The sequence below is a fragment of the Podarcis cretensis genome, assembly GCF_951804945.1.
Source record: "Podarcis cretensis genome assembly, chromosome: 10".
Lineage (NCBI taxonomy): Eukaryota > Metazoa > Chordata > Lepidosauria > Squamata > Lacertidae > Podarcis > Podarcis cretensis.
This window is the reverse complement of record NC_137179.1, coordinates 45,790,645-45,923,642: the sequence shown is the minus strand read 5'-3', so window position 1 is coordinate 45,923,642 and position 132,998 is coordinate 45,790,645. Positions and strand designations below refer to the sequence as shown.

Sequence of the window (132,998 nt, the reverse complement as noted above, 5' to 3'; positions counted from 1 at the left end):
GATGCTGTTACAGGCCTCTCCCAATAGTATAGGCACCCCTCCCCTCACATGTGTGACTACGCACGGACATGTGGTGCCGGGAAATAAATAAATAATTTAAAATTCAAACTTGGAAATGGCAGGAGAGAGCTGGCGAGCCCTCATGGCTTGCAAGGAGACCCTCCCTGGAGCCTGAAGAGAATGTCATTGAGGGTAGAGCAACCCCTGAAGAGACTGGAGGCACAGCGGGGCTTTGTTTAGGCTGCTCAGCCTCCCCACCTGACAGCTGATGTGCGGGGCGGCATGGCAGCTGCAGTCATTTCCCCACGCCTCCTCCAGCCTCCAGCCAGCCCCAGAGCTTCAATTGTTGGATACAGTGTTTTTGGTCTAGATTGGAGAGACAACAGCAGAGAGGGTGTTTAGAGGAAGCTCCCCACTTAAGTGATTTTCACCTATGCGCACGGGGACCTAGAGCGTAACTTCCGCGTAAGTGTGCCTGTCCAATCACAATACTCGTGTCTAAATATGAATGTTTAGATAGGCCAGAGTAATTTTACATGGGCAACCAGGCCATGGCAGCGCAAATGATGCATGTACAGCCCATGTTTAAAAAAACACCCCATATTTTTTGTGGGTGCTGAAAAGCCTAATCTTATATCTACAAAACAAACATTTGGTATTAGGTGAAAGGGCCCTGTTTTGTGTTGTGTCCTCTGTGGAAACATTTTTTTACAGAATTCGAGCTCTGCACAGGTTTTGGCAATTTTAGCGGTTTGTGACTATGGGGGTTCTGCACACCTTGCTGTCGGGGCTCTTCGTGCAGGCCTGCAGCAGGGTTTCTTTCTAGGCCAGGAAAAAAAGGATTATGCTTGAGGGGACAGCATGGAGTTAATTCACTCTGTATGAATAAAACACAATCTTGACCCACTTTATTCCAGTTACTAGAGAATTGACAGAATTGCAGAAACGTGTATTTATATATATGTATATCTACACACAGAAATGTACACACAAAGTAAATCAATGTGGGGTAAAAATCACAGCCTTTTATTTCTCTCTGTCTTAAATCCAGAGAGCATGCGTGTCTCTTGACAGTTGGCTATCGTTTCCGTTTGTTGAGAAGGAGCAGCAATGAAATTGCATTCACTTTCGCAAGGTCATCTTTGTATTTTACATAGCGAATTCACACCATACATGTAAAGCACATTTAATGCACATTTAAACCACAAGGCCTCCTGCAAAGAATCCTGGGAACTGTAGTTTTTAGGGAAGCTGATAATTATAGCTCTGTGATGCGTGAATTACAGTTCCTAGGATTACTAAGGGGGGGTAGCTATGTGCTTTACAAAATCCATATACCACTTGATTGTGACAAAACCTTTGGTGCCCAAACAAGCAAACAGCATTTCTGATCCTGTTGGCAAGGACCCACTCCCAACCTGTCCCTAGTGTGCTCTAGACCACATGAAGTCTGTTTTCTGCTCTCTGTTTGCCCCCTGGAAGATGAAAAATTATAAGGGCTCAAGCTGAAAGCATCATTAAATGTTAATCTGCCAGGGCCAGCGAGGTCAGTTTGTGTTGCTGAATGTAGCGACAGATGGAGAGTCCTCTGTGAAATAATGCAGCTTTGCCAAAAGCTGTCAGTACATGAGCTGTCTGTCATCCTGCACATGTTCTCACCATGCGCCCTATAAACAGGGAATGTGAGCTGGATGGGGAAGCTCACAAAGAGATCACCAGCGGATCTAGATGGTCTCATTACGGAGCTTCTAACTATGGAAAAACTTGCTCTTGGTAGTCTGGAGGTGGCAGGGACAAAGAAGACAGATGCAGGAACACACGTTTCCCATTTCTTTCTTTTAAAATCCCCCCATAAGAATAAATATTAAACATGTATTAATCTATATTTAAACTTCAGGGTAGATTTAAGGTAAAGGTAAAGGGACCCCTGACCATTAGGTCCAGTCGTGGCCGACTCTGGGGTTGCAGCGCTAATCTCGCTTTATTGGCCGAGGGAGCCAGCATACAGCTTCTGGGTCATGTGGCCAGCATAACTAAGCCACTTCTAGTGAACCAGAGCAGCGCACGGAAACGCTGCTTACCTTCCCGCCGGAGCAGTACCTATTTATCTACTTGCACTTTGATGTGCTCTCGAACTGCTAGGTTGGCAGGAGCAGAGACCGAGCAACGGGAGCTCACCCCGTTGCGGGGATTCGAACCACTGACCTTCTGATCAGCAAGCGCTAGGCTCTGTGGTTTAACCCACAGCGCCACCCGTGTCCCTAGGGTAGCGTTTAATTTAGGATAAACTTTCCACATTCGTTCTCAACAACTCTGTGATGCATGTTTTAGTGATATCCTTTTTACAGACAGGCAACTAAGGTTGGGAGCTTTGTCCAGGGTTATTGGTGGAATGAAGTCTTCTCAGAGGACCGTTCTAAAATATATGGCACAGGATGGTGATGCAGGTAAGAACATAAGAGCCCTGCAAGCAGGACCAGAGGGAAGCAGCACACTCTCTGCTTGTGATTGCCAACAACTGGCATTCAGATCCATCCTGCTTTCAGCAGTGGATGTAGAACATAGATATATCCCTGCTGGTAGCCTTTGTGGGCTTTATCTTCCATGGACTGGGTCATCCAAGTTGGTGGCTCTACATCTTATATTAGACAATAGTTTGACTATGTGTTGAGTAAAGAAGTGCTTTCCTTTGTCTATCCTGAATCTTCTAACGTTCAGCTTCATTGGGTGGTCCTAAGTTCTCCCAAGTGCTTCTTGGGAGAAAAACAATGACAAACCTAGACAGCATCTTAAAAAGCAAAGACATCACCTTGTCAACAAAGGTCCGTATAGTTAAAGCTATGGTTTTCCCAGTAGTGATGTATGGAAGTGAGAGCTGGACCATAAAGAAGGTTGATTGCCAAAGAATTGATGCTTTTGAATTATGATGCTGTCTTGGACTGCAAGAAGATCAAACCTATCCATTCTGAAGGAAATCAGCCCTGAGTGCTCACTGGAAGGACAGATCCTGAAGCTGAGGCTCCAATACTTTGGCCACCTCATGAGAAGAGAAGACTCCCTGGAAAAGACCCTGATGCTGGGAAAGATGGAGGGCACAAGGAGAAGGGGACGACAGAGGACGGGGTGGTTGGACAGTGTTCTCGAAGCTACAAACATGAGTTTGACCAAACTGCGGGAGGTAGTGGAAGACAGGAGTGCCTGGCATGCTCTGGTCCATGGGGTCACGAAGAGTCAGAAACGACTAAACAATAACAACAAGTTCTAATATTATGAGAGCAGGAGAACATCTTCCTATGCACTTTCTCTATACCATGTATACTTTGAGTCACCTCTAACATATTCTCTCTTACTTGCCTTTTTTTCTAAAAAGAAGAAAGAAAGAAAAAGCCCCATATAACCCCCCCATATTTGTGTAGCTGCCTCACAATTTGGCTAAAAGAGACTGGGCTACAAATCAGGAGGAGCCTGGCTCAAATCTTGCCTCTGCACGAGTGCAAAAGAGATTGGGATAGCTCAGCTGGTAAAACACGAGACTCTTAATCTCAGGCTCATGGGTTCAAGCCCCGTGTTAAGCAAAAGATTCTTGTATGGCAGGGGGTTGGGCTAGATGACCCCTGTGGTTCCTTCCAACTCTGCAATTCTATGACTCCATTCTAATAGGCACATTGGATTTCTTCTGATTATTTTGCCATAAATCTGCCACTGTGCTTCATTACCGGCATTTATTTTTCACTAGGTTGGGTTGGGTGTGCCCGCAGTCCTGTTCTTGAACTAAAACCATTTTTCTCAAGAACCACTTAACCAGACTCCGGGAGCCTTTTTCTTTAAAAAGTGCTTGCATGAGGAGTAGGTCATGCACAGTTAAATGCATAAATATTTCAAGCTGATGGAACCTAAGCAGCAGTCGTGCAGGAGTGAAAGAGCACAGCAATTACAAACGTTAAGTGGCGGTTGTTGTAGTGCCACATTACGTATGACGCAACAGTACCACTGAAGCTTCACAAAGCCTCTGTCAGTTGAATGCTACACACGCAATAGCGAGAAGAGCTTGCAGTCTGTGCGTAATATGCATTTTTGAATTCTGTTATTTTCTCTGTTAATTCATGCTCTCCAAATGAGAGTTGTGCTTTCAACACTCCAGTGCCAAGGATCACATCAAGAGTTCTACCGCAGGGTTGCCAAATTTCAAGAGGTAAAAATCCAGAGACAGAAAGTGCCGCCCGAGCTGCCCACATCAGAGCCTGAACAAAAGCCATCCGGCACATTTTATTTTTTTTAAAAAAATACCCAAATCCAGTACATTTGATTTAAATGGTAAAATTCCCCCTGGAGGGGCATGTAGGACCACCAAAAGAGGACATGTCCGGGAATTCCTGGACATATGGCAACCCTATATCTATCATTTCCATTATTATATAGATAGGTTGTTGAAGATGTGCCACTGCCTGCTTTATTCATTGGTGGGTCAAATATGGCCCTGCTGGCCACTGATTTAAATGCTCAAACAATTCATTCCTCTTTTGGGTTAAAGTTCAACCACCGAAGATGTGCTCAGTGGGGGGGGGGGGTTATCATATAATTACATTATTGACAGTTCAAAATATAGGACAGCAGCGGCAGTTTTCGAAGTGGCTGGCTGTGCGCCATATGTCACCGTGGGCTGCAATCCTATTCAGAGGCGTGCCTAGGTTCCCTTGTGCCCTTGGCAAGGAGATGTGGGCCACTCTGAGCATTGGAAGAGTGGCCTGGGGGACTGCACAGGTGGGTTCCTAGCCATTCTGAGCCAGATTGGAGAGAGGTGATTTTTGTGGCTTCTTGGCCCAGCCACCTAGGGACACCCCTGATCCTATACCAACTTCCCTTGGAGCTATCTGAGACATCTATAGAATTGGACGTGGGTTTAAACCACTGAGCCTCTTGAGCTTGCTGATCGGAAGGTCAGCGGTTCAAATCCCTGTGACGGGGTGAGCTCCCGTTGCTCTGTCCCAGCTTCTGCCAACCTAGTAGTTCGAAAGCATACCAGTGCAAGTAGATAAATAAGTACAGGTATGGCGGGAAGGTAAACGGTGTTTCCATGCACTCTGGTTTCCGTTGCACCAGAAGCAGTTTAGTCATGCTGGCCACATGAACCGGAAAGCAGTCTGTGGACAAACGCCGGCTCCCTCGGCCTGAAAGCAAGATGAGCGCCACAACCCCATTGTCACCTTTGACTGGACATAACCGTCCAGGAGTCCTTTACCCTTTACCTTACCTTTTTTACACATGGATATGCATGCGCATTTAGAAGTAAGATCCGCCCTCTCCACCATCTGAGATCTAGCTTCTAGAGACCCTGGGGAGGAAGCTAAATCTTAAAGAAGAGGGACTCTAGCAATTTACACTAACTACCTTCTTGATCATGGGACCTACTATTGGTCTTGTCCTCTCAACCCGCCGGAGCCTGTCTTCACATGCAGGGGGAGTTCCTAACTCACTGAGGGTTCGAAATCCATCCCAACTGTACTCCATCAATAAATGATAAAATAATTTGCATTTCAAAGTTGTAAAATAGGAGAGAAATTTTTAATTAAATTCTCATAGGTGGGATGTAGGCTTTGTAGAGGATTGAATGGCGGCCAAGAGTCTGAAGCTCAGTCCAGACTAGTTAGAGGGGCACATTGTACGAAACAGGCAAAATGACACATTTTACTGGGATTTTATTTTAACAGCTTCAGATGGTGTTAGGAATGTGTAAGCATTTGATTATTATGAAATTCATACAAAAACACAAGTGACAAAACCAAAGAAACTTCACATACATGCACACACAATTATCAGAAAAATAGAAACATTTGACAAAGCCATTGTCCCAGGAGCCAATAAAACGATTATCTTAAAAATGTATATATCTTAATTCGTATTTCTTTGTAATACAAAGCACTAGGAATATGATTGAAGGATGATATAGAAATACCATTAATAAGGAAATGTACATACTGAATTACTGGCCACCAGAGAAGTTTTGATTTCATTTTCAACAAAGCAGTTAAAATTTAATTACATTTTACAGTTTCCCGTGTCTTTAATAACCTTTCTTTCTTATGGTTCTTGTGGCATTTCCCAATATTTCCCAAGGCTACAACTGACCTCAATGGGATTGATTACTTGACTATCAAGGTATCTAACTCCAAACTATTCCTGGAATCAGGTATTAGAAGAACGCATCTTTTTTAGTTCATAGATCTAATTTCAGAGACATGTACATGTATATTATTGAAGACTGCGTTCATTGCTATGCATAGGAATCTCCCCTGTGGACTATATCCAAAATGGCAACCTGCTCCTACATGTTGGATGCCATGGGTGACTTAGGGAGACATCAGCAGTAGGCAAGTTATTGGCCTAGGAAATGAAAAACACCACCGGCTTTGCATATTTGAAATATCACTTTCTTACTTTCATTGTTCCATGATGATTTGAAATCAACCAAGTTTATTATCCTGTTTATTTCTTTCATGCACCATTTAGATCTAGAGAAGCAGAAAGGTTTGGGCAGAAAGTGATTTCCCCAGTCCTCCTTCCCCCTCTCTGAAAAAGTCCATCCCAAGGAGGACCATCCTGAACAGGGTGAGCTGCAGTATGATGGGCCGCGGGGGAAAGAGGCTCCCTGAAAATTGGGTGGAGCTAACTCAGAGTGTTGCTGAAGGGAGAAGGGGGCAAGCAAATTACCTTCTGCCCACCCTCTTCTGGTGGGATTTCTCTAGTAACTCAAGCTTGTAACTGTAGAGTTCTGCCCCACAGAAATGGTAGCCTATCCATTTGAAAACCCCACAATTAAAGAGCCTTAATGCAATTTAAAAATGGCGAGATTAAACTGCTGTTTGATGGGGCGAAGAGTTGGGAGGATTAATCTTTTTTAGAACTGGGGGGGGGGGGGATTTAATATGAAGATTCTGCAGTAAGAAGAATTATGTGTGTTTGGTTTTTCAACCAGCATGATCCTCTCAACCTAGGTGATGACACGGAATTGAAATATAAAGAAATAGAGTTTCTCTGTGTATCCTTCTGCTTGAACTAACACAAAGGTATCTGCTTCCAGCGAAGTAATTGCAAGTCTGGTACTAAGCCTTAACGCTGATTTAGGAGAGTGACCAGCGAGCACAGATGGAAATCATTGATAGAAGGGAAGAACGCTGTTGCCAGGCAGATTTTGCCTCTTACACCCTCACTAGGTGTAATGACTTTCCATGTGTGGTGCATGTGATGAAAGGATTATGTTTGAATGTGAACTCTTCTTTAAAGTAATACTCTCTGCACTGAACCGAGTAATACTCTTTTCCTTGCAACTCTCCATTTATTTTTGTTTGAAGTCCTGAAGGCTATTTGTGAATAAGTACTTATTGCCAAAAAAAGAGGAGGATTTGCTATGCCAGGATTTTTTAGTCAAGGATTAGTTCTGTTTGGAACTGGATTAGGCATGTGCTGATAAAATAAATTCAGCATCTGGATGGCTTCCATAAACAATACAGCATCTTATTATTTCACCAACTTTTTCAAACACCCCCCACCCCCGAATAATTTCACACCATTTCTGCCCAGGTTATTTTTGTTCTCCAGAAGGAAAAGCTGCATTTCCACTTTTATGTAATCTTTCTTGCTAGACATTCAATTATACGACCCTGTCTTGAAAACGACTTGCACCAATTTACTAGGAATCCTGCTAGGAATAATCTCGCTTTGTTCGTTTTGAAATTAATCCTATATGATCTTTTCAGCTCAGATGACTGACATAGATTTTCCTGCTAGGCATTGCATATATAGAAGCGTTTCTGGCTACAATCCAGCCTACGCTATTGTTTCTGCTGCCAGGAGAAGGATATATGGATAAGAGATCACAGAACAAGGACTACAGAATTGGAGGATTTGGCGATAATAATCCACACACAAGGGATGCTCTAAAGGACACCTTGAATGAAATGCTGATTTTTCATTTGCTTGCTGGCCTTGGATACTTACGTATACAAACAATTGCCTCAGGCAGCAAAATGTCTTGGTCCGGCCAGTGGTGGCTGTTGCCCATTGGTGCTGGCGGAATGGAAGGCTGGGAGGTCAATAGTAGGGGGAGCCAGAACCAATGGTAGGCAGAGCAAGTTCATTTGAGCTTTGTTCCCAACCTCCTCCCTGCTCTGTAAGAGGCAACACTGAGACTAAGGAGGAGGGAGCTTTACAGGCTGTGCCACCTCTTGGAAGTAAGGAGGCAGGTGGGTGGGGGCTGGCTATGGGCAGATAGAGTTTGGTGGAGAAGTGCCCCATTTTCTCCCCTGGGTCCAGCCCTACTGGGAAGTGAGGTGGCCACAGTGCTGAGGAGGAAATAAAAATGGCAGCAGTGAAGAGATGGAACTGCTGAGGGTGATCTGCCCAAGAACCCCTCCCCAAAAAAGATCTGGAACCAACTCACAAGTTTGTTGTGAGGATTAAAAGAGGAGGGGGAGAACCACTGAGCTTTCTTGAAGGAAAAGGTGAGGTATAGATGCAATAAAACAAACAAACCTCTCAGGGGTTGCCAACATGGTGCATGCAGAGGCCTTCCTTGGAGCCCATAGATCATGGGTAGGCAAACTAAGGCCTGGGGGCCAGATCTGGCCCAATCGCCTTCTAAATCTGGCCCGCGGGCGGTCCAGGAATCAGCGTGTTTTTACATGAGTAGAATGTGTGCTTTTATTTAAAATGCATCTCTGGGTTATTTGTAGGGCCTGCCTGGTGTTTTTACATGAGTAGAATGTGTCCTTTTATTTAAAATACATTTCTGGGTTATTTGTGGAGCCTGCCTATTGTTTTTACAAGAGTAGAATGTGTTCTTTTATTTAAAATGCATCTTTGGGTTATTTGTGGGGTATAGGAATTCCTTCATGTGGCAGGATTTAAATTAAACAAGCAGAAGACTATGGTTTTAGAGAAAAATTTAACACAAATCGAAAAAGAAGGGTTTCAGAATGAGACAGGTTTAACTGTGGCTAAGAAAGTGAAATACCTAGGGATTAATATGACTGTAAAAAACTTGAATTTATTTAAAGATAATTATGAAAAATGTTGGTCAGAAGTTAAAAAAGATTTAGAAATTTGGTCAAAATTGAAGCTTTCCTTGTTGGGTCGAATTGCAGCTATAAAGATGAATGTACTGCCAAAAATGTTATTTTTGTTTCAAACTTTGCAGATTGTGGACAAGATGGATTGTTTCAAGAGGTGGCAGAGAGACATTTCTAAATTTGTCTGGCAGGGCAAAAAGCCCAGAATAAAATATTAACTGATGTGAAGGAAAGAGGGGGGTTTGCCCTGCCAGACTTCAAACTTTACTATGAATCAGCGGGTTTCTGCTGGTTGAAAGATTGGCTGCTTCTTGAGAACACTGACATTTTGGACTTGGAAGGTTTTAACAATGCGTTTGGATGGCATGCATATTTGTGGTACGACAAGGTTAAAGCACACAAAGTTTTTAAGCATCATATTGTCAGGAAAGCATTATTTAATGTCTGGACAAGGTATAAAGATTTACTGGAAAGCAAGACCCCAAGGTGGTTGTCACCCATGGAGGCAAAGGCTCTGAAAAGACTCAATATGGAGGCCAAATGGCCGAAATATTGGGAGATACTAGAACAAGAAGGAGATAAATTGAAATTGCAGAGTTTTGAGAAATTAAAAGATAAAGTGCGAGATTGGCTTCATTACTATCAAATAAGAGAGGCCTATAATGCGGACAAAAAATTGGGCTTCCAGGTGGAAAAATCGAAGTTGGAAACAGAATTGTTAGAACCTAAAACTAAGATTCTTTCAAGAATGTATAACTTGCTGTTGAAATGGAATACTCAGGATGAAACAGTTAAATCAGCTATGATTAAATGGGCACAGGACGTAGGTCATAACATTTTGTTTGCTGACTGGGAAAAGTTGTGGACCACCGGTATGAAGTTTACGGCATGTAATGCCTTAAGAGAGAATATTATGAAAATGATTTATAGGTGGTACATGACCCCAGTCAAGCTTGCTAAAATTTATCACCTGCCTGATAACAAATGTTGGAAATGTAAAGAAACTGAGGGTACATTCTTTCACCTTTGGTGGACGTGCCCGAAGATTAAGGCTTTCTGGGAGATGATATATAATGAACTGAAAAAGGTATTTAAGTATACCTTCTTGAAGAAACCAGAGGCCTTTCTCTTGGGCATAGTCGGCCAACTGGTGTTAAAGAAAGATAGAACGTTTTTTATGTATGCGACAACAGCAGCAAGAATACTCATCGCAAAGTACTGGAAGACACAAGATTTGCCCACCTTGGAAGAATGGCAGATGCAAGTAATAGACTACATGGAATTGGCAGAAATGACTGGCAGAATCCGAGACCTGGGAGAAGAAGCGGTGGAAGAGGACTGGAAGAAGTTTAAGAACTATCTGCAGAAACACTGTAAAGTGTATGAATGTTAAAATGATGTTGGATATGAAATAATATGGCATCAGGGGTACAGTGTTAAAAAATATGTAAAAAATGTAATAGAAAAAGGGTGGAAAAATAAGGTTATATTATGTCAAAGTAAATAATATGTTAAAGGTGTTTAATTATAAGGAGGAAAGATTGGAGACATAATAGAAGTGATCACAATAACCAGAAATGAGTTTTGAAGAAGGGTAAGGATTTGCTGTATCTGATTGGACAAAGAGGAATACAAAAAAGGGTGGCGTGAGGAGGTCAAGAAAGAAAATTTTGCAAACATGAGTCTGAAAAGTGGAGTTTTTGTTTTTAACTTTTTCTTTTCTTTTTACTTTTTTACTGTTTTTGCTGTTTTGTGTTGTTCTGATGTTTTCTTTGTTTTTGGAAAAATAAATAAATAAATAAATAAATATATTTTTTAAAAAGGAATTCGTTCATTCCCCCCCACCTAAATATAGTTCGTCTCCCCACAAAGTCTGAGGGACAGTGGACTGGCCCCATGCTGAAAAAGTTTGCTGACCCCTGCCATAGATTCTTCTCTGCCCCACTTCTTTACGAAATTAGGCTTGAAAGAAGCCTTCAGCTGTAGTCAATAGAACAGAGCATACCAAGTGCTTGGTTGAGGGGTGTGTGTGTGCCCACAACAGTTTGTCCAGTTTGCAGATTTACCCACAGACCTCAAAAGATTGGTGACCCCCTATATGTTACTGCACTGACTACTTACCATATCTCCAAAGAGCCCCACACTGAATAGGACTCTGTGCTTCACCCTACGGTGGTACCTCGGGTTACAGACGCTTCAGGTTACATACGCTTCAGGTTACAGACTCTGCTAACCCAGAAGTATTACCTCGGGTTAAGAACTTTGCTTCAGGATGAGAACAGAAATTGTGCTCCGGCGGCACAGCTGCAGCAGGAGGCCCCATTAGCTAAAGTGGTGCTTCATGTTAAGAACAGTTTCAGGTTAAGAACTGACCTCCAGAACGAATTAAATTCGTAATCCGAGGTACCACTGTATTTGGTTTTTAAAGTTTTCCTTTCCTTCCAGATTTTGCAAAGTTTAAACTAGTACACCTGAGCTTTGTCTCACTTTGAAGGTTGCTGTCCTTTATGTTCAAGCGGCAGCAATATTTCATTTTGCTATGCATCATGCACAATTTCTTGTTACAAAGTATAGTTCAGAAGCCCGGCAGTTTCTGGGATTTAATCCAATTGTTTATTTGCTCTTTGGGGATCGCTTAATACGTTGCAAGGGATTTCTCTCTGAAGTCTGTGTTTCTCTTTTGATGTTCACTTTGGAATTGTATCCGTGTCCTTGCAGAAATCCAGTGTCCCGACTGATACAGAACAGATATGTGGGAAGTGGTGAAAATGAAAAATAAGCTGTTAATAGTGAAAGATGTAATAATACTTCATTGGCATTGGTGGAACTGTCCTGTTCTCTGCGGCTTCTTCTGGGAAGACTATAAACTTATTGTCAAGAGAGCTGCATAATATGTTTCAGTGTCTTTTTCAGATTTTATCTGTGCTCACTTTTTTTAAAAAGCAAACTTTAAAGATATGGTGACAGTAATTATTGTGTGAGATTTTTCAAGGCATGCGGCTGACAACAATCGGAAGCAGCAGTCTGCACTATATAGATCTTTAGCCTGATCTGGCACAGTTCAGAGATCTTTGTATGCAACAATGAGCAGCTCGGAGTTGGGGCAGAGGAAGGGGGGGAGGTGGGGGCGGTCCGACCCAGGTGTCACCACTAAGGGAGGGGTGACAAAATGCCAGGTGGCACTCACTACAGGGCCTGCAGGATGCCCGAGCCATGCGTCTCTCCTGGGAGTGACGCGGTGGCTTGGGTGCCTGCCGGCTCAGTGCTACCCCAAATGGTCTACCCACCACCTCCTCCTCAGCTGTAGGGCAACTGAGTGGGAGGAGGGTATGGAGTTATCCGAACCCTAAGTCATCCGAAGGCAGCCCTGTATAGGTAAGTCTTTTAATCTTTAATGTTTTGTTATTATTTTTATATGTTGGAAGCTGCCTGGAGTGGCTGGGTCAACCCAAAAAGATGGACGTGGTATTATTATTATTATTATTATTATTATTATTATTATTATTATTATTACTATTAAAAAGAATGCCCCTATTTTCATCAGAGAAATTTTGGAAGGTATGGAGCTGGAAGATGAAATTGCAGTGCAGGGAGAGAGAGAGGTATGATTTTCTACCTCTTATACAACAGTTGACAAACTTATTTTGCAGCAAATCCTCTGCTCAGAACTAAGTCCCAGGACAGTGAATATTGGATCGCAGCCCAAATTTCTTTATTTATTTCCTGAGCTTTCTTTGAAGTTTCAGAGCTGCTAACAGAGTCACTAAAAACATATTTAGATCATTTTTGCGGGGGGACGGGGGACGGTAAAGTAATACAAAAACATCAGCAGCTGAATAAAACCTTGTCCGTAGGATGTAAAAAGCATAGAATGCTTACAGCATCCTCAATAAATCAACAGCAGGGCAATGTTATAAATGCAGAAGCGTTGGCAAAAGAGATTAAAACAAGTCCGGCAAATATTTCATTGCAAAGCCTTTCTAAGAAGAAAAGTTCCCCCCGTACAGTCCATGAGAGAAGGAGCAAGACCAGCCTTCCTTGGGATGATTTGCCCAAATTTACAGACTCCTCCCCCTTCCACAATTCAGCAAAAAAGCTACTTCTTTAACTCAGTCCTTGAATATATTGTTTTACCTACACCTTTAACTCATAAACCATTCTTGTGTCCTTAGCGAGCTAATTTATATGTTAATACACAGCCAAAAGCTTTTGCAGCAGTATAAAATTGATCTTCTGATTATTAGGTCTCCCCCTTTTATTGCTCTGTTCTGCCAAATGTTATTTGCAAATAAAATTGGTTAATGCATCCTGCTCCAGACAGATAGATACATTTACCCCACGGCCTGCTAATAAGAGCTGTTTTTAAGCCAGCAACTTAAGGAAACCCATTTATACTCACAGGAGAGGCATTGCTGCTTAGGCGAAGGATGTGCCTTCATTAAAATGAAAAATGGTTGGATGCCAGCTTAAAAGATGCTCTATAATGTTCACATTTTCCGTACTGTGACTTTAGATGGCTTCAGTAAGAGCTTCGGTATGACCTTTGATGCAAAAATATAAAGTAAACTTAGTGAATTGAATATTTTTTTAAGGTTGCTGGTGTGGTGCAGTGTAGTGGTTAGAGAGTTGGGCTAGAACATTGGTGAGGAACCTCCAGTCCGTGGACCTGCCTAGACCTATATATGACAGGTGTAGGGCAGGTAAAGACATGATTGGGACAAAAAGTGGTTTGCAGGAAACTGCAACACCCCGTGCCCTTAATAGCTCTCTGCAAGTCCCTACAATCTGCTAACCATTGGTGCTTGCAAAGAGAAGAAGAAGAGTTTGGATTTGATATTCCGCTTTATCACTACCCGAAGGAGTCTCAAAGCGGGTAACATTCTCCTTTCCCTTCCTCCCCCACAACTAACACTCTGTGAGGTGAGTTGGGCTGAGAGACTTCAGAGAAGTGTGACTGGCCCAAGGTCACCCAGCAGCTGCATGTGGAGGAGCGGAGATGCGAACCCGGTTCCCCAGATTACAAGACTACCTCTCTTAACCACTACACCACACATCCATGTGTGGCACTATGAAGCCCCAATGATCAGCTGGTTCTTGGGGCTTCATAGTGCCATGGATCAAAAATGGGTGTCACTGTGATATCAACAGTTTGGCCTACCCATCTGCCCTACTGGGCCCACGGGGTGGGGGATTAGGATTGAAATCTTCACTCAGCTGCAAAATTCACTTCGTACCTTCCAACATTTCGTCCTATTACATCATCATATTACTATTTCTAGGGCTGCCATACGTTCAGATTTTCCTGGACATTACTGGGATTTCAAAGGTGGAACTGACGTCCGGGGGGAATTGCCAAAAGGCAGCACTTTGTCCTTGATGTTAGGCAGGTCAATTGAAAAATCAATGATTTTGGGGTCTTCGGAAAAACCCTCAACAATTTGTATCCCATAATAAAAACTTCCCTATACAGGGCTGCCTTCAGATGACTCAGGGACTGGATAACTGGATGAGTTTCTTGGTCAATCACACTCTCACACAAGTGCATTGTGAGGATAAAGGGAGTGAGGGTACTACAGCAACAGCCCCCTGGAGCTCATCAGAGGAAGGGCAGACTGTACAGCAGGGATGGAAACATCTGTGAAATTCCAGATGTTGCTGGATTTCAGCTTCCATCACCCCTGACAATTGGCCATGTTGAGCAGACGTTTATAGGATTGCACTGTAAGATAGCAAAATATTGAATGGTGGAGAGATTTCTTCAGCTTTGAAACATATATATTCTGCATGTTGCTTCTCCCCATTCTCTGTTTATAGGTTGAGGCTTCAGTAATTTGCAATGACTCTGCTTGGCTGTTTTAATCTCCCATCACAATAGCATCATCAGGGGGCCTTTTATGGGCATGCAAGTTGGGCTATTGCAACCACTGCTATTGCTGTTTCCCCCGTTCTTATGGGTTTTGTCAAAGGGCTTAATTTCTAAATTTAAGCGAACATGCTTATGGCAGAACTAGGCAATCCTTCCAGATTCTGAAGTGCTTTGCCTTGCTAAAAATTCTCAGGACAATGATGATATGCATGTATGCATGTATGTCTTAACTGTAGATAATTCCTGGTTCTTCTCTCAGGTTGCAAAACATATTGGCGGGGTGGCTGTGTCGTTTATTATTAGGCTCCCGATGTACTTAGCATTATCAGGATATACTGGAAACGTGGCTTCTCTTTCCAAAAAAGAAATCTTAATCAAAACAAACCCCAGAGGTTGAATGATAATTTATAGGGCCCCAAAGCACCAACCCAGCCCTGGTAAGATTCTACATGGTGCTTTAGGGTTAACATTTAGGGATTTGGCTAAATCATACACTTCTCATTAATTTCTGATGATATGGACCCAAGCCGCTGCCCCCCTGTTGTTTAACACGACTATAAACATTACATTTTATAGATTTCATATATCTGGAGGTGCTTTTACAGCAGAGTAGATTGCAGTCCTGCGGCAATAAAGGCAAACTGCATTGTGGCAAAATAAGTCACACAAAGCTATTGGCATTGAGGCTAGAAACACCTTCACTCTCCTTTTGCTGCAGTCTCTTCACACTGCAGGCCAGATCCTGCAACTGCCATTATCCCTGACTAGGGATGGGTGAATGTGTCAATTCTGGTTTCTTTACACAAGCCCTCTCTCAGAAACAAAGCTAAACTGTTGTGCACGAGATAAGACACCTCACTTGACCTGTATCTATGCTTAAACCCACCAAGGCAGGAATCATTTTGGCATTATACCATTATTACAATAACTATTTAAAAGTGAAACCTGTTTTATTGTTTACTATTGTTGGCTGAAAAGGTGTCTTCTAAAACTGCAAGATGTAGGGATGTAACTATATTTGCAATCAAGGGAAAACTCCAAACATTCTAGATTATTTCTTCTGAGAGGGAGTTGCTTTGGCAAATGCCTGATTGTGATGGGACATAATCGTAATTGGTTGCTTTGTTCCTCAGTGCACAACACAAGGACATGAGAACATTTGATTAAATTAAAAGGCAGTAAATTTTCAAATGCTGCTTTGAGCTTCAGACAGCAACACCCCTGATACTTTCTATGATGAGAGGCTCCTGAGACCTGGCAGTGAAGCTGTGGCTTAAAGAAGTCGAGAATGTTATAATAGCAAGACAATGCTGTTTGGCTGAAATGGTGCCTTAAATGGCTCAGGACTGCAATACCCCAAGGACTGCCTTGCCCCTTATGAACCAACCCAACCTGGACACTGTGGTCATCATTGGAGGCCCTGCTTCGTGTGCCTCCTCCACAAGAGGTCTGGAGAGTGGCAACACGAGAACAGTTCTTTGCTGTGGTGGCTTCCCGTGTGTGGAAATGCTCTCCCCAGGGAATCTCGCCTGATGCCTTCATCACGCACCTTTAGGTGCCAGGCAAAAACATTTCTCTTTAACCAGGCATTTGACTATGACCTTTTAAATATGTATTGATTTGTTTCTGTTTTATTATTGAAATATACTCAGAGTCGAGAGTGGATTTCATGCTCTTTATTCAGCTCATAGTGGTGAGGAGGAAAAAAACGCCCCTCAAAGTATCTGCTTTATATACATTATTTACACAATGGGCTGCACGTGATTGGCTAATTCTGGAATTCTCCTGTAGGCCAATCAGGTTGTGGATTCACTTCCATCTGGAGCTGGATTGGGTGGCTCCTGCAGACCAATCATACTGCTGCATTGTTCTAGGACCAATCAGACTGCTGCATTTTGGATCCTATTGTTCTAGGACCAATCAGACTGCTGCATTTTGGATCCTATTCAACAATTATGTACAGTTGTACCTTGGATCCCGAATGCCGTGCGAGTCAAACATTTTGGTTCCCTAACACCGCAAACCTGGAGGTGAGTGTTCCGGTTTGTGAACGTTTTAGGAACCCGAACGTCTGATGAAGATTCCAATGCTTCCGATTGGCTGCAGGAGTTTCCTGCAGCCAACTGGAAGCTGTGCCTTGGTTTCCAAACGTTTTGGAAGTCGAACAAGAGTTCCAGAATGGATTCCATTCAACTTCCGGTGTACCGCTGTATTTTGTGTTCTTATTTTGTATTTTCCTGTTGTGAACAGCTTTGTGATCTTCAGATGAAGAGTGGTAAACCAGTTTAATAAATATTAATAATAATTGTGAGGGGGTGGCCCAGGAAGCCCAAGCCCTGTCCCACTCCAGGCCCTGGATCTCCTGCCTAGGTGGGTTGAGCTAGTGACGTAATTTAATTTTTACCCTTCTCTCAAAAACATGTTTTTGTTTTACTTTGGTGGCAGGGTGTCTAGGTGCACTGCCAAGTGCATTGCTGGCGAGATCCCACTCTGGATTTGCTCATCCTATGCATATCAAACAGCACATGCAAATTTGTGGCATAGGCCTATCCCCCAAGTCCTTTAAGAACTTGGCAACACTTTTGCAGATAGAGCTAGAACAGCTGGCCATGCTCCCTTTTTTCTCCCCAAATCCATAGCACTGCTCTTTATTTATGGTCTCGATATCCCACCTTCCTTCCAAGGGGCTCAATGGGGCATACCTGGCTCTCCACCCTCCCCATTTTATCCTCACAACAATCCTGTGAGGTCGTTTAGGCTGAGAGACAGAGACTGACCCAAGGTCATTCACTAAGTCTGAGCGAGGATTCAAACCCTGGTCTCCCAGGTCCTAGTCTGAAATTCTAACCTCTACACCACACTGGCTCCCAGGCGGTAGTGGTAGCCATTGCCCTCTTCGTGCCAATGCCATTGTGGCTATTTCTATCTGCTGCTTTTGCAGCCAGGACTTCAATTTGCCTTAGGATCTCTATGAATGTATTGGGGTAGGAAGCGCTTGAAGCTGACCTCCTTCATTTGGAACAAGTTCAATTGTCCAAACCCCCATCAACTCGATGCAAATGACTGCCGGAGGTATTGTGAGAAAGACACCCAGCTCCAGTAAAGGTAGGAGGACTCTCAAATGAAAAAGCATTAAATGCTGAACATATACTTTGATTAATATCTCCCCTTCCCCAGTAATGAATCAGCAACACTTCCTCACTCCAACAGCAGCTGAGTGATGATGACAGCAGCCACTGATTTCATGAACGGACAAAGACTAAACTATTCCACTGCCTTGTTTGAAACCTGATGGTAATTTGACGATGGAGATAAAACAGGCAATGGGCCAAAATATCCATTTGTGATGCCCCTGTGCACTCGCCTTGCCCAGCTACGGTACCATTTATATCCTTTTTTAAAAAATTCAAAATATTTAATGTGGCTGCTAAACTATCTTGCATGCACTTAATGAGGAAGCCCTGTGGTGGGCATGAAAGATGATAAAACGAGAAAGGTAACTTAAGGAGGTAATAGCAAGCTTTATTGGCTCTTTATAACTGGCAACGGACCTTAAAAGCTTCTAGGATAAAGGGGGGGGGGAGAAACACATTTTTCAGAAGGATTCCAGTGTCTTCTCCTAAGATTCCGTTCTATCGATTAATCTGACGGTATGAATGAAGCTGTGATTGCCCCAAGAGATGCTGCTATGACTATGAGACCTTAAGGCCTAAAATGTACAGTGTCTATTTTGTGCAGAAAGTTTGGTATGTTTAGAGCTAAAACTACCTCCAGCTGTGGATCTTTTATTTCTCTCAAAAAAAAAAAAAACAAAAAAAAAATACCCTGCATTTCACCACATTGGTGAGTCAATGCATCTTACAAAATAAAATTACAAGATTGAAAACAGGGCCTCAGATATTAATGAACCAAAGCAATAGAACAGCATTAGCGGCGCAAAGGTCTCCTGAAGTGAAACCGTTTTAACCGGGTGTCTGAAGCTCAGCAGGGGCAGTGCCTGCCTGGTTTTGTTTTTGTTATAATTATATTTTATTGAAAATTTTCAGTAGAGAGGTAGAGTGAAAAAGGTGGTTTTCACTGCCTGATTGTTAATGGGAGGGAGTGCCATAGTTAGTTGGTTTTTGCAGGGGTCCCCAACCTTTCTAGGCTTGTGGGTACATTTGCAAATGGGAGAAACTGTTGTGGGCACCAAGAACACACTGCAACCACAACACTCACTCTCCCCTTGCCAGCATTTAGGCTGGGAATAAAGCTTTCTGTTGGCTGCAATGGAAGGCTTTGTTTAAGTTTAAGCAAGGAAACAGAGGCAAGGTAACCATCCAGAGAGCCAGTGTGGTATAGTGGTTAAGGGCAATAGACTTGTAATCTGGTGAACCAGGTTCGCATCCCCACTCTTCCACATGCAGCTGCTGGGTGACCTTGGGCTAGTCACACTTCTCTGAAGTCTCTCAGCCTCACTCACCTCACAGAGTGTTTGTTGTGGGGGAGGAAGGGAAAGGAGATTGTTAGCCGCTTTGAGACTCCTTAAGGGGAGTGAAAGGGGCACGGGTGGCGCTGTGGGTTAAACCACAGAGCCTAGGACTTGCCGATCAGAAGGTTGGTGGTTCAAATCCCTGCGACGGGGTGAGCTCCCATTGCTCAGTCCCTGCTCCTGCCAACCTAGCAGTTCGAAAGCACGTCAAAGTTCAAGTAGATAAATAGGTACCGCTCTGGCGGGAAGGTAAATGGTGTTTCCGTGCGCTGTTCTGGTTCGCCAGAAGTGGCTTAGTCATGCTGGCCACATGACCTGGAAGCTGTACGGCAGCTCTCTCGGCCAATAAAACAAGATGAGCGCCATAACCCCAGAGTCGGCCATGACTGGACCTAATGGTCAGGGGTCCCTTTACCTTTAAGGGGAGTGAAAGGCGGGATATCAAGTCCAAACTCCTCCTCCTCCTCCTCCCCTCCTCCCTAGGGGAATTGGGAAAGGCTTTTGTGGCCGCATCTCTTCCCATGGGTGCCATGTTGCAACCAGTTTGGGGCTGTGCAGTTTCACAAGTGGGACTGTTGAGCTGATCATCAGGCAGTCCTACAGGTGTTCCTGTGCTCCCCAAACATTGCTGCTGCCTCGTCCAGGGAAGCAGTAGTGATGTTGGTGTCGGGAAGGTGTCCTGGGGCTCTACTCTAAATGCACCAAACATGCCATTACTGGTATCTATGGTGTGGTAAATTGAAAAGTCTTTGTCAATAAAACAGTTTTGTAGACCAGTGATGCCACTGTGACACCCTTGGGTTTCAGGAGGAGCTAGGAAGATAGGACAATGGTGGTTTGGTGTGTTGACAACTATGCATAAACCAATGTATCTGCAAAGGTATTTGCCTCTCAAGAAGAGATGGCATCATGACCCATCTTGTCACATAATACGATGGATAAATATAGTTGTTTTCAACAGGACATGTTGGAACTATTCATATAAGCTATTGGGTATCTGCAGAAGCTGGCTCCCCAAAGTGCTAATTACTGTCAAACAATTTCTGCAGTAAGCCAGAGAGAGTCAGGAAGTTGTTGCTTGCTTCACTGATTATGAGTTATAACATCAACTGGGTTGAGGCAGAACTCCAGATTTTTACAAAAAGTTTTGTTCTGTAAAATGTAGCATGATCATTCCAAAGTAAGAATGAAATGAGCTCACCTGTTCTACACAGACATCCAATGATTATTTCAATAAGCCAGAAACAGCCCAAGTTTGCATCCTCAGCCTGCATAGCTCAGCTGGTTAGAGCATGGTGCTGATAATGCCAAGGTTGCAAGTTCAATTCCCGTATTGCAGGTGGTTGGACTAGATGATCCTCATGGTCCCTTCCTACTCTACAATTCCATGATTCTAAATATCCCTCACATATTATGAGCTGAATTAAATTTAATCCCTTGGCCTCACTGATGAGAACTGAAGGTGGACTTTCACCATCCCATAGCATGAAACTGAAGGAGCAATCAGGAGCAGCACAATTCCTTACAAGCCTGAATTGCAATGCTTGTGATCTATGGTGGGTCATGCATAGAGTAGGTCAGGGGTGGGGAACTCATGTCCCAGGGGCAATCTTCTCTCTGGCTGCATTCTCACATTTTCCTTGAGTAGTTTTGCCTGCCTGGAATATGCCTGATAATGGACTCGGATAATGCCCCTTGCTTGCCTGGATGGAGGACAGAGATGGGGAGGTGAGAGTGTGTAGAAACTAGTCTACCACACAAAGGGAAAATACACATTTGTAGCTCTGCCTACTGCTGGCATCCCAGAAGGATAGGTAGAAGGCAATGCAGCCTTTGAACTGAAAAAGATTCCCTACTCCTTGTGTATATAGTCTAAAAGTTTGTAGCCATGCCTGTCCTATGTCTGAGTTCAGAAGGATCATCACAGAAGGGTTGGAAGAGGAATAGAGAAGAGTCTGGATGGAGATGAGTTTTACACTAGAGTTGGAGAGCCTCGGGCCCAAGGATTGACCGCAACCCTCTAGTCCTCTCTTTCTGGTCCATGGGACCCTCTGTAGCCACACCCCTTTGTCCAGGCCACACCAGGCCTTTTTCACAACCTCCTATGATTTCATCAATGATGTCTCCAAAAAATTTGACACATCATTTGGGAAGACAGGCAAATTAATGTTAGCGTACTGGAAGAAGCAAAGATTACCAGTGTCGAAGCAATGCTACTTCAACATCAACTCTGTTGGGCTGGTCATGTTGTACGGATGCCTGATTATCGTCTTCCAAAGCAACTACTTATTCCAAACTTAAAAATGGAAAGCGTAGTGCTGGTGGTCGACAAGAGGTTTAAAGACTCTCTCAAGGCAATTCTTAAAAAATGGGGTATAAACACTGACAACTGGAAAACACTGGCCTGCGAACGCTCCAATTGAAGAACAGCCTTTACCAAAGGTGTCATGGGTTTTGAAGATGCTCAAACTCAGGACGAAAGGGAGAAATGTGCTAAGAGGAAGGCACGCTTGGCAAACCCTCACCATGATCCATTCCCGCCCGGAAACCTATGTCCCCACTGTGGAAAGACATGTGGATCCAGAATTGGCCTCCACAGTTACTTATGGACTCACTGTTAAAACCGTGTTCATGGAAGACAATCTTACTCGGCTACAAGGGATCTCCAAAGAAAAAGGAGACATAGCCTCCTTGATTTCTTTTGGCCTGGCTGGAATGTATCCTTGAATTCTAATAATGCCTCTTGCTTGCCTGAATGGGGGACAGAGAGGGTGTAAAAAGGGGGAGGAACTACAACCATTGCTGTGCTCAGTTTGCCTCAGGCCCCATCCACTACTGGCATATGGTCCCTAAGGGAATGTGGCCTCTGTTTTAAGCAACCCATGGTTCCTTGTGCACTTGGCAAAATCCAGCCCCCTTGACATGACTGTGGTTGAGAAAGGATTGTGCCTGCTGCCATCCTCCGGGACCTCCACACAATAATTGACATGTCTGAGAAAGGCATACGTTGTGTCCAAACTGTGCAGTGTGGAAGAGACTCAAGGTTGTGCCCTTCTGATCGTTCCCTGAGTGCAAGCATTTCTGCTAGCCAGATGGAGTGGTTCCCCTTCTCCTCCTCTTGCTCACTGTTCTGGGGGTTCTTCTGACACTCCAGAGTGGATTTAAGGAAAGGGGGACACATGAGGGGAGGAGAGAAAGCCCAATGGCACTAGCGGGGGCCTTTGCACTGGCTTCCACTAGCACGGTGGGTTAGTTGAAACTGGACCATAATCTGTATCCTGGGGATGCACAGCCTCTGTGTGGACATCAGAGACAGGACCAGGAAGTACCATTTCAAGCCTTCTCCCCCACCCCCATCCATTGTACACACCATGTTCTGTGCACATGCTGTCTTTTAAGACACTGAGCAGCTGTTTGGTTTGATAATGACTGTGTAAAATCATGTAGTAATTGCTTTTTTTTGTTCTTTTGACATTGCTGTGGTACAAGATCGCTCATAAGAAACAAAACCTCCTCGCTCAGCTGAGGCTACTGCTGTTTCCCTCCCCCCTCCCTTTAGCGTCCCCATTTAGAGCGGAAGAAAAACAGAGACATCTGCAACTCTTGAAGGATCAAAGGCGAGGAAGAGGATTGAAGGTATACGAGAAGTATAAATTTCACCTTTTCATTTTATCCTATGCTAATTAAGGGCTAGGGATCCAAGCCTCGTCTGGTGCCATGAAAGGCTCTTACGTGTGTAACTAGGATACATGCTACTGCGTGATTATACATATATCAAATTGGGGTGGGGAATTTATTCTTTGGTGATTAATGCTGTTATCTGTAGAATGCACAGTCGACACATCTGGTGCAGATGGCCTATTATTCAAAAAATGAATTCGTCCAACTAAGAAGGTGCTGCGAAACATGAAACAGTTTCCTGCAGTGGTGCCATCAGGGGTAGGATTCTGGTGCACAAGATGACTAGAATGAACAGGAAGGCCCCCCCCCATGCAATGGGGTGTCCTACCACATTTTGAAGTAAGTGGGGGCTGTAAGAACATGAGGTATAGTCTAAAATTATGTAAAAACGCCCCTGGTTTCAAAGAGCACCATCAAGCAGCTGCCCAAACTATGCTTTGGAAGAAATGAAACTCACACTTCTTCTTACAATAGAGATTATCTCAGAAAGAAAAGGGGGGGGGTGCATGAAATGGCCCGTATTGGCTGTACAGTCGTACCTTGGTTGTTGAACGGAATCCATTCCGGAATCTGTTCAACTTCTGAAAACGTTCAGAAACCAAGGCAAGGCTTCCGATTGGCTCCAGGAGCTTCCTGCACTCAATCAGAAGCCATGGAAGCTGTGTCAGACGTTTGGCTTCCAAAGAACATTCACAAACCGGAACACTCAATTCCAGGTTTGTGGTGTTCAGGAGCCAAAGTAAAGATCAGGCATGAATGTGATCTGTGTAGAAAAGTATGGCTAAATTATCTTTAATTCAGTGGCTTTTTGGTTACACAGTTAGAGTTTTGAGGAGGGAGCATTAAGTAGTATGCCAGACTCCTCTAATCCCTGGATCCAGCAAGTGTTAACAGCTAATCAAGACTTCTAATTCCTGGAATAGCCAAGCTATCTTACCAGTGAGGTGATGGGGATTTAAGGGGCTCTGTGTGAGATGAAGAATGGGTGGGGGCCCCTCCCTTAACAGACAAAGTCAGAGTTAGGAGAAAAGAGTTGCAGTGATGTAGGACAGATGTAAAACAGCAAGCTGGGAGAAGGCAGAGACACAGAGCAATGTTTGATTGTTTGAATCCAAGGCTGCAGCTATGGGAGAAATAAGATGCATTTGGGGTTTTGATGTTTGTGAACCCCTCCATCGTAGGCTCAGGTTTTATATGTGTGTAAATAAGCCAAATATCATAAAGACACCACAGTCTCTGCTGTGCCTCATTCCAAAAGGGAGCATGAACCCTGGAATCTCATACCACTTGGAAACTGGGGTGGTGTCAGATACTAAAATCCACATGTCCCACACCCACCTGGTTGGCTACATCAATAAAGCTGCAATTCTATGCACGTTTACCTGGGAGCAAGCCTCATAGAACTCAATAGGAATTACTTCCAAATAGCTTTTCTGCTGCAAATGTGTTTTCTGCATATGAGCACAATGAACACTGTAACTTTCGAAAGGCCCATGTGCATCTATAAATATACTTGTATTAAGATACGAATAGCATACTCTTGAATAGGAAATATACACCTGTAAAACACACAGTCCAGTTTCTGATGCAAATTAACGTCTCTCCCCTTTGAATGTTGCCACCATAACTGTGGTTTGGCAAGCACACTGTAAACATATTTGCCATCTAAACTGAGTGTCCATGAAGTCTCTCTAGTATAAAAGGGAAGAGATGGTATAGAAATCTGAGAGAAGATCCCTTGTTCCTCCAGGCTGAGTTGGATTACTGTGATGTCATATGTGGGCCTGCTTTTAGAGACAGTTAACTAACCTGCACTTACTTCAAAAGATGACCATCAGGCTTTGTCAGGATCATACTTCACCTGTGCTGAATCAGCTTTATTAGCTCCCAGTCTGTTTTCAATTCAAACTACTGTGCTTATCTTACAATGTCTTGGATCCCTGAATGTCTCTGGGATGATTTTCACCTGCATCAGTCTGTTTGTCCAAAGATCATCACGTGAGGCTTTCATCCAGGTGCCTCCACCTTCTAAATTAAGTCTGCTAGTAATCCTAGAGAGAGAGTTTGGGGCTGTGGCACTTCCCTTTGAAATGCTTTTCAAAACACTGGTGCCACCTGGCACCAATGTTGTCATTTGGTACCAGGTAGGCAGAGCCAGAGACGAAAGTGTTCTCAATTAACCAAAAAGGCATAAAGACCACTGTACTGCCATTTTCACCATGGCTTCTGAGATTAGAATTCTCAGAATCCCCACTGGGATTGACAGGGCTGCTCTCAAATAAATACACAGTGGTGTTGTTGTTTTTAAAAAAGTGCAACATACCAATACAAATACCATTTTGGAAAGCAAGTGAAAACAATTCCTTTCTGACTGTAGCATGCCGGAGAGAAAGAGAAGTGTAACAATTTGTGCTCCTACAGCTGTAGGAAACGCTTGCACCTCAAGCCTAGGAAAATGTTTTTTTTAGAACATCAATTTATTTTAAATCAAATAAAATATTGTCCCTTTCGGTTATTTTGAAACTGAAATAGGGAAAAAAACTAAAACAATAATAATGAGGTGGAGAAACAAGCAGGAAGGGACTCTGATAGGCTGGGGAAATGGGGCTTCATAAGGAGGGATAAGGAGTGGCATAATAATAATAATAATAATAATAATAATAATAATAATAATAATTTATACCCGCCCTCCCCAGCCAAGGTCGGGCTCAGGGCAGCTAACAAGCAATAATAAAAACAAGTTGAATGACTACAACTTAAAAACAAGATTAAAATACATTAAAATATTGAAACATTAAAATATTAAAATGCAGCCTCATCACAGGAGGAGAAAGGAAAAAGAAAAAAGAAAGAGGGGCAGGGAATCAAATTGGCTCCAAGCCAAAGGCCAGGCGGAACAATTCTGTCTTACAGGCCCTGCAGAAAGAAATCAGATCCTGCAGGGCCCTGGTCTCATGAGGCAGAGCGTTCCACCAGGCCGGAGCCAGTGTTGAAAAGGCCCTGGCTCTGGTTGAAGCTAATCTAACTTCCTTAGGGCCCGGGACCACTAGGGTGTTGCTATTTATGTACCTTGAGGCTCTCCGTGGGGCATATCGGGAGAGGCGGTCCCATAGGTATGAGGGTCCTAGGCCGTGAAGGGCTTTAAAGGTCAAAACCAGCACCTTAAATCTGACCCTGTACTCTACTGGGCGCCAGTGCAGCTGGAAAAGCACTGGATGAATATGCTCCCATGGCAGAGACCCCGTGAGGAGCCTCGCTGCTGCATTCTGCACCCACTGAAGTTTCTGGGACAGCTTGTGGGCCCTATGTGGCCTTCAGAACTCAAGTTGCCCACCTATGAAGCAGGTATCACTCTGGAAGGTGCACCAATTGGCTGGCTCAGAAGCACCTTTATATTTTCATGCTTGGTCATATGTCTGCACTACCCCACCCAATTCTCAGTATACAGCCTGCAGCAGGTGTTACAAGTTAGTGCAAATCTCCTGCACAGTGCATGGTGGCAGCAGAAAGGGAAACCCCCTTTCCCTCCCCCTTAGATCTTCCTCCTTACATTGTCTCAACTTGTTTACAGCTCATCTTGAGGAAATCTTTTGTACACATGCCCTCCAGTCTGGCCTTTACATTTGCTGGGGTGAAGGACAAGGCCAACACGTGACATGGCACCAAGATGAAGGTCTCCATCTCATGATGTTCCACTCAGCCTTTGTGATAATGTAGGACGTGGGTAGGCAAACTAAGGCCCAGGGGCCGGATCCGGCCCAATCACCTTCTAAATCTGGCCCACGGACAGTCTGGGAATCAGCGTGTTTTTACATGAGTAGAATGTGTGCTTTTACTTAAAATGCATCTCTGGGTTATTTGTGGGGCATAGGAATTCGTTCATTTTTTTAATCCAAAATATAGTCCTGCCCCCCCCCCAAGGTCTGAGGGACAGTGGTCCGGCCCCCTGCTGAAAAAGTTTGCTGACCCCTGATGAAGGATTATTGAAGTCACATTGGAGTTTTGAAGCCAGCAGGGAAAAATATCCTTGCACAATTGATCTTTATTTGCAAAAGAAGTTAGTGCTATACAGTATTTCACCTTGAATTTAGCCAGTGGTATAAAGTTATTTTTATTTGAAGCAAGCCCAGTGCAGATCAGTGGAGGAGAGATTAAACAGCTGAAATAATCTGATACTCTTTTCAGCATGCAATTGGCAAAGCTCTTTTGCTTTGATTTTAATCTAAGCCTATACAGACCTATATTAAAACACAGGCATTAAATCAGCAAGCAGTTCAGAATTTGTGACTACAGTAAATATATTTACAAAAAAAAGAGTACAGCATTAGACATCACCATTAATAGCGGTGGTGAACATTTTATAGTAGTCATATAGAACCACCATTCTCCTTTCTCAACCTTCACTCTATATTAACTGGACAGCTTACTCAGGCTTAGCTTCTCTGAATGTTTAAGGCATGTGAGCTTTAGCACTCTGTGGACTTGGAACAGCTGTGGTGTGGTTTAATAGCTGCCCCACAGATACAAATCCCATTGACCTCAATAAAGTGAAATTTAAAGTCAAAGTTAACCATTAAATGCTATGGATCGAGCTGGTGCTCCAAAAGGGTGTTTTTCACTGCATTTCTAGATTCTTAGCCGCAGCCCTTCCTTAAATTGTCTCGAGCTGCAATCCCTAAGCACATTACTCAGAAGTAACTGAACACAGTGGGGGACTGAACACGCAGAGCACTGCACTGCTAGGCTGTGATTTTATGCACCTTTATCTGCGGTAAGATCTGCTGAATGAAGTGAGACTTTACTTCCGAGTAAGCATGCATCATATTGCATTGTTTCATTTTCTCTGGTTGGCTAAGCCTTATATCTAGGCTCCCTGGTTTCCAACACCCTCAGGTGTGTTGTTGTGTACAGTGTCTTTTCTCTCAGATAATTCTCCACATCTTTTCTAATCGCTCATCAGTTTATCTCTCATCTGAAAAATAAACAAATGCAAGCACCTAAATAAATGCCCTAACAATTTAAACATCTTCCTAGGGTGCCTCTAAACACAACAACTTTTAATTTTTTTTTATGGCAATCCTTATGAACCTGTTGATGGTGCCTGATTTTGAATATACAAAAGCCAGACAGTTTCAGACTTTGTTACCTTAGATTAGAATGACATCGGTGGGTTTAAGATTTTTTTATGGTCTGTGTGTGCATGTGAATACACTGGGGAAGAACATTTAATCTTTACTGAAAAATATACTGATGAAAACATTCACTCCTGGTCAATGGAAAGAAAGAAAAGATTTCAAAGCAAGATTGTTGCCCTCCTGTAATATTGCATGCTTTTATTCTGGGCAAAAATTATAAGCGATAATTCACCATAGAAGGCAATGGCCGAGGTCTTGTCTATACACTGTAGCTTTGATGTTGCTTGTGTCGGTTTGTAAGGCTTGTACTGTTGTTAATATCTGCTCAACCCCACTTAAAATTGCAGCCAGTGTATAAGCAAAGCCTCTGCTTACACCGTGGTGGTCCTTGACAGAACAAAAGCAGATCATACCAGACATGCTTAATCTCTGACAAACTAATTGGCTTAGTAAAGATGTTGTCTTCTTGCATTGTATCTTGGGTTTTCCACAATGCTCATCCACATTATTATAATGCTTTCGAATCGTTGATTTCAAGAAACTGCTATAAGATTTGTGGCCCATTGGTGGGGAAGGTAAATGGCTTGAAATCAAATTAGAAAGTGTTATCCAATTACATTCCACTAGGCTCGTCTGAGTCAATGCTAGGATTGCTTTTGTTCAGTGGTTTGGTTTTTTTTTTATCAGTGATTTAGATTGCACTTGCCATAAAACTTTGGTATTGCAAAATAAAGAGATGCTTAAAACAGACTGAGATCAGAGCTAAACACTGTTAAATGCTTTCAGTAAACGGGTGAGCTGGGCAGCTAGCAGCAAAATGAAATTTCCACGTGAACTCCCGACTTGTTGTATACAAAAATAAAAGCATGTATGTTTTAGGTGATGATAACTGCTGGAGAAGAAGCATTTTCAAATTATCAAAAGGAGCAGTGCTCCCACTATTTTTCTTGTCACTAGTAAAATTGGAAAACCTTGTTAAAAAGCTATTGACAAGCTGAAAATAGTTTCTTCTACCCAAATAATCACGTGGCTAAAGGAAAAATCCAATAGGATTTCCAGGCTAAAGGAACTGAATGTGTTTTGCCTAGAGAAAAGAGAATGTGTGATTTAGTGCTGATGGTGGAATGAGGGGCATGGGCAGAATATGCGGGCCAATGTTTCAGGATTTGAAATAATGAATTTTTTAAAAGGATCCCAGGAAGAAGAGGGAGGAAATACTGGTTAATTTAACCTGATCACAGGAAATGAGACAAGGAATGGTTTAAGGCAGGTAGGCGAGTTTAAACTACTGGTAAGAAGACTTTGGGGACTGTAAGAGCAGTTTAAATTATCATTTAAATGTTAAAAAGAGCAGTGCAGCAATAGGACACACTGTTTAGGAGCGTGGTGTTCCTGATTCAGTTCCTGGTAGGTTTTGAGGAAAATATTGAAGGTAGATTCCACAGGTAGTCCTGTGACCTATATAAACAAAAAATTCTGGTACATGAACTCCCATATATCTCCAGATTGGGGTGAAAGGGACTTCCAAGTGGTTGCACCCAGATTGTAGAACACATTGCCCTCTGAAGTGCTGCCAGCCATCTCTTGAAAGAATACAGTGGTACCTCAGGTTAAGAACTTAATTCATTCTGGAGATCTGTTCTTAACCTGAAACACCACTTCAGCTAATGGGGTCTCCTGCTGCTGCCGCGCCACTGGAGCCCGATTTCTGTTCTCATCCTGAAGCAAAGTTCTTAACCCAAGGTACTATTTCTGGGTTAGCAGAGTCTGTAACCCGAGGTACCACTGTAGTCCAGAGGACTGCATTTGACCCTAGGCCTAAGGTTCACCACTCCTTGTGTGTGGTGAAATCTGGAGGAATTTGGAGCATGGCAAGGGATGAGTGGGGTTCAGTTAAAACGATAGTCTCTTGTGAATTAATCTCAAATGCTACACCCAGTTTAGTAAACAATTTGACCTTACACTGGATCCTTGTGCTCTTTTCAACATTTGTAAATTACTTCTGGTTCACCTATCCTTTTCCTAGGAGACATCATCACACGAGACGCCATTTCCCCGTTTTTCTTCGAGTTTCTATGCATCTCAGTACTTTGTTCTTGTACATGGAATTATGTGAATCTTTCTGTATATTCTTCACTTGACACCTACCTCACGTTACACTTCAGAGCAGAAAGCACTTTTGCTTTCAGCAGGAGACTGGCAGCACTAATCCTATACATGTTGACTCAAAATAAAGTCTCACTAAGCTGAATGGAGTTTACTTGTGACTTCAGTACAGAGCTCCAGGAACACAAGGGATGAAGGACATTCGATCCAATGTCGTAGAGACAAGAAAGAAGTAGACAGAAGTGACTAGCTAGTAATCTCTAGATCAGTGTTTGCCAATCTTGGATCTCCAGCTGTTTTCAGACTACAGTTCTCATCATCCTTGACCACTGGTATTGCTAGCTAGAGATGATGGGAGTTGTAGTCCAAAAACAGCTGGAGACCCAAGTTTGAAAAACACTGATGTTGCTGGTCTAAGACTCCCATCATCTGTGACTTCTGGACATGCTGGTGGGAGTTGGAGTCCAACACCATCCAGAGGGCCAGTGGTTAGCTACTCCTGAAGTAGACCAAGACCACCCCAGAGGGTGATATATAGCGGTGAGCAGCAGCCCACTGCAGCCGGTACCATCTGCCAGTTGTTGTGAAGTTATAATACGTTTTGTAGCTTCTTCCTCTGAACTGTAGTGGGTCAGGACTTGGGAAGCATAACTGTCAATCACATATAGTTGTTTCTGGGCTGAACAGCTGGTGAACTATTCCATGTTTGTCAAGGTTGTTCATACTGTCTGAATATGTGCTTCACTGAATTGAGGTAACAGTGTTTCAAATTTAGTCAGTTTCTCTCAATATTTTATATCAAATTTCTACTCATGTCAACAAGCGGAGTACTGATGGCTTGATTTTGAACAGGAACTATTTTATACATTCTGCTACATAGTTACGGCATTGAATAGCAGTTGTTTTGTAAAACTGTATTTATTTTTTGTACTTGTCAAACATATGAGAGATGTTAATGATTTTCTCATTATTCAGTTAATCTCACATTATATTCTGGTCAAATTACTTATTTTGATGGCTGGTGCCATGCTATTTTTATTGAGTTTATGTGTATATTTTAAACTGCTTTTATATATGTATATAGTTTTAATTTCATCAATATTTAATTGTTTTTAATGATTGTTTTTTTCTGTGTTTTTAGCAATTCTAGGTTTTATCTGTAAGATGCCTTGAGTCCCAACAGGGAAAAAGGTGGGGTACAGATAAGTATATAACAATAATAAATATTATTATGATTATTTAATTTAATAATAAGGTGATATAAAATAAGCAGAGTTCCAGATGCTTTCTACAAGTGCATAGATGGTTTAAAAACAACTGGAAAACTCTAATAACTATTTCCAGAGGGCTAGCTGTGTAAGTTTCTTGCACCAACAACAATCAGAGACTCTTGTGGCACCTTAAAAGACTAGTCTTGATTACTCCTAAATAAATAAATAAATAAAATAAATAAATAAATAAATAAATGCAGTAGGTTTCACAATCCCGATTACAGTATTACTGATTTCACTTATGAATTGCTTCCTATGAAATATCCTGAAGTGATTAACAATAAAAAACATATATAAATTCAATCTCTAGTCCATTGCAGTTAAAAACTGGGATAAAAACCTGTACTTATTAAAAGGCTTGTGGGAAGGCCTTCATCAGGCACTGAAAAGATAATACAGTCTGATATGTAACAAGAAGGAGTTCCAAAGAGTACACTGAAAGTCCAATTCCAACACAGTGTGGAACAGACCTGTTGATGCCCCTTTCCTGGAAACTTTTGAGCCGCAAACATTTGCTCCGCAAAGCACAGAGGTACTCCTCTTAGGTCTGCTTCACAAGCCAAATTCTTACACAAAAGGCACATGTGCCACACACTGGGAAGCCAGGTCTGTGTGCCATATGACAAGTGTGAAAGGGCATCAAACATGACGATGTGCATTCAAATTCCTGCAGTGACAGTAGAAATTCGTCTAGGAATTTCATCACATCTGAGGAGCCCTGTAACTTCTGGGGCAGGAACCTACCGGGAACTATTAAGGCCTGCCTCAGTCCTTGGGAAAAGAAAGGAGATTCTCCCCAGATTCTACTGTACGGACTGACCCGGAAAAGAGGACAAAAGTTGTATAATTCAGGTCAAATCCTTGCACAAGGTTCAGCTAGTCTTCACATCTCTGACCAGCTTCTATTCAAGCTAGTCACTGTAAGACTCCAAGACTTGATACCTCAGTTTGCTTTTACCCTCTTCTCTCCCCATCCCCCTTTTGTATTGTGTCTTATAGAGTGCAAGCCTACCAACTGTCTTCTTTGTTATTAATAAGATTGTAAGAATAGCACTGCTGGATCTGGCCAGCAGTTCGCCTAGTCCAGCATCCTGTTCTTACAGCAGCCAACCAGATGCCCATGCAAGCAGGATCTTAGTGCAACAGCCTTCTCCTCTCTTGTGGTTTCTAGCACCTGATGTTCAGAAGTATGCTGCCTCCAACAGTGGTGGTAGAACATGACCACCATGTATAGTAGTCATCAATAGCCTTATCCTTCATAAATTTGTCTATCCCTCTTTTAAAGGCTTCCAGGTTTGTGGTCATCACTGCCACCATTTTGTTATCCTGTGTAAGTCTCTTTTGGGAGCCCATTCATCTGAAGAGCAATGAAAAATGCTTTAAATAAATCCTGCTCTACTCAGTGGGAATAAACTAGTATTTTAAAACTTTAATAAATCACCTTACCTATTCTACAAAAGTTGGAGAAGTTGGAGATGTTGGAGATTGAACCTAGGACCTTCTCCATGCAAAACATACCAATGAACTACAACCTCTCAGTTCTACATGTTTGGAAGGAAGTGAACACAAAAATATTTCCAATGGCATAGGTAAATCCTACTTAAATGCAGAAAATGTGCTGAGCTAGTTACATTAAGACACTCTGCTATTTCTGGGTTCTTTAAATAGTGAAACTGTTATTGCCAAATTTCCAAATCCTACACAAACCATCCCATTACATCCTACTGAAAAATAAAATCAATTAAGTGGTGCCATGGCACCCTTCAACCTGACAGCTCATACTGGGCTACTATGAATTATATGCATAGTGGAAATATTAAATACCATCTGATTATACCAAGGTGTTAAGTCATGAACAGAGAGAAAGTTAATCTTTAATGGCAGCAATTGTGGTTATGGTTGGTAGTGCCTACATTCAGTCTACCTGCTTGATAAATCTCTAGATCAGCATAAAATGTGGCTTTGCTATATTATAAAATTAACTCTGCCTATGGACCTAGGAACTCTTGCAAGTCATTAGCTGGAATAACCACACACTGCTATTGTCATGACAAGCTTTACAAAAGTTATATGATGCTGAAGTAGGGATACCACATACACATACATGGTTAAACAGTTTTGGATGGATGGACAATCCAGATGGCCTGCAAAATTCTACCTAAATCACACGCCTTTAGTGCAGTAATATTCTACAAAAGTCATGTTAGATTTGTTTCACAATTGTCATTGTAATAAATGAATATCATTCTCATTTCTGGATGGAAAGGCAACAGTTGGAGAACTTCCCCAAATGTCTAGGGCTATAGTGGAGTTTCCCTGTATCACTATGCACCAGAGCTACTTCAAAAATCACATATTTCCTACATTGATAGCATTTATTGGCAGATCATGTGTTCTACAGCAAGAGAAGATGAAACTGCAATTCAGCACCTGGCTGAGGCCTGCAGGGAATTTCCTACATGCAGGTGCTATCTGTATGTATGACATGGCTTTTAATCAGATACAAAGGTTCTGATGTAAACATAATTATACCACTCAAACTCAAATAAATCACAAATCTAGACACAAACCTAAACACACTTTTTAGAGGGTACATGATCTCACTGAACTCAACAGGACTTCTTTCAAAGTATGTTTAGATCTTCTGCATGAACAGATTTAAGTTTTGTATTTTGCACCTTGTCACCTGTATTAGATCCTTCAATAGTTAATTTATGCCCTGAAATGTGAAATTTAAATATGCTCCTGCTCTTTCTTTATAAATATTGATTTCACATAATTGTTTTGTTTTTTTTAAAAAAACAAATCCTTGAGACCATTTTTGATATATTACTCTTTAAAAGTTTATACAGAACAAGAGATGGAAAATACTATAAACGGTAGTTCAGGGCAACAAACTAAGCATATGCTGTTGGGAGTATAGGGACTACCTCATAGGCACACTGCTTTTGGTTTTTATAGTATCATGTGGAAACGGGCCATAAACTATTTCGGGGGGTGGGGCGGCGGCTATGGTAGTTAAAAAATGTTGATTCTAACCCCACTTTGTCCTTACACCTTCTCCCATGTAGCCGCTGCTCACCGCTCACTTTTACTGTGTCGCAAGTTATCCTATAGACTTATCTCTTAGACCAGGGTTTCCCAAACTTGGGTCTTCAGCTGTTTCCGGACTGCAATTCCCATCATCCCTGACCACTGGTTCTGCTTTTGTACCATGTTTGTGCTAATACTTTAAATTGAACTGCCCTGAGATCTATAGATGAAGGGCAATCTACAAATTTTAATAATAATAATAATAATAATAATAATGGGAGTTGTAGTCCAAAAACAGCTGGAGAGCTAGTTTGAGAAACCCTGTCTTTAAACCATTCCCCCTTCATTATAAACGAGTACTACTCTTAGGCCTGCTTCGCAAGTGGCCAAATCCTTACCCAAAAGACACCACACACGGGGAAGCCCTGTCTACGTGCCACACAGAACACGCGTGGAAGGCCATCCCACGTGACAAGGTGCGTTCAAACCCCTAGTTTCGTATAGGAATTTCATCACCTCGGGTGGGGGGGTGAGTGTAGCTTTTGGAGTAGGAATAAATCGGGGACTATCCTGGCCTCAGTGGTCGGGAAGAGAAAGGAGCCTCTTCCTCCCCTCCAGGCTCAGATGAGGGGGCTCTTGCGACCCCCCGCGCCACAACTCGCTCTCCCAAGGACGTGTGGAAAAGGTTCCCTCCCTCCCAGCGTGTAAATAACGGCTCCCCCCACCCGCCCGCCCCCCCGCCCCGCTTCCCCCGGATGTCTCGGGAGCTCTTCTTCTCCCACAAGGCCGCTCTCTCCACAGCGGGGCCTGGCGTCGCCGCCATCCTCCTCCTCCTCGGGCCCGCAATCGTCTCCCGCCGACCGGGCTCCGCGCCGCGAGACTCCTCCGCGCCCGCCCGAAGAAGCCAGGCCGCGTTTCTCCCCCCTCAGAGGCTCTGGCGGGCGGCAGCAGGCGCCTGCAGTTCGGCACCGAGCGCTGGTCCCGCGGTTACTGCCGGGCGGCGGCGGCGACGACGGCGAGGTCACGACGGCAGCGGCGGGGTCAGAGGGTAAAGGTCGCTCCCCCAGCATCCTCCGTGCAGGGTGCTCAGCCATCTTGGATCCTCGGGACAAGAAAATTCATGCGGTGAGTTCGGCCCGATTCTCCTTCCCCCCGCCGCCTCTCCCCCCCGCCGCGGCCCAGCTCGGCAGCTCCCGGGGGAGCTGGCGGGCGCCGGGGGAGGCCTTCCCGACGGCTCCGGCCCGCTTCGGGCTGGCCGAGGCCCGCTTCATCCCGCTCGGTTTCCGTTTGCTTTTGTCTCTCTCTCTCTCTCTCTCTCTCTCTCTCTGAGGGAGAGGAGCAGGGAGGGGGGTGAGAAGAGATGCGTGAGGGGAAGAGGAGGAGGAGGGCGAGCGAGGCGACGCGCAGGCTCTGAGCAGGCAGCCCCGAGGCCCGGCCCGGAGCAAGGAGGGGGTGGGTGGGAAGCCCCGCCGCGGGAGGCGGCACCGCGGAGGCCCGTCAGGGCCGCGTCCTGCTTCTGCCCGGCCGCTCCTCCCCTGGGCCCGCTGCTTCCGTTCCCGCCGCCGCCGCCGCCGGCCGACTCGGGTCGGGTCCTGCCTGCGCCTCCCGCCCAGCCGCCGCTCGGCCTAGTCGCGCCCGCCTCCGCTCTTCTCCCTCTTTCCCGCGCTGCTGCTGCTGCTGCCCTTTAGGCCACCCGGGTGCGAGCGCCGCGTCCCCCCCCCCCCCGATGCCTGAGGCTCCGGGTAAGGAAGCGACAAAGCAGAGCTCTCTGCCCCTTCCCGCCGCCTCGCGTCTTTCTCTCCTCCCAAGCGGGAGGCGGCCTGTTTATTAGGATGGAAGGCCCGGGATGGAGAAGGGGGGGGGGATCCCTTTGCATTTGCTGGGGTGTGTGTGTATGTGGGGGGGGGGTGTTTCGCTGCAGCCGTACGACCCAGCGGCTGCGAAGAGCCTCCTTCCGGCCCCCGACGAGCTTTGCAGAACAAACTTGCGAGCGAGCGGTTGCGCTCTCTCTTCCAGGACTAGGTCTTTCTTGCGTGGATGGGCTTGTTTTTGTTTTGCTCGCTCGGGAGCGTGCACTGCAGTCCCCCCGCGGTAAACTGATAACGTGTTTGTTTGTGTGTGTAAATAGTAACATTGCATTTGGGGGTGGGGTGGGGTGGAGAAGCAGCTCCCTGGAGGAAGTGGCAAGGCTGCCCTTTGTTCGCGTTGAAGCTGTGTGTAATAATGTGGCCGATCCTGTCAACGTTTAGTGAGCAGGAGTGAGGTTTTTTGATGAGACTGAGATGGTTTGGGCCATTAAGGAGTTTTGATACCTGGCTGCTTTTTTTAAAAAAAAAAGTTCGAAGTTGAGGCCTTGTATGTAGCACATCTTTCAGCCCTGGCCAACTACAACTTGCAAAACTGATCATGTTAGAACACAGTGGGTGCATTGAAACTTCCCCTGCCTAGCCCCTGCTTTTTAAGCAAATATCATGGTGATTCGTACAATTGCATGGTGGTTCTTGAATTAATATATGTGATGTGGCATTCCAGAGTACCATATTGTAGACCTTAACATGCTCTTGTAAAGTTTATAGGAGAGTTGTAAGCATCCCAGGCAGCTGGTTGTTTTGGTCCTGTGTGGCCTGCTGGCATCTAGATTTTAGGTATAGGCTGTAAGATTCAGAAACAGTTTTGTGAGTCTGCTGAGCTTTCTACTTGGAATTTGTGTATTGTTTCAATCCCTAATTTACAGTTTGTTTTTCAAAAAAACTTATGGTGGGAGTAATACTGAGCATTAATTACTTGTGAAATATTTGGGGAGGGGAGTGGAAAGTCAGTCTCTGCTGGTAATTAATTTAATCTGTACACACACACACACACACACACACACACAGTAATCAACATTAAAAGACTACATAGAAGCTGTTTCGATATGATACACAAAATAATACATCTGATCATAAAGCACAAATCATTTCTAAAAACACTGTTCACTTCATTTACTATTTGGTGAAAGACAACAACAAACATTGGTGTTCCTGAAATAGAAATTTTCAGCTTTGATCTTAAAGATGCCATGAATGTGTGCAGGGAAATCTTTTAAATACCATTGTTTAAGAAAAATCATTTTTAAGGGAAAGTTAATAAAGAGCAAATGTTACTGATAAGGCTGGATAATGAAAATTGTATAACTAATGCTCACCAATAGATTTCTAATACAGTATGCCGTAAAATGTCAAGCAGGTAATACCTTTTTTTAAAAAAAAAATCAGAAATGGGTATTCAGCTCTTAATGAGATATGCATAGATTCTACCAAAGTCCATGTAGTGTAAGTTCTAAAAGCTACTCTGATAGTTGTTTGTGAGGGTGAACTTCTACTTCAGTGACATCAGAAAATTGTTACAGATCATGACTTTCTTCTTCCTGTTGATAAAATATTAGTGATGTGGCTTTCTCAGAAAGAAATTGAATAGAATATTTTTCTAGAATTTTTATGTGTGCAAATGGGGATAATTTCATCAGTAATTTTTCTGATGTCATAAAGTTTGATCTAATTACAGACTGTTTATTTTACTTGTATTTAGTGAGAAAAGCTAAAAACTTGCCTAATATTTTTTGCAACCGGGATCCATATATTGTTGCTGATGGGCTTCTTAAATGGGAGATTTTCCACAGAAAAAGCACTGGAAATTTTTTCATCCATCACCATTAGTTATGCCTTAGAGTAAAGGTTTTCAACCTTTTTGAGTCCACAGCTCCTTTGACCCAGCTACATTCTTTCTGTGGGTCTTAGGAGCCCAGTTATGTCACCCTTTGCCTGCAGAGTCAGCAGCCCCTCACCCCTTTTCAAACATGCTCCCTTGTGGAGTGTTCCCTCAGCCTCCTATCCCCTCTCCTTGGGAGTCCTGGGCAGCTGCAGCTGCCGCCCCCATTCTCTGAGCTGCCCCTCCGCCCCAAAGAGAGGTGCCTTCTCACAGTGCCCTGCAGGACTTGGGAAGCACCCCCTGGCCAGCCCCAGAGGCACCATTCACCTGAGGAGCTTGTAGCCAGGGGTGCTGTAACAAACAGTTGTGTAAGTCTTTTGGAGGCAGAGGCGCAAGAGGGCATCAGAGGAGGGAAGAAAGGAAAGAGGGACAGAGGCCAGTGTTGCCTACAGCACCCCTGACTATCATTCAAGGCACCCCAGGGAGCCATGGCACACTGGTTGAAAACCACTGCCTTCGAGGTTTCTTCTCATTTTAAGCAAGACATGACGTCTAGATTTATGTACTAAAGTAGCTGCAGAAAATGGTTAGTAATTATCAGGAGTAGTTCTTAAGCTCAAAAAGTTGTACTTTAATGATGCTCCCTGAAAAGTTGTCAGATACTCATGTAACTGAAGCAGAAGTCTTCTGATGTCTCTGGTGGATATTTTTATACCGTAAAGTTAGGTTTTCCATGGTGATGAAGGAATGGGTGTATGGCTTGTGTATGGATTCACTGCACAAAATTTTGAACCGTTTAAAGACTGTAACCTTGAGTACAAACAACTTACCTGTTAAACTCGAGTAACTAAAAGTTGCATGGAGTGGATTGCATTTTCTGGAATTACTAATATATAACATAATGATTGATATTGTCCATCGTTATGCATAGAGTTGGATTCAGAGCTGGCCTTTTTATAAATGGAAGGGACTGCAATCCATTGGAGGCTCCTGCTGATGGAACTGGGGAGCAGGCGGGTGGGAGGAGGCTGATTCTCAGTGCAGACTCCCACACCACTTCACCCACTGTTCAGAAGGGTCTCTCAGCCCTCTGGAACAGACTTTCCAGGAGAAGGATAGAATTCACAGAAAGCAAGAGGGCATCCTGTGAGCTCTGTCCCACTCAAGGGAACTCTGGATCCAGTTATTCATTACTTGGAAATCATAAGTTGTGGCAGTTACTTCATTTGCAGAGCAGTCCTGTGCATGTTTACTCAAAACTAGTTCCACTGTTTCAGTGGTGCTTACTTCCATGTAAGTGTGCCACTTAAAGTGGCACATTACCATGTTCTACAATTTGCCATGGAGATACTTTCCTCTTTGCTTATTAAAACTGCAATTCTATGTACATGTACCTGGAAGTAAACCCACTTTAATTCAGTTACACTTATTTCTGAGTAAACATGCAGAGACATGCATTCCATGTTCACTACAGTATCTGAAATACAAAAATTAATGATATAAAATCAAGTTTCTTTCAAGGATTCAAAATAGATATTCACAAAATTACCACACTGTGACCATCACTGTTTCTTTATTTCTTAAGTCCCTCATAAAATTGTTTGCAGTAGTTTCAGAGTAATGCAAGTGTGAGTTTCTTTCTCTTTTTTAAAAGGCTGTTTAAGTCAACTTAAGATGAACATGTAATGGTTATTTATGATGAAATAAATAACCAATATATTAGATAGACCAATATATTAGATAATAATTTGGTCTAATTATGTACTATTTACAGGCAATAAAATTCCATGTACTGATTGACTGCAGTTTCCCATAACATGTATATACAGTAGATGCTTGCACAATAATCAAATATTATTTATGTACTACTTAAGTAACGTGTTGTTTACATGTTACTTTCACATGGAGTTGCTTTCTGTGTAGACAGTATATAGTACTTGAGGCAGTCTTTGTCCTCTGAAACTCTCCTGCACTTCCTGGTTTGTTAAGGTATCTCAGCACACATTGTGACACACTAGACATGAAATTTCATGAGGGTGAAGGCGATAACAGTTGTTTGTATAATGAGATGTCTTCATAAAATGAAGAAATAGTATTAGAATGTCAAAGAGGGTAGTGAATAGTCAAGTCAATATATTATGGAGATTCTACCCGTTTCTATATGTATGTTCACCTGAGCATTTTTAATTTATCACTTTAGCTTGTTGCTTGCTTCTGTTTTTAGCAATTATGTGTGAAATACACTATATATGCCTGCTCAGAAATGAGCCCCATTGAGTTCAGTGGTGTTACTCCCAGGTGAGTGGATATAGACTTGCAGCCTCAGGTATTGATCATAGTTGATACTGTTATTGAACTGTTTTAGTGATGAAATTGAAATGCTTAACAAGTAGCCTGTGACATCATTAAACTTCTTGGCACATTTGAACTAGCTTTAAAAGTCAAAATTGTACTTTTACAGGTAACAGAAAGATTTGCAACCTAATTCAAAATTTTGCACAGGATTTGGCCTCCTTGCGGGTTCCTAGTGATAAAAAGCTTCTCCTGTTTATTTCCGGGTAGTGAACAATGCAAAGCTCTGACGTCCACAAGTAATAGTCTTGTGTGTTGGGACTCAGTTATACCTGCCATTTAAACTTGCCCTTTTAGCATACACATACCGTTAAAAACTTGCTTACATTTGACTGGTAATACTTTTGTATATTAAGTACTCTCAAATTAGGTTATTGAAAAGCTAAACTAGTAAATTTATTCATTTAGATTTAAAAACATTACAGAACATCCAGTTTAACTTTATGTATTCAGGGTTGTATCTAACATAAGCCATACTCTGACTAGATCCACTGAAATAAATGAGCTTAAGGTAGCCATAGTTTTGAATGGGTGTGGTTAAGCCACACTTGTTTGGATACCACCCTTGGTTCTAAAATCAACTTTGGGGCTTCCTTTGATTTTATTTATTACAATAATTTATATCCCATCTTTCTATGGAAATTGTGTGCTGTTTGGTTGTTACAAATAACAGGACAGACTTTCTCATCAGAAAATATCTGACTGTGTTCTCCTAAGCTACATGCTTCCTTCAAACAGTTCTGGGTTGTGAGGAGTTGATTTAAGGGTTGGACCTCTTCTCTGGAAAAAATTGTATATTAGAATTCTGTTTTCATTTTAAAAAATATTCATCCTCAAACTAAATAAATCTGTAGGCCTTGAATGCAACTGAGTTGGAGAGCCTCTGTCCATAGCTCATACAATTTCCTTGTCTTGGCAGAGGGACTGTAATTGATGTAATTTTAAAACAGTTATTTGGGTTATGAAGTATACAAATGCTAGGAGGCTCTTTTGAACCAAAGTATGTAAAAGCAGAACCTGTTTATAATGCTGCCAAGTAGCCAAATGAACCTCTGCCTGGCCTACTGGTGCGCTTTCGGTATGCAATATGCAGATACACCTTTTCATAGTATAGAGATAGATGTTGTCACCTTCTAATGCCTGCACATCCAGTTTCTGTTAGAGGTACAGAAAATGGACAGCCCTGTGTTATCACTGTACATTAAAAGATAATTTTGAAGATGGCAGGGTTTTATATTTCATGTGACCTTGAAATTGGTTGGCATTGTTAAGTTGCACAAGAATAAAAGGAATGGATTCTCTAGGTACCAGGGAGAGAGTAGTGCAGAGTGTGTATAGTAAAATTTAACAAGAGACATTAGTTTTTAGTATCTAGGAAAGCTTTAAGCTTTAAGTCCAGGATTCAAAATTAGCAGGGTGCCAGGTGCATTTTGCACCTAAAGATTCTCCATTTGCGAGAACCTAAAAAAGTCTGGGTGCTATTTTTTGCACCTGGCTGACATTCAAGGATTACTGAAATGCATGTGCTTTAAACCTCAAAGTATATGTTAAGGCTAGACAATATGTCAAAGAGTTTAACAATAAAGAGTAGAGTGTTTGGAAAAAATGAAGTATGGTACCAATATTTTTATTGTAAACACCAAATTAAACATGTATTAACAATTTCTGCTAAAAACTGATATTAACAATGTATCACTTATGTGAATTGCGTATTCATGCTTATCAAAATAAATAGGGTTGCCGACACCCCCCCCCAATGGTGACTAGACATTCTGTTTTGACTCCCACAACCTAGGTCCCAAAAGCCATTTGACTCCTAGCTTTTCTATCCCACTTTCTAACACTGTTCAAGCCCATTAGGATTTGAAATATATTTGTTCTTATTTGAAATAAATTAATTAGGAATGTGTATTTGGATTTCATTAATGAAATCAATCTGATATGAAAACACTTTCATCTTCCTAGAATAATAGTATAAAGAAGATATTGGAACTTAAAATATGAACATTGCCTTCCTAGAGCACATTACCAAACATTCAAAAAGGAGAGATAAAGTAATCATGGGATACTTCAGCTACCCTGAAATCTGTTGGAACTCAATCTCAGCCCAGAATGTAAAGTCCAACAAATTCCTCACTTTCTTCGCTGACAATTTCATTTCCCAGAAGCTTGAAGAAGCAACAAGGGGATCATGTGTCTTGAACCTAATGGAGGAACTGGTTGACAAAGTGGAAGTACTGGGAACATTGAGAGGAAGTGATCATGTCCTCTTGGGTTTCATGATAGAGGCAAGGGAAAGCTGAGTGTAGTTGGACATGCACCCTGGACTTTAAGAAGGCAGATTTCAAAATGCTTAAGTAACTTCTGGGTGAGATCCCATGGTCAGAAATATTCGAAGAGAAGGTAGACCAAGAGGAATGGGAGTTACTTAAAGGAGAAATATTGAAGGCCCAAATTCAGACAATTCCAACAAGAAAGGAAAGTGGGAGGCATCTAAAGAATCTAGTGTGGCTACAGATGAGCTGAGATGTAACAACGGCATGTATAAGAAATGGAAGAAAGGGGAAATCACAAAGTAAGAATATACATGAGCAACCAACAAATGCCGGGAGAAGGTCAAGCAGACCAAAGCTCAGGAATGAGCTAAGGCCTTCAAGAGAGGTTAAAAATAATTTTAAAAGCTTTCTTCAACCATGTTTGAAAAAGCAAAAGAAAGAAAGAGTATGTATTAGGTCCTCTGCATGGAGAAATGCTCTTGGGTAGCAGAGAGAAGGTGGAACTACTCAACATGTACTTTACCTTTGTCTTCACTTAAAAGAAAAGCAGTGCCCAACCTGGTGATAACATAGTAAATGATGCAAGGAGATACTTCAACCCAATATAGGAAAAGAGGTGGTAAGGGAACACCTAACTACTTTAAATGAATTCAAATCTCCAGGACGTGATTAGCTTCATCCAAGGGTACTAAAGGAGCTTGTGGATGTAATCTCAGAGCCTTTCTATAATCGTTGAGAATTCTTGGAGACAGATGAGGTCCCTGCAGATTGGAGGCAGGAAATGTAGTCTGCATCTCCATAAAGGGGGAAAAAGTAGACCTATGTAACTACTGACTGGTCAGTTTGACATCTGTACTGGGAAAGGTCCTAGAACAGATAATTAAATGGTCTATGAGCACTTAGAAAAGTTGTGATTACTAAGACGCAAGCATGGGTTTCTCAAAAACAAGTCATGACAGGCAAATCTCACTTCTCTTTTTGGAAAGAGTTACAAGCTTGGAGGACCAGGGTAATGCTGTAGATGTAGTGTATCTTTCTTTCAGTAAGACTTTTGACAAAGTCCTCAATGATATTCTTGCAGAGAAGCTGGTAAAATGAGGGCTGGACAAAGTTACTGTTAGGTGGATTGGTAGCTGGTTGACTGACCAAACCCAAAGAGTGCCCACTAATGGTTTCTTGTCATCCTGGATAAAAGTGAAAAGTGGGGTACTGCAGGGTTCTGTCCTGGGCCCATTGTTCAACATCTTTCTAAATCACTTGGATGAAGGAATTGAGGGGATGCTCAGCAAATTTGCAGAAGACACCATTCTGGGAGGGTGTAGAATACATAATCAAGGAGAAGGAAGGAGTTTGGATTTGATATCCCGCTTTATCACTACCCTGAGGAGTCTCAAAGCGGCTAACATTCTCCTTTCCCTTCCTCCCCCACAACAAACACTCTGTGAGGTGCGTGGGGCTGAGAGACTTCAAAGAAGTGTGACTGGCCCAAGGTCACCCAGCAGCTGCATGTGGAGGAGCGGAGACGCGAACCCGGTTCACCAGATTACAAGTCTACCGCTCTTAAGCACTACACCATACTGGTTCTCAAGATGACCTTAATAGATTGGAGAACTGGACCAAAACGAATTTCAGTAGGGATAAATGCATGGTTCTACACTTAGGCAGGAAGAACCAGCTATACAAATATAAGATGGGGGAAACTTGGCTTGCCAGTAGTACATGTGAAAACGATTGAGGAATTTTAGTTAGGCCACAAGCTAAACAAGAGCTAAACGTGATGCAGCAGCAAAAAAAGCTAATGCTAGTCTAGGCTGTACCAACAGAAGTCTAGTGTCCTGCCTGTTCAAGGGAAGTAATGGTCTTGCTGTATTCTGCCTTGGCCAGCCCACATCTGTAGTACTGTGTCCAGTTTTGGCCACCAGAATTTAAGAAGGATGTTGACAAGAAGTTACAAGAGAGGAGATTCAGACTAAGCATCAAAAAGAATCTTCTGACAGTAAGAGCTGCTTGATAGTGGATTGGGAGCCCCTTGGAAGGTGGAGGTTTTAAAGCAGAGTTTGAATGGCCATCTGTGATGGATGCTTTAGATGAGATTCCCTTCATTGCAGAGCGTTGGACTAGACTAGATTCATAAATATGTGAAAAGAGTTGAGAAGCCGCTTTCATTTCATTCAAACCTTCCATTTTCTGAAGACCTTGAGGCTTGCCGTAAAAATTCAGAATAGGAAGCAATTGGTCTTTCAGACACAAATATTGTTTAGATAAATAGAAGAAGTTATACTGTTGTTTTAAGAAAAAATATATTTACTGGGATTGGAATAAATCGTCATTTACTCAGTTACATTGATGCTTGCTATGTGAAGTAACAGTGGATAGAATTATAAAGTGTATTTGATATTCAAATTTATTGCAACTTCTTAATTACTTTGTGGTGGTATTTATATCTTTGAACCTTTTCTCCAGAAATTATTTTTTTATGTTAATGTGTGAAAATGCTTCTAAGCTCAGATAACATAACTAACTTTTTGTTTGTTACAATGTTGATTTTTCTATTATCGTTTATTTTTTAGTTTCCTAATTGTCAAATATATATATATGTACCAGGGGTTGTAACAACTTACATCTTCATCTTTGGGTAGTTGTTGTTTCAATAAAATAAAGGCAAGTTATATTTTCACAAATTTACCATACTTAACCACTTTTATCAGCTGTTATACATAATAGGTGATACCAAACTGGCATGCTCAGGAGTTCCACTGAAATCAGTAGGATTGATTTTTGGTGAGTCAATTCTGAGTATGACTAACAGTGGATATCACCCAATATATTTCATGTTCTTGAAGTACCAGAAGAAGCTTAGCTACAACTCTAGTTGGAACAGGCACACTTTAACGGTGAAGCTGGCCACATTCCCACTGAATTTTTTGGGTGGATTGTGTCAAAGAAGGAAATACCATCCAGTACATATACCTTTGGGAGATGCTAAACTTTTTAGTTTAAATTTTATGAGTAGAGTGTTTACCTGGAAATACCGGTAAGTTATTGGAGCAGTTTGTACAACAGTTGTTCGTATGCTGTATTGGAAATAGTGCAAAATATAAGAACCACTGTTTTACTCATTACTCATTACCCCACCACATTTCTTAGCTTCTCTTCCCATGTGGTGTGAGAGGGTGCTTTTATAGAATAAAAACTAAAATTTACCTGCTTTTTTACAGTTGTACCATTTTTCAGCCAAGAAAATACATGTGCAGAATGAAGAGGAAAGGAAAAAGCATTGGAAAGTAGTGTATAGATATACTGGGTTATTTCATTCTTTGCGTCCCTGATCTTTACAATGGACTAAGGGCTGTACTGCTAGGTTATTTGTTCTGCCTGTATAAAATAGTAGTTTACAGGGGTTTTTCTTACCATGAAGACTAGTCTGGAAGAGTTTATCAGTGGGCCAGTGGACTGTACAAATGGTGAACTGTATACATTTACTTTTTGTTTTGTTTCAGACGGCACAAATCATATTCAGCAAAAATTACTCCTTTGATCAGACAGTTTAGACATGTAGTATTCAGCTGGTGGGTTGGGACTCATTGCTGGACATAGTCTGATCAAAGGTAGGTTACAACAGCAGCACTACTACAAATGATAAAGAAATTAAAAAATGGATCCTCAGATGGATGTCTGGGTAAAGGTGGAGCCTGGGTTTGAAAAAAGTTGAAGACTTCGGCCATAAGGATTCAGATGATCTGAGTTGTTTTGGTGGCAAGCTGATTGTAGAGCCTTACATGACTGTCTACAGTTATCTTCTTTCCAGAGTGGACCATGGGTTGGATGAAAGTTGTAGCATCCCTTTCTGTATCATAATTCAAGGTTTCGTTATTCCCAAGAGTTGAAAATAGGTCGAGCATATCAATCCTAAGAACTTTCCTGAACAGCACTTGTTTTGAGGCTCTGTAAAGTAGCGTGTGTTTGCAGTACTTGTTAGAACACGTTTGAGAAAGGCTGGAATTCAAATTTTGTGCATGATCTTCCTTATGCTGATGAACCTGTTGAATATCTGCTTGAACCAATCTGCCTTTTGACGGTTTAAGTGAGAGCATAGACCATCATTATGAGTATGTTTGTATCATTTGATTTGATATTGACTGCACCACCAGCAAGAAATGTATGCAACGCCACCTGAGCATCTCCCCTCTCATGTTTACAGCTCAAGATCACTTTTATATCTTCCCCTACAGTTACATTGAAAGCTTTTGGTATTTGATTGTATATAAGATAAATGAGGCTAAGCTACATGTACTGTTATGATCAGCCCAGATTGATCAAGTGAGTCTGCCTTGGAATCCATTCTTCTCCTGTTCCTAGTCTTGATAACATTTACAGCTGCTTCCTTTTAAGTCCAGTGCCTTTAAGGGACAGCTTATGGAGTTGCATAGAACAGTCATAGTGTCAGCCTTCTGCTGCAAGGTGTGCTAAACCTTCTGATTCTACTCTAGGTTGAACACACAATTCTAGTTCCATGAGTCCACATTGCTCACAAAGAAGCATTTAACCACATCATAATAATGTGGAAATCACCCACATCAGTAACTTGAATATGGTTTATTTTTCTAGCAATTTGGCTCCTGGCTTTTATATCTCACTTTCTAACACTGGTTCCAAACTGTGAGTGTTGCCACAGAGAAGCCCTACATAGAGTGCATTGCAGTAATCTAATGATGTAGTACCAATGCCTGAACTATTGTGGTCGAGGTCTCCCATTCCAGGAATTGCTGTAGCTGGTGCACCATTTGCGTCTGGTAAAAGGTGCTTACAGCCGTCGAGGCTAGCTGGATTTCTTGTCACAAAGCTGGATCCAGAAGAACAATCAAGCTATGTACTTTCTCCTGCAAGGGAAGAGTAAACCCTTCTAGGACTAATTTTCTGGACATAGGAGCCACTCACCCACAGTACCTCGGTCTTGCCAAGATTCAATTTCTGCTTACTTTCCTTTATCCATCCCACCACTTCACCAGGCGTTGGTCCAGGGCCTGCCTAGCTTTGTTGATTCAGGTGTTATGGAGAAATGGAGCTGAGTGTCATCAGTGTATGATGTCACCCTGCCTCCAAATTATTTTAAAGACTGCTCCCAGTGGCACCAGGTAAATATTAAGTAGCACTGGGAATAAAGTAGTGTCATAGTGTAACTGCTTGAGGCCCCCAAAAGTACTCTTTTAGTTCTGTTCTCTGGACTCTGTCCTGAAGGTTGGACAGGAACGATGACAATTCAGTGCTTCCAGTTCCCATTCCATAGAACCAGTCTGGGAAGATACTATGGTCTGTGGTACCAAAATCCTCAGAGAGCTCAAGAAGCAGGTCACATTCCCCTTGTTCCACTCTCTAGAAAGGTAATCTATCAGGGCGACCAAGACAGACTCAATCCCATGGCTTGGCCTGAACCCAGATTGGAACTGATCTAAAGAATTTGTGTCATCCAAGAATGCCTGCAGCTGTCCCACTACAATCCTGTCTGCCACCTCCCCCAAGAAGGGATATTTAGTACAGTGCTACCTCTAGTTACGAACTTAATTCATTCTGGAGGTCCGTTCTTAACCTGAAACTGTTCTTAACTAGAGGCATGCTTTCGCTAATGGAGCCTCTTGCTGCTGCTGTGCCGCCGGCACACGATTTCCGTTCTCATCCTGGGGCAAAGTTCTCAACTCGAGGTAACTCTTCCAGGTTAGTGGAGTTTGTAACCTGAAGCGTTTGTAACCTGAGGCGTTTGTAACTCGAGGTGCCACTGTAATTATTCCAGTCCAAGGGGTCCAGAGCTGGGGTTTTTTAAGGAGAGGCTGCACCATGGGAAGTGTTAACTGTGCTTTGGAGCTAAGCAGTCAAGCCTTAGATTTAATAAGCCAGTTGGGGACAGGGTTAGGAGGGCATATGGTTGGATGTATTACTGCCAACACTTTGTCCACATCAGTTGCCTGTACAAGCTGAAACCAATCCCACAGCACACCACCAACTCTGGTTTTGGATACTTCATCTGTAACTACAATAACTGAAGAGTCAAGTTCACTCTGAAGTCAAGCATCCCTATCCTCAAATTGTGTAGCCAGTTGGTCACAGCAGGTCTTTGAATGCACCAAAGTTCCCACCCCTCGAGTGGGAGTCAGTAACCTCCAGACTGTGAAATAATTTTGCCAGCTTGCTATTAGAAGAAGCAATCCAGGCTGTGATATGAGTCTTCTTTGCAGCCTGTACTGCACCATGGTAGACAAGATTATGCCCACTGACAAGCGTTCAGTCTGCTTCAGAGTCAGACTTGCGGCATTTGCGCTTTAGTCTTCATCTAGTTTGCTTCATGGTATGAAGCTCTTCAGAATACAAAAGAACCACTGGGGCTCCACAACGGCAGTGAGGACACTTAGTAGTGATCATGTCAATCACTCATTTCAGCTCACTATTTCATAGATCTTTCTCTTCTGAAAGATCCCCAGTGTAGATTCAGGAACCCCTCATATTCCATCAATCCCTGAGGATAGACCATTCAAAAAGGCCCATGACCTTGAGAGGGAATAGCAGTAATTAGTCTAATCTTCACCAGGTAATGATCCAACTAGGACAAGGAACTGCATTTCGCCCTGTCACAACTTTGTTTCACTGCTCATCACTTGGAGTAAAGACTACATTGAGGGTGTGCACTGCTCATTTTGTTGAACTGATGACTGAGACAGCCCCATGGTTGTCATGAAGACTATAAAGTGCTGAGCAGGCCTAACATCAGTTTCTGCATGGATACTGAAGTCCTCCAACACCATGCGAGATACAATTTTGGCCAGCTTAGTCAGGGGTGCATTTGGGCAACAGGGGGCTTGATAGACCACCAGCACTCCCAGTCCGTCCAACACCAGGCTGAGACCCTCTAAACTTAGAGAGTACCAACATGAAACTTACTCAGATTTGTAATTATTCTAATGTAGGAGCTCTCACCCGGTTGTTGAACCCTTGAGCACCAAAGCTACCATTGAAGCAGACAATGCCAAACTCACAAGTATGCTGCTTCTTTTTAGAATGTGTCAGTAAAGTAAATTTAATTTTCCTCCTTGCCCTTTCTTCATCCATTAAAAATTTATTCCTGAGCCACATTCTAGTCTCCAAAGTTGAGGATGCCTAGGGTGGAGTGGAATAGATCGTCTTGTGTCACAACTGTATGCTAAAATCACCCCTGTTGTTAATTGTTTTTCAAAACAACGTTGTAAGAAGTCTGCTCCCAACCACATTGCAGGAAGAGAGAGGATGGTCTTACAGAGTTCATGCAACCAACTCATGCCAGATCATTGCTTTTTGGCATGGAAACTGATTTTCTTCCCCTGCTTCTGTTCAACATCTTTCCACTCTTTGATATTTCTATTTCAGCTGTTTGCACTGCTAAAAAGAGGCAAACTGCTTTATGGTTCAATTTTAAAAGTTGAAATAGATAAGGAGTTTCCATCTTCAGAACGAAGTTTTAAGAAACCTTTGGCTCTTCAGGTATTCTCTCTATATTGCAATTGTCTCAAAAGCTAGCTAGAAGTACACCAGTGAGTACCAGTACTTGGTCTCTGGGCTATTGTGTAGATCACTGAAATGACACAAACTTTTTAAAATATATATATAAAAATAGAAAACGGTAATGTAGAACTGCTTCATGGAATATCACAAATATAGTTTCTATATTCTTTGGAATCTAAGATGATGTCTGTATGTATTCTATCTCGTCTTCTGAAGTCCTTCATATTTTCCCCCATTACAGTGATACTGTTCCGTTCTCATTCATCTAGGAGGAAGTAAGGAGTTTAGATACTAACAGAATATATCTAACACCTTCTGACAGCAAGAGAAATTCATAAGATACTAAACCTGCTGCACTTGTGTATCAGCACTAATGTTTTTGTTTTTTTTTTAAAAAAAAGTTTGGTTAGTTTGGAGGTTAAAAGTTGGCTCTCCAGAAAATTGGTTTGGATGAGAATGAGGCGGCACTCAATGTCCATGAGGTTATAGAAAATGAAACTGGGAGGTAACCATTTAAAAACACAGAAGTAGATTTTATACTGGAAGTGCTGATAAATTTAGGTACGTATATTGAAATTGGCTTCCTTTTTGAAAGGTCTAGCTTTATTGGAAAGTTATCTTTCTAAAATGTATGCTTATAGTTTTGTTTATTAAAAATACACACAAATTTGTAAAAGAGTCCATAACTTGATATACACATCAAATAAAATGTTGTTTTTAAAAAGTTGTCTTCTGTTTACTATTGGCAAGGGTTTCCCTTATTTCTAAATTTTAAGAGACAAAGATTAATTACTGGCAATTAGCTGCTGCAAAACTGTTGACAGGATGGCTTGGAGAAGAATTTCTCCTAGGTTGAATTTTTTGTATTGCTCTCTTCTATTTACTTTATTGGGAAAGTAAGTTACATTTTATTTCTTTGTTGTGTGGACAGTAAGGACATTTCTATTTTTTCCATTTTCTTGTTCCAGACATCTGTTCAAAATGGAATGAGTTAGCCCCATCAGTTTAAAACAGTTGCATGTATTCACTGTTTTTGAAACCCCATTTTACTTTCATTATCATAAGTGCACATATTGTTTCGCTGCAATGTTTCATGATTGTTAAGATTTCTAAGGAAAATATCCAAAACTCTTGAAAACACTTTGAAATATCTGAAGGTAAACTAGTGTTATAATTGTAGGCAGTGACTTAAACTTGAAAACTACAAAATAAATTAATTAATCTTTCAAAAATACGTATTTTAAAATGGCTTTCAAATAGCACTGTTACACTCATTAAGTTCCACTTAATGAGTTACCACTTAAGCTCCAAGACAAGTTTGAGTTAAGTGTGTGCCAGATTATGACAAATAAGCTCTACTTTTTTATTAACAATTTTTAATTAAATTTTAACAATGAAAAGCAAAGAACAAAATTATTGTTAATTACAACGATAAAGAACTCTTAAACCTCGTACCTTAGTGTGGGTTGTTATGAACCCTTGCTACCTTACTGGTGTTGTTGTGCACTCCAGCAGCTTTTGGAAATACTTTTGAGCAAACATGAACCATCATATATTCCACGTTCTCTTCACAATTGTGGGACCAATTGTCCTGTGGTGTTTCACCTCCCACCGCCATTTAGAATTTCTTATAATTTACATTTGACTTACTAAGCTGCTTTACTGCTTTTGAAACGAATGGGAAAGGGAAGCCCTGAAATGCCAAAGGTAACTGGGGGTCTGTTCTATTCCCATCAACTTCTCAAAATAGGGTAGAGAAAACAACAGCATTCCATCTGTATAATAAATTCCTTTTTTTGGGGGGGGGGGTAACACAACTTAACAGGTACTGAAGGGTTTTGGGGGGGCTGTGGTGGTGGAGGGAATTAGATCTGTACAGTCCTGTATCAGAAAACAGAGAAACCCCAATACAAAGCATTGCAGAAGTCTGTTGAACTCCAGGAGTAAATTTTGCCTAGGGCAGTGATGTTGAATCTCAGGCCTCCCTGTGCTTGGAACTCTTCCCTAGGAAACACACCCTCACTTCCCATACACATCTCTCAACAGCCATGCTTCACACACCCCTTGAATGTTTTTGCCTAGTTGGGATGCTTCCTTGAACTCTTGTTACTGACTGTTGCTTTCCTGGATGGAGGATAGAGAAGTGTATGTGAGCGTATATAGAAACTAACTTACTGTACGGAGGTAAATTTTACTTTTTTTGCTCTTTCCACTTTTGCCCCTGGCTCCGCCTACCACTTGCATGTGACTCTCAGAAGGTTGCTATGAAGGCACTTGGGCCAAAAAAGTTTCCCCTCTTCTGCCCTTTGGGACTAATCCTACTCCTAGTTGGCCTTTTCTGGACGTAAGCATTAACACTCTCATAATGAAATCAGTTATAACCTTTATTTCTAGCTAGAACTTTAATGGGATCTTTGGACCCCAATATCAGATTGTTACCATTAAAAAATAAAAGTGTTGAAGGGTTAAAATTGCATGGCAGCATTATGTAGCTTAAAGTGACACCTGCTTGTTTTTTGGTTGCAGTTAGCACAGATAGGAAGTACGTCCAGGTAACTCACTGCATTTCTGTAAAAAGTACATATAGGTGATAATTTAACCATAGCTTAACTTCCGAAATAGAATTGCAAGAGTTATATTGACATTAAAGAACAAAAAAAACTTCCAAGAAAGTATTTCATGATTCCTGCATTGCAGGGTGGTGGTGTAGATGACCCTCATGGCCCTTCCAACTCTACAATTTATAATTCTATTCTGTGGTTCTGTGTATAGCTGAGGGTATATGAATCCATTTTCTGAACATTGTTACCTATCACACTGTTTGAAAAAGTCATCCAAGCCTCTGGAGCAGATTTAGAGAACATGGGCGCTGCATAGGGAAGTGAAATCACCTCCTTTCCATCAATGACAACTTCTACTGGATCAACTATCCTGCTAAAATCTGAGATATTGTTCACAGTAGCATAACTCATGCTGGAATCTGGTGCCCAGTACCTGGAAGCACACCCCATTTAACACAGCTAGGCTTACTATTGATCACTCATTCTTGGGACAGAAGTTAAGGACTTACTACTGCCCATCTTTTCTAAATGAATAATATTGAAGTTAATATTAAACTCTACAGTTCATTCTTTAGGCTGAAGTAACTGTTTACATGAACATAGACAGTGTTATCAGAAAATAGATATATGATGAAAGCTAAAATGTGTTTCCCATTCAATTAATTTTGCAGTCTGGTAAATGTCTACTCAGAAGTAAAACTTGTGGAGTTCATTTGAGCTTGCTATTAAATAATTAGGTATAGGACTGCAGGCTTTGTGGTGCAACTCTCAACATCCTTAGCAGAACAGTGCAAAGTATTTTATCATTGATGAGGACAAATCTGCTTGCAGCAGAGGAAGTGATGGAAAGGAGAGACACTCCATTAGCTTCTCTCCCTGAATTTCAGCTGGTCATTAGAAGAACTATGAAAAATTATTTGTACCTGAGTTAGCTTGTTTTTCCTCTTTCCTCCTCCTCATTTTTTCCTTTTGTGTCACATATTTTAGAATGATTGTGAGTCTGCAGGCAGGGGCTACCTGGCTTTTTGGTTTGATCTTATGTGGGCCCCTCAAGGAGCCTTTTCAGCAGAAGAGTAAGGTAAATATGCTTTAAAGCAAGAAAAAAGTATCTTAAGATACATAAAAACTATGCCAAGTAAGTAGCTTTATTGAGTATCTTTGGAAAAGCAAACATGTTGAGGGCAATTGCTTATCAGTGAGGTTTACCAAATAGCTCATACAATAGTAAGCAATGATTTTGGATTATGAGAATAAACTATGGTAAGCCTCAGGTTCTCTTCCTTCCCAGTTCCCTTCCTTTGCATGTGAGCGTAGAGATAAAGAGCTTCCACTTTCTGTTTCAAATAACCTGCAGCTTCCCATTATGTCTGAACTTTGCAAGTGACAATTAATTCTAACTGGTTTGTTCAGGGAAACCAGGATTTAAATGTGTCTTCAGATGCTGATTTCTTTGAACTTTGGGCAGGGTTCAATGGTAGAGCATCAGCTTTGCAGAATGACACAGATTCAGTCCCCAGCATCTCCAATTAGGGCTAGTAAAGACTCCTGCCTAAAACCAGGCATAGACAATACTGGTTTGAATGGGCCAGTGATCTTATATGGTGTAAGGCAGCTTCCTATGTTTCTATCAGTCTTAGAAACTCAGATGTGTAAGCAAATTGTCAAATGCCAGCGTAAACCTCAGTTACTGTCACCATCATGGAATGTCTAGGCACCATCCCCCCCCAATAGAATTTATTTTTATTTCTATGCCGCTTCATATTTTAAATCTCACAGCAGTTGACAACATCCAGAATAAAATATATCTAAGCTTCAAGGAAAATATTTCAGATCCTTCTCTTAAGGTACATTTTGCTTTCCCCATATTGATTTACCGATTCAATTTATAGAACTGCCCCATAGCAGGACAGTAGGAAGCCAGGGTGGTTTAGTGGTTGGAGTGTTGGACTAGGACCTGGGAGATCAGAGTTCAAATCCCCAGTCAGTCATGAAGCTAACAAGGTGACCTTGGAGTTGATCGCAACCTCTTCACCTACCTTTCAGGGTCGTTGTAGGCATTAACTGATGAGGGGTGTTTGTGTGTGAACAATGTCCTTGGAGCAAAAGGTAGGAGATAAAAGGCAATAAATAAGCTCTTCTGCTGACCTGCTTAAGAAAGCTGAAGATGGAGATGTCTGTCATCAACCAACATCTGTACTAACCAGATGAACTATTTTCCTGACTGGTTAATACTGTAATGTGATTTGTGTCTCCCATAACATAGGGTTCCATTGTAGCTCAGAATGCATTGCTTGCTAGCATTCAATGCTCCCTTTTCATTTTATTTTAGAGAGAATCCCTCCTAGAGCTTGTTTTGCTTTATAACTTTGCAGTCCACTAGCTCAGACTTGTCTTTAATCACTAACTTGGAAAGCCATAGGTAACCAGGAAGCCATTCAGCTGAGTGATCAAACTGGTGGAGGAGGGAAGAAGTGCCTGGTCCCTGCTTCATGCTCAGCTCAGAAAGTAGTGAGCTGGAGGAGAGAAGTCCCCTCCTCTGTGTCCCGCATTAAAATGGATTAGGCTGCAGGACAGAGTTCTCAGCCTGCTGAGAGCTGGCAGACCTTTTTTGAAGGCCAGCAACTTTTGTGGCCTTATTAAAAGAAATCTCATACTTTTATTAATGTATCTCAGTGGAGAGAGAGGTGGAAGGAAAGGTGACACTGTTTCATTGAATCTATTGCCACATCTATTTCCTCAGATGTCTACTGTACCTTCTGTGACCCATTATGTTGTAGTCAAAAAGAACTGACACAATATAGCTTGTTTAATTGTAATTTGAGAAGCCACTGGTAGAAACGCCAGGTGTTCAGTGAACACATTACTGAGTTAACAGTATTTCTTTTGAATATTAGTACTCTATAGTGAATGTGCCTTTTCGTGGAAATGCCTGGATCCTTTCTGTATATGCATCCTTGGTTTGATCTTATATATAAATGATCTATGTGAGATTAATACAATATATAAAGTGGGGTGAAAATTATTTTAACAGGCCTCTTTATGAATTGACAAATGGCTAAAGAACAGCAAGCAGAGAGGAAGGAGAAATGGACATTTCTCACAATGGAGAGATGTAAAAAGTGATGTCCTCAAGGATTTGTATTAGGATCCCTGTTCTTTAACTTGTTCATAAATTACCTGGAGGTGAGCAGGGAGGTAGACAAGTTTGCTGGTGACACCAAGTCATTTGGGGTGATAAAATAAAAGGGATTTCAAGGCATTCCAAAAGGTTCACTCCAAACTGGATGAATTGGTATTTAAATGGTAATTGTGGTTCAGTCAAATAAGTGTAAAGTGTAAGTGATGGGGCCTTCACTTACAAGGAAAGGGATCCTGGTGTTGTCATAGATAGCTCAAGGAAACAGCTGGCCCTCTCTTTCAGCATTTGTGAAAAGACAAAGTCTGTGGCTGAGGATTATTAGGAAAGGGGTGGAAAATAAAACTGGCAATATTGCAATTCCTTTATAAAAATATATTGTGCAGCCACAGTTGGAATACTGTAAACAGGTCTAGTTGCTGCATCTTGAAAAGAATATTATAGAGCTAGAAAAGGTGCAGAAAAGGGCCACCAGAATTATTAGGGTGTGTGTGTGGAACAACTAGCCTCTAAGGAAAGAGCTACAGCATTTGGGTTTTTTTAGTTTAGGAAAAAAAGTGAAGGGGGCCATAAGTAACGTTGTGTACCTTGCCCCGGCCCACATCCTCTGGCATTCACAGATGACTTTGAGGAGATCTCAGGTCCACTTCTGAACTTGCACTGGGATTTGCAGGTGTTTCTGCCTGCAAAGGGACGGTAAGTGAAGAACTCACTTTGTGCTGTGTTTTGAAGACCATCAAAGGCAGTGAGAGGCTTGTTTAAAGTGTAGGAGGCTTCCACCTTAAGAGTCTTCTGTAGGTTTCTCTCTTTGGGGAATGTACATATGATAAGACAGTCATGCAAAAAATGAATTTAAAAAGCAGTGTTAGGATGACTCTTTGGGATGTTTAACAAGGAAAGAATATCTCTTGTTAATGAACCAGACAAAATTGTTGTTGATGCAGACTGTTCTATTAAGTGGCAGTCCTAAAATTCTGTTTTCATCAGAATTTGAATTGAATGTTAGTTGCACTTCACTTCATTTCTTTTATTGGTGTAGGGAGCCATGGTAGAAATTGTTTCATAACTTTGCTGCAGCATCAGTTAAAATGTTTATTCTGAAATCTGCTATATTATTTGTATTTAATTTAGTATCGGCACAAATTGATTCATTCAGATTTTGTAGTAATGGGAGAGAAGTCCGGAAAGCAGTTTCCCATCCACCCCTTTTTATAATTTAACACCTTTTGATGTCCTAATGTTCTATTGGGATTGCTATATTACATTACATTATTAATTGTGTTAGAATAACAATACAATTTTCTTTAGTTTGTCTTCCCATTGGCCCCCTAAGTGGCAAGCTGACAGCAAAGGCAATGGGAAGCCACAAATACTCCTTCTAGGCTGATTATTTTAAGCTTGCTTGCTGATTCTAGCCACATAGGCAGCTTTTCAAATGAGTTTAGCTATTCCAAAAGCTGTTCAGAAATCCGTGTTAAAATTCTTTCTCACGGATTACCTATTGTAACCAATGACTTTGCAACATACTTAAACCACCTTGGGTTATCTTAGGATGGAAAATAAAAAAATAAAAATATTGAATATTGTTTTTCATATGTGCTGCATGTGAGTTGAGTAAATATTACTCCTTTCTTTATTTCATTTACTTGATTTGGTTCGCATATTCTAACCTGCCCAGGTAGGAGTAAATGCCTTCCTCTGGAATGTAATTGATTTCCTCTTGTTGCCATCTTGGATGTGAAAAGCCAATTCAGAAAAGTTACCTGGGTGTGAAAAGTTCATTTTCAAATAAATGAAATAATTGTCTGATCCTTCCACTTCCACTTGATGCAGCCTAACATAATAAAAAGTTTGCAAAATAACACATTCAAATACCATCTCTAGCTTAGAATATTTTGCCATATTGTATTCTGGGTCTAAATACTTTTTTTTTTTAAGGGGTTTGTACGTGAACAAGTTGCATAGATTTCTGCAAACACCGTGTATTTCAGGCTTTTGTCATTGTGCAACGAAGAGGAGCGGCATGCTGCCAAACTCCATCCCACTCCAGTGCATCACTTTTTTATTGTTTTCAGCCCTCCATGAGTTGGGTGGTCACGTTCTGAAACAAGGAGTGTCCTCTACTCTTGGAAGGGGGAAAGTGATCCGCTGGAGGGGGTGGAGCGTGGCAGTGTGCCCCTGCTTTCCTTTGTGCAGTATAAGCCACATAGGGATGCCATACGTCCGGAATTTCCTGGACATATCCGGGATCTGTCCGTCGAAAACAGCCAGTCCATCGAAATTCGTCCAGGCAGAATTTCCTATGGCCGATTAAAAACCCTGGTGTATGGCAGTCTATATTGAAAGTGTTGATTTTTTTTGGTGATCTTGATTTTTTTTGGTGAGTGGGGGCTCAACAAAGCTCAACAACTTTTCTAAACAAAGCATGATGTTGTGTACAAAAATTGTATGTGTTTAGTTATATGTGAGAGACTTCAGGCATCTTCTTGTGTTAAGCAGTGCTTCATTTCTGTATGTGGCATGTCCATACTAGTTTTAACTCTTTCACCCCTGCCTGCATGGAAGTAGAGAGAGACGAGAGTTGGAGCTATGTAAGCTCATGGGCCAGGCTTTTCCAAGCTGGCTAAAAATGGTGCCTTATCATCCTATCCCCATCCATTAGTGCATTCTTCTGTGTTAATTGAGAGGACTGTGGTCTTTATGTCCTGCTTGGGAGTTTGCCAAAAGCATCTGCCTGGCAACTGTGGGAAATGGGAAGCAGGATGCTGGATCCAGTAGGGAGCAATTTAAAAGACAGTTGGTTCACAAAAACAAATGCTAATGTTAGATCACATAGGTAATTTTGCTGAGAGAAGGCTATGGTCTTGAATAGAGATTCTTTAGTTCCTGATGGATGGGGGACATGAGATATCTAGAGTTATCCTATCCAGAGAGATAGGAAAAGATGTTGTCATTGAACTCTGAATTGTATCTTCATATTGCTCAGTTTTGTATTTTCAGGGTTGGGAAAATATTTCACTTTCTTATTTGAGCCCTGCACGGAGATTAAAATCTTTCAAATTCCTGGGTTTCAGAATAAAAATTTCCTAGGTAGCCATGCTCGGCAGCGTTTTGCTCAGTGTTCGAAACTCCCATTGTTCTAGGCACACTTTGTGACAGGGAATTTCATTAGTGCGAGCAGCTTCTGAGCTCTGGGTACAGTACTGCACCTAAGATTTCAGATTAAAACTGCAGAGTGGAAGGAAAGGAGGACCTTTTTCTGCCTTCCCATTTCCAGCTGCTACTCTTTGAAGACTGGAGAAGAGATCCTGTTAGGAATATTAGGGGAGTGGACAGGGGCAGGACTAGACCATGTGGAAAATGAACATAATATTCTAGCTGCAGTTCATTCATTTTCAGCTGTGTATTCTTGTTATGAAAAAGCGAGACTAGACATTCCATTGTTGGCCCATAATCTCTGTTTAAGGTGCGATTTAGCTCCTAGTTTTCATATCTCAGTTTCTACTACTTGTTTTGCTATATTTTAATATCCCCATTTTTGCATATTCTGTGTTTATAAATGCAAATATACACCATCTATAATTCCTGGGTGTGGGAAAATGATCAGAAATAAGTGATGGAACCGCTGTGTCTGTTGTGTAGGTGGCTCAGTTTTAATAGTTACCAGAACTCATTGGAGAAAATAAGCAATGATAGAACAGAACTTACGTAACGTTATAGCTTTGCTGTATTTTGTTCTGTGGTTTGTGTACCTTTTGACTTTTTTGAGAGATGTACTATCAAGCTAAGGAGAGGGTTTTTAAAATAAACTTGAGTTACTGTAATATTTCTCTATAATTTATTCTTTATCTCAGTATGCAGTCTTAAAAGGCCATTTACAACATAAAAACAGTCTTCAATAATAAAAGTTTCTAATTAATTGAAAATGCAGTCATTAAACTGTAATGGAGTCAAGTCTTTTGTTTCCTTATTTCATTAGTTTTTATCTGGCTTGGGCACAATCTGTAGTTTGCAATCCATGTTTTGCTTGTCATTCTTTCTGTAGCTGGCTGCTCTGACTTTCATAGCCCATCATTCCCAGCAGTTACCTCCCGCATGGGTATGGTGGGAGAAAAAACGATGTGGGGGCAAATCCATGCGGTGCCAATGTCTCACTCTTTCTCCTTCCCCTTGGACATGCAGGTGCTGCTAAATTAGTGAACAGTCCCACTTCTCGTTTCCTGTCCTTAAACAGTGGGGTTAAGGAAGCCATATAATGAATGGCAGTTTTTGTCTCTGCAGTAGCCACAGAAAGAACAAAGAATTCTTAAATGTAAGAGACGGTTTGAATTCCCCCCCCCGCCACCTTTTGTATTTCTTATTTTTGTAGTATTGGACTGGGGCTATATATGGAGCTGCTGCTTTAAGCAAACTCCTGCTGTTACAGCTGAGGGAGCCCCACCATGCATCATATGTATGTATACAGTGGTACCTCTGGATGCGAACTGGAGCTGTTCCGGAGCTCTGTTTGCATCCAGAAGCGAACGCAACCTGCGTCTGCGCGTGCCCAGGTCGCAATTCACCGCTTCTACGCATGCTTCATTTTGACCATCTGCACATGCGTGAGCAGCGAAACCCAGAAGTAACGCGCTCCGTTACTTCCGGGTCGCCGCAGCACGCAACCCGAAAATACTTATCCTGAAGCTACCCAAGGTATGACTATATTGCAAGAAGAAGGGGATTGAGGATGGAGCTGCTCTTGGCCTTTAAGGATAGCTACATTGATGAAACTCTTTTAGCACCCTTGACCAGTTCTGCACAAGCGGCTTGAAATGAAAGACTGCAGTTTAACAACTTTTTTAGTTTAAAGCTCATACACTTTAGTGTATAAAGTAACTGCTATTGAGGCCTCAATCCCTATGAGCACTTAACAGAGAATAAGGCCCTTTGAATTTAACGGGGCATACGTCTAAGTGAAGATGCATGCATAGCATCAAAGCATGCCCTTTTTTCAGTTAGATTTTACACATTGTTTGTGGCTTCTCTCTGTATGCTGTTAAGATCCATATTCCTGGGCTGACTATGATGTGTTTTGCCCTCTGTATGCTGTTAGAGAAGGACAGATTAAAGGAAGTGAATCTGGGTCACTTGCTTATCATAAAGGAAGGCTCAGCCCTTTAGCAACTGTACTGAGTCAGAGTTCTTTTCATGTGCTAGAGAAAGTAGTAATACCCTTGAATTGTTGCATTAAGAGTACATTTCACCTTAACATTTTATTCTTATGGACTGGCCCTATCGAGGAGAAGCTCGCAAGGCAAACAAGCGGTCATGGAACACTCTTCTGCATCCACAGTCTTCAAAATTTAGGGAGGCAAAGGAAAAAACAACCAGTGGGAAACTTATACTGCATAACATTTTAATGTGTTTCAGTAACATTTACATCTATATCAACGTAATACTTTCCAGTTGACAGTATCTGTGTGCCTTTTAGTTGATTTATAAACAGAAGTGACTACTGTGGGAATGAGTTCCACTGTTTATTTATGTGCTGTGTGAAGGAGACAAAAGAAAGTACTACTCCACACAGTGCATAGTTAAACTATGCCATGGAATTTGCTCCCATGGGACGTAGTGATGGTGACCACTTGGATGGCTTTAAAAGGAGATTAGACATTTATTATTATTACTGCGTTTCTGATTCATTTCAGCAGAAGAAACCCCCCCCCCAAAAAAAGTAATAAAAAAAGTAAAAAAGAATTACATATTACACAATATGTTACATTAAAAAATACAATCATTGATGGACTTCCCTTCCTCTCCTTTCTTGGTTTCTTGTATATTCCACTTCATCTCACGTTTTCTTCGTTTCCCCAGTCTTTCTCTACTCCTCCCATTAATTCTGGTTCTAACTTACACTGCTGAACATACTAAGATGAGACAAATTCATTGTCCTAGGCGCATTTTGCAACAGGGAATTTCATTAATGTGAGCAGCTTCTGAGCTCTGGACACAGTACTGCACCTAAGATTTCAGATTAAAACTGCCACTGCTGGAAGGAACCTTTTTCTGCCTCCCTACTGCCAGCCATCCTGAAGACTGGAGAAGGGACCCTCATAAGAATATTAGGGGGGCGGACAGGGGAAGTAGGGCTTTTTTTCCCCAGCCTTCAGATGAGGACTAGACTGTGATTTTACCAGTTTATGAGGAGCAGGCTGCAGTTTATTCATTTTCGACTTTGTATTTTTGTTATATGGGACGCAGGTGGCGCTGTGGGTTAAAGCCTCAGCGCCTAGGACTTGCCGATCGAAAGGTCGGCGGTTCGAATCCCTGCGGCGGGGTGCGCTCCTGCTGCTCGGTCCCAGCGCCTGCCAACCTAGCAGTTCGAAAGCACCCCCGGGTGCAAGTAGATAAATAGGGACCGCTTACCAGCGGGAAGGTAAACGGTGTTTCCGTGTGCGGCTCTGGCTCGCCAGAGCAGCGATGTCACGCTGGCCACGTGACCCGGAAGTGTCTCCGGACAGCGCTGGCCCCTGGCCTCTTAAGTGAGATGGGTGCACAACCCCAGAGTCTGTCAAGACTGGCCCGTACGGGCAGGGGTACCTTTACCTTTACCTTTATTCTTGTTATAAAAAAGTGCGCCTAGACAATCCTTTGTGGCACCTATAACCTAGGTTTAAGGTGCCATTTAGTTCCTAGCTTTCATATCTCAGTTGCTAACACTGATGCCCATATTAACTGGCAGTATTTCAGTGACTGGGTGGTGGTTGTTTTGGTTACCATCTGGCACACTAAAAAACAAAAACAAACCCAGAATACCACCTCCATCCATGCCCATGCTTGAGATTTCTATTGGCACTTGGTTGGATACTGTTGGAGACGGTGTTCTGGACTCGGTGGACCCTTGACCTGGTCAATGTATTTGGTATGTTCCCAGTAAGTAAATTAGGAGCATATAAGTAGAAGACTTGTAGCTAATTTTTGATAGCCCTTTTTTAATCCTGTAAAACATTAATTTACATTGGCAATAATACCTTGCCGTTAAAGAATTCATATATTGTTTATGTTGTACCACATTTCATAATGGCAAGGTCAATGCTTTTGAAGATCCTTTCAGTTCTGTAAGTAACATATAAATTAGCCTTTAACTTTATAATATGATTTTTCATTTTATAGTGAAATAAAACCTATTGTGTTTGCTAAAGTTGTTGATTCCCTCAACTTTTCTAATAACTTAATCTACTTCATTTACAGGAAGTGTCCATCAAAGCTTGCTTGCTTCAACAGACACAAAAAAGTTAATGGGCAAAAGTACAGTTTTTAGGTAGGTAGATATTTTCTTAGTGTGTGTTAGGTTTTCTAGGAAAGATTTTCTAGTAATGTTTGTAAACAGATAATAAATAAAGTTTTTCACTGATAAATATTTGATCCAGTCCAGGATGGAAAAGTAACCTGAATGTTTGTAGGCAATTTTGCAATCTTTTATTTTAATTTATTTTTTGTTGAACTTTGCATATAATGGCAATTCAGTATTGTGGAGGGTTTGTAAGATGAGTGTTTTTCTTGTGAAAACATTTTGGAATACTTGGGACGGGGGAAATGCCCAAATGGGAAGTTTGCTTCCAATATTATAGCTCTAATAAGTCAAATTGCTGCTTTTAAACTGAGTTGGTAACACTTTGTTGTGGTTGAATTACCGTTTTAGTTAGTCATAACTGAAGTGTACCCTGTGTACATTTTTGTACATTATTTTAGTGGTTTTGCCATTGGCATTTTTGAAGCCACCTTGAGTGCCCATTGGGCCATTTGTTAAAAGGTATGTTTATTCAATGCATTTATTTGAACCTTAATATTAAAGTGTTTATTCAGTTCCTCTCACTGATCCAACATTTGAGACTGCATGCACATAACTCTTCAGGGAAAAGCACTGCTCAGCTGTTTGGAAGTAGGAGTAGGCATTTTTTTCAGTTCCTTGCTTTTCCATCCTGTTCCAGCCAAGCAGTTGAACAGCTGGATTTTAAGATTTTTGGAAGGGGCTTTCCACACGAAGCCCTGATTGATGCACATGTGTTCCTTTTTTTGAGATTAGGATAACTGTCTGGTATTTGTGCTAACATATTGTGATGGAAAACCTGTTCAGCCTTAAGAACCCTCTTGACCTTAACAGTCCTATGTATTGTTTACACAGGAGTAAATCCTACTGTGCTTGCTTACTTCCTGATAAGCATGCATAGGACTGAAGACTTAGAGCAGGATTCATTGAAGACATTTGCTAGTGCAGCAGCGGGATTTCTCCCTTCCCTGTCCCCTGTGTATTACCCAAATTGGGCTGGTGGGACTGGGAGAACCAGAAGGACAATATGGGGGGGGGGGAGAGATGTTCCATCTGGCAAGTTGAAAAGCTTGTTGTGCTGGAATGATTGCCACAGAGCTGCATTGAATCCCAGCAAGTTCAAAACCTCATGAGTTCTGCATACTAGAGGAAAATCGCTTCCATATGTACCTGCATGTCTCCTTTGATCTCTTTCGGAAGTGGTGCACCGTATGCCACCACTATTGGAATATTTTAAAGCTATGTCCTAATATCTTTGATTAAAGAGTTATTCAGGGAAATGTCTTCAGAGAGTTGTAGGTGGTAGACCTCCCTTTTATAAGTATAAGAGAGCAAAGTTTTGATGAGAAGACTCTCCCTCGGAGGAAAAATATTTCAAATTCCTAAGAGTCTGCATCATGTACTAAGGACAGTACCCTGAGCAAACTTGAGGGAATGAGCAAGAATGCCAAATTGTTTGGTGTCAGAAGCAAATGTTAAGCTGTTTGGAGGAAATGTACAGAATTCCTGCCCGCCCTCCCAGCTCCAATCTATAATTAATCAGACATGATTTGAATTAAATATCTTCAAAGAGGAGTCTTACAGTTTGTAACCTTAAACACTAGATATCTAAAATCTGAATATGATTTTTGCCTTCTCTTAAAGAGCTTGTTATTCTTACAAAATCTGTTCTGCCCTTTTATGACTTCTCAGACAAGATGTAAACTACTGTTGAACAGATCATATACTAACTACCCCATTATGACAACATCTTTCTCTTAGCTGCTGTTACCACAGCCATGTGGCTATTTGTATGCCTATACTTGGGAATGCAAATCCCTTGTCTTGGCTGGGGAAGGGTACTCAAGTTAATATTTTCCCTTGCCACTTAGAGATGCTTCAGGTTTCACTCTTTCTTCCCTTGTGGGAATGCACATGGAGGCAATTCTCATGATGAAAATAAAAATGATGAGAGTGCCTAAACCACACTGGCTTGTGGGACAGACCTAGTTTTTCCAAGAATTCCAGAAGTAGGTTCATATATCTCATTTATACTTGTGAATAAACTCCAGTATAAGTTATTGCTAATAATACCTATTTCAAAAGCTGTGCTTGTTAAGAAGTAGCCATCAGTAGATGGAGTACGGGTGAGGAATTACTACAATTTCTTAGTTTTGTTGGAATGAGTAAAGATTTATAGTTCTTTGAATTTAAGAAAATCTTACAATTTAAATCCTTTAAAAACAGCCATAGAAGAATACAGTATAGGAAAACTGGGAGGCTAGAACTAATTATCACTGGAGGAAGAAAGTACTTTGATCTTGAGACTGAGGCTAGGAAGGTAAAAATCGTGCCTAATGGAAGATTCTTCAAAGAGAGGAAGCATTAGCGTAACATGTGTGAAATGACAATGCTATTATTGCTCCACTCCCTGCTCCAAAAAGGAGGAAATTATATTTTCCTTTGGCTAAATATGGCAACTCCGCTCAGGAGATGGGTGGACTATCATTGTCTCTATAGTTGATGTTTCAAATGGGGAAACATTCCATGAAAGTTCCTTATGTTTACTAGGCAACCTTGGCATTATCGGATCATTATCGGATGGATGGCGGCTAACAGATTGAGGTTGAATCCTGACAAGACAGAAGTACTGTTTCTGGGGGACAGGAGGCGGGCAGGTGTGGAGGATTCCCTGGTCCTGAATGGGGTAACTGTGCCCCTGAAGGACCAGGTGCGCAGCCTGGGAATCATTTTGGACTCACAGCTGTCCATGGAGGCACAGGTCAAATCTGTGTCCAGGGCAGCTGTTTACCAGCTCCATCTGGTACGTAGGCTGAGACCCTATCTGCCTGCGGACTGTCTCGCCAGAGTGGTGCATGCTCTGGTTATCTCCCGCGTGGACTACTGCAATGCACTCTACGTGGGGCTACCTTTGAAGGTGACTCGGAAACTACAACTAATTCAGAATGCGGCAGCTAGACTGGTGACTGGGAGCGGCCGCCGAGACCATATAACACCGGTCTTGAAAGACCTACATTGGCTCCCAGTATGTTTCCGAGCACAATTCAAAGTGTTGGTGCTGACCTTTAAAGCCCTAAACGGCCTCGGTCCAGTATACCTGAAGGGGCGTCTCCACCCCCATCATTCTGCCCGGACGCTGAGGTCCAGCGCCGAGGGCCTTCTGGCGGTTCCCTCATTGCGAGAAGCAAAGCTACAGGGAACCAGGCAGAGGGCCTTCTCGGTAGTGGCGCCCACCCTGTGGAACGCCCTTCCAGCAGATGTCAAAGCGATAAACAACTACCTGACATTCAGAAGACATCTTAAGGCAGCCCTGTTCAGGGAAGTTTTTAACGTGTGATTTTACTGTATTTTTGGTTTTTATGGAAGCCGCCCAGAGTGGCTGGGAAGGCCCAGCCAGATGGGCGGGATATAAATAATAAATAATAATAATAATAATAATAATAATAATAATAATAATAATAATTATTATTATTATTATTGTTATTATTATTATTATTATTATTATTATCATAGAGTTGGAAGGGACCCTGAGGATCACCTTAGTCCAACCCCTTGCAATGCGGGACCATATGGGAATCAAACCTGAGGACCAGAGCATGATGGTGCCTTCACCTGGCAATATATTGCAGGTGAGGCTTGCTTGGGCCTCCTTCCTTTCTGTACCAAAGGTACAGCACAAATTTTCTGAGGAACAAGATCAAACTTAAATCTGCCGTGGTTACTGATTTATGTCTTTATGCTGGCAGTTTGTAACTTTAAGTGCAAGTATTGATAACTACAAAGCAATTCTGCCTTTTTTATTTTTAGTGAGGGTAATGCAATGGTAGTAATAGTAGGGTAGGGTAGTGTTATAATGAGAAGGGAGTAAGTTGGCAAAGAACATTCTTTCTGGCTTCACTGCATGCAAGATTACCTTGGTTGACTCTACTCTTCTTCACCCTTGCTAGGAGCAGCAGCTGCCACCAATAATTTCTCAGCTCATCATCACTTTGCTCAGCTAGAGTAAAAGAGGAGATAATCCCCTTAGCCTGTTAAATACTGCATTCCATTTTGTAGGTGATTTGTGAGCCAATTGTGAAGTGAGAGCGCTACCTAAGTGTATTGGGAAAACCTGGAATTTACTTTTGTGTGAAATAAAAATTAGAGGAGTGAAGGGGGGACTGTGGATTCCATCCTACTCACCCCAAAAAAGGCTTTCTTGTTTGTTTTCAGGGAAAAATGGATTATGGAATATTTTCTTTTAGAATGATGGGGGGGGGGAATGTTTAAGCCAAGGTGTTCATATATTTACACCCCTGAAATGATTTCTAAAAGCTATGTAACACAAAGGCTTTCTGTAAGACTATGTACAGTGTCAGATCATTGCAGCTCCTGTGACTGAGGACAAACAAGCCCTGAGTTGTAAACAGAGACTACTACTATCAACCTTAAGAGCAAGATGCATTTGTGCCTCTGGGGCACTGCCATTGTCACAGGAGGAGGAAGGTTTTAGTGCCTCCTTTGCTTGTGGGCTTCCTCTTGTTGGCATAGTTTGTGCATCTGTTTCTGTCCTTCACTAGGCCTCAAAGGACTGGAGCATAGTCCAGGGCAACAAAAAAGAGCTGAAAGTGTACTTAAATTACCTGTGCGGTATATTTATTGAATCTTTCTTGCTTAGTCCCCCCTTTTTCTCAACTGTTTTTATGGAAATAAGTGTTTTATGTCTGCTTGACACTGTGAAGTACTGTAGGATACATAATAATTTTCTTTGTTTTACTAATGTTGTTTTTTTTCTTCTGTTTTTATCGGTTTTTGCCTGCTCCTCATAAACTAGCAGAACCAAAGAGGTTCCTTATAGCTCAGGTTCCTTACAGTTCAGCAGTTTGTAGCTCAGTTTGTAACAAAAAAATAAAAAGTAACTTCAGTTTCGAATTATTGTCTGACTAAACTGTTCTTTTAATATACCAAACATATATACCAAGATATAAATAATACAGTCTGTGTTCCTAACGTACGGAAATTGCTTTTAATCTGTAATGGGGGAGAGAGAGAGAGAGAGAGACAGAGAGAGAGAGAGAGCGCAATAACTTTCACTGAACATTAGTGGCTTGATATAAAAGAAGCTGGCCTAAGGAGGACATCATCATATATGACTTTGTTTTATCACTGTCTGGGCCCTTCATTGCTACAGTACTCCAAAAACATACCTGTTGGTAAAGAATTAAGAATGTTACAACTAAGCAGAGATTTGTATTGTATGCATTTCTTAGCTTCCACTGCCCATTAACAAAGTACGTATAATAGTTGCCTACTTCATGGTGTTATTGTGAGGACATACAAGTAGTAAATTAATTTGTGCATTTTTAGGAACACAAGGCAATTGATTATTTAATAGTAGTGTGTACAAATGAGTGGTGTAGACTGCAGTCCTATATCCACTTGGGAGTAACTCCCATTGAACTTCTGAGTAGGCATGTATAGATCAAACTGTTAACCATCAATAGCTAGGGAACTGGTTTGCTGTTCTGCACTGTAGAATTTTGGTTTGAGAGAAGCTATACATTGTGCTGGGTTTAAGACATTTTGTTTTGTGGAGCTGGAGGTGTGCTACATAAGAATGAGTATGATTAGGTTCAGATGTGTAACACTAAACTATGGCTTCTATGCTTCTGCCCCCTTCTTTGTCACGGCCACAAGAAGATCGGAAACTTTCATTTCTGTTTTCAGCTAACGTGATCATTTTAGCCAAAACCAGAAATGTGGTTAACTTCAACTGTGGTTTAGGGAAACAAATCCTGGTTTAAGTTTGGTTGATTCCCCAAATGAGAGATTCAAATATAATGAGTAACTTTGGTTTTCAACAAACAAATAGAAGCAAATGCTTCCTCTTGCCTGTGGTAGAGGTGTATTACAGTAAACCATAGTTTAGCAAATTGTTAGAACTGCAGTATGTATGTGTGTTTTTAAGCATCATTAAATTCAGGAATTGCTTTACTTTTGTTCCAGAGATTAATGCCATATTCTTATAATGTAGGTGACAAACAGCATGTTTGGTGCTTCAAGAAAGAAGTTTGTAGAGGGAGTCGACAGTGACTACCACGATGAAAACATGTACTACGGCCAGCCTTCGATGTTCCCACATCGATCAGAAAAAGATGTAAGTTTTTATTAACACTAACTTATTTTTTCCATTTTTTAAACTGGTTAAAAATACATGATTTTGTAATCAGGGATACCAGAGTTAATTGGCTTGAATTACCATACATGCTGCACAGAATGTGCATAAGTGTTCACACTTGCGATAGATTGGAAAGCTCAAGGCCTCAAGTGTAGATCTAACCATTAACTGGAAAAATTGGCATTTGTGGCTAGCATTTAACATATTTAGTGCTATAATCAGATTTCCAGGCACCACCGTATTTATTTGTGTAAGCATTTTTGCTCCAACTTTCCAATATGTATGTATTACTCAAGGGAGCTTTTGCAGATTAAAATTCACAATAAAATAGTAACATGAAAGAAAACACAACAAAAGCAGGCACAGTAGGCAAAATCTCTTGAATAAACAACTGAAAAATATTTGATATCATGTTTAGGTGTACACATGGTACTTGAGTGTTTGCAAGCTCCACGTTTGTGCCACACAGATCTGTGGCAATGCATGCCCTTCAGCTAACTAGGAACTATAAAATGGGTAGGTTGTTCTTGTGCCAGACCTGAGTGCCTTGTGAAGCTATCACACAGGACATGAAGGAAATAATCTTCTACAATTATTCAGAATATGAAGTTTATTGCTCTGCTGCCTGTAAATGTGGAGGCCCCATTTTGCCTCCAGTCATTCCTGAAAGCTTTTATAATGCACCTACTCATAGTCCAGTGGCTCTTTTGCACTAAATGCAAACTAGGGATCACTCCAAACATTCCAGTATTCAGTTTTTCAGAGAGATAGAAATGCTATTTATGCTCATGGAGCTTTTCATTGGCATATGACTGTGTGGTTGATCATCCTTGATAATAAGTCCATCCAATCCCCCCTCTGGTTCTTTGTCCTAGTCCCCATGCCAGAAATACTTACATTCTTGAGGCATTTCTTATACATCAGTGGCCTGAGAAAGGAAAAATAAAATCACTTTTCCAATTTCCAAAAAGCTTTTCTGCTTAGTTACTTCGTGGTGACCTGCCTACTGGTGACAAAGTTCTCAGTGGGCTAGTTTTCAGTGAGGTGGCAAGCCTATTGTTGGGCAGTACCACTTCAGACTACAGGTGGAAGAAAGTTCATATGACTGAATACCCCTCTGTTTTGAAAAAATAAATAAATCTGGAAAGCTAAACTAGAACACCCTGTCATACAGTTATCTTTATAGAGAGATGCTTTATGTACAGGAGAAATTGATGATGTAAACTTCCACCTGCAGTCTGAGCGAAACAGCTCAGACTGAGAACTAGGTCAATGATACTTAGTGAGTCAGATAATCTCTGTTAGGTTTATTGTGCTGATAACAAGTCAGAATGCAGAAAATGTGCACATTACTGCACATATGTCATAGAACCATTTTTTCTGTGAGTTTTGAATAATAATTTTGGATGTTAGAAATTTATGGTGAATTGAGAGTATTAATAAATCATGGATAGCCTTGCATTCTGAGTGTCACATTGAGAAATTTCCTCCCTTTCATGTCAAATTGTTTTGTTAAATGTGATTATTTTGAATTAGAGCCTGAATAGTTTATTAGTATTTTCTTTTCTTTTGGTACTATTGCTCATCTATTTGCATCTGTGTTTTTGGAGCTTTCCAACCTCCCCCTTCCTCCTGCAACTCCCTGTGATGCCTTGGGAGCTTCTCAGTCTTTCTCAACCTCAATCTTTTAGAGCATATTTTGTAGGAGGGGGCACTTGGGAGCTTCTGTGCAGAAGCACGAGTGCTGCCTTCGTAACTTCAGATACTTCCTGTATGTTCCATTATCTGTTCTGTTAGTGGTGTTCACTAGCTTAGAGAACCTTCCTAATCTCAGTTTACTAAAACTGAGTCCTTGTACGCAGCTCCGTATAGCAAAATGTAACTAACAATAGCCCTATTCAGGCAAAAGCTTGTGGTATAAAGTGGGGAGGGCACATGCACACAGGGCTCCACTCCCAGTGACTGCTGGTTCTGCTTCCGAACTTCTGGTGTTAAATGCAAGATCCAAAGAAGGGCGATTCTAAGCTGAACATGCTTAGAAGCATCTTCTTAGCCAAGAACCCTGTTTTATTACTTCTACACATCTTCATATGAGCACGCTTAGAACCCCACTTCAGACCTACGCACCCAGCACACAAAGAAAGTTCGAAGGGTGCCAGAGTTCACTGGGAAGTTGGGAGCAGGGCCTTCTCTCCCCAAACACATGAATTGCAGTTAAAACTTGCCTGCAGTAGATTATTTGAAATTGATTTCACAACTGCCTTCATTAATTTTCTTAAAGAGTTTAATATTGTAGAAATACTTTTATTATTCTATCCTTGACCGATTCTTTATTTACCATTTTAGATGCTGGCATCACCTTCAACATCAGGTCAGCTGTCTCAGTTTGGGGCAAGTTTATACGGGCATCAAAGTAAGTATTCTATTCTAAGTTATATGTGAATGTACAGGCTTGTATAAGTTGTTTTGCAAACATGCTGGCTTAATGTTGCTTTTTCTTTGCCTTCCACCGTGATTTCAGTGTATCTTTCGATTCTTATTTTTTTAACCAACTCCTGAAAGGTCAATGGAGTGCAACATACATTTCTATTGGCCTACCTTCTATTCCCTCCCCCCCCCCCCAAATTTTTTTATGAAGTTTTTCACAGTTATAACAAATATAACAGGGGGGGGGGGGCGAAAGAAAACACACAAGAGAAAACACATTACTAAAAAAGAAAAACATTTTCTTTGACACATATCACTTGAAAAACCCAAATTATCTTACCTTGTTAATTGACTTCCTTGAATCCCTCCCTTCTGAATTTCATTGTATCTGTGTATAACAGCTCTCCAATATCATTCTACAACTAAAATTATTTCCAACTATGAACTATCTTCTTCTCTTTTCTTAATATTCTAAATTCAACTTACTTACAATTGAATCTAATTTTAATCCTCGGCCTGTTTGGTACTTTCAAGTGACTTCTAGTTATTTATATTACAATATTTAGTTAAATAGTCCTTAAATTTCAGTCTTCTTGATATTCCTCTTCTTTCTGGTCGCGGATTCTTCCAGTCAGGTCGGCTAGCTCCAAAAAATCCAACATCTTCATCTGCCATTCTTCCACCGTTGGAATCTCTTGGGATTTCCAATTTTTAGCTAACAGCAGTCTGTCTAATAGGGAGGTTTTCCTAGGTTACAAGAGGCTGAATATCCTCTATGAGGCAGTGGATTTTTTCTCTCATAGGCCTAGTTCACACACTACAGTAAACCATAGTTATAATAAACTATGGTTTAATGTGAACAAGCATGGTCCTGGTGCATGCTGCTGAAATTGCATCTTTTCTGCTCTTGTTGCTGCTGTCTTGCCTGGAAATAGGGCATGTAGCTTGTATTATCTGAATCTGGCCTCGTGGTTTATTTCTCTGTGAACAAACCATGATCAGAAACCAGCTTGGCTTACCACTTGTGGTTTGTTGGGAGGAAACAGAATCATGTGGTTTGTTTCAGCAACATACAGGACCATACTACATACAACTTGCTTCCCGGCAGTGTGGCAAGAGTGAGAGAAGAAGGAAGTGCTTGCAATTTCAGCATTGTACAACAAGCACATTGCTCAGTCACATTAAACAATAGTCTGTTTTAACTATGGTTTGATGTGAAGTGCAAATCAGGTTATATAGCTATTAAATACAGCTGATTTTTCATGAATTTTGGGGTGGGCAACCTCTCCTTGACTCTAAAATGAAAAACAGCTGGACTGAATTTATTAGTTTAGCGGATATCTGGAAATAATTCAGTAGGTCAGGATTATTTCCAAGTCTGGATAAACTGCCAACAGGAATTAAAAGTGAAAGTAGACAAAAGCAACTCCTTTGCCTTACAAGACTGTCTAGGAATTTATCTTCATTTCAGCAGGCAAATGTAGAAATCTCTTAACTGCCCACAAGAAATTCTCCCCGTGGTGCAACAATGTGCTAATACTTCCCCGCTTCATAGTAGCCAGTTATGATATAATAAAGACAGAATTGCTCTCATGATTACTAACATCTAATTCCTCACAACTAAGGTGTTTTAGGATTCCACATTTTTTTAAAAAAAATAAATAAATACCAATCATGTTGATAGCCTGATGTGTTATTTCTTTTCATACCCATATTCATGAGCAGGAAGGCATGGTGGTATTTGTGGCACAAATTTTCCCTGTGAAGAGCAAGCAGGAGTAGCAAACAGTAGGAAGCCTGGCTAGACAATTCAGGTGGTAATGTTGGTTTTGGCACATGAAGCCACAGCTCCCAGTGCAGAACAAAGGCTAATCACCGCCCTAGCCCAAACTGTTTGAGGTCTGAGGAGTCAGACTCACATGGATGAATGGGTCTCTGCTGTCAGGGATATTGGCAATGCTCATTCAGGGAAATGGCTAGGTGCAAACCTTTTAAGATCTTTGCTAGAGCTCCCCGTGGCAAAACAAAAGACACATATGCACTGCCTTTTAATTGACTTTAATATGGTACCAATTAATCGGCATTTTCAACATTAATATAAATAGTGCAGAATTTTGAAAGTAATGACTTAAACGTTATTTCTTGGGCATAATGAATGCTCCAGGGTGTGGTTTTCACTTTGATTTTCCACTTATTTTTTCACTAATAATATAGAAGGTATTGCAATGTAAATATAGTCTACTCTTTAAGAAGCCTATTTCTTTGTTGACTGAAAATGGAAAGTGAAAAGTTGTACCAAGGGCATGCCTTCTCCTTTTCCAAGTGCTTTTTAATATTATGCAGATCTATCTCTGAAACCGTGATTTACAGCAATAGTCCAAAATGAAATCAAACCCAGCAGCAGACCCTAAAAAGAGCCACAGCATGTTGAGATAAACAATACTTATCATATTCAAAATTCCAAGTTATGCAGACACGTAGGAATCAGTTAAATATATTTTATGACGATGAAGATTAAAACAACCTATAAGCCACTCCAAAATAAATACATACCAACTGATGCATGTAAAAGAACTGTTGATTGCTCTTAGGCAAACCAATATTAACAGCTTCTTTCACAACACATAGAGTGTTGTAAAACTGATGACAGTACATATTTTTTCCATTCTGATCTTCCATTCTTTTTAAATTTGAGTAGTCCCAGTTTGCATACTGCACATGAAGAAATGTTTCTATATTTTCAAACAAATGTGTCACATTCAATGGATCAATGGCAAATCAGTAGGTTTGCCACTTGAATATTTAATACATTACCTTTAACAAGGGCAAATGAGTTTAAAGTTGGGGGCTTGTATATCAACAAAGTCGGGTAAAACCACAGCCCATATTTACCCCTGCTTAACATATAGATATATAGTCTTTTTTGTTATACCTTTAGGGGGCTTGGTTTTTGGAATATAGAAACTTCTCTGCAGAAGTTTGTGGTACTTCAGATGGTCTAGACGCCAAATAAAACTTCATAACATACTCATTGTGCCCATATTCACAGATGTGTTGCAAAAGAGGAGAATGAACCTTGACTGCAGTTTGTAGTTAGCAAGGAGAGACCTTATACATAACCTTGGGTTCGAATGACACAATAAGCCAAACCTTGATTTAACTTGGCATAAGGGTTTTTTAAAAGGATGGAAGAGAGAATGAAAACAACAGGGAGGAGCAAAGACGCTTTGAGCTCCTCTCCAGAAGCCTGCACAGTTCTGTGGTTCTATAACTATAATGTGAAAACCAGGCCATTTTCTAGTGAACTGGTGAAGGATTTCAATCATAGGCACTCAGTGACTATGTTTTGATGCCTAGTTTCCTTTGGCATTCATTCTTCTTGCATAGCTGTGAAGTGGCCAGGTCTCTTTTTGATTAACTGCCACTTGTCACCTGAACCCAGCAAATTCTGGTTAATCTTGCTTTGTTTCAAACAGACTGGGGGTAACTTCAAACCGTAGTTTATGAAGCTGAGTCCCCGCTCCCAATAAACCATAGTTAAGATTAACTGCTTTTTAGGATTCAGATGAAATGCTAATCTGCTTAATCTAAATGGGAAGCAACAGCTTCTGATTTCATGGTGCTGCAGTGGGAGAGGAAACATACAAGTCTGGGGAGAGACTACGTTTGTTCCTGTCATAATTAACAACAAAGCCAATGGAGCTTACAATCAATGTAAGTGACATTGCAGTCCACCAATAAATACTGGAAATGAAGACTTCTGGTATACACTTTTTAAAAATCCGGATGTTTTAAAGCAAATGGAACAGTTTCTGTTAGTGAAATTTGTTTGGAGCCAATATTTGCTTAGGAGGCTTATGGTGCCCTTCAAATTAAAAATAAGTTCTAAAAACATAGCTGCTGCTTGAAAATCTCACTTAAAAAAATGTTTTGTCAATCAAACACATTAACATTTCAGGGAAAACTTTATATTAATATATATGTAAGTAATTTATCTCCAGAAGGAAGTTCCCTTTACCCAATTTAAAAAAACAACAAAGGTTTGGAAACTGCACCCACTGAATTTAGAACTGATTTCATAAAAAGATAGCCTATTGTGTGCATTTTTGTTTTTTTAAAAAACTACCTAGCACATTTGGCTGTCAAATCAGAATGAATACCCATTTTTGCGAAAACCATACTTGTCTTCCTTAATTCTCTACATTGCCACTCCTCTGACTTTTTTCCAATAGGTGCACTAGGCCTTCCAATGAGGGGAATGAGCAACAATACCCCTCAGTTAAATCGCAGCTTATCGCAAGGCACTCAGTTACCGAGCCACGTAACGCCAACAACAGGGGTACCAACAATGTCACTTCACACGCCTCCATCTCCAAGCAGGTATTTATTGACAGCACTTATTTCTGCAGGGGTTCCTAAAATATGTAGCATATGTTTTTACTTTAAATTATTTTGCAGTGCACATACATTAAAAAGAACAATGTTTTAATTTTCTAGATTACGGCTTGTGTTTTGAGGGTACTGGAGGAAAGCTTGTAATGCAATATTGATCCCAGCCTTTGGAAAATAATATTCACATTCTGCTGTGCAGCTTGTTAAAATAAGACACTATATATATGAAATGTCCTAAACTTGCTCACCCCTTTAAAAAAATCTGAAACTAACCGAGCTAGGGAAAAACTTTGGGAGCCACTGCCAGTCAAGGTAGACAATACAGGCAGCTCTTTATATGTGTATGTTTCTAATAGCCAGTTTGTTTAGAAGCAATTCTGAAAAGAATGGTTTGCTTTGACTGCTTCAGAATAATGATATTCTGCTGAACATCATTGTATCTGTTGGATCTTCTTTTCCAGGGGTATATTGCCTATGAATCCTAGGAATATGATGAACCACTCCCAGGTCGGTCAGGGCATCGGAATTCCCAGCAGGACAAACAGCATGAGTAGTTCGGGATTAGGCAGCCCTAATCGAAGCTCACCCAGCATAATCTGTATGCCAAAGCAACAACCCTCTCGACAACCTTTTACTGTGAACAGGTAAGGCAGATTCAGTATTAGGAACCAATTTGCTGCTATGAGCTAAGCAAATGATCTGAATTTTCAAAGCTGGGTTATGAGTTAAATTAGGTCAATTTTTGTGGGAAAGTGAATGGGTATTATTATTAATAATAATAATAATAATAATAATAATAATTTATACCCCGCCCATCTGGCTAGGTTTCTTTTGAAATGCTTTCACCAGTTTTTGCAGCCGTACAAACTAAAATCAAAACTTTTTTTATCAAATGTATCGAAACATAATTATTTAGGATTGTATTGAATGCTACACCAGTGGCGTTCCATTGGCACAGCAGGACTTTCCCCCACCCCACCCAAAATCTGCTCCAGTGTGTTGCCAACTCCCCACCCCCCAGCTGAGGTTGAGGGTGCATGAGGGACAAGAGAGGATGAGGAAGAGCCATTGTGAGCATGGGTGTCTTACTGTTCAAGTGGAACAGCAGCCAAAGCTGACTTGCGATGCATTAGGATTAGTTAGCTCGTATTGCCAAGCTTTGTGTTAAATGTGTCAACTCTCCCAGCTCAAGGAGCGATATGAATACATGAACTTCATGTATGTAATGGAGCTTCTCTTCTTCTGACATAAACCTATGTCCCACAAGCTGCCCTTCCTTCCATCCAGAACAGCGCCACTGAAACAGATCAAGCCCCTACACCAATATAACTGGCTTCTCTGGAGAAAATAGTGCAGGCATAGGCAAACTCGTCCCTCCAGATGTTTTGGGACTACAACTCCCATCATCCCTAGCTAACAGGACCAGTGGTCAAGGATGATGGGAGCTGTAGTCCCAAAACATCTGGAGGGCCGAGTTTGCCTGTGCATGAGATAGTGCTTATCATCTACTCTTCCTGATCCAAGCTTTTTTAAAAGGACTAGAAAAAGAAAGCAAACTTGAAACGGAACACCTTCTAGTCATCCATGTTAACCAGCTGAGATTCAGTCTTGGATGCTTGTAGACCACAAATAACATTTAGTACCATGTATTTATAATTCCAGACAGAATAACTCGAAAGTGGTAATAGGAAGTAAAATAATGTTATATATTTAGTATTTAAGTTGCAGTATAGGTAATGTAGATCTTCATATAAGGAAATAATTACAATTGCTAATAAGCAAGTTCCCATATCTAAGGGAGGTCATATCAGTTCTTTATCAAATTTAGCCAAGGTTTCTTTTAAAACCTCTTAAATTATTAACTGGCTTCAGTTCTCAACAATTTTTGTACAGTGAAGACTTCTGTCTTTGTGCAGTTGTTTCATAGAGAAATCTTTTCACTCGCTGGGCCTGTTGGTCAATGTAATATCCATTTTCTGAAGATTTTTAACCTGGAAGAGGTGCAATATTGGTATTACTGTGCTTTAATAATACGAGTGTTAGACATAAATTTTACCACGGCATAAACTAGTAGGGCAATAGCTAACAAAGAACTGTATATGCTCTTGCATATACAATTCATTTACAATTAAACAATTCCATTACAATTAAACAATGCATTTTTAAAAATGGAAGGCAGGTGTGTCATTTAGAATGCGACTGATAATTCATTAGCAGTTCCATTCTTTTCACTTGAAGAATCTTGAATCTGACCGTCAGATGCCTATTTCCAAATAACATACTAAAACAAGCTTATTGTTGCATTAATAAATTACGGAGAACACATTAATAGCCTTCATCTTACACTCATGGCTGTTCTTTCTCTGCACTCACCCCCAAAGTCAGGTGGACCGACTGCTTGAAGTATAAATGAAGAAGTGGCTAAATAGAAAAAAAAACCAAACAGCTGGTGAAAGGGAGAAACAGGAAGAGAGACTGAGTATTAAAATAGTTTTATACTTTTATGAGTATGTTTCAAATCTGAAACAACTAAGAGCCCTTTTTTTCTTTCTCTTTTTATCATATACTGATTGTTTTCAGTATTATACATGATCTCTACTTCCTGGGGAGGTTTTGAATTTCCTCTGTTGTTTTGAGAGCTTGCTCGGATGCTTACTTCTGCAGTTCCTCAGAGCTGCACTTTGCACCTTGTCCTAACATTTTCCATGAAAAGATTTGTTTGAGACAGAGCAACCTTGGAATGCACACCCTGCTTAAACAAATGTAGGATATGCATAAAGATGCTTCATTGAACCCGCTAAAATGCTCATTTTCTGACCTCTTTTGGTGCAAGTTTCCACTTTTTATTAAGTTAAATATTCATGGAGAAGTGGAAACAGTCTCATTCTAACATTTTGACCAGCATTGAATACAATGGTGTGCCATTATATTCTATCGGCGGGTTTAGGTTTTTTGTTCCTCTTCACATGGATTGCCTTTATCAGCATTCCATGGGATCCTAGCTGTACTGAGGATTGCTTCTTTTAAGAGCTCAAAGGGCTGTCAACTTAAAATCCCTGATCCTTTAAAAAAAACCCTGTAAGGATCTATTTAGGTTTCCAGCAGGAGCCAGTTAGCTCTTTACCTATTTTAGCCAATGTAGTCATCCAGATCTGAAAAACGACCAAAGCATTTTTGAGATTGAAGCAGTATAATAAAGATTTTTGTTTTAAATTTTGAGCTTTCTTTTTAAACTTAACATTAAATCTGTTCAAATTAATGTTTGTTTTGCAGAGCTGTGTGTGTTGGGGAGTCATATGAGAACAGTTAGTTAGGTGTTAGTTATGTATCATTTACTCTCATCCCCCACAGATGATTTTAAATCTGTTCCACTACTCTACTTTTATTTGTTTGTTTTTTATAGTATGTCTGGATTTGGAATGAACAGGAATCAGGCGTTTGGAATGAATAATTCTTTATCAAGTAACATTTTTAATGGAACAGGTAAGCCCACTTAAAATTGCACACTTGAGAGACTTTGCTGGAAGCACATTTTGTATACAATTTTAGGGTCCCCCCCCCAAATTACAACATTTGTGTAGACATTCATGATGTTTTTCAATAAATGTTCTTAAATTGTAAATGACTTACGTTCCGAGTCATATAAATTAGAAGGCAAACTAAATTATTTTATTTACAAAGACACTTAAATAATGTGTGTTAAATGTCTTGCATGTAATCATAGCCCAGCACCACCAAATTTCTATTCTGGGTTTGCAACCTTCTTCCAGCTGAGCCCTGGGGATCTCAGGGGAAGCAGATACCACAATGCTGGAATGACGGCCTTCTCCCCATTCCCAGCCACTGGACTTTCTCACTGCAGTGGGAATGTCATAAATTGTGGTGGTAGTATTTGACACACCACTATCCATTGGTTTTCCTGGGACTCAGCTGCTTATGCTGCTGGCTAGACATCAGGCATAATTCCCCTCTTTAAACCCTCTATCATGTAGGATGTTTTGAACTACTGTTGGATCATTAACTGGGTAATTTAACACTAGACAACTACTAGTTAAATTAAAATTATATAGTGATGCCAGAGCTGCATCATCTGTAGTCCCAGTGGTAAACCACTGTTATATTGAACCTGTTCCAGTATGTTGTTGGTAATGTTGTTTTTTTCATCTTATTTTGCCAGCTAGCTATAGCCACAACATGGTTTTAGGACTGTTAATTTTGCTTTTAATTGTTTTCTGTGTCCATTCAAGAATTAGCATTTTATTTTTACTAGCTTGCGTTAAGCTCCTGGTCATATTTACAGTGTGAGACCCTCCTCTAACTTGATCTCTCCATTTTGGGATATTTCTTTCCTTTTGTTGTAGGGGCAAGAAAGTGATATAAATATCACCCTTGAGAGTGCTTGAGAGTTAGTAATTATCGTATTTTTTGCCCTATAGGATGCACTTTTCCCCCTCCAAAAATGAAGGGGAAATGTGTGTGCGTCCTATGGGGTGAATGCAGGCTTTCGCTGAAGCCTGGAGAGCGAGGGGGGTTGGTGCACACCGACCCCTCTCGCTCTCCAGGCTTCAGGAAGCTATCCACTAGCCGTGGGAGATGCAGCTCTCCCATGGCTAGCGGAGAGCTTGCCGGCACCCAGAAGCTTGGGGCGCGCTGAGCTCAGCACGCCCCAAGCTTCGGGCTTCGCGCAGCTCTCCCACAGCTTGTGGATAGCAGCCTGTTCTGGGGGCTGGGGTCGGGGGAAGTTCGGGCTTCCCCCGTCTCAGCCCCGCACCTGGGGGGAAAATAATTCCCCCCCCTTTATTTCCCCCCCAAAAAACTAGGTGCGTCCTATGGGGCGAAAAATACGGTATTCACTCTGCAGTGTCTTTTTTATGGGAGACAATTTTTGAGAAGAATTTTAAGTTGCCTGCATTTACTTTTAGATGGCAGTGAAAATGTGACGGGACTGGACCTTTCAGATTTTCCGGCACTAGCAGACAGAAACAGAAGGGAAGGAAGTGGGAATCCAACTCCACTAATAAACCCTCTAGCTGGAAGAGCACCCTATGGTGAGTGTGTGTCACTTAAAACTGGTACTTTGGCAGCCTAGTTTGTTTTTATCACAAGGCACAATGGATATTTGAAAACAGGTTTGTTGAACTTGATACTTGACACTGTTCTATAGTTAATGTCATTTCTTGGGCAAAAGGAAATTGCAAGATTCCAATAGAAACATAATTAAAACATATTTAGGCTGCAATCCTATACCAACTCACCAAGAAGCCCAAAAGAGGCAGAGTTCCTAAAATCAAGAGAGAACTTTGATTTCGTAATCTGAGAATAATTAAGGGAAGCAAGAGAATTGCCAGATCATTTGTGCTATAAATTTTCCTCCCCATTCTACTTCCAATTGCTACTTCATATTTTTTTTATCTATATGTGAGTCAAACAGTTATTTCTGATGCACTTTCCATTGTTGTAGCAAAGAATTCATCTCTTTAGCCCAGTTTCACATTCCCATCTTGAATAGCTTGGCCTATTTTTGTGTGTGTGAAATAAGGGTTGAAGGATTGTGTCTAGAGGGTATCTGCAGATCTACCAGTCTAAGTGCTTGCAGTTTTTCTCCTGCATTTAGTCACCATAAACCATTGCAAGGACGTGTTGGGTTACCAATTATCTTAGTATGTTAGATGAGGAAGAGTGCCCAAGCAATTTAGAACTGCTTTCTTTAATAATACTGTGTTAAATGCTCTTTGTTTTATTTTTTAAAGCACCCTGTTGCCCCCCTCCCATACCTTGACATTGTTAATTGTAAGAATGTTAACTTAAAAATGACAAGCAAATCTTTTATGAAGAATTGGTTCAATAGACCTACATTTATAATAGTTTCTGCAAACTGCTGCATTGAAAGAACATATTTTTCCCTGTTTTTTAATTTCTTCTTTCATTATCTGTTGAGGTAGAAAATTTTGCTGATGGAAGTGAGAAAAATCAATAGCAGCACAGAAATATAATATCTAATTTGGTACACTTATCTTCAACACAGTTGGAATGGTAACAAAACCAGCAAGTGAGCAAACCCAGGACTTCTCAATACACAATGAAGATTTCCCAGCTTTACCAGGCTCTAACTACAAAGATCCAACATCGAGTAATGATGACAGTAAATCCGTAAGTGTCTCCTGGTTTTAAAGAAACAATTATTTTGAACCCATTGATCTAGGAAGAATTATCCTCATCCAGAACAGGTTGAACATCAACCTCTTTGGCAGAACTTTGTATTGTTAGTGTTGAGCATCAGTTTATGGACCCTCAGAGTCTACTAATGTACTGTGGTACTCATTTTGCATTCCACTACTTCCCTAAATTTTATGTAAAGGAGAAATAGAGTTGGGTGGTGTGAGCACATTGATGATGCCCTATTCAAATTTCCCAGTTCATGGCATTGAACAGCTTTATACAGATCAGCAGTGGGGAGCCTGCAAGCCAGATTAGGACCAGCACAGCTCTTAATTTGGCCTGCAAAGCCAGCCATTTCCCCCAACCATTTCCACCTGCCCTACACCTTAAATCTTTTATTATGCTGGGCAGGCAAAGATTCAGCCTTCAAGTACACTCCTGACTGTTCCATGGCAAGCAAAGCTTGCAGTCGGTTCTAATCAGCGGTAACTAGAAAACCTTTTCCATGATAGGTTGCACCGTGGCATTCCCAGTCATGCGACTTCGCAGCCTGCCATGAGTTCAAAGAATCGGGAGCGCACTTAGAACACCAGGTGATTGACATGTTGGCATCCTCACCCAGCCAGCAAAATGGCCAGCAGGGATTGAGGAGCTCCTGCTCGTGTTCTCCGCCCCGATATAGATGCTATAAAACATGGTGAACGAAAAAGAGACCTGCAAATACTTCATAGCAAAAAATGACATATGGTGAAATCAGCTGGACAAATACTTAAAAAAGGAAAAGAATTTGCAGCTTTAATTTAAGGCCCTATTCCAAAGGGTTGGAATGTGGACGCCTTGAATATGCACACAGCCAATCTTCTGAGCCCATGGTTTTAAGGCTGTTGTCCTCCCTTACAGTGCTGCATTCAAAGCTCGTGGGAGGTTCAGGATCAACCTCTAACACAAGGAAACAGTTGTCATTAGGAAGAAAAAATGGTACACAAGCACATATCTCTGTACACCTCTAATGGGATTCTGTGGCTTACAGTTTATGTATACTTGTCCTTCTATGTCTTTTCTCATGCTAAATTTCTTGCTACATTTTCTCTGAATAGAATCTGAATACATCAGGCAAGACATCTTCTAGTGCAGATGGACCTAAATTTCCTGGAGATAAAAGTTCAACAACGCAAAACAATAACCAGCAGAAAAAAGGGATCCAGGTGTTACCTGATGGTATGCTCAATCTCTTTCTCTTTCTCTCCTCCTGCCCCTGTTTTCCATTAAATTTTCTCACAAAAGCTTTTAAATGTTTTTTGGTTCTGGACATTTTGGGATTAATTTTGTGGTCTGTTTGTCTAGGTCGGGTTACCAACATTCCTCAAGGGATGGTAACAGACCAGTTTGGAATGATTGGTTTGTTAACATTCATCAGGGCAGCAGAGACAGACCCCGGCATGGTACATCTCGCATTAGGAAGTGACTTGACAACTCTAGGTCTCAATCTCAACTCTCCTGAGTAAGTTGTTCTCTGTTTCCGTACCATTTGTTGTTCAAACTAATGACTTCAGTTAGCCACCTTGAAAAATCAAAACTTAAAAAAAATATATTTTGCTAACTGTAAAGGTAATATTGGAAAGCAAAATAATAAATAAATAAATAATACAATTTGTTTCAAGATGTTGAGTTCAGCTCTGCAAGCTTCCAATAAATCAAGATCCTCTTTTCATTTCCTTCTGTTTTCAAGAGTGTGAATTGGAAAAATCCTTCATATCAAATCAATTAAAACAAAACAAGATATTGACTTGCATTCGTGAATAGTGTATGTTCTTGTGCACATTTTTTTGTTTAAAATACTTACATAACACTTTTTTGAGAATATCAAATCAGTATCCAAAAGGAAAAAGCATACAATTAATAATAATAATGATAATCATAATCATAATAATTTATTTATGCCATAAAATTTATCTACTATTTGATAAAAAAACTTGATAATAATAATAAAACAATAAGGCACAATAATATAATTTCTAATATCTGCAGTAACCAACCAACTGCATCAACCAATATTAATAAGAAAATATAATAGGTCATATTAGGTGTACAGCCAGAATCATTACCATTTATAATACACACACACCCTAGAAAGACTTTGTTTTCTTGAGTTATTTGTTGTCTGAGCGGCAGACAATGTGCCAGACTACTTGCATTACCATAGTTTGCTGCCCTTATTGCTAGGTGAGGAATAGCCATTGATTTTATTTATCAGGCTTTCCATAGAAAAGTGTGCAACTAAGGATGTACACGTGATATTAGTAGAGTAGGCTCATGAGAATGGCTGAAAGTGTTTATTAAACGTATGTTTTATTTTTTTGGAGGGTGGCTGCCCCAGGGAGCATGATAGACACCTCCCCTGCCCCTGGCACTACATTTTTAGGAACATTTTTCCCCTTTGCAGAGACTTGAGGAGCTCTCTTAACTGACAATCAGCTGGTGGTCAGTTACATGGAGTCTCTGCAAAGTCCCTGCACCAATCAGCTGAAGGCGCTGAAAGCACGTTTTCAAAGGAGATTGCTGTTAGCCAGCTAATCAGTGGCTACAGCACCCTCTTCTGAAAACGTTGTCACTGATGGGTGGGGAATACATCACGGCATCATGTGATTGACTGGGGTAGGGGTGGGAGAACAGAAAGATCTGGTCCCCCGACACAATCTCGTCCCGTGCCCCTCTTTATTGGGCCTATGCCGCTACTTTGATCAGGACTCTGGTTTTGTGTTGTGTGTTGGGCTTTTGCAAAAATAAAAATGTTTGGTAATAGCATGTGAGGGCTCTGCTGCTTCCAGTTCCTTTGCTGCGTGTGAGTGTATGCGAAGAACAAGTTCCCTAGTGTACTATTTCTCCACATACCCCATGTTCAGAGCAGAAAGGTAATTGAGTAAGCTTGAAGGTAGTTAAATTGTAATGGTTTTAAGGCTGTATGTGGTGAATTTTAGAACCTATTGACAGTTTCAGCTGGAAAATTTCCTTCATCTACATTCCCTCCATTCCACCAGAAAACAGGGTACGCTGTGACCTCAAAAGAAAGATCATAGCTCTGCTGGTATCTGAATGGTTGTTTCCCATGCTGTGGAGTATGAGAAACCTGAGGAATGGTGTAGTTCCTTCAGCAAGAGAAGAGAAGCAGTGGTATGCTCCTTCTCAGGCCTGAGATGAAGTATTGGTATGGGAAGTACCCAAGAAGATCAAGCAGCCCACATTGTTTTGCCATTTCATACATTACCGTTGCACAGTGGAGCCAAGCCATACCAAATCAGGGTTTCAATGGCTCCTGTGTTGTCTAGATAATGTATGAATTTTAGCCTGTGTGTGTGCATAAAGTCGTTTTGTGAAAAAGTAACACAAATGTTGGGAGAAAGATGGATCTTGATATCAATTCAGTCACTTTTTTTTCTGTGCAGAAATCTTTATCCCAAATTTGCATCACCTTGGGCTTCTTCACCTTGTCGACCTCAAGATATAGGTAGGGTGGATGTACGTGTGTGTGGTTAAAATTCCTAAGTGAGAGCCAGTGTCATGGGATCAGAATTAAATCGCTTTTCATTCCTTTATCTAGACTTCCATGTTCCATCTGAATATTTAACGAACATTCACATTAGGGATAAGGTGAGCAATACCGTCTTGTCCCTTTATATAAACAAAAGTTTGCCTGTTGAAATGTATAATGCAAGTTTCTTTGAGTTGCCTATAATTTCAGCAAAAAACTTGATTTCTAGACAGATTAAATTCTTTACTTCTCCCAGGATAATACAGTTCAGGAAAACTATTTTAACAGATACTTGTTACGTAAACAAACTAGTAGTAAGGACTATGAATATATGAAGGACAAGAAAATTATAAGACCAGATATTTTCTACAGCATTACCTCTGCAACTGCTAAATAGGTAAATTGAAATAGACGCTAGAGGGGGAAATGGATTGTTTTATTATACATGCTAGAAAAAGTGTTGGCAACATGCTTGGAGATAGGTTCACAATCTAGTTACACTCTTCCTGCTTCGTTGAAGCCAGCTGGAATTCTACCAGAGTAATTTGTCTCATAATAGCACCCTTAACTATAGGTCAATAAAAGTTTGATTGGATTTAGTGCCTTTATGCAAACTCCTTTCTTTAAAAAGTGTTCATCTTTTTTTTTTTCCTTTACAGTTGGCTGCAATAAAGCTTGGCCGCTATGGGGAAGATCTACTGTTTTATCTCTATTACATGAATGGAGGAGATGTATTACAGCTATTAGCAGCAGTAGAGCTGTATGTTCAGATTTCAGTGAATTTTGTATTAGGATACAAAGGAGACAATTATTCTGGTTATTTAAAAAAATTTAAATTGCTGTTTCAAATGCAAGTTATTTTATATGCCACATGTTAGAGAATTCCATGCTAGCAAGAATGACACTTGAAAGGAAACAGTTTTCTGCTTATATATTTCCCGCACTTGTGCTTGCTTGGTGGAGAACCTAATCTTTAATCTCTGCCAGATGATAGACACCCATCACTCATTAGAAGGAGAATACTGGGAGTTCTTAGTGTGTGTGTGGGGGGGGATGTGTGTGTGCACCACTTTATTCTCTAGATTGAAGCCATTAATTAAAACCGTAATCTAAGCTCTCATAAATTGTCTAGCAATTTAGTTATATTGTATTTCCTACTTTATGCTGGGCAAAAATATTTCATTAATACTTCCTAATATTACCATTGCATATAGGACAATAAGTTCAGTTTTTTGCTTGAGGTACTAACTTTGATAGCGGCTAGATTATTGTAGCATGTTAAGGATGTTGAGCAGCCATGTTGGCGTAGATATATTTTGAGTTTTAAAGAAGATTAAATCAGTGGAAATTAGCCAAGCTAACAGAATCTCTTCCTTCCTGATTGGATAATAATAGATTCAACCGAGATTGGAGATACCACAAAGAAGAAAGAGTATGGATTACCAGGGCACCAGGCATGGAGCCAACAATGAAAACCAATACATATGAGAGGGGAACATACTACTTCTTTGACTGTCTTAACTGGAGAAAAGTAGCTAAGGTATTTTTCTTCTTCAGAGAAACATTTAAAAGTTGCACATAAAATGTTTACTTTGTGCACATTCTCACTAATATTTGTAAAAAAAGGGAGGGGTATTCAAGGCTGTGCACATTTAGAGTGGGCTGTTCTACACCAGAAATTCTTATTATGTGGAAGGAGACTCTGTTGGGACAGAGGCAGTAGCATACCAACGTTCGTTACCTTGGTTCCCTCTCAGTTCGCTAACTGTTGCCCATCTGCAGTATGCCTCAGATAATGGCCATATTATTATTTTTTACACAAATGCCTATCAGAAGATGAACCCAGAAGTATATCAAGATCCCCTAGTTAAGTCGGAACTGTGTTCCTTCTTTTCAACTTGCTTCAGCCTTTGATTGTCCCCTCGTTGCGTAAGTGATTGAAACGTATTAAGACTATTGTCATGGGGATAATTACGTAAGGATGACATCCATCAAGCAGCTTCGTAGAAAGCCTGTGGGGTTTTGATTTCACATTCTAGAAATGGCTCTTAAAACAATAGTTCGTTCACCTTAGGAGGAGGTCTGATTTGTACCTTTCTGTGAATCTTGGTTGAATTGTAAATGGAGTGGTAAAATGCAGTTTATTTTGTCACAAATCTACCCTATTTTTTGCTCTATAAGACTCACTTTTTCCCTCCTGAAAAGTAAGGGGAAATGTGTGTGCGTCTTATGGAGTGAATGCAGGCTGCGCAGCTATCCCAGAAGCCAGAACAGCAAGAGGGATTGCTGCTTTCACTGTGCAGCAATCCCTCTTGCTGTTCTGGCTTCTGAGATTCAGAATATTTTTTTTCTTGTTTTCCTCCTCCAAAAACTAGGTGCGTCTTATGGTCTGGTGCATCTTATAGAGCGAAAAATATGGTATATATCGGCAGTGGGGAACCACTACTTAGGCTCAAACAGGGTATCTTCTGCAGCATCCAGAATCTGTTGCTAAGAGGTAACCAGGGACACTCTGGGCACTACAAAAATTTTTTTTTCTTTCCAGTAGCACCTTAAAGACCAACTAAGTTAGTTCTTGGTATGAGCTTTCGTGTGCATGCACACTTCTTCAGATACCTGAAGAAGTGGTATCTGAAGAAGTGTGCATGCACACGAAAGCTCATACCAAGAACTAACTTAGTTGGTCTTTAAGGTGCTACTGGAAAGAAAAAAATTTTTTTGTTTTGACTATGGCAGACCAACACGGCTACCTATCTGTACTCTGGGCACTGTGACTCATATCCTACTTCCCTTTTTCTCTATACCCGGCTTGAAGTCAAGCTTGGGGTGCAAAGGAGCATTTTTCTTTCTCAACTGCAGCTATTCAAATTGGGCTGCAAAGGGAGAAAAATTCTTAGGAGGTGCATCTTAAAATCAAGCCATACCTGTGAAAGGAGGAAGTAAATCACATGTGGATTACATTACATGTAGTATTTGTTGACTGAGTACAGGGTCAGTAATAGATATTTTGTATAAATGAGGACATTTCTCTCCAGACAGCTCACAATCTAAAGACAGGAGAAGAAACAACTTAAATCTTGGAATAATTGCTTACACACCAGATGGGAGAGAGAGGCATGTCCTAGCCAACATAGCAGGAAGCTTGAATGGCTAGGAGTTGGTCTTGCTCCCTGTGGACACGAGGAGGAGTTTGAGTGTGACTTTGTATCTTTGAAAAATGTTGTTTTTGTAATTTTGAACTGAACTGAATGTTATCTATCCTGACTGTGTGCTGCGATACAAATTGTAGGTAAATAAACCATTGTTTAAAAGAAATGGATGAGAAAATACTGTTATAGCTATTTCAGATCACCAGGAAACATTAGACTTGTTAGCCTTCATCACAGAAAGACGAATGGTGTGTTTGGATGCCGTCTTGCCTTAAAAATCTTAAGCTTAATGGGTACTCCTAAACATGCTGGCAAGCGCAAACCATTACCATTAGTACACATAACATGCAGATCTGTCCCAGATATTGAGATGGACAGGAAAGGTCTTTCATTCAGAGAACTCTGGTCCAAAGAACTGCCAGAGCTTAAAAATCTACACTGAGTACACACTTCAGTATGTGTGTTTTACCTATAAAGCTCTGAACGTGTTGAGGCATAAGTAAAGGCCTTCCTGCTCTCATATTCCCCCCTTGTAAGATCTTCTGCAGAAGTCTTGCTCTTTGTACCCATCCTTTCATAGGTAAGTTAAGCGGCCATGAAGAACAGAGCCTTTTATTTGGCAAACCTCTGAGTATGAATAGTACACCCTTGCTTTATTCCTCATGGGCCTATGTTATTTATGTTTTAAGCATCCAGATCTTTCTGTACATGGATTTCCCCCCCATCTCTCAGCTGCAGTCCATCACAGCCCCCAGAAAGATGCTCCTGAGGGTCAGTGCATTGCATCACGGGAGAAATGGGAAATTCCTGCATGTGAGCAAACGTGCCTTCTGCTCACACATGGGACAATTTGGAGCCAATCCATTTGGAGCCAGTTTGGAGCTCCCACACACGCCACTGCGGTGGAGCTGCAAGGCGATATTGCTGGCAAACATTTTTCTTTCGTTGTTTATAATCTGCCCTGAGATCACTGAAGTGGAAAGGGGCAGAATATATAGAGAAATGAAAATAAATAGATGTCTGCCTATCATCTGGAGGTAGTTCTTACCACCTACAGGTGACCAACTGGCTTTACATTCCAGATATATCCTTTAGTAGAATTTAAAACTACAGTACATTATTTTCTCTTCACAAGTTGCTGCTTCTTCATCGTCAAGAATGCCTTCCCCTGCCTCCTTATAAAAGAGCTTGCAGGGGAAATGTAACTTATAGTCCAGCACCTCCCAAAATTTAGAATATGTTATGCATTCTGCACATCTGCAGAATGTGGCACAGAAGAAAAAAAAAGTAAAATGGGGGGAATAGTAGATGGACAATTTTGGGAAAACACTTTGAAGTTTGTATGTAGTATTTTACCATGATCCTCCAGAGCAGATTTTGAGGTTGCAGGGAGACAGGAAGCCCTAAGTCTTTCTGCAGGAGTGGAAGTTCATTGGCATTATGTTGGATTCTGCCATAAGTTTTAAAGTAGCTACTGGAGAGTTTTTGTAAAGCCAATTTCAAAAGTGAAGGTTACTGCTGCTGCTGCAGAATATTTATTTTCCCCTCACCATCATAATATAAAAGGAGACAAGGCCATGAGAAGATTAGCTTCTTTGGTCAAGAGAAAATCTAGCAGATTTTATTTCCCCCTGAAGCAGCATTTTTCTTTGGGTTACACATGACCTTATAGAATTTAGTGGGCCATCTGCTGATAATGAAGTGATCGTCTTTTTTATTTGGTTTCTAGGAGTTTCATCTGGAATATGACAAGCTAGAAGAAAGGCCTCATCTGCCATCCACCTTCAACTACAACCCTGCTCAGCAAGCCTTCTAAAGACTTCCCTTGTCTTGGGGTATGGCTGTCTCAGCACAATACTCAACATAACTGCAAAACTGATGTGGCTCAGGCATCCTGGTTTTAATTCCTTATGAGGATCTGGCAATTGGCTCATGCAAAAGGGTCACCATTTGAAGTCCTGCCTTACTAATTATGTGCTGCCCAACAACTAAATTTATAATTTGTTTTTCTTTAGTTTGAGCAGGGTCGGATTTAAATTTTTTTTTTTACTTTTTTTTTTGCCAGCAGACAAGCTTGGGTCTGTAAAGACAAGCAAGTACAAAAGTTTACCACTTAGTTTCCAAATTGTAAAAAAAAGGAAAAAAAGAAACAAGAAATAGACAATAAAATTTGCATTGTTCATTGTAGCACTCTTGGTAATAAAAAAAAATGTTTGTGCATTTTTATGTGAAGATCCTTCTCGTATTTCATTTGGAAAGATGAGCAAGGTCTGCTTCCTTCATTTTACTTCCCCTTCAGTTTTTGAAAAGGCAGTTTTCGCCAACTTAATGCAAGAATATCTGACTGTTTAGAAGAAAGATATTGCCACAACCTTTGGTTCATTTCCAGGGTTGTGTGTTACTGAGCTTCATCTTTCCAGAATGAGCAAAACACTGTCCAGTCTTTGTTACGATTTTGTAATAAATGTGTACATTTTTTTTAAATTTTTGGACATCACATGAATAAAGGTATGTATGTACGAATGTGTATATATTATATATATGACATCTATTTTGGAAAATGTTTGCCCTGCTGTACCTCATTTTTAGGAGGTGTGCATGGATGCAATATATGAAAACGGGACATTCTGGAACTGCTGGTCAGGGGACGTCTTTGTCGCCCTGTGCACTAAAGGGCCAGATTTCAGCAGCCAAGGACATCCATACCCAAGTGAATGTGATGGGACTTAACGAAGTGAAATGAGACAATTCACTCTGGCTGTTTGAACAGCAGCGTTTCATAGGAAGAGAAAAAAAAAAGATCAATCTTGTATTTTCTGACCACATAAAGGCTTCTTCTCTTTGTAATAAAGTAGAAAAGCTCTCCTCACTGCAGTGTTGACTTTGATTTGAGATTGTGATATCACTTCTTCAACGATGAGAAAAATATGGAAAAAAAAGTTGAAGTATTAAAACATACTAAGCTATAAAGTGTTTGTGGCACTTAAAGGGAAGAGTCTTTTCGCTGCTGGAGCTTCATTGAATAAGAGTCGCATACGTTTCCACTGTAGGTCTGAATTTGTGATCAAACCTTGTTAATGTCAGAACAGGCTGACGTAATAATAGAACAATGTATTTTTAGCAATGGGGTAAGATGGGCAATCATGGAAGATGGTCCAAAAATTCACATTGAAATAACTTTCTTTTTGTCATGAGTATGTTGTTTAAACTTTTTGAGCAGAGAAGGTACATTTCGTTTAATGGCTATTTTTCCCCCTGGAGGTTCAAATCTAAATAAACCAACATGAAAAGCATTTAATTTGTGAAAGGCACTGTAACTATTCTCTAGGCAAAGGGGAAAAGGGGATAGTGTGTATCCTTTTTTCTTAACACATAATTCAGTCAACTGTGAATTATATTGCAATCGGATATTATAAGTTGTTACAACTTATCTGAAGTTACCAAAGTGGGAAAAGACAGCAAAATAATGTCGAGAGAAATGTTTAGTTTAAAACTTTTTTCTATATAGCGCAAAATAAATTTGTTAGCTCTTTTCTCAAGCGACTTTGGGAAATCAGCTGCTAGTAACATTGCTATGTTTTCTGTATCAGGTGTACAGCAAATATAAATTCTACATTTTTATATGTATTTTGGGTTAATGACAGACATAAAAATATAAAATCACAACTTATCATCTTCTTCTTATTTAAAACAAAGTGCTTCCTCAGCCAGTTAATGCTGGTAACTTACACCGTGACAAATATTGCTTAGTTGCTTGGTTTTGTTTCTCAGTTATTCAATACATTTGTGTTATTTACAAAGATCTTTAAAAGGGATGGGATTGGAAATATTCTCCACATTCTATTAATCTGTGAAACATAGAGCATTACCATAGAAGTCTCCACAAAACAAACACACACACAAATGTAACGTCAGCACTGGCACATTTTGTGGTGTCAAAATGATCTCTCTCATTTTATGCTGGACCCCATGCGTTCAAATGTTCCTGTTGCATTATAGTTTGGGATGATTGCTAGGCATGAACGACTCTCCTGCAATGTGCCCTAATAAATAATGTTGCTGTTTCAAAGGGCCTGTTTTAAAATACTTTTAAGTATAACTTTAGATGCACTTTATTGTGGCCTAATTCACAGTATTGTACATGATCGAAACTTGGAAATGAATAAAGCAAGAACAGGATGTTGATGCTGGATGCTAATATAATAAAGCATGACATGCTGCCAAGAACAGAATTCTACTTTAGACTATCATTGTTACAGAGCTGAGAATAGGTAGTAGTGGTTTATAAAACCATTGTGCCCTTCACATTCACACATTTGATCTATTTAACATTGAATTTAATATTATGCACAAAATGCTTGTGCACGAGAAAAATAGAAGACTGCCACAGGATTAAATATCTGCCTCTTAAATTCTTTTGAAAGAGAGCTGTAATTTAATGCTATTTTAATGATCCTTTATGCCAAATTGAGGAACAACTAGGTAAAAGTCAAGTTTTAGATAAACCTAAATGGACACATTGCTGTGTTTTGAAATATAGCTCTCATGTCATCGTTCTGGTTACAGAAGGGTGAAACTGGGCATTATCTACTTGCTCCAGAACAGTCCCAGTAATAATTGCAGGACTTGAACTGAAGTCAGCGAGTTGCTGAACTCCTGCCTACATCAAGTTCATATTGACAGATAAACGACAGCAATTCCATAGTGATTTGTGCAGTCCTATAAATACTACTGTTGGCCAATTTTGATGGTGAAATTTCGCTTGCATTGCAATTCACAAGGTAAGTTGAAAAACAACATATCTTTCTCAATGGTGAGAAAGTTTTAATTGTTTCCAAATTAGTCCTATATGCACTTACTTTCCTTTCTATACGTAAACCTCATTTACTGGCAGGGTACAGATTTTTTAGATTTTAGAATGCTGCTTTTTCCTTAGTGTCCATCATATCCCTATCCTGCAGAATACATAAATGGGCACTACCAAATTGTGTTTCATTTTTTTTTAAAAAAAGAAAAGATGCTGACACCACAATAGAGGGAGCAGAGCTAATTAGGTTAAAGAAGGGCCTGGGCACATTTATTTATAGTAAATAAGGAACTTGGAACTACTTGCAAATAGTTCCCAGGCAGTTTCTAATCAAGTGTTAGACCTGCTTAGTTTCAGCAGTACAACTTTTATGATGTGTGCTCATCACCCAAAGAATGGTCTGAAGTGGCCATGAGCAAATTTAGGTTGAATTCACAAATATTCTATTAACAGTTTAAAAATTGTAGAATATAGTTTTGCAAGGTATTTAAGTCAGGGGTGACTAACCCATGGGCTATATGGTCCACCAGGTTTTAAGTGGCCTATTGGGAACCTTCCAACAATTCAGTCGCTTTAAAAAATACTTTTCCGATTTACCCCATTTTTCTGTTTTACACAGATGTTTAGTTCCGTTGGGTTTGCTCATGTGCCCTTTGTTATATTGGGGGTGACTTCCATTTCGGGGGGGGTACTTTAAAGTCTGTTGTATCATCTCTGTCTGAGGATGCTTCAGTTTTTGGATGTGCTATCAATAGCCCCATTCATAGAATTGTAGAGTTGGAAGGGGCCGCAGGCGTCATCTAGTCCCACCCCCTGCAAAGCAGGAATCCTGCCCGCAGCCATCCCTGGGTAGGCTTGGACCCCCAACCTTCTGGTTAACAACCAGATCCACTGGCCCATTGTTTTGCTGAAGACTTGACGTTCTGCCCTGCCTGCTGCCCAAAACACCACAGCTGGAAAAACAGCATAGGCAGTAAGTAGCACCTCTTCAATATATTGGTGAGCAAATGAAAATGAAGTTGGAGGAGGGAAGAAGGAGCAGAAATGGAATTCATGAAGGCACAAAACCAAATCTGGAAGGAATAAGTTAATAACAAAATTGATTTGCAGGAAGTAAGCAGAATGAATGAAAACAAGGGAATGAAATTGAGGGCAAAAAGGAAGAAATGAATAACAACATTTCCCCCTTTTTTGGGGGGGGGGGTTCTGCCTCAGCCATGCCTAGTTTTCTATGTGGCCTCTTAAGGGTTGATAATGGGTCAAAGTACTGCATAGAACATTGGATAGCTTGGAGGGGCACCTGATTTTCTTTCTGAGTGATTGCTTGTCCTGGTGTTTGACACCACAGCAAGAGCACAAACGGTTCTGCTTAAGTCCCATCAAAAACAAGGGCACTTGTTAGCTTTTACTGATGTACTTGATTTTGATGGGATAATAATGACTGACTGCCTCTCTCTGGACAAGTTCTGTGCAGTCAGGAAGGCATTTCTGCTTAGGTTGAAAGAATAGTTTAGGGAAGGGGTTGGCTGCCGTGCATTGTGAGACTCGTCTGTTGAGTTGTCTTCCCACAACACACCTGCTCTGCTTTTGTAACTTGCTGCTTTCTAGATGAACCTGCTGAGTGGATGTTCTTGTGTTACGGAGCAGGCATTGGACTAGATCGGATGTTCCCGACATGAAGCCCACAGAGCCTCTACATTCCTTCACTTCCCTCAGGGCCATAGCTGTCAACTTTCAGATTTGAAAATAAGGGATCAGCATCCTCGAAAATAAGGGATCAGCAGTCTTACCTGTCCCGGGGAGCCTCGAAAATAAGGGATCAGCAGCCTCACCGTTTCCAGGGACAGTCTATGGGATATCTAACAATCCAGGATAGCAGCGGGAAACGGCGCTGGAATAAAGGAATTTCCCGCCAAAAAAGGGAAGGTTGACAGCTATGCTCAGGGCTGTCTTTGCCAAGAATTACCATTTTTGCCTGGAGCACTGTAGAGGGTTGGGAGAGGAAGTTCGAAGAGTGTTGCTCCTCCCTAGTTCCTCTTCCTGTTCTCTGTGGTTCCGAGCTGAGAATGGCACCTGAGAGGAAGGAAGCTTCCTCTATTCCTGAGCGCAGCCACCAGAATGGAAGGTGAGATAGCATTTTGGAAGTAGTTGTGTAAGAAAATAAGGTGGGAAGGAGAGGCCTAACTGGGTACCAAGGATAAGGAAAAGGAACGGAACAGAATTTGTGTGTTTTGTTTCTTCCATTTCCTGAGGGTGAGGCTGTGCGCCCCCCAGGGAATTCAGTGTTTGAATTTTGGGTTTCCACCCTCTGTGGAGAGAGGTCTTGCATATTATCATCCTGCCTCTGGGGGGGGGGGTCTGTGTTCAAAGCTGCCCCTGTGCTCTGGGCACCTGTAGGCTTGTTTCCCTCTTCTTGGGGGGCAGTTCCACTTGTTTTTCCTTCCTATTTGGTGTTCTGTAGCTCTTGGTTCGCCAACCCTTTGGAATCTTTGGGGGAAGTCTTCCGTTTGGCTTCCCCTTCTTCCGGCCGGCCAACCTATCTCCCAACACCGAAGAAATGAACACAGAGTACAAGCTAGCAAGGGGACACCCCCAACGAACCATGGCTAGGTGTGCCCCCCAAGGCCCGGCAGCCATTTTGTGACTGGCAAAGCCCCTTAAAGCAGCCATTTCCCAGTGGGGCTACTAAAACCTTTTGAAAACTTCAAATGTACCCACTGGCCCAGATGAATTAGGGACCCATGGATTAGATAAATTGGAAAGTTTGTGCCCATTCTAACGGATTATCCCTATGGCTTCTTGATTCAAATTATCTTTATCTCCCATCCACCCCCATAGGAAAAATCTGAATGAGGAAAAAATCCTTCATTTTTCTGTATTTTAAACATGGTAATGCTTTTAAGAGTGGGTCATGTGCATGTGGGACCAGCAGTTGTTTCAAATGTTTATATGCTACTCATGTGTCCTTTGTGTACAGTGATTTATTCGCAGTATTTTTCGCTTATAGAAGGCACTAACTTTAAATGAAAACTGCTGGTTCTGAAGCAAGCAATTCCATTTATTTTAGTAACTATACTCTTAAATGTTCTGGTTTGGCAACTACATCCTCCTGATCTCAGCAGATAGCTTTCAGCATTTTTAGTATTTTCTTCTTCCTAAAAGTCTGTTTAATTTGCTAAGGTTGGAGCCGATTTCTAAATAAAAAAATACTAAAAAGATGTAAACCGAGAACCAGTGTTTAAATTAGCTTTGGTACTGTTCCCATAAGCTGAACTATGTACCCTTTAATGTATATTTACGTGGACTAAAATTTAAATGTAAATTTGACTAGCAGTCTTCCTTTATCCATTAATTCTTCAAACTAAATATTATGACTGTGGCTAAAATGAAACATGGGACACGGTATCCTGGCCTGGCTTTAAACTTTTTCATTTCAAGGGGATTTTGTTTTCAAATTATTAAAAGGCCTTAATAATGTAAATTGTGCCTGGATTGCTTTTATGGAAACTGCATACACCAAGTCCCTCTGGAATTAATTTGATGCAAGTCCCTGTGATTTCTCTGGATTGTAACCAAAAGCAACACTTGTAATTGGTTTGGAAGGAAGCAAGACACTGTGTGTCAACAGAGTGCTGAGAATCTTCACTTTGATTACTTGCCGTGTCCAGGTATAGTAAAACAAGGAACTCTCATACCTATCTGCAAGGTACATTTGGATATTAAGGTGAGCTGATAGGAAAAAAGAAAAACAAGGTAATGTTTTCTCCAATTAGCTTCCATCTCATTACTGCATTTTTACCCACTCCTATAAAGTAGTTGGTGGGTTTTCCTTTTCTTTATCATCGTAGCTATTCTGTGTTAATAGGTGTATATTATATTGTTGTAACCAGCACTGGGGCTGAAAACATATATAAATACATTGTAAAACTTTTAAATGAAGCAAGTGATTAAAATGTAGAAAGTGATTAAAATGTAGCATTAGGAAGAACTCCACTGAGCCACCTATTTGGGAGAGAGATGCTAAAATCATTTGGCGTGAGGCTGCATTCCAGATAAGGTTTTTTTAAATAACTTCTGGCATTGTTTAGTAATCGAAATAATGAGAAGATATACGAAACAGGCAAATGCTAGTCAGAACTAGCTCTTTACCTGCAGGCATGTACATTCCTTTAAACACATTTATCTTTCTCTGGTTCTCAACATACAAAGATTTTTCTGTTTTTTATATACACGAGTAAATTTATCTTTTCCTCCCTGTTGGACATACGCCATCATCTATCACACAGGTTTTGGTTTTTCTTCAAGTTCCTTTATAATCGCTATCAGTCTGTAATCAGGTCAGCTTTGACAGGCACCATTTATGTATTGTTGCCATCACCAACTCATTACTTCCCATCTTGTAGTTTATGCAGATTTCTTTATATTGAATTAAAGAAATGTGCATGTGTTATGCATGATATTTAACTGTACTGCATTCCCCGCTCTCAGATTTGTTTAGACTGCTTTAAATTATCTGTGGGCATAACTGCATTGCTTCCCTTCCTTCTCTTGATTCCACTCATGGTTTACCTCTTCAAACACAGGTGTGTTTTCCATGAGCTTGAAAGCCCTGAATTTTTAGTTTGAGAAACTTTTAGGCATCATCTTAAAGGTTCCCTAAACTAGACATATTCATAAAGCAAATGTTAGCCTATGGGTTTTGTTTTGTGTTTTCGTTTTTAAAATATTACCTCTTATCACACAGGATTTAACACGGTGCTAACCCTAGCAAACCACTGAGAAAACTGATATAATTATGTTACATCATTGAAAAGGTTGAGGTGTTCAATGTGAATGCAATCTAGCCAGCTTACGATTCGTGCTTTCAAATAGCAGCTCATTAGTACAGACTCAGGTTGGAATCCTAAACATACAGAGGAGCAAACCCCCACTGAACACAGTGTAACTTCTGAGTACACATGCTTAGAGTTGTTCTACATTTGGGGTAGCTGACATGGTGCCCTCCAGACTTTCATCAGTCACAGCCAGCATGGCCAACAGTCAAAAGAGTTCATGTGTGTCAGGGGTTCAGGAGCAGAGGCACAGGGAAGAGAGGAGATGGAGAGCGAAGGGGAAGAATCCGAGGGGAGCGTAGGAGAAGAGGACAGTGGACCGAGGGATTCCATGAGCCTCTCCAGCGAATCGGAAGATTCACAGAAGGGGGCGCCAGTGGCCAGGGGTAGGGGGTTCCCAAGGGGAACGCCCCAGGAGCAAGGGGGCAGCAGGGACTCCCAGAGCAGTATTTGGAAATCAGGACCAGCTTCCCCACCAGAGCAGCGTGGGGGGGAAGAGTCCCAAGGATCGGGGCCAGTGCATTCCCCACCAGGGAGAGAAGATAAGGCAGGGCTGACCACACCTCCATCGGAGAGTCAGACAACGGAGGGGAGGTCAGATCCGGCCAGTATCCCGGAAGAAGGAAGCAGTGACAGAAGTAGTGTAACGGTCAGGAGGAAGGTCACTGGGTTGGCGCGAGAGGCAAGTTCAAATGTACAGGAGCGTGGGACAGCAGAGAATGAGGATTGGGAACCGGGTCCTAAAGCCCGCCGGAGGTAGGGGGAGGAGCTGAGCGACTCAGCGTTGGAAGAGTCCAGAAAGGGCAATGCCCCAGCGGGCAGGAGGACCCAGAGGAGGAGAGAGCAGCGTAAAAGGTGGAGCAAGGCTAGGATCTTAAACTGGTGTCATAGGGGAGGAGACTCAGACGGGACTTCGCCGGTCTAGGGTTAAGACGTAGAGCTGCGCGCTGCGGCTTTGAAATGGAAACCGAACCTCAATAAAGACTTTTGTACATAACGACAGCCTGGCGTTGGTCCTCTGTGAGCTGGGACCTAGGGGCAGCTCTGACAATGTGAATTGTAGTTCAACATCTGGAGAGCACTATGTCTACCCCTGCTTACCTCGGGTTAAGTACTTAATTGGTTCCGGAGGTCCGTTCTTAACCTGAAACTGTTCTTAACCTGAAGCACCACTTTAGCTAATGGGGCCTCCTGCTGCCGCCGCGCCGGCGGAGCACGATTTCTGTTCTTATCCTGAAGCAAAATTCTTAACCTGAAGCACTATTTCTGGGTTAGCGGAGTCTAACCTGAAGTGTATGTCACCTGAAGCATATGTAACCCGAGTACCACTGTATTTGAAAACATCTGAAGTCACTAGCTGGGTGATGAGGATTCCTGCTAAATCCCCAATGTCGCTGCCCTTAAAATGTAGGGCCTGAACTATTTTGCCAGTCGTGATTCTTCACAAGAATACAGAAGCTCCAGCCATAGTTTAGTGATCCCAGTTTCAATTCTTGGCATCTTCCATTTAAAAGAGGCAGCCGAGAGCTAAGCCAGTCAAGAGTTGGCCATACTGAGTTTAGACAAGTAGCAAGATTCCTATGCCCATCCCAAGGGACATGGCAGCGTTACTCTGCCTCCAAACTCACTCTATTAAAACCTGTGATTGTTTTTTCAGCTGCCTCTCTTTTCCAATGTTTAACAGATAGGGAACTTCACCATCCCCGACTCTCATTCTCTTCGAACGTCTTCAGGATGGGACTGCCATCTGGATTTTCACTCAAGCTGTGGCTTTGCCATTGGAGCACTAGCAAGGAGAAAGCTTGAAAGTCCTTGCAGCTTAATGTCTATTATTATCTCCTCTCCTTGCCCCATTTACTGTTGATGTGATTACCCTTGCATTGCTATGAGGGAGGTTGGGGGTGATTTATGAAGAGGTGTGCTGGGTAAATAACCAGCAGGTACATGAATGAGTTCATTTGACTGATCCCTCTTTTTCCCCTTCTTGAGCTATTTTCTTCTTCTGATGGTGCAGAGGAAGCATAGGATGCTAGCTAGCTCCATTGATGTAAAGGTCCAAGGTTGATGTGATGGTCTTTAATATGACCATGGGGTTGCTTTGCCCAGCTTTCTAGCAATGGTTATACAGCAGAGCTTCTCCTTTTGTAAAAGTTTAGCTATGCCAGTTTGTTTTATAATGTACTAAAACACTGTTCTTTTGAACAAGAACTGCAAAAATGGCTAAATCTTGCATTAACCAGATGTTAGTGCAAATCTCTACAAATACATTCAGAAAGTTTTGAGAGAGATTGTCTCAATGAGCTTATCTTTGCAAACTTCCAGTAATTGCATATTGTCATGTTCTGAAGACAATTTTCTTGAATTATGAACCTTCCTCATAATACTATGTACTGTATATGCTTCCTCTACTGCATTGCACAAGTTGTAGGGGTGCACGTGTCATGTACAGATAGAAAGATTATTTTTCTCTGGAAACATCGGAGCCTTGTGGCATCTTAAAGGTGAGAAATGTTATTTAATATGGCCAGAAGATGAAATCTCGGGCTATAATAAATTTGTTACGCAGTTGCTTGTGTGAATAGCAGGTGAAAGGGAGAATCGTGGGTTCATTTATTGACTTTTTTGGGGTGGGATGAAAATCAAATCATTAAACAAAACCTTAAAATGGAACACTGGGGAAAAGAAGGGAACTTCCATGCTGTTGGTTACAGTACCTTGACATTTTCTGCCATATATCTTTATATGAAACTTATTAAATGTCTGGGGGATTGCCTCACCGCATCTCTTCCCTCACCCTGACAGAGAGCAGATTCAGAGGAGGGGAAGGGTTAAATTCCCTCTACATGGCTGAGCCTCCAGTGTCTGCAATCTGTGTTGCATCTTCAATGCAAAGACATCTCCTTTGGTCCTTAGTCCTGGGTTGCAGGCCTAGTTGCAGGCTTTTCTTTGAATACTTCCACGCTCCACATCTAGTGTTGAACTCTGGTCTGTAAAAATCCACTCTGAACTCATGCTTCCTTAGTCGGTCCACGTTGATTCCTGACACTGCTTTTAGATTTAAAACAAACCCCGCACATGTGTTCCTGAACTACAGTCCAGGAAGCGAAGTTGCATTCTGAAGGAACTGCAGTAGTCAGCTGAGTTCACAGAAAGGGGGAATCTATAATATAGCGGCCAGCTCAAGTGATAAAGTGGTTATTGACTGCCTGTAGTGTACTGCTGGGCTCTCGTGGTGAGAAATTAAGTGTCATGGCTTCTGTTGTTAAGGATGAAGAATGCTGATGGCCTGCTGAGCGGGAAGCAGCGTTCTGTATCATGCAGCAGTGTGTGTGTGTGTAAGTTACGTACCAAGGCCGGTCCAGCTCTGCCTCTGCTTCTCCATCCATCACTTCTTCTTAGAGATGCAAGTTGGATTTAGCTCAGGCTTGTGTGCAAATAGGAACATCTACTGGATTAGCAGTGCCCATCCAGATTATGCCTCTGGTCTCCCCGCTCCCACTGCCCAATAAAAGCATGTGAGCTTTTTCAGAGCTGATGATCTCCAGTGGGGAGGAGTGGGTTAGAGTGCCAGACTAGGAACTATAGTTTACCATCCACAGAGTTGCAATTCCCAGCACCCTTAACAATAAATTCCCAGGTTTCTCGGGCAAGGGGCGTGCTTTAAATGTACGGTTTGTATGCAGCCGTCTACAGTTCAAAGCACTGCTTAACTCAGTGCCCTCCCACTGCTGCCAGGAAATCTGGATCCCAAATCTGGGGGTGCAACCACAGGGAAGACCCTCTTCCCACTGAGCACTTGGTGGGGAATGTGTTGTGGCTGCTGCTGTTGGAGTTCCCTTATCTTGCCACAGGGAGTTTGCCTGACCCCTCTAACTGTTGTAGACCTGATGAGGCGAAAGGCGGTGACTGCCTTGGGTGGCAGACTCTGGACAGTTGGGAAGGTTGGCAGATCCACACCTGAGGGAGATAGATGCAGCTGCTGTGAACCAAGACCCATTTGCTAGGTCTATCTCCCACAGTAGGGTTGCCATATGCCTGGAATTTCCTGGACATAGCTGGCAATTGGTCTTCAGTAGCAGTGTCCTGGCAGAAATTGCTGAAAAGTCCAGGAAAAGCCATGTCAGCAGTGTCGTTTTTGGCAATTTCTCTTAAAAACAGGTCAAAAACTCCCCCCCTTTTTTTGCAAAAAAAGCCCAACAACTTTTCTGTCCAGATTTTCACTTTTTGAAATATGGCAGCCCTATCCCTCAGGGAAGAAAAGGGAAAAAGCAGCCACTAGAGAGGCAGGGCCCTGCCTGTGAACCAACCAATGTGTGTCATTTTCTGGTTTGCCTCAGGCAGCAAAACATTTTGGGCTGGCCCTGGCTCTGGTTGGAGAAATATTTAACCCAATCAGAGGCAGGAATTGAGGCTTCCTGTGATGAACTCTCTTCCATTAAACCCAGGCCACCAGTTCCCAGAATCTGTTTCCCCTCTGTTTCATTACTGCTAGTAGCAATTCCTGCCACTGGGTTTTTGTATATTCGGCTTTTTGTTTTTGAGCAGACTCTTGGGATGGTACTGCTGTGTTTGTTTGTTGGAGTTGCTTTAGATTCCCTTCATTGTAAGGACATTTTGGTTGTTTTATCCCATGGCTGTTGTTGTTCTGTAGCCCTAAAGCCCAGGGCGTGGATAGGGGACGTTCTCGAGAGAGATACTACCCATTGCGCAGGGGAGAAAAAACGAGGTTTCCCCGCCGCTGTCCAGGTGGACTGTGCAGTTTGAGCTGATCTTGCCCCGGGATTTGCCATTTGAACGATCGGAAGAAGAGCGCGGAATATGCACGGGGCACCGCCCAGCTGCCCTGTAGGCAAACCCTTATTCCAAGAGATGGCGACACTTTGAAATAATAGTAATACTAAAGTTTTCTTGCCAGGAAATCACCACCATCATATTTTATAACGTGCATTCCTTTATTTCAAATCATTCCAGTGCACATGTAAAGCATCGGCTCCAGTTTGGAAACTTTTACGCGGGCGAAAGAGAGCAAGTGTGATGCGCATGTGGTTTCCGTCGCTGCTGCTGCTGCTGCTGCTGCGAGCTTGATGGTTGGCCAGCTGGGCCGGCCGGGCGTGGAGGGCACGGAGGGTGGGTGGGGGAGGAGAACGAGAAATTACTGAATGAGATTTCTCGGTCTCTTCCAGGAGATTAAAGCGGCTAAAACCCCTTCATAAAAAAGAGAGAGAGGAGCAAGCCGGCCTGGAGGCGGCGGCGAGCGCCTGCTGCGAGCCACGTGCTCGCTCCCGTTCCAGCGCGACTCCCGCGCGTCCCTCCCCGCCCTCCCCGCTTGGAGGCGCTTGAATGAGCTGCACGTGGCGCTGCCCCCATTCAAGACTTGCCTCCCTGCGGACGCCCTTAATCGGGGCGAGTAATCAAGCTCCACTTCCGGGACTTAAAACAAGAGATAATCCTGGGCCGAGCTGTCCCTGTCCGCTTTCACTGGAGATGAGGGAGCGGGGGGTGGGGCGGGGGAGGGAAAAGGAGAAGGAGGTGGTGCCGCCTGCCTGCCTGCCTGCCTGCCTGCCTGGGTCCCTCTCCGATTGTCAATGGCGAGCCCCCCTCCCCGCCCTACACCCCCCCCGGAGCGGCTTGGGGGGGGGAGGAGGGAGGGAAGAGATTGAGCAAGGGCAGCGCGGCGGCTCGGGCTCCCTCCTCCGCCGTAAGGCGCTTACCTCGTGGCAGATGTCGCCCGGCTCCCAACCAGCTCGGATCCAGTCGGTGGGAGGCGAGCCGCGAGCCGCCAGACTCCGGGGAAGCCCCCTGTCCTCGGGAGTAGGGAAGCGCAGCGCAACGCGCCCGGGTCTTTTCCCGCCTTGCAAGGCCTGCTTGGCGCGCCGCGAGGGGAGCCTCCCTGCCTGCTCGCCGGCCCCAGGCGCCTCCCCCTGGGCTGGAGCCCGGCCAGGGCTAGTCCCGCAGCTGGGATCGAGCGGGCGGCGGCGGGACGGAGCGGGTCTTGCGGGGTTTCCCCGCTTTGGACGCCAAGGAGCCAGAAGCAAAACCCAAACCCCTCGCCGATTCTGCTGCTTTTCCTCTTCCCGCCCCTCTCCTCCTCCTCCTCCTCCGCCCGCCTTTCCGTTTGGTTCGCTCGCCGCCTCCCGCGATCCCGATGGCGAAGATCCGGGTGTCTTACGAGTACACCGAAGCCGAGGACAAGAGCATCCGGCTGGGCTTGTTCCTCATCGCCACGGGCATCGTGTCTCTCTTCATCCTGGGCTTCTGCTGGCTCAACCCGGCCCTGCAGGACCTGCAGGGCAAAGCGGCCAACTGCACGGTGGTGTCGGTGCAGCAGGTCGGCGAGCTCTTCGAGTGCACTTTCACGTGCGGCGCCGACTGCAAGGGCACCGCGCTCTACCCCTGCCTCCAGATCTACGTCAACAACTCCGAGTCCGACGCCCGGGCGCTGCTGCACCAGGACGAGCACGAGCTGCTCGCCAACCCCAAGGTAAGCCCGGGGGAGGCGCAGCCCCGGAACCCTCCTCTGGGCACGTGCAGAGGGCAACCCGCTGAAATTTTGGGATCCAGGAGGGAAGGTTGGGGCAGGGGGCGAACTGGAGTGATGTAGCCTGTTGCGCCTCCGTGCGTCCCCAGGTGTCTCCACTGGACTCTGTGGGCAGCGGTCGACTCTCGGACCAAGAAAGAGGGTCAGGAGGCTCCGGGGATGTTCCGGGACTCGAGACAGCTGGCAACTCTTGCGGCTTCGTCAGTGCCAGAGAAGCTTGCCAGGGATCTGTCCTCCTACCTGGCCGGGGACTCGAGTCCAGAGCCCCGTAGCCCAGAACATCCTGTCCGTTCCATAGAATGCAGGACCTCCTGCCCATTGGGCCGCCCACGCTCTAGAAGTCGCCCGCTCCAATAGGAAGCCGGAGCTCCGGTTCTTTTCAGAGTAGCCAGAGGCGCAGCAAGCGCAGCTTTGGAAAGTTTGCGCCGTTGACATTTTGCGCTGGTGGGGATGTCTTTCCCCACTGCGCCTCCTCCCCGCTTTCCTGACTGGGATCGCTGCTGGAGCAGGTGGTATAACGGGGTTCCTGAGAGTGTGCAGAGCGCTTTTACTTACAGAGCTGTTCTGCCCTCTCATTACACCTCACAGTAACGAAGGTTGCCCAATACTGGCATGTTGTGGTGGTTGGAGTGCCTCAAATCCCTATTGTGTGGCAAAGCTCATGAGTGACCTTGGGACATCCGTTCTTTCTTACCGCATAGCCTCTCTCACAGGGTTGCTGTTGTGGGTTTAAATGTGAAGGGAAGGGTACATTCGCCACCCTCAGCTCCTTAGGGTTTAAACCACAAGTGATGTTAAACAGTGGATTGGCATTGCTTGTATCTTTTTAAAACTGTAAATAGCTGCCAGGGGTGGAGTGTGTGTGTGATCGGACCTGGGACCCATGAGCATGCAGGTTTGAATCCTCCTTGCAGCACCATGGTCCTGATGCAAATTGTCCTCCCCACCTTAAGCTTCTATTTGCCACAGGAGGAATATTACTGTTGTTGTTGTTTAGTCGTTTAGTCGTGTCCAACTCTTCGTGACCCCATGGACCAGAGCACGCCAGGCACTTCTGTCTTCCACTGCCTCCTGCAGTTTGGTCAAACTCATGCTGGTAGCTTCGAGAACACTGTCCAACCATCTCGTCCTCTGTGGTCCCCTTCTCCTTGTGCCCTCCATCTTTCCCAACATCAGGGTCTTTTCCAGGGAGTCTTTTCTTCTCATGAGGTGGCCAAAGTATTGGAGCCTCAGCTTCAGGATCTGTCCTTCCAGTGAGCACTCAGGGCTGATTTCCTTCAGAATGGAGAGGTTTGATCTTCTTGCAGTCCATGGGACTCTCAAGAGTCTCCTCCAACACCATAATTCAAAAGCATCAATTCTTTGGCGATCAGCCTTGTTTATGGTCCAGCTCTCACTTCCATACATCACATAGCTTTAACTATACGGACCTTTGTTGGCAAGGTGATGTCTCTACTTTTTAAGATGCTGTCTAGGTTTGTCATTGCTTTTCTCCCAAGAAGCAGGCGGAACTAGGAATATTACTACTGCTACTTAAAACCTTGTGAAGTAAGATGTTGGTGTTCCTATTTCACAGACCGGAAAAGTGAGCTGGGTGAAGTAAATTGCCCACTGTTCTCTTTGTATAATGTGAATGTTCAAATTTCCCCCCATAAATCATTTCTGTTCTTGTTCTTTCACCTCTTCCTGGCAGTGGATGTGCCTGCTAAGGGATTGGCATTAAATTAGCCCTGGTTTTGGAGGGGAATCTGGGCAGAACCTGATTTAAAAGGAAAGGAGATTTCTAATTAATTTCAGGGAAGGAGCCAAAAATTGATTGATCGTTGCCTGAGGCACTGGAATCTGTTAGAAGTAGTGGAGGGAACCGTGACAGGCTTGGGCCATGTCCACTGAGATACAGATATCTCACTTAAATGTATTTGTATCCCCCCCCCCGCCCCCAGTTGCAATAAAGGGATTAAGCTGCAAACAGAAAGTCCCCAGTTCAGATTTCATCTCTGCCCCGAGCTCTCTAGGTAGCCATTGGGGAACCACTTCCCATCTGAAATATGAGAGATGTTTATACAGATTTACCTTGCAGGGTTTGGCGTATAGATCACCTGCTTTACTCCCCCCCCTCCCATTTTTTTTTTATCACACACTACACAAAGGTAAGCCAAGGTTTGGCTCTTAGTGTGTTGTTTGAACCTGGGCTTGCAGTTAAACTCTCTCCTTACTAACCACGAGCTCTATCCAAGAACAAATCCTAACTAGGATCCCATGCCTGGATGACACGCTAAGCCAAACCTTGGCTTGGCTGGTGTGCTGCACTGAGTTAAAAGGACCAGGGAGGAGCAATATGGGTGCGATCTCCTCACGGAGAGTCCACACATTTGCACTGACATACGGTTTGGCTTTGCTCTATGTGCAAACATGGGCAGCGTACATGAAGCACCTTGAGCACTTGAATATCTAAATACAGTATTGGGTGGTGCTACTAGTGTAATTTTTTTTGTTGCACTTTTATCCACTTACAGTTCAAGTAGGTAGGTTCACTTGGACTCTTTGAGTCACTGCATCCAGCTGCAAACTCCCAGCTGTTTGAACGTATACCCAAAAGGCAGCTGCAACCTGTAACAGTGGCCTGACAAAGTTTCCTATATGAGGCATATGTTTCCAAATTTCCACCTCACATTTTCTGGGGGTACACTTACAGTTGTTCTCATCAGGCCTGTAAACCCAGTGTGCAGGTTGGGGGGGATTAACATGAGTTTTATTTTTTAAAAAAACCACACAGCAATGTGGCTCTGTTTTGTAGGAGAGACGAAGAACATCCTGCAAATTTATGTTCGCTAATGAAATCCAGATAAAGCCTTGAGACTGTTACTTGCACCATCTTTTTCATTAGTAGTGGCAATTTAAAAGTGTGACTGGTTTCTTTCTTTTCCTCGGGTGGCGAAAGCTCTCTGTCCATTATTCATTGTAAAAGTTGTAGATGGCAAATGAATTGCTCTTGCTTTTAAAAAAAAATTATGGTGGCTAAAGCAATAAAAAGGTGGGTGGCAGAATCATGGCTACTCCTGAGGCAGCCTCTAAAATAAATGGATAGCTATCTCCTCCTGTATCCAGCTCGAGCATCAGATTAAATGGGCTATTGGTTTTGAAGGTTCATGCTACAGTAAACCCGTTAGATGGGCAGTGAAGGTGTGTCCGCTTTCCTAGTACTTCTGCTCTTATAAGATAACTCTGGCTATTCGTCTTCACCTCTGATCTGATTTGCCTCTAATAATTCTCAAAATGCAGGATGAGGTCCACCGGTAGGTCTTGGAAACGTCCAAGGTAGTTGCTGTGATTTTTAAGAGCAGTGAAGCAGAGGCAGTCGCTACTAGGAAAATAAGGACAAGATAGTGCTATCCTTTCATTCCATGCATACAGTCTGACCGGACTGACAGCTGAAACTTCCTATCAACTCTGGCATTGGGACAGGGTCCTCCTCTGCACTTGGGGACAGCTGGCAAATTTAGGGTATGCAGGGTAGGGCATGCACATGCACAGCACATGTCCTACAACACCATGCTCACTGGTTCCTGCTCACTGCCTATAATGTAGCAATGGTAGCACCAGTATGCATCAGCTGAGTGGGCAATCTGTGCACATGTACAATGTCTGCTGGAAGTGCGTGACCTCCTTCCTTGGTCAGGGGCCTTTCCCAACAGTGTTATCGGTGATGTGTTGCGAGAAGGTGACTAGGCAAGATGGCCGGCAAAGTGTTTGTTCTTCTCCCCAGGAAGAGATCACTGAACAAGGCAGGTTGAGTTCTTTCAGCACCAAGGAGAGCTCCTAGTAAGCAACTTTCTCCATTGAAGGCTAGAGGTGAATTGAGACCCTTCTGAGTGTCTGCTGCCAATTCCACCTCTTCTGTGCACTGCCCTTTTTGTTGAAGAACTGCAGTTCTCGAAAGGCCAACCCTCTGACCCAAAGACTGATGCTTCTCCTTTGCTGCATGGGCTCTCATCTGGTGCACTTTCTGGGAGGCAGTCAGTTCCTTGGCCCCAGAGAAGTGCCTACGAGGGTCCTGGCTCTGCTTCTACAGACTCTGGTGCTGTGGGATCTGGTTCGGCAGGTGCCTGTCTGCCAGCTTCATGTTCAGAGCTAGGAACCTGGTCCAGCTCCCCAACTGGTGGCACTATAGCTTCTGACTCAGTGGCTTGGTCATTGCTGGTCTCTAGGGTCATGACACCAACTCATGCCAGCAACAAGCAAACATTGCCACTGCCAAGTCACCAGCTTAGGAGGATAGAAAGGGCCAAGGACGCTCAAGAGAAATGGCTCCAGGGGCAGGGGCATGTTACTTGTCCCAGTATCTGCTGCCTGAGGTAGCTACCTCACTCTGCTTAAAGGTAGGACCAGATAGGATGTAGAATAAGAAACATATTGTTCCTTGTGGTAGTTGAGCTATAAGTAAAATAACAAGAAATCCAAAGTCTTGACTGGATTTGTCATCATCCCTTTTGTTTTCTCTTGTTCTTTAGCTTTGACCTTGGTGCCTGCCTGCATCTACCATCATCCCCTCCCTTTCCTCTCCTCCTTCTTGCCCTCGTTTACCTACATCATTGCTGCGTTCCCTTGTGGCACAGACATATTTTAAGCAGGTTCAGAAAATGGAAAAACACCTATTGTGCTTAGGAACATCAGAAGCTGCTTCATTCCAAGTCAAACCATTGTTCCATCTGACTTATTGTCTATACTGATGAGAGCGACCTGCCAGCGTTGGAGAATGAACAGGGAAAGGTGTGGTGTGAGAATCTAGAAAAAAGATGCTAGTCATCTCGTGACTAGTAGCTCATGGCTTCGTCTTATTGTTTGGGTAGCTCTGGAAGAATGGCTTAGAATGGCTGTTCTCCTGCGACAACCATGTTTCACATGCATCCTCAAAGTGATACAAAGAAGGTGCCCCATTATCATTTAAAAAGATGCTGTGAAGTTTTGGGTGGGTTCTTTTGTCCCTTATATTTGGCTCAAATCTGAAAGTTCCTTATTTAAATGCTGGGAAGAGTGTATTGTGATTGATTGTGGTGTCTTACAGCACCAGGCTGTTCATAAGCGTGATGTTCTGAATGAAAAGAAACTGCTGAGCAGAATCAAGTTAGGATATAAATGGCTGTTAGGACTTTTGAGCATAAAAAGTCAAAAACTTTACAGTGGTACCTTGGGTTTCATACGCTTCAGGTTACATACGCTTCAGGTTACAGACTCCGCTAACCCAGAAATAGTACCTCGGGTTAAGAACTTCGCTTCAGGATGGGAACAGAAATTGCACAGCAGCGGCGCGGTGGCAGCGGGAGGCCCCATTAGCTAAAGTGGTGCTTCAGGTTAAGAACAGTTTCGGTTTAAGAACAGACCTCCAGAATGAATTAAGTTCTTAACCTGAGGTACCACTGTACAGTGCAGGGCAGAGGAGGAAAGAGAAAACCAGTTGTTCAGTGGTGCATCAAAGCTTAGCTGTGGTTACAGGGCTGGACATACCATGAAGCAACATGAAGCTGGGCAGAAGTTTCTAGAGAGACTGCCAACTCACTTCATTCCCCTAGTCAAGGTATCTGATTGGATACTTTGAGAAGCAGCTTGCTGGAGTAGATGGATCTTTAGTTTGACCCAGCACGGCTATTCTTATGTTGCTTGTATGTCATTTTAAAAAAGTGAGCTCCATTTTCAAGCAGGGTTACCACTCTGCCTTTTTAACTTCAGGTGCAAATGGGTCTAAGATCAGCAGCAAGTTGATAGACTGGGCCAAGCTGAGGGGTGCTGGCTGGCTGAGGGTTGGGGAGTTGCTGAACATTGCTCAGCATGTGCTCTTGCCAACACACACCTGAGGGGAAGCCTGGTGAACTGAAATGGACAAAGAGATGAGAAGAAAGGGGAGAAAATGAATTCAACAAATAAACTGCGGAAATAAGAGAGAGAGAGAGAGAGAGTGAAAAACAATGGTGATTAACTGGAACTGGAGGCATCTCCTAGTAGAACAGGAAGCACAATTGAGGCTTAGTTTCCTCAATATCTGTTGTTTTTATAGCTCCTTACTTCAGACTTTATGTTCAAGACTCATAAAACGGGGTAAAGGGGACCTGCAACTAGTTGAGCTTCTCATTGCCTATGAGTTAGTGTTTCTTGAATCGGGAGAGGGTGACTTCAGAGCTAGGGGATTCTGAGAGAATAAACTGCTTGTAAAACTTTTGTCTACCGGTAAACTCTAGTCAAGCTACTCTGTGTCTAACTTCCCTCACCTCACAGAGGCCTCCCAGCAGGCTTTGAAGATGTATTTCTCGTCAAAAGTCGGAGACCGCTTTGCACCTTTGTCTATTGGCAGAGCTCGGCCTCTCTTGTTTTTACAGCCTGGAACATTTCAGATCATCACACCTTAGAGGAGCATATGTAAGTTTTCAGCCCATGGGCCACAACATGCCAAGGATCACATGCCAGTGGTTAAGTGAGGCTGGGGGCAGAAGTTGGTGGAGCAATGCATGTAAATGTTACCTTTCTGCAGTAGGGGAGTGTCAGGGAACTGACATCGGAGCCAGAGGTGGAGGCAAGGCTCTCAAGCGATGCTGGAGAGGGGCCCAGCAGGGAGAGAGGGAGCTCATCGACTGGGGAAGGAAATCAGCGTAACACCAGGGATAAGGGGGGGGCAGATGGGAGAATCGGCGAGGGGGCTCCAGGACTCTTCGCTGGAGACCAGCGGGGAGAGCACAGGTCCTCCGCTGCCCACACCCTCCCTGCGCAGAAGACTTCCACGCAGGGAAAGTAGGCGTAGACTTGGCGTCAAAGAACTTCTTTGCTGGAAGAAGTTCAAGAAACGCCCACTGACGGATTCTGCTAGCGACTGAACAGCCACGAAGTGAAGGGCTGTCCAGCCAGAACAGGTTTAACCAGGCTACCTAGCCAGGAGTGGTGGCAACTTACGCACGAGCAACCCCTTATAACCATTACAGGGAGCTTCTACCCACACACTCACCCGTCCCTCTCTATCCTCTACCTAGGCAAGCAAAAGGCCTTATCGGAGTTCAGGGACACATTCCAGACCAGTGTTCAAAACTAGGCAGGAGCCAGGCACATTTTGCTACTGGCACAGGTCCCATTGTGACCGCGTGGAGATTTCTGGGTGACAAGTTGGTGACCGCAGTTTAAAAAACCTCTGCCTTAGTCCATAGTTAATACCACTTCCATTTCCCCTGTGTGGGTTTCTCCTTCTTGCATACTGGGACAAGTGAGTTGCTGTAAGAGTGAGCTACAGTCAAGCAATGTGGTTGAGATCACAGAATCAAACAGCTGCAGCGTTGGAACTGATCCCAAGGGCCATCTAGTCCAACCCTCTGGCTAATAGAAAATATGTTGTGGCGACCGTAACCTAGGTTTAAGGTGCCATTTGAAACCTTGCTTATATATCTGAGTTTCTTACGCTGTCAGATGGGTAAAAGCACTCAGAGAACAGTGAGGAACAGTGAGGGGTGGGGCCTGGGGCTTGGGGCGGATTCTGATGACCAGATAGAGAGGCCTGGCAGGACATGTTCAGCCCCCAGACCTGAAGCTCCCCACCATGTATGTATTTTCATCAGCCTGCCATGCTTCTGTAGAATTCTCATTCCATTGCTTGCTCAAGGAAAGCTGATCTTCATTTTACATGTTGTTATTGCCTGGATTCTAGTAGAGCTGTTTTACTCCTCTGTGCGTTTCTCACTCTGTTCAGGTGCACTGTACCCTTCAAAGCCGTTGCCGCTGTGTTTTTGTTTTGTTTGTTGCTAATGAGGGTGGAGGTAGAGAATAAGAAGCATCTTTCTTGGTTGAGGGGGGGAAACAAAGAAGACACAATGTGGATGCAACAGAGGTTGCGTCCTTTGGTTGCATGGCAACCAAATTTTGCTTCTTTCCCAACTTGATATGCAAGATGAAGAAGGCAAGTGGGAAACCAAAGGAGAGGGGGAAATGGAGCAGCAAGGCTGGAGGGGCAGAATTGGCAAGAGTGTAGTGTAGGGGAGGATTTTTAGGTCAAACCACCTCCAACAATGGAGGTATAAAATAGCCATCAGAGTTGGTAGTCATTATCATCCATGAGCAAGCTTTCCCGCCAATTTTTGTCCTTAAGTTCTCAGTTCATGGGCACTCACTTGCAAAAGCATTGAGTCTCTAACAACAATACAAGATTTGGGAAGCAAGTGATCCATAAATATCCCGTCCAGTCCCCCCACCTCATTCTGCTTGGAATACAAAAACAAAAATGGACAAGCTATTATTTTAATTAATTGAACATTACTAAAATGTCTATTTGTGCTACAGTGAGAATTAATGCCTTTGAACAAAATTAGAGACACCATAATATTTACTTTGGAAATAGACACCATTTCTTAGTGGAAGGTGTCTTCTGAGCATTGCTATTAATTCAAATGTACGTGCCTTTCTGCCTGCCTGCTGTTTAGAATGGATAAAGCTCTAACTCTGATTGCTTTGTGAAGTATTAGGTTTTCAGGATGGCTGCTATGATAGGTCATGATGATCCTGGATCAGAAAAGAAAGCAATTAAAGTAGATTTTTCCAATTTACTTGCTTTACTACAGGTGAAAGGAGTATGGACGAGATTTTGTGTGTTGCTGAATAAAGGCTATAATCCTAAACGTACTTATTTGGACAACTTGCATCAAAATCAATGAAAGTCAATGTTGCCTAATCCCACACTGGTTTCAGGCAGAAGACACACCCACCCTTTTTTAAGGAGGCACATCACCATCCATATTAGCCATGCCTACATCTGTATATAAATCTCCTTTCCAGGATCAAGAAAAATGTATTCAGAATTTAAGGAGCAATTAAGTAAATACTGCCTTATAATTAACAACTTGCCTGGTAGCCACTGGTGATCAGGAATCCCATGCAGGCGAGTGAGCAAGGTGGAGGGAGCAAGGTGGATCTTTCCACCCAGTCCACTTGGTTTCCATGCTAGCCGTGAAGGAAGGAAAGTCCCTTTCTTCATGAAGAGGTTAACTGACTAAGTAAATTTTAGGTGAAATTAGTTTTGGAAAACTGCTACAATGATATATATGGAAATTCAGCCAGGGGGATGTAAGGAAGTCACCCAACAATGTTAACAAAAATGGAATTGTTACAGTTAGGATTTATGTTTATTTGTTTTTCTTTTCTTTTTCTTTTTGATGTTTTCTTTATATGTTTGTCATAAATTTGGAAAATCAATAAAATATTTTGAAAAAAGAAAAGAAAAGGAAAGTCCCTTTCTTCATGACAAGCATGGAAACTGGACAGGTTGGTGGAAGAGGAATGGATTGCTCTGTTCCTCCTCTGCAAGTCTACTTGCTAGAAGACTACTTGGTTTGCATTTCCATGCTGGCTGCAGCAGAGGGAGGCTCCCCCCCCCCCCAAGCTAGTAACTTTTGTGGGCTTATTTACAAGGCTGGGTAACTTGTTACCATTGATGGGATCCAGAAGGCTGCGTGTGGCATTGCCCTCCTTTGCACATGTCAACATCCTTCTTAAATTGTGGCACCCAGAACTGGACACAGGACTCCAGGTGTGCTCTCACCAAGGCAGAATAGAATGGGACTATGACTTCCCTTGATTGGGACACTCTACAGTGTCTTTTGCTGCTGCATCACACTGTCGACTCATGTTAAGCTTTTAAAGATGAGGTGCACTGTGCTCACTTGTGAGCATTTTCCACCTTGGTTATTGCAGTAGTCTAACCAGGCGGTTACCCAGAGCATGGATAACTGCTGCACCCCACACCTAGAATTCTTCAGGCAGCTTATATGATAATAAAATGCGACCCACGTTGAAACAGTCTCCAAAATCAGAGTAGTGTTGTAAAAGCAGAAGTTGACATTAAAAAAGTGAAGAAACTTGAAACTGAAACTCAGAGGACTAAGAAGGCAGTAGGTTAATCATGAAAAGTACTGAAAAGCCTGGCAGTGAGTATTCCTGTGGAGAAGCTGTGGGATATCAGAACAGAAAAGGTTTGTTTCCTCCATTGCCACTTGCCTTATCCCTCTCTGTTGGCTTCCAGTATCCCCAGTCAGCACAAATGGGAAGCCTACAGGTTCCTGGTGGGCAGTAGATGAATTATTTGACATGGGTTGCTCATATTCTCCTTTCTGGGCTGGTGAAGACATGTGACATAGTATTTTACTTATTTACAAAATAAAAATAAATACATTTGCTTACCTGTCTTCCTTTTTGTGGATTGAACTTGAGCCACAACTCGCCAGGCTTTGTCTCAGAATCTGCTTTCGTTGCTAGGGCTAATGTACATACAGGTAAAAGGTAAAAGGACTCTTGGACAGTTGAGTCCAGTCAAAAGCGACTCTGGGGTTGCGGCACTCATCTCGCTTTCAGGCCGAGGGAGCCGGCGTTTGTCCATAGACAGCTTTCCAGGTCATGTGGCCAGCATGACTAAACCACTTCTGGTGCAATGGAACACCGTGACAGAAACCAAAGCACATGGAAACACTGTTGACCTTCCTGCCACAGTGGTACCTATTTATCTACTTGCACTGGCGTGCTTTCGAATTGCTAGGATGGTAGGAACTGGGGCAGAGCAACGGGAGCTCACTCTGTCACAGGGATTCGAACTGCCAACCTTCTGATCGGCAAGCCCAAGAGGCTCAGTGGTTTAGACCAGAGTGCCACCCGCATCCTACCATAATGTACATATATCGGTCCTTATATAGAGAGTGTTTCCTTCACTACTGATCCCAATGCACCTGAGGTTGTGGATATGGACTTTGAGGTCTGAGTATATCTGCAGGGTATTTTTTTTAGAAATAAGTGCTACCTTAAACAGCTCCGGAAAGGATTCAGCACAGAATAGGGCTAACCTGTGAGGACACAAGAGACCCTTCTCATCGACTGCTTATTCATGTTGTGCTCTAGCGGGACTCGGGAGTATAAAGCCAAATTTGGGAGTGCACGACATTCAACATCTTCCCCAGACCTGAGTGGCAATTTTATTAATGTGCTGACTTTCAGGCTCTTCCGGTCTGTTCTATGGCCACAGTAGCTTTTAATTAACTCACAGGGGTGTTGTGAGGGTTACTTAATGTTTGTTCTGAAGAGTTACTGAAGAGTTACTTTTTGGTGCTTAATCATCAAGCAACAAAATGTTAGGCTAAAGAAAGAAATTGAGAATAACTATGCAACCAAGGTTAAAACTTTACTGAAGTTATTTATGTGTGTGTCTATTAGCTATGAGAGGCAAGAGGAATTTGGGGTGGAATTGTGGGGAGAGAAAGAGAAGCAGGAGTTCAAAGAAGGAACACAGTAAAATATTGTATAATTGAGGGATATAAAAGGTAGTTGATTACCTGGAAAGTGAAAGCTAGGGACCTTCTTGTCATCCTGGTTTATGAACCCATTTCAACTTTGTTTGTCCCTAGACATAGCTGCATGCTTTTCTGCCGGAGATATTCCAATTTTCCCAATTTCTTTTTCATTCCATTTCGTTTTTTAACTGTCTCATGCCTTTCTATCTTATTGTACCCAAGGCAGTTATAACCCATAGAAATGTCAAAATATACAACCCCAAAATACATTGCCATTCTATAACAATTCAGAATACGACCGAAAAGGAACAATTAAGGAAATTCAAGGATTTGTTTTGCTTATAATATTACAAAATGATTGTCAACAAAATATCAGTGAATGATAAATAAAACAAAATCACCCCAAAGATTACAATAAATGGTAAATTAAATTAAAAGCAGCCATGACAATATCAGCAGAAATACAACATACACAGACTGGCCTTGTCTGTTTTGTTAGCTGAGTGAGGCATTGGGAAGTTCCAAGATCTTCAGTATTAAATATATATTGTAAAATATATATTGTAAAATATATATTTTAAATATATATTGTAAAAAATATATATCAAAAAAATTGGCCGACCTCTAGAGAGGACCTGTCTCTGTTGTGTTTTGTGTGCTGTGCTTTAGCTAGTTCCAAATCTAATGAAATGAGTACTGAGCAGGGTTGCCTTTCTCAGTAAATCAAGACGACTCTTGATCTCAGTGTTGTGGGTTCAAGCCCCACATTGAACTAAAGATTCCTGCATTGCAGGTGGTTGCACTAGATCAGTGTTTCCCAACCTTGGGCCCCCAGCTGTTTTTGGACTACAACTCCCATCATCCCTAGCTAGCAAGACCAGTGGTCAGGGATGATGGGAATTGTAGTTCAAAAACAGCTGGAGGCCCAAGGTTGGGAAACACTGGACTAGATGACCCTTGTGGTCTCTTCCAACTCTGCTGTTCTGTGATTCTGACATCTTTCATTGCTGCTGTTACTTTTAGTGCAGCTGTCCTATGATTACACACTCACTTCTATACTTAGGGCTGTTCTGGCATTTCCAGCTTATGAAAACATTGCAGGGTATTAGGGGTTTAAGTCCCTAGCTGCATGGAACAGTTCAAGTATTTTTGTTTTTTTAACAATCCTGAAAATCTTTTGAACCATTGTCTAATTGATGATCTGTAGAGTTTCATTCTTTTATGCTGCAGGTGTTTAAGCACCTTGAGATAACCTAATTTTTATCTGCTTAGCAATCCCGCTTTGATGTTGCACATCAAAACGAAGGAATGCAAAGGTTCCTAATTATACTAATAAGGACATATGTCAGTGTTAAAAGTTGTAAGAGACAGCCTAAGGGCAGAGGAATCCACTATCCCGTTAAGAACATTGTTCATAATTAAGTAAAAAATACATAAAAGGCACCCAGTCACAATTGGGACCCTTGATTCCCATTTTACATGAGCCCCCTTGGGTTAAGGCCCAGATATAGTGCAGGTGTCAGGAAACTTTGGCCCTCCAGATGTTGCTGGCCAAGGGCTATGGTTGCTAGGGCTGATGGCAGTTGTTAGTTCAGCAACATCAGTAAAGGCCAGGTCTTCCCATACCAGTGCCAGAAGTTGTGTGAGTTGATCCTGAAATGTACAGAATAGCATCAAAGAGGCTCAGAAATGGACTGCAGTAATTTTGTGTGTTGCTACATGAAGGGTGGTTGTGAATAGCCAAGAGTGAGTATGTCGTATGTATGAACTTGAAAATATCTTTTTAGCATGGACTACTGGATGTTTCTAATACGCTTGCAGAAATGTTCGCCCTTTTGGTTTGCGGTGTTTTTAATTAATTGGATGAGACTAAGTACATAATAGAGGGTATATTTGTTTAGGTAAGTAAATTCTTCGGGCATAATTTTAACTAAACAAACGCTGGAAGAATTGCATAGAGAAGATACATTTTGATTATTTTACGGATCCCTAAAAAAACCACCCAGCCATATCCAGAAGGCCTCATACGTTGCATAATCAATCTCTTTTGAATTGGGTAGTAACATACCATATGTGGGGTGGTAAGTCAACAGAGACATTAAAAGAACGGTTTAGTGGGATAATAATAGTGAGTTCCTACGGGTATTTTTCAAAACTTTAAAAGCATAAAAGGTATCAGGATGAATTCATGTAAATCATGCATTTCCTGAACAAGAGTGTATACCAGCTAGTGGCTGCAAGAATCAAACCATATTGATTTGCAACTAAAAAAGACCAATCTTTGGTCGGTACAGCCCCACCAATCCACACCTTTTGTATGAGGATTGAGGTGATTTGGTAAACACTATTTCTTTGGATTTCAAAAAAAGCTTTTGACATAGTTGTGGCATTTGCCCTCCTAGGTGTGTGACATCATAAGGGTTCATAAGGAAAGGGTTAACTAATTGTAAAATGACTAACCAATGGGAACCCAAGGGGAGGAGTTAGAGTTGTTAAGAAGTCGGTCTGGAGTTAGAAGAGACAGAGAGGATAAGTCTGTGGGTTGGGCTAGTCCGATGTGAGAGAATCTGTTAAGAGGAGTCAGTCAAACAGTTGAGATAATCAGTCAGAAGGTATTAGGAAGGTATAGGCCGGTAAAGAAACTAAAGTTAAGAAACTGACAAGAATATTATCTGAGAAACCACAAACTTGTTAATACTTATAAAATAAACTTGTTTATTTGGTTCAGTTTTAACAACTGTCTGGACTCAGTGTGTACCTGAGAGTAACAGGTTGGTGGCAGCGGGGAAGCGAGCACAGTGGTGGCACAGGGATCAATAGACCGTTAAACGTCCAGGGAACCTGTGTGATCGCCACAAAAGTGTCTTGCCAAGTCCCTCACCAATGACATCTGAGGTCATGCTCACCCCAGATAATGTAGTGCCAGTTCTAATACAGATCCTTGGGGATCTCAGTGCTTACTTCTCTTTATTGTGAAAACTGACAGTTCAATATCTCTGCACTTCCTGTTGTTTAACCACTTGTCTGCAAGGGATCTATTTAAATCATTTATATCCTCCTCCTAGTAAAATAAAATCCAGGATGTCTTATAAAAGTGAACAATCAGGATAAGGTGCGCACTTTTGTTTTGCAATGATGTGATTCTGCTCAATCAATGCTTCTGCCGTATATCTGATATGCCAATTTTGGGCCAGCTTGAGTAGATCTCTCCATTAAAACAAAAATTCAAATCCTGTTGATGTCTTCCAGGGAATTGTTGTAGAACATGTATCCTTTAACGTCTACAATTACTAATTACACATAATCAACACACCTTGCCTGGTTAGAGGGTCAGGGTAAAGTGGCTAAGAAAGTTCTGGCTAAGGCAGTTAAGGATTCTCGTAAGAATTCATCAGATGAACCCATGGAAAAATTGATGAAATATAGAATATAAGATTCTCCTATCCTGGCTAGCTTATTTACCACTATAAACAACATGGGGCAAATGCCCTCTGGATGGAAAATGGGTATCACTTTCCCGATATATAAGGAAGATGATCATTCCTATCAGCTAGCTAGCTTCTTAGGCATACATGCACATTATTTGATCATTCACCACTTCATTTGTTATCGTTTGACACTTGAGGACTTGCCTCTGATGGAGCAGGCTCCATTGGAAAGTGTTTCCTTTGAGGCTGACACTGGGATTGGGTTACACGAAAGCTCAATCCATGCTCTTAGATCTGTGGCAACACATTTGCACACGGAAGTCAAGTGATGAACATGCATCTGTGAAGTAGCATCGTGTTTCCCTGGACATGCCATTGATGATGTATTCTACGTTGTGCAACCAGATGCATTGTAATTATTTTAAAAAAAAAAACCTACCGTACAATGAATAAGTTAATTGTTGGTGCATTCCTCCACCCATGTTAAAAGATGACTCTTCTGCCCCCCTCCTGTTTTATTTCTTAGTAGGGTTCACTGCCATCTGCTAAACCAATAGCTTAGGGGAGGGGCAGAATGTGTACTTTAGTCTCATGAGTACTTCCTACACAACAAAACCAAATTAGCTGCCATTTGAAATCTTCCCCAAACACTTCTGGGAGCTGTAAAAATATTTTTTTCCCAGTTTCTATAGTATCACAGTCTGATTTAGATTCATAATACCCAGTAAGTCTATTCCTGCACTAGCAAGTGCCACAAATGCAAAGGAACAAAACTCTCTCCCCCAAGAGTGTGACTGCTGGATCCATAACAGTTGTCATCTTGGAGGAAATCAGGATGCAGCCCTCAACTTGTTTTGGTTCTTAAAGGATTAGACCAGGTAAGGTGGAGTAAAGCCTAAAATATAACTGTATCTATCTATATTTATAACTCTATATATTCTGTTGGCTTAAAACTGCCTCAGCCCATCTGCTTTGTGGATCTTGTTTTGAAGATAAATTAATTAAATTACATCATTGTGGCCTTCCTCTGGTTCCTTAAGTAACAGTCTATATTTTTAATCCATGCTGGAGACTGACAGCTTAAGAGACTTGAGACAAGAGTAACTGTGTTTGAACCTTATGCCTTTCTTGCCACTGATTTCATTAACAAAGACTCAGTTCAGTATCTGTCTGTCTGTCTCTGGAAAGCTGCAGGTTGCTTGTTAGAGCCCGGGGGTGAGGGAAGGATGTGGGTGAGGGACAAGGGCCATAGACCATCATCATCAGAGCTTGTGATCTGCATGAAGGAGGTTGCAAGTTCAATTGCCACCACCTGCAGCTAACAAGTATATGTGGTTTCTAGCTGGGAAAGGCATCTGTCTGAGGCCATGGAATGTCAAACTAGACATGGTAGGCTAGATGGATTTGGTCTAAGGGTCTTCAGGTGAACTTGAGTGCCTGCGGTGGGAATCTGCCCATGTTGATGAATATTCATTCCTTTGAAACACTTTGTTGGTACTATATGTATAAAGATGGAGAGCACCAAGCAGTAGGCCTTGGTGGAGTTCTAACCAGCTGCCTGCTTGGAAAAGAGTATGACATTGAGATTGGTTTATAATGTTTGTGCTCAGAAACTTCAGTCTCACTCTCCCTGGGATCCACCTCTACGTGGACAGATCTCTGAATTCTGTTTCTGAAGTGTAGCCTGTGCTACCCATAATTCACTTAGTTATTATTTCTGGTGCTATGGAAGAGGCAGCAGCAGCCGCCAAGATATCCTTAATATTTATGGTTAGCAATGAAGTAAACACCATCCTCATGAGAAACCGAGCTGGGTGGGAGCTTTAATCTCCTTGCACTTCATTGCACCTTAATCTTCTTTGCTTGTCTCTGAATCGAGTAATACCTCCATACCTGTTGTGTGCCAGTGGCTGACTTCATCACATTGCTCACTAAATTATAACACTGCATAAGGATTTTGTACACGCATATATCTGTATTTTCTTTTATTTCCAGTTTCAAAGTCATAGATTTTGATTAGAGATAAAACAGCAAGTAATCCTCTGTTTTTTAAACGTGCAGAATGACAGATTTATTCTGTTATGCATGCATTCCTTTTATGTAACTTGTCTAAAATTAGAGGTTAGACCCACCCACTTTGAGTTAGACCATTGAGCATTCAGTAACAATTGTTAAACAGCAACAGTATTCAGTTAAACCTCCTGCTTGTCTTTTTGCCCAGTCTTGAAACATATGCTTTCGTTTTAATTATAAAAACTGTTGAGGGGTGTCCAAAGAGAATTGAAGTCTTTACTTGTTGCAAGCGAAAATGATGCCATCTTAATGCCATTTATTTCAACAGTGTTCGTATATCCCTCCCTGCAAAAGAGAAAACCAGAAGAACACTGAAAATGTAAAGCTCTGGCAGGTTTACTGGGAAGATGAAGTTGGCTCTCAGCCTTTCACGTGCTACTTTAATCAACACCTCAGGTGAGTATCTTGGCTCATTTGCTGTTAGGGTCCAGGGTTGGATCTAGACACATCAAAGAAGCGTTTCCGTTAAATGCGTTGCAAACTTTGTATGAGAAATCGGGTGAGCGAAAACGGAACTCCACAGCGCCATCTGGTGTCACAAGTGTTAGAATGCATAAACAATGCGTATAAAGCATTTTTTCTTTCCAGCAGGGCTCTGGCGAGTTTGGGGCGGAGGCAGTGGGGCGGGAGGTTGACCAAGGAGAGGGGTTGTGTGCCACACACGAGGCAGGAGCCAAGGCGAAGGGAATCAGGATCTGAGCAGTCAGAGACGGGGATCTGGGCTCAGGACCTGTCAGAAGCAGAGGAAGAATGCATACGTGCTGTTTATGCATTCAGCTGAGCGACAGGTTGGTCAAATACCCTAGAACCAGGAGGGGCTTGAAAACGGAAGCACAGCAACGACTTCTATGCAGCAGAAGTCTCAGGCTGTGTGCACAAACCTATCAGACGAGGGTACATAAGCCTGGGGAGGGGGAGGCATGGTCCCAATGTTGCTTCAACTGCTACGCCAGGCAAGGCACAAACCTGGAAAAGTTAATGCCAGCTACGTAGACTCCAGAAGTCTGTGTATCCGGTGCACCTGAGGAGCTGCTGCAAATGTGTGTGCTCCCCCCACCCCCAAAAAATTTTAAATATCAGCCATTTGCTTTCTTCGGCTGGGTTGCGCAAGACACCTGCTGGTTTATATACATCTCAACAGTGCTCGGGTCTGACTGGAAAAGAAATTCCAGGATTCGAGCTAAGATATAACTGTACAGTGGTACCTCGGGTTACAGATGCTTCAGGTTACAGACACTTCAGGTTACAGACTCCGCTAACCTGGAAATAGTACCTCGGGTTAAGAACTTTACCTCAGGCGCAGCAGCAGCGGGAGACCCCATTAGCTTCAGGTTAAGAACAGTTTTAGGTTAAGAATGGACCTCCAGAACGAATTAAGTTCTTAACCTGAGGTACCACCCGTATAGCAAATTTGACACCCTGTTTGGGCATTCAGTTTACTTGTGCGTAAGGAACAGGAGCATGTCGTTTTCACCCAGGGTGAATCTACACGCAGGGGAAAATAACCCTGTTATTTATAACCAAAGTCCGAAATTAAATCGTTATAACAAAAGGTTTTTAAAAAACCTACGCAAAAATGCTCTAGAAAGGTTTTGTGGTCTCTGGTGCCATGCTTGTCTCTGGTGTTGCATGTTTATAATGCATTCATTCAAATCGCTGGTTTGTTTGGTTTTTTACTAATGTAGCTGAGTTCCCCATTTATAGACTTCTGTAAGTCTGAGGCCAGAGATCTGATGTGGCAGCTTCTTATGCTCATGGAGTTCCTCTGGCGGTTTAGAAAACCCTGGAAAAATCAGGTTCTTCACAAGTCGAGAGGCAGCTCCCCTCTTCCAACCTCTCATACTCAAGGAGGGCTGTAAATGGTGTGAAATGCGATGTGCTGAAGGGGGTGGGGCTTAGCAGCAAGTCTCTGCTGCCTTTTGTGTACTCTCTTACACAGGGGTAAACTGAATGCCCAAATAGGGCCACAGTCTTGCTGATCACTAATTAATAAACATTTGAAGTTAGAATTATTATTATTATTTTGTAGTACAGGCCCTACTATTCAGCTAAAAATTTACAAGCTGGCTTCCAGTATTTTATTTTATTTTTAATTCCTACTTTATTTAAGGTAGTTATAGAACACTTAATTCCAATAGTTTCTAAGCAGCGAACATAAAAAATGTAGAAAGCGTACGCTTTTCAACTGTAAAAGCAGAAATCTTCCTTAAAATGCCTGCTGCAAAAGAAAGATCTTTGACAGGCACTTGAGGTTCAACAGGAAGGGGGACCCATCTAATCATAGCCTGGAGGGAGCTCATGGTATCCATTGCTTCTGGTGGATATGATGATGATGATGATGATGATGATGATGATAAATGTCATTCCAAGAAGGCTTCCTATAGTCTTTCCTGTCTAGCACAATCCAACAACTGGCATGGATGTGCAATGTCACTCCAGGACCTAAGGATGCATGCAGCTCCTGATTGAAATGGTTTTTTTAAGGGATTGTTATCTAATGTGGCACTGGTTGAGTTCTGCTGGTGCAATGGGACTTCTTCTCCTCTCATGTGCCCCCTAGACACTGTTCTGGAGGGTTCCCCCAAGCCCCCAGAGGTGATTTTGAGAGCATGTGAGGGGACTGGAGGCCCAGGAGAGGAAGAAGAAGCTTCCTGGTGTGCACAGAAGTCTGTTGCACCAGAAGAGATGCAGTGTTGGATACGGTCCAAACACTATCCTGAGTAAAACGGGTTCTATATATGTAGACTACAATAAAAAAAGGGAATCTTATGCATGTTGCATAAGAAGAAAAAAAACCTCCTATTTCATCTTGACCCAAAAGAAACTGAGATTGTGATATTCTGCAATTGGTGCTTTAATTTGCTTGGAATTTTTTGTCCGTTGGATCTCCTCCCAGCTGAATCCCTCCTATGGGATATAAACAGATAAATATTATAAATTCCATTTTGTGTGGGAGAAGAGCTTTTTGTCCATTTGAACAGCAGCCCATTTTCTGTAGGCTGAAGTTGGATTTGATGGGCTGGCTTTGCAGCCATTCGTCCCATCACTAAAAGCCAGCCTACATGCAGTTTTCCTGTCCTACGCTCCTTTGCAACATTACATGGTGACCTTGAGGGCTGCTCTTTGTTAATATTGGAGCTGTCTTCCTCTCCTTCTATTTCTAACCTGGCATTCCCTAGTTAGGAAGCAAGTTAGGTAACCAGTCCAATATGAGGCTGAAGTGAGACAGAGGGTTAAAGCTGGTCTCTTTTATATCTCATGAACAGCGCCTTGAATTGGCCTGGAAACCAGTGCAGACACTGAAGAACAGCAGTAACTAGCGTGAATTGAATTGAATTTCTTTGGCAGCTGAAGCTTCCAAACATTCACCAAGCAGCCCCATGCCCACTTCATTACAATAGTCTATTGCCACAATTACATAAATAAACAGGAGCTGCATTTTGAGCATGACTTAAAAAGTTGGGAGTCAGTTTATCAGCAGTTGGTGGAAAGTTATTCTGCTTAATAACTACAGTCATATCCATTAGGTTCAACAGCAACAGAAGCCTGTAAACCAGAACTTAATTGGGAAGGCTAAGCACCCGTTGTTGTTGTTGTTGTTGTTGTTGTTGTTGTTGTTGTTGTTGTTGTTGTTGTTCAGTCGTGTCTAACTCTTAGTGACCCCATGGACCAGAGCACACCAGGCCCTCCTTTCTTCCACTGCCTCCTGCAGTTTGGTCAGACTCATGTTGGTAGCTTCAAGAACGCTGTCCAACCATCTTGTCCTCTGTCGTCCCCTTCTCCTTGTGCCCTCCATCTTTGCCAACATCAGGGTCTTTTCCAGGAAGTCTTCTCTTGAGGTGGCCAAAGTATTGGAGCCTCAGCTTCAGGATCTGTCCTTCCAGTGAGCACTCAGGGCTGATTTCCTTCAGAATGGATAGGTTTGATCTTCTTGCAGTCCTTCATAGATCACTGCCTTGCCGTGGCGAAGGGGCTTGAATAACTCAGAGAAGCTATGAGCTATGCCGTGCAGGGCATCCAAGATGGACAGGTCATAGTGGAGAGTTTTGACTAAACGTGATCCACCTGGAGCAGGAACTGGCAAGCCACTCCAGTATCCCTGCCAAGAAAACTCCATGGACAAAACACCCTTGAAAACCATCATTCCTAGGTCAGAAGAACTGCTGGACACCATGATTTCTGCCTTTGTAATTTAGCTTCAGTTTCATTCTGTTTCTGTTTCGATACCCAGTACAGCACACTGCTTCTTTGGCAGTGTTTATCAGTCCACTTCCCCAAGAGGGTGGCAGAAAATGAGCATCAAGAGCCCTTTCAGATGTTGCTCATCTCTAAAGACCAGGAGCAGAGAGGGGAACAATGCTGAAATGCCAACAATAAGCAGCACCTGTTAGGTTGTGCTGACTCACTGCACCAGCCTTAATTACTTTCACCATCAGCAAAGCTGTAATTGATAGCATGGCACTCCAGGTTTGTTTTCTCTTGAAATGTTTGTATTTTATTTTAATGAACTTAAATTTTATTGGCAAACGCGTTGGCAAAGCTTGGGCGTTTTAGCATTTTGCCTCCAGCCATGTTTCCCTTTAGTGATCATGCTGGAGCTTGTAAAAAGAAGGGAGAAAGAAGTTCATCACTAAAAATGCATTAGCAGCACTCCATTGGACACCCCTACAAAGCCATTCAGTGTAACTGATGTCCTTTCTTGCTAGAGACAGAAATGGGGTTTGGACGGTTCAACTTGTAGGCAGGGCCAGGCTAGGCATGCAGTTTAACAGATGGAAAACAACATTGCAAAGATTGATGGGGGGCAAGCCTCGTTTATCGTTGTGTTTTCTCTTTTGTTGAGAGCTGAGGACTCTCAGCCTGGGGGCCAAATTATTATTATTATTATTATTATTATTATTATTATTATTATTATTATTACCCCACCCATCTGGCTGGGTTTCCCCAACCACTCTGGGCGGCTTCCAACAAAAGATAAAAAATACATTAAAACATCAGTCATTAAAAACTTCCCTAAACAGGGCTGCCTTCAGATGTCTTCTAAACATCAGATAGTTGTTTATTTCTTTGTCATTTGATGGGAGGGTGTTCCACAGGGCGGGCACCACTACGAAGAAGGCCCTCTGCCTGGTTCCCTGTAACCTCACTTCTTGCAGTGAAGCTGGACCTCAGTGTCGAGGTTGAACGATGGGGGTGGAGATGCTCCTTCAGGTATACTTGGCTGAGGCTGTTTAGGGCTTTAAAGGTCAGCAGCAACGCTTTGAATTGTGCTCAGAAATGTACTGGGAGCCAATGTAGGTATTTTAAGACCAGTGTTATGTGATCTTGGCGGCCACTCCTAGTCACCAGTCTATCTGCCACTGAGGGCCGTCTGCCACTGGTGGGTGGGGCCAGAGGCAAAAGTGTGCAGAACAATGAATGTTAATTTCACCTCTGTACCTTTCTACAGGCATCCATTCCTCTCCATCATTCTTCCAGCCAAGCCAGAGTCATGGGCAGAGTTAAAGGATGCATTCTAGCTAGGCAAAAACACCCAAGGCGGGCATGAAGGAGGGGTGTGACAGGGTAAGGGTGAAAAATCCTGATGGCTGGAGGCCTGGAGGGTTACATTCACCCCCAGTCCTGAGGCTCCCCACCCCGGAGTTAGACTTTATAATGTAGAGTACAGATAGAGAATTTGTAGTCCTCCAAATTTTGCTGAACACCAGCACCCATCATCTGTGACCATTGGGCAGGGCTGCTGGACTCCAGCAATGCCTGTCAGGGTGTCACAGGCTCACACACACACTGCTTTGATGTGGGATTTACAAAGCCATTTAACTTGTCCCTGGTGACCTGGCTACTAGCGTTTGTTTTTTTTTACCTTTTTATGGGGAGGGGGATTCTGTGTAGGCTAGCTTAAGACCACAAGAATTAATGCACTGGAGCAAACCCAAGACCTGCCCAGGCCACATCCGCACCATACATTTAAAGCACTGTGACACTACTTTATTCAATCATGGCTTCTCCTAAAGAATTGTGGGAGCTGTAGTTTATTAAAGGTGCTGAGAGTTGCTAGGAGATTCCTATTCCTGGGGCTTTTTTTCAGCCGGAACTCACCGGATCTCAGTTCCGGCAACACTTATTAGGTGGGCGCCATTGCCATCTTAGAGAACAAGGAAGGTGTTTATGGTGAGTTCCGGCACCTCTTTCTCTAGAAAAATAGCACTGCCTATTCCCCTCACAGAACTACAGTTCCCAGAGTGGCTTAACCGTTGTGGACCAGATACCTATGGGAAGCCCATAAGCAAGACATGAGGAGAGAATGCTCTCCTCAGCAACTCCTCAACAATGGGTGTTAGACGCAAACAGCTTCTGAGGCTAAAGGTAGTTCAAACCCAGACATCAGGCCTAGTAGCCATTAGTAGTCTTTACCACCACAAATTCATTGAATCCTCTTTAAATGCCACCTGAATTGTTGACCATAGCTACATCTTGGAGCAAATTTCATCGTTTTAAGCATGTGCTGTGTGAATAAGTACTTCACTTTGTCCTGAATCTTCCAAGTCAGCTTTCTTGGATGACCCCAGCTTCCATTTTACAAGAGATGGAGGAGTCTCTCCACACCACACATAGCTTTGTATACCTCTCTGATCCCACGGTCACCTTTTTTCCTAAACCCAAGCAGCCCAAATTGCTGTAACTTTGCTGTAATTGGCTGGGAAGTGGTGTGGGTCTCACTGTAAAAGGTAAAGGTAAAGGTACCCCTGCCCGTACAGGCCAGTCTTGACAGACTCTGGGGTTGTGCGCCCATCTCACTCAAGAGGCCAGGGGCCAGTGCTGTCCGGAGACACTTCCGGGTCACGTGGCCAGCGTGACATTGCTGCTCTGGCCAGAGCCAGAGCCGCACATGGAAACGCCGTTTACCTTCCCGCTAGTAAGCAGTCCCTATTTATCTACTTGCACCCGGAGGTGCTTTCGAACTGCTAGGTTGGCAGGCGCTGGGACCGAGCAGCGGGAGCGCACCCCGCCGCAGGGATTCGAACCGCCGACCTTTCGATCAGCAAGCCCTAGGCGCTGAGGCTTTAACCCACAGTGTGTGGGTCTCACTGTACTCCCTACTAAGCATCTCTGTTGAAGAGTGAGATTATGTTTGCTCAAGGAAAGTTGTTTGCCAGGTGTTGACTTTGCCTATCTCTCTCTCCCCCCCACCCCACTTTTTAATACTGCAAGCAATTAGCATGGCAGTTTGGGGGCTGTGCATATATCCTCACCTATTGTGCTCAAATAAGTTTATTGTTTATTTTCCATTGTGACTTGGCAGCTGTACCCTTTATCCTGTGCCAGGAGAAAGTGCTATACACAAATATTTGATTAGGGTTCAGTAAATGAAAGCATGTAATAGACCGATGACTATCTGAGGATCACTAGTTTGCACCCTGGGGGGTCATCCATTTTGGAATAATTACTTGCTGGCGGAGGACTTACTGTTACGAGACTGTTCTGCTTTAGAGCATCTGTTAGGCTTTGCTTTGTCCTCGTAGTTTGATCTCTCCTCTTTGGAGTGGCAACCAAATCCAGATTGAAACCAGGACCCCATGCTGAAAAGATCATGCTGTGCAAGACAATCTGTCTTTGAATGCATTTCATTTATGTAACAGAATTAAGGAAGCGAGTGGAGTCTTACAGGGGTGGGGCAGGCTAAAAGAAGAGGGCCAGTGAGCTGCAATCAGCAGAGATCTGCAAAGCTGCATGAGGATGTTGATGACTCGGAAAGGCACTCTGGCCCAGAATTCTAGGAGTGCAAGACTGCCCATGAGGTTCCTCTCAGAGAAGTTTCCCCGTTGACAGGAAACAGCCACATTGTCTGAATGGTCCAGATGTTCATGGAACTGTTGCTTTCAGGGAAGTGAATGGATAAACCTTTACAGGTGTGGGTGCTTCACCTGCGCATCAGAGCACCCACACTCCTAAGAAATTATGTGCTAATGTTGTTGTTGTTGTTTAGTGGTTTAGTCGTGTCCGACTCTTCGTGACCCCATGGACCAGAGCACGCCAGGCACTCCTGTCTTCCTGTGCCTCCCGCAGTTTGGTCAAACATGCTGGTAGCTTCGAGAACACTATATTACATTCCAGGTTCCTATGCAATATTTTTCTTTACAGCATTGGACTTTCCTTTCGCTTCCAGGCATATCCGCAACTGAGTGACCTTTTGGCTTTGGCCCAGCCACTTCATCAGCTCTGAATCTACTTGTACTTGTCCTCCGCTCTTCCTCAATAGCATGTTGGACGCCTTCCGACCTGAGGGGCTCATCTTCCAGCGTCATAACTTTTATATGCCTGTTGTCTTTGTCCATGGAGTTTTCTTGGCAGGGATACTGGAGTGGCTTGCCGGTTCCTCCTCCAGGTGGATCACGTTTGGTCAAAACTCTCCACTATGACCTGCCCATCTTGGGTGCCCTGCTCAGCATAGTTCATAGCTTCTCTGAGTTATTCAAGCCCCTTCGCCATGGCAAGGCAGTGATCCATGAAGGGGATGTGCTAATGTAGATATCTGCAAATGTAGTATATGTCATATAAACCGATTGGTGATGCCGTCTAAATATTACCCCATGGGAGCTCCAACTCACCTGCTTCATTGCATTTATGGGAAAGAGACAAAATACACAGTGTTTTTGGGGGGATTGGCATTACCCCTCGAAGGCTAGTGGGCTCAGTCTGCTGGAAGCTTGCAAAACGTTCTGTCTGGAAGCGCCCTAAGTGTTCACAGGAACACAAGTCAGATTCCGTTGTTGTGTTCTTTTCCAAAGCACTTTTTTACAACCTAGGGATACAAATCAATAAGGTGTCCTACCCTAGGGAAACCCATTAACCATCACTATTGGCTGGGCATGAGGAGCTGGCCTCACTGTGGGTTTGTGTTGCCACCTTTGGTTCACTCAGCAAGCTGGTTGCTAGTCTTTTTTCAATCCCCAAGTTGTTTGAGGTGGATGCTTAGACACATAAATCAACTCAGATGGCATAATCCAAGATTTGAGATAATAATTGTTGTCCATGTATCCTGTATCTCACAGTTTTTTCCACTTGCATAGTTAACTATTATTGGCTTAATTTAAAGGAAAGATGTTTGAATATATTTTTGAAAAATAAAATATTTTTGTATATCCCAACACCTATGCACTTATTGAAAATGTTACGCAGTCTGAAGTTGTTGTGTAATGTTTCTCTTAGTCATTTTCAAACGTGGAAAACTCTAGAATTTCTATTTACAGTTAATATTTACCATGCACCATGGTGGTAATTTGTAGAACTTATTGTAGTTCCTCTTCTTTTTATTGTTTGACTTTTATTTACAGGGTGGAATCCCACTAATTGGATGGTCCTGCGGGTTGAAGCACTGGAGATAATGTTTACCAATTTCCACTGCAGGCCTCACCCCTTTAAAAATCTACTCTGGATGTCTTGTTTTTTCTGCCCTGCTTTCCTCGCTTCCTTCCCCCTGTAATTCTGCCTTTCCTATTGCAGACCGGACGACGTACTGTTACGACGCACACACGACGAGTCGGTTCTTTTGCACTGCTTCCTTTGGCCGGTGGTGACGTTCCTGGTTGGGGTCCTCATTGTGGTCCTCACCATATGTGCAAAGAGCTTGGCTGTCAAAGCAGAAGCGATAAAGAAAAGGAAGCACTCCTAAGTGGTTCACTTTCCTTGGACGAAAGCGGAGGGGATTTTGTAGGAGGAGTGTCAGCAGTGCCAAATGCAATTGACAGGCACTCCCGTGGCGCTTCCCAGCGATGCCCGTTCCCAGTGTATTGCCAGCTGTTGGTCTTGCTGATGCCTGAAGATTACTCTTAGGTTGACCACGCTGTGAATTGTTAGCTAGCTGCTTCTGCCACTAAAGAAAGCAAAATGTGTCTATTCCAAAAAAAATGATCCTAAGCTGCACCAAACTGGCTATACTGCATTTTATGAAATCTGAACGATGGCTCTTCACTCCAGGTCTTTTGATGGACTGAAGGACAGTTTCTTGCGGGGAGGACTCCCAAAGTGTGGTTGACTTCATCTTAGCAAAATGATCTTTCTTACCATTATTATTTAGTATTGAATATTTATTATTTCCTTTCTCATAGACTGTATTTCTGAAATATTAAAAAGTGGTTGGTTTTTATTAGTCTGCGTTTTTATTTTGTGAGTGGGTTTACCTTCCAAATCAAAGACAAAAAAAAAAGTGTCACAATGACCTAATTGTCCTCAACGGTGCCATTTTGGAATTAGAATTTTAAACACATGTATGTGCCAAAATTATCTACTACTGACAACAGAATTTCAGGGATAATCTCATCATACTCACCCTTCTCATATGCTGCTCTGTACATTGGAGACTCTGCTTATTGCCTCTGTGGGCAGCTCCCCTCTCCCAAGGAGTGGGAACACTGGATTGAGTTCATAGCATTAGCTGTCTTGTAGATAAAAACCTATCAACCCAGTGGCATTCCTTTTTTTTTTTTCAACAGGAATAGCACTTTTCTGTAGACCAAAGTCAAATACAATGAATTCATTATGAGCACACTTTGCTGAAACTAATTTAATTCCTGTCTGATTATTGTGGCATTTTTAAGCTCTAGAAGACAATAAATCCAGGAGGTGTTCTCCAAGTCCAGATCCCATTGAGATCAGTGGAAGCTAAGCATATTATTAAGCACCTAAATCCTTTTGCTCGATCAATTGCTTACCCGCCCTGCTCCCATATTC

The 132,998-nt window shown here is 42.2% G+C and overlaps 2 protein-coding genes and 1 long non-coding RNA gene across 8 annotated transcripts; 2 read left to right on the top strand and 1 right to left on the bottom strand.

Moving 5' to 3' along the window:
* Positions 1 to 28,396: 28,396 nt before the first annotated feature.
* On the bottom strand, positions 28,397 to 32,590 carry LOC307226052. The gene is made up of 2 exons (XR_013843295.1): positions 30,769 to 32,590; positions 28,397 to 30,737 (listed from the first exon to the last, which is right to left on the bottom strand). It is a non-coding gene; the product is annotated as an uncharacterized lncRNA (long non-coding RNA).
* Positions 32,591 to 35,395: 2,805 nt separating this feature from the next.
* CNOT2 (CCR4-NOT transcription complex subunit 2) lies at positions 35,396 to 92,158 on the top strand. 6 transcript variants are annotated; one of them, XM_079994273.1, is made up of 16 exons: positions 35,624 to 35,753; positions 63,398 to 63,467; positions 69,490 to 69,612; positions 71,980 to 72,046; positions 76,293 to 76,440; positions 76,914 to 77,096; positions 79,856 to 79,935; positions 81,375 to 81,500; positions 82,478 to 82,602; positions 83,709 to 83,829; positions 83,956 to 84,112; positions 86,055 to 86,116; positions 86,210 to 86,259; positions 86,800 to 86,900; positions 87,536 to 87,680; positions 91,019 to 92,158. In XM_079994273.1, exons 3-16 carry the CDS (start codon positions 69,502 to 69,504, stop codon positions 91,103 to 91,105), a joined length of 1,563 nt encoding a protein of 520 aa, XP_079850399.1. In that variant the 5' UTR covers positions 35,624 to 35,753; positions 63,398 to 63,467; positions 69,490 to 69,501; the 3' UTR covers positions 91,106 to 92,158. The 6 variants fall into 6 exon arrangements, with proteins under 6 accessions (XP_079850404.1, XP_079850399.1, XP_079850403.1 ...); XM_079994277.1 differs by lacking the exon at positions 63,398 to 63,467 and having other exon boundaries at positions 35,654 to 35,753; positions 91,019 to 91,124; positions 91,879 to 92,158; XM_079994274.1 differs by lacking the exon at positions 35,624 to 35,753 and adding an exon at positions 36,229 to 36,370.
* Positions 92,159 to 104,483: 12,325 nt separating this feature from the next.
* KCNMB4 (potassium calcium-activated channel subfamily M regulatory beta subunit 4) lies at positions 104,484 to 132,414 on the top strand. Its single transcript, XM_079994408.1, has 3 exons — positions 104,484 to 105,409; positions 122,536 to 122,663; positions 131,772 to 132,414. Exons 1-3 carry the CDS (start codon positions 105,074 to 105,076, stop codon positions 131,938 to 131,940), a joined length of 633 nt encoding a protein of 210 aa, XP_079850534.1. The 5' UTR covers positions 104,484 to 105,073; the 3' UTR covers positions 131,941 to 132,414.
* The last annotated feature ends 584 nt before the right edge of the window (positions 132,415 to 132,998 follow it).

What these genes read in the sequence shown, in the direction of transcription:
- CNOT2 (XM_079994278.1), top strand. Translation starts at nt 69,502, where the DNA reads ATGTTTGGTGCTTCAAGAAAGAAGTTTGTAGAGGGAGTCGACAGTGAC. An exon ending in CTCAATCTCAACTCTCCTGA is followed by an intron (nt 84,113 to 86,054) that starts GTAAGTTGTTCT and finishes TTTTCTGTGCAG; the next exon opens with AAATCTTTATCCCAAATTTG. An exon ending in ACTGGAGAAAAGTAGCTAAG is followed by an intron (nt 87,681 to 91,018) that starts GTATTTTTCTTC and finishes TTTGGTTTCTAG; the next exon opens with GAGTTTCATCTGGAATATGA.
- KCNMB4 (XM_079994408.1), top strand. Translation starts at nt 105,074, where the DNA reads ATGGCGAAGATCCGGGTGTCTTACGAGTACACCGAAGCCGAGGACAAG. An exon ending in AGCTGCTCGCCAACCCCAAG is followed by an intron (nt 105,410 to 122,535) that starts GTAAGCCCGGGG and finishes TTATTTCAACAG; the next exon opens with TGTTCGTATATCCCTCCCTG. An exon ending in TACTTTAATCAACACCTCAG is followed by an intron (nt 122,664 to 131,771) that starts GTGAGTATCTTG and finishes TTCCTATTGCAG; the next exon opens with ACCGGACGACGTACTGTTAC.